The 132,593-nt window shown below is 42.9% G+C and overlaps 2 protein-coding genes across 2 annotated transcripts; one reads left to right on the plus strand and one right to left on the minus strand.

The window, feature by feature from the left end:
- The first annotated feature begins 599 nt into the window (after positions 1-599).
- CARS2 (cysteinyl-tRNA synthetase 2, mitochondrial) lies at positions 600-40,558 on the plus strand. The gene is made up of 15 exons (XM_086619944.1): positions 600-817; positions 908-958; positions 5,580-5,697; positions 8,495-8,566; positions 9,131-9,236; positions 9,964-10,047; positions 12,526-12,655; positions 15,449-15,582; positions 19,918-19,985; positions 22,625-22,691; positions 28,308-28,446; positions 31,264-31,387; positions 33,389-33,487; positions 37,137-37,397; positions 40,402-40,558. The coding sequence occupies exons 1-15, from the start codon at positions 600-602 to the stop codon at positions 40,474-40,476; spliced, it is 1,746 nt and encodes a 581-aa protein (XP_086476070.1). The 3' UTR covers positions 40,477-40,558.
- Positions 40,559-43,714: 3,156 nt separating this feature from the next.
- Positions 43,715-97,145, minus strand: NAXD (NAD(P)HX dehydratase). Its single transcript, XM_086610823.1, has 11 exons — positions 96,572-97,145; positions 94,942-95,313; positions 91,390-91,540; positions 90,038-90,083; positions 88,240-88,328; positions 74,279-74,387; positions 56,275-56,325; positions 56,089-56,193; positions 55,597-55,717; positions 46,725-46,845; positions 43,715-44,119 (listed from the first exon to the last, which is right to left on the minus strand). Exons 1-11 carry the CDS (start codon positions 97,128-97,130, stop codon positions 43,969-43,971), a joined length of 1,875 nt encoding a protein of 624 aa, XP_086466949.1. The 5' UTR covers positions 97,131-97,145; the 3' UTR covers positions 43,715-43,968.
- Positions 97,146-132,593: the final 35,448 nt, after the last annotated feature.

Here is a 132,593-nt window from a genome sequence, read left to right on the forward strand (position 1 = left end):
CCTGCCTGCCCTCCCCTGACCTCAAGGCACTGTAAAACAGAGTCAGTCCCGTCTGACCAAAACGACGTGAACACAGCGGAGACCGTTTATTCCGTATTTCCTACAAATTATCACATATTTCCTACAAATTATCACATATTTCCTACAAACGCTCCCACTGAAAACCTCGGCGAGAAGAAACCGCGCGCTGATGCAGCCGACCCGCAGCACGAGGCGGGGTACCCCCGCCCGCACCCCCGGGCTCCCCCGCCGCGCCCCAGCCCGCCGGACTCACCGCGGGGCCGCGCCGAGGAGCGCCCTCCGCCCGCACCGGGCCGGGCCGGGCCTCCGCGGGCGCCGGCGGCCGCAGGGCTGACCCAGCGGCCCGGCAGGAGGCGGAGGCAGCGGCGGGCGGGCCGCGCCCCCTTCCCGCAGGCCCCTCCTCTTCCTGCCGCTCCGGCTGTAGCTACCCCGCTCGGCTGCTGTTTCCCGGCACAGGCGGCGCGGGTGTCGCGGCGACAGGCGCGGCGCGTTGTCCCCGCTCCCTTCGCCCCCTCCCCGCGGGGAGGCGGAGCCGCCGGTTCCCCGCCCGCCCGTGGCTGGGGTGGGGGGCTGCGGCCATGCTGCGCGGAGCGGCCGCGGCGGCGGCCCGGCGGTGCGGCCCCGGCCCCGGCCCCGACCCCGGCGGGAGGAAGGCGGCGGTGCGGTGGTGTTGCAGCGCGGCGCGGCGGCGGGAGTGGGTGCCGCCGGCGGGGTGGGACAGCGGGATCGTGGCTTACAACAGCCGGAGCCGGAGCAAGGAGCCGCTCGTCCTGGCGGCGGAAGGGCTGGCGACCTGGTAGCGCCTTGCGGGGCGGCGGGCGGCTGCGGGGCTGCCGGGGGGGCCGGGCTGGGGGTGACGGGTGCGGTTTGCTTCCCTTCTCCGCAGGTACAGCTGCGGGCCGACGGTGTACGACCGGGCGCACCTCGGGCACGCCTGGTGAGTCGCGGCTGTCCCTGATCGCGGGGCGGGGGGGGATGTCCTGTCCTGTCCTGAGCGGGAGCGGCGGAGCGGGCAGCGCGCGTGCGGGTGACAGACCCCGCGTCTGGTGACAGACCCGCCAGCAGCCGCTGCGGGGGCACTGGCTCTTCCCCTCCTATTCCATGCAAAGGGCAAAATCCTTTTTGAGTGGTTGGGTTTTTTTCCCCTCTTGGCCTCAGGAAGCAGGGAAGGGACTGTTGGTGCAGCTCCTCCAGAAAGAGACGAAAGAGTGGGGTGGAAAGTAGGAAGAAAGTGCGCTTTTTTGCTGGGCAGGGTGAGTGGTTTCAGGTCATACCGGCGTAACGTGACCTCATGTGCAGAGGAGTTGGGATCCTGGAGCAGAGCCTCTTCTGTGAAACGATGGTTCTGCCTCCAGTTGAGTTTGGACGCTGTGGCAGCACCAAGGAAGAGCCGTTCAGGGTCGGCTGTTAAAAAGATGCTTTTAAGGTTAATAGGTTAATAGGTAAACGTATCTGTTCTTACGCTGGAAATATAAAATTATTTATTTTGGGTATATATATGGTAGCATGGTTGGAAAGTACAGGTAGCTTAAAGGTATTTTTGCATAGTAACAGTTCAACGGCTTAATGTGTTTAAAAAAACCCAACCAAAGCAGCACAGCATTTTCTCCATAGGTCGTTTGAGTAATTACAATAATAAACCAGCTTCGTTGTAAGTAATCTTGAAAAAAAATAAATAAACCAGAAGAAGGTTGCTGCCAGTTGTTTTAAAATGCACCTGATAAGAAGACACGCAGGGTGCCTGTGAAGCTGGCGGGAGTTGCAGCAGCTCAGATGCGTCAGAACAACTGTCTCTGAATTCTTAAAAAAACAAGAGACATTGGACTCCTTGGAAGAGCAGGGGTTTCTCAGATAATTGCCATCCGTATGAAGATCAGATGACTTGTATTTGAGTAATTCCCTTTTAATGTAGGGCATTTCACAGCTTCTGGTCCCTTCTCAACTTCTTTCAGAAACTTGCGTTGGATTTTGCTCAATGTTGAGCCATTGTAGTACTGCATCACATCTCCTTTCTGTAAAAGGGAAGGTTTAAAATACCAATAATGTGAAAATACTGTTGGCTACCTCTTCTTAAACGCTGCTGTACTGTTGTGTGTATGTGGTGGTGTCTTTTTCCTCCTTGCTTTTGTCTGGTCTTAGCAGAAAGCCAACCAAGCTTTTTACTGGTGATTTAAAAAAAAGAAACGATGTCTTGAATTATTTTTTCTGTACATAGTACCTTCAGGGGAACTTTGCTATGATTTTTTAAAAAAATATAAATTTGTGTATTTAAATCTAAAGTTATTGTAATACAAGCTATGTTACAGTTTACCTTGAAATAATTACAGATTAAAATCATCACTTGATAGCAACTGTATAAAAAGATGCTAATACATTTCTTTTCTTCATCACTCAGTCAAGGTTCTGTAGTATGGTAGGGCCTGTCTTCCCAGGTGTGCTGTAATGGGAGGGAATTGCAGAAGTGCTCCTGTCCCTAGGGCACAATTGATTGATGCTGTAAAACATTTTTTTTTTTAATTTAATGATTTTGTGTTTTAGGGTTTTAAATGCTTCCTGAGATTGCTGAGCAAAAGGCAATCTTTAATACCATGAGGAGCAAAATGGAAGCAGGGAACAGCGTCTGCAGAGCATTTCCAGCTCTTTTGCTCTCTTTCCTCTCTGGATGTGTGCATGGTGCTCTTTTAACATAATGTCTCACTAATGAGACGTTATAATGAGGAAGGAGAGGTAGGAGCATCTCCTTGCAGCACCCGGGGCTGTGGAATAGAGTGTCTTGTACCACCTTGGCATGCTCTGCCCGGGTCTCTCTTTGCTAGAACAGATACTAAGGGGTATAGTGGATCCAGAGCACAATGTTTGTAAATGTGAATGTCTCCGAAAGGAGAATTTCACCTTTTGGTCTTCCATCTCTCTGTGGCGTTTAAATGTCTGTTTTTGTCAGTGGTTCTCCTTGTTGTCTTGCCTTCAGGCTCTCTTGATTAAAGGAGGGAGTAGGAAGGTCTTGCTCTCTCTGCCTGTTCTTTTACCCGTCTCTTTTTATCCCAAATGTCTAAACTAACGATTTCAAGCTTTCCTGATACAGAGGTTTGCTGTACGTCTGTGCCACCTGGGTTTGACCTTTTCACTTGCTGAGTTAAGAAGGAATAGTTAGGGCTGAATATCACCTTCGGAGCGATGTATCATACAGATAAGTAGCTGTGTTACACTCTTTCTACTGCTTCTTTAGTGCCTTCACGTGTTGTTTCCTGTACCGCTGTGGTGCGGCAAGATGCCTGCGCCGAACACCTTCCTCTCTCGTTTCTGATGAGTTAAACCCTCCAGCGTGTGAGGAGTTGGCTGTTCCTTCCCAGCGTCTGTGGTCTTGCACATATCAGTGTTGACGTCCTGTTGCTCAGCTGATTTGTTCAGGATGGTGGAGCACTCTTGATTTTCTTTTTTTTTTAATTTGTTTATTTTTTTTTTTCCTGGTAGCTAGATCCAACTGTAGAGCTTCTGTAGGCACAACTGGAATGCTCGCTGCCCATGGGGGTCTACAGGCCAGGAAACACAGAGGGAAAGAGCACGAAGTCAAGTGGAGTGATGGCTGTTGCTACAGTGCCACTCATGTAAAATACCATTGTTTTGTCACACTCTTGCAGCGTGTTATCTTAGAATTCCTTTTTTCCCCTTCTTTTTACATTTGACTGGTGGCAGGCTCAACAAACGCAGCAGGTAATAATGCAGGAACAAATAATGGAAATGAGCTTGAGATCCTTGAGAAGAATTTGAAAATAAATAGCATCATTAGCTTTCACCCTTCCTCTTTCCCCTCCATCAGGGTTTCTTATTTCTCTAATTAATCCAACTTTCGCTAGTGTGTTGTGCTTCCAGACTTGAAAACAGGTGCTCTGTATGCCTTGATACAGTATCCAAAACTTAATTCTGTATAAAGGAAAAAATGACACCAGCAGATAACATCACCTTTTCCCTCCGTTCTGAGGCTGCCCTTGATTGTGCTGGTATGAGCTGCAGCCTGGTTGGCATCCAGGTTCCTGACTGAATGCTCAGAAATAAGAGTAAACCCAAGCACGAGAGATTTCATTCAGTCCCTTGTGCCTGCTCTGCCGCTCCCCTGATTTCAACTGTTTGATATGCTTTTCAGTCCTGAAGTGGTAAGGACTCTGCTTTCTGAGGTGCCAGGAGATCTGCTCTGGCTCTTGCAATGTTTCTTCCAATCAAATCAGTTGGAAGATCAGAGGAGAGGGAACAGTGCAAAATTTGTGTCGGCTGTGGGAACTAGGACTGCAGAGCTGTTAAATCTAATATCAAGCTTTTGATGCTGGCACTGTTCCTCTGAACAGGTTCCAAAGACCAATTTAATATTCTTACGGAATCGTGTCACCACATTAGATGAACGTTACTCCTAGTGAACTGGTATTCGTTAAAAACTGTCTCTCTGGCAGCATGTGCCACCTTTCAGAAAGCATCTTTCATAAACATAGGCGTAGTACAGACAGCTACAACAAAAAGTATTTTTCTTTGTCAAGATATTACACATCCGTAAATCTGAACCTTAATGCCACCTGGTCCCTGCTGCTACGGGGAAGGATGCGAATCCGTTTCCAGTATTTACTTGGACTTCTTTGCTCTGACAGCCGCAGGAGTCACGGTTCCTGAGGTGCTGTGGGTGAAATGGGAACCTGTAGGTCTGGGAGTATCCTTTTGGGCTCCGTTTTCTCCAAAGCCAGCGCAGGCTGCGGATTCTCATCGCCTTGCCGGGCGGACTCAGAGCCTCTGGTCACCTTCTAATATCTCACCTAACAATTGGGTTTTACTCAGTCAAAGCGTATTTTGAGAATTAGGAGTAGAGGGCCTGTGATGGGCAGAAGGGGCTGCCACAGCCCTATACGGCTTGTAGGTACATCAATCTATCAGTGTTAAATACTCTGTTTTGTGGTGAAGAGCCTGAACAATTTTGAAAATTTATTACCGAGTGTAAATAAAACAAAATAACCTCCAGAACAGCTCTTCTTTGCTATCAGAAAAGATCTGTGGTGGTGTGTGGATGAAATAGCTTATTAGTGGCTGGTAGTTGTGGTTGTTACTCAACCCTGAGCAAACTTCATGTGAAGGCTGTTTTATTTCTCCCTGTTCTTCTGCCCTGTGGCTTTTGAAAACCTGTTAGAATATACAAAGCCCGAGGGATGTGTTTCAAGAATGTCCGATCTGTGTGTCTGTTCATACTGTTCACTTCGAGAGAGTCTCCTGGCTCACGCGTAGCTTCTGATATGTGCTTTGGTGCTCAAATAAAGAGATGCAACAAAAGAAAACACTCAGAAAATTTGATGTAATGTGTCGCTAATGCCAGAAGAGGGTAGGCCAGTTCAAGGGAAATTTGCTTGACTTTTGTGCAGGTGGCACTTTGTTTTGGAAAAGCACTTTATGCACTGAAGACCTTCTCGTTGCAAGTCTTAGGTTATTTAGATTGTCCCTGTGGCTCTTAGTGCCGTTGGTTATTTCTGTATCAGTTTATTCTTACTCCTGCATGTTTAAAAGCTCATGTTTTTTTTCTCTTCCAGCTCCTATGTTAGGTTTGATATAATTCGAAGGATAATGACTAGGTTTTTTGGAATTGAAGTTATCATGGTGATGGGGATCACAGACATAGATGACAAGATAATAAAAAGAGCCAACGAGGTAGGTGTTTGCTGCAGTCTTTGACCCAAACTTTTGGTATTTTCTACAGCTACTTACATAGGAAAACTAACCTGAGTAGTTTTTTTTTTTCCTTGAGTTTTGTTTGTTTTAATTAGTAAATAATAAATGTTGAGATTTCTGGTCCCCTAGCATGGCAGTACTGGGGCTGGGAGTCAGGAGGGCTGGGTGTTGAGAGCTGGGTGGAGGTAAATGAGTGCAGAGTGGTGTGAGAAGGAGAGGTGTGGGGGGGCTGCATTACAGCACCCGCAGTCAGCATCCTCCTGCCCTCGCTCCCTGCCTGGGAGGCCAGCAGGGAACAAAATGCCAGGGCGAACCCTCTGCACAGCTGGAGAGTATCTTATCCCCAGAACTTAGCAGCCAGTTGGCTTCTGGCTGTGTTCTGGAGAAGCGTTGCGTTCCGTCGATGGTAAAAGGCAGAACATAACGGTGTTACTGCACGTGAGGCTGAGGGTGTTTCCTCAAAGGTGCTGAGCAGCATCTAGCTGCAACGTCAGCGCCTTGGAAAGCTTTATCAGTCTTGCCGAGTTCATCACCTACGTGAAAGCTGACATGGAGCGTATGGGTAAGTCTTGATAAGACTGAGGCGTGGTGGATGGATTAATACAAAAATGGCAGAATAAAAGAAACGAACACAACCAAACCTTTCACTGAATTCTCAAGGTTGTTGGTGTGATGAAAGGTTTTATGGCTATAAGCTGTTCTCAGTTGGATTTTAATCAGTCTTTTTTTACCAGCTGAGCTTGGTGTATGAGTGAATGATTATTCCAATTATTTACTTTTTTTTTTGGAAATGTGTTTTGGACTCTGAAACACTAAGAATGTATTCTATGTTTTATTGTGCGATTTGGATTTTTTTATTTGTTTTGATTTTGGAATCTGTAAGTCGTCTTCTGGATGATAAATGAATGTGTTACATCACATTGCAGTTGCAAGCTTTAAGCTTGTTTCTTGGGGCTAGAGAATTGACAGTTGTCACTTTTATTTAATCTTTAAGTAAACAGTTACTATTGCGGTTAAATATAGGGCACTGCATTCAAACGGATACTAGCATGCCGCTCCTGTAGAAATAGACGTGTATTCCCTTAGTCCATTTACTTGCAGTTTTCCAAGGCAGTAGACCGTCTTAAAACAAACAAAAAAATAACATACTAACAACAAAAAAACCCTACAACCCCCCCAGGCATTTTAAATCTATATGTGTGCTTTTTTTTTCCTTATTGGTAGAACATTATGGATATTTTATGTTTGAGGAGGGGGAAATGACATGATGTTTTAAAAGAATTTGTGTTCATTTACTGCATTATTTGGTTTTATGAAGTAATCTTGTTGTGGCCTTGTTTGTGACTTTTTGAAATACCTGCTCTGCTTCACACATTTTGTTTGGATGGCCAAGGGCTCTAGCTCAGTAGCCTGATTTTGTTGTTGGGACCTCTGTAGCTGAAGCATTACAGCGGTAGGATCGATGTACTTAAGCTTGTTCTCCATCCTCTGGTCAGATTCATCAAGAGGAAACCTGAAAGTTGGGCATCTAGTCTATGATGAGCATGCTGCACGTCCTCAGTGGTCCTCTCAGAGAGAGATGAGTCTCTTTGTGTTTTGAACATCCGTTTGAACAGGAGGAGTTTCCCCATCCCTTTGTCTCTCTGCTGATCGAAGAAGCAGCTGAGCTGTCTAGGGAGATGAGTCCCATTGCTGGGATCTGGAAGAGGACTCTCTCTGGTCTGTAGGCAGAAGCATGCCTTTGTTTCTCAGTGCTGAGCATCTTCCTCACTTCATTGCCAGATGAGCATCTGATCTGTCTTCAGCAGAACTCCTTCCTTGTCCAGGAGTGTGTCCAAATAGTGGTACCCACCTGCACTCTGAAAATCAGACCCCTTAAAGATGCTCTAGTATTTAATTGGAAGCGATGAAACTGGATTTATTTTGTTACTGATTCAGTTTTCTGCAAGCTGAATCAGAATCTTGCCTCTTCCCCAGTAGGTTCCCCTCAGAGAAGATGTAAGAGCTGCCATTTGAAACACTTTGATATCATGGTTTTGCTTGCTAGGGCAGGTTTTGCCGTCATGCATCTTTCAAGCCCTGGCCTCTTCTGAATATTTGAGAACAAGTATCTTGACACGTGCAAGTTGTCTCTCTCCTTTCGGGTTGTGCTTTCTCATTACTTCTGTGAAGATCCCTGTTCCTGGCCGTCATCCCGGGACTGAGGAATGCAGGGAAGGTGCTTGAGAAGTACCGCGCTTGGCAAAGCGTGGGACTGGTTTTCAGTTCGTTTCTCCTGATTGTGCTGAGATCTATGAGTAACAGTGATCAGCTAAAACGGCTTATTTTTCTTAATCACTGAAAGTTAATATCCTGTCTCATCCTGCGAGTCTCTGATCTGTCTTTCTGACATGTAGGTGGTATCGGTGTCCCCTGCCAATAAGCTGAATGAATTTCACATCCCATGAATTGTGTTATATCTTGTCACTGGAAAGACCTCCTCAAGAGGATAATAACAGGGGAGGACAGGAGTTTGTTATTTTAATCTTTGGTTGCTTTCTCTTACAAGATAGGTATTAATATTTTGGCAATTTGGAAGAGTAAATGAAATACTACTTTTAAGTTATTTATAACTTAAATCTCCTCCTCATGAATGTTGGATTAATAAGGCTTTCTGACTCTTTACCTTGGGGGCTCTGTAAGTCTTCCAATTAGCTATTAACTATCTGATAAAAGATTGCAATATTTTATATTGCTACTTTGATTTATGATTTACTAATCCGCTTCTCTTTTTCAGATGAATCTATCACCAGTAGCTCTTGCTCGTATTTATGAAGAAGACTTCAAACAAGATATGGCTGCCTTAAAGGTACAGATACTGAAGCTTCTAAATTTAAGAGTATTTTAAAGCAATTATTTTGATAAGGAATGTGATTTTAACAGTTTGATCTGAAAAAATAAATTGATTGCTCACGTGATGAAGTGTTGCTTGGAAACTGATTTACTTTTTCATTCTTCTGGAAAGACGTTGCACACCTTTTGAGTAAGGAAACGAGGGGAGAAGCAAACCCAAGCTTTGGAATGAACAAGTTAAATTTCTTTAGGAACATGATTTTTTTGCCCCATGCAATAGAGTGTTGGTTCACAGATAGTACATCAAAGATTCTTTCTTTGACTTCAGGTGACTTTGCTTCTTGTCTGTTGTTAAGGAGGGAGGAAGCCGCTGGGAAAAATTAGTGGATTTTTTTTTGCCACTTCTCAAAGAGTTTTTTTGTGTATTATCTGAAATGCTGCTTATGACCTGTTTATGATACTTTTTATGATACATAAAATTGAGGAGAATGTTCTTTAAAGTTTATTTCTTAGATGGAATAGGCTTGTCAGCAGTATGTTTCGTACAGGCTGATGAGATGCTACTCTTTCTTCATTTAAGGTCCTTCCGCCTACAACATACATGAGAGTGACTGACAACATTCCTCAGATAATTTCCTTTATAAAAACAATAATTGCTAGTGGACAAGCTTACGCAACCTCACAAGGTGAGACTTACAGCAAGGCAACTCCTTGTTCGGCACACGCACAGGAAATGAACACTCTTAATAATCCTGTTTCGGGATCAGATGAGATAGCCTGTGCCAGGCTTTCCGTCTGTTGATTAACAGACAGGGTGTGAGCAACTCGTTTGTGATGACAGGAGCGGGCAGAACAGCTCTTACTTGATTTCTAAGTTAAGTGTAGCTCATTACTTAATATAATTGTTCATTGTAATGAACTGCTATCTAAGCTCCTCTGGGGAGTCCTGGCCTGGCTTCTGTAAGAGAGCTGGGGGAACCTTTTAGCTCTGAACAGGAGATGGGTATCTCCTATGTGCTGTAAAAGATGTGCCTGCAAAGCACAATGTGTGGATTTTTTTTTTTTTTTTTAGCAGAGCTGGTGGTTGTAGAAGGATTTGAGTGTGTTATAGCTGGCGTAGTAGTAAGCTATGTTTCAGTCAGACTGCGGATTGTGCGTGGACAGGGGAGAATCTGGGGAGATTTCCAGAGTACAAAGTTATCCTATGTGCAGAATGAGCACATGCAGTGAGGTTACTGAAAAGCTGTTAACATGGAAAGATATGCTACTACTTTTGCAGTATTCTTGAATTTCTAAATCAGAATTTCAGATGAGAGTTGAAGGACGTTTTGTTTTGGTTTCAGGGAAATGTCGTCTCCTTATCAAAAACATACCCCATCTTTGCTATAAAACTAAATGTTTCTTTTCTATTAGGCAATGTTTATTTTGACGTTAAGTCTTGGGGAAAAAGATATGGAGTACTAACTACTATTTATCCTGATACCCAAGATGAAGCAGGTAAGTTCGTGGCACCAGCTTGTTTGTATTAACGTGTTGTTTGAGCTCATGATGTATCTGTGTGTAAACTTTCATTCAACAGCCTGAACCAGTTTTCTAACCTGTTGTCTATAGCCAGCTTTTTGGTTAATTAAGACTAGATTGCTTTTGTCATTATTTATTGAGGCACTTGCTGTTGCCGGTGCAAGAGGAAACTCGGTGGTTTCTTTTCATACTTGGTTTCACCTATACCTTTGTTCTGGTACCTTACAACAATTAGGGTTCTTAATCAATTTTATTTAAATACTTGGGAGTGGTGGTCTCAGCTGTTGCACTGCCCAGCCGTGAGACAGTTAAGGGTTAATGCAGGGAAACTTCACCTATGGTGTTATTTTTTGGGCAGTTGCACCCTCTGATGCATGCTAACCAGATGAATTTACTTCTTTCATTACTTACCACCTGACTACTGCTAAACAGCCTATTTGTGTGGGGTTGAGCAGTCTCTTGATGGGCTGTGCTAGAGAATGCCTATACCCTTGGCTGCCTGTTTTTTGCTGCAGTTGTCTGGCTGCCGAGCAGAATTGCTGAGCCTTTTTGTAGCTTCTGTAAGTTGAGTACGATCAGGTCTCTGCATTGGAGAATTTGATGCAGGTCTCCTGCATCCTTTCGTATGCTGAAATTCAATATTTCTTCATTGAAAAAAAAAAAAAATCTTTTTGCAATTACTGAAAATGCCAAGCAGGCTGATGCTCAGGAGAATCGCAGCCAGAAACTTCTCACAGCTCCGCTCTGGAGTTGTATCAGCATTACAACCCGCAGAGGGAATGCGTTTTGTCGACAGTTATTTAGAGGCAGTTACTGGCTGCAAAGGCGTTGCCAGTGGGTCAAGGGAGGTGATTCTTCCTCCCTGCTCAGCACTGCTGAGACGTGCCTGGAACGCTGGGTCCAGAGCGGGGCTCCCCAGTACGAGAGACGTGGGCATACCGGAGAAGTGGCCCCAGCAAAGGGCCGCAGATATTATGGAGGTACTGGAGTATGTTTCCTATGGGGAAAGGCTGAGAGAGCTGAGGCTGCTCATCCTGGAGAAGAGAAGGCTCAAGACTGATGCTGTGTTTTACCCTGTTTCCCCTCAGGTCACTTACAACTAAATTTACTGTTATTTCTAATGATTTTGACTGTTGTTTTGTTTATAACCGAGAAAGTGAAGAGTGCTTTTTTGTAGCAATGTACTCAAAAAAAGGAAAGAGGGATGGAGTCAACAGATACTGGTCAGCCAGAGCTTGGCAAACTAGTGAAAAAAGCCAAGGTGAAGATTTGTCATCTTCATATATTTCTGTCCCTTTATTTCTTATAAATTTTGAATGATGAAGCAGGTGTAATGGATTTTTGTAATGTGCCTTCCTTAATATTGCATGACGTTCCGAGTAAAAACTGACTCCGTATAATATCAATAAAGTAGAAGCAGAATGGCTCAAGAAAAATGACCATCTAATAGATCTCCAAAAATAGCTGTGAATCGTCATTAAAATGTGTTGGTATTGGAATGCTCCAGGGATTGATTCAAACCCAGTGATGCACTGTGGTTTTGTTAGCAATCTGAAATAAGTAGAGGAAAGAAGTAAATCTAGCATCAACTGCTGATAAAACAGATGAGCCACTGGTGTTAAATAAGGGAACATAAAACAGTGCGAGTTGCTTGCCAAGCTGGATCCCTTCAGGCCAAATAGCTCTATCGTTCCACATCAGTCAAATGCAAGGTCATGTATTTGTCAGCAAAAAAAATACAGGATCCAGAACCCTGTTCTGTAGCTCCTGCTGGGGAGCGGTGTGTGTCCGATCGGAGGTTAGGAGCCAGCAGAGGCGAACTGTCCCCGCTGCCGTACTGTGGCAAAGAGGGCTGCAGCCTTGGCTGTGTAGCAAAGAGGACAACAAATATAGCTGGGGACGAGACGTTTGTAGAGAGGCCGTTGGTGAAAATGATACTGGAAGGGTCCTATGGTCCATGAATAGTTTTGATTCTCATCTGCATGCTCTTCCTGGTTTTGTAGAATCTGACCTAGAAACTATTTGTGTCCCAGAGAAAAAAAACGTGGGATTTTTTTTTGGTTTGTGGGTTTTGGTTTGGGTTGGTTTTGTTACCTTCTGTGCTGCAGTGCAGTTTGTTTGTCCTGAGAAACTGGCTGATAAGTAACTAAACAAATGATGTAAAACCAGAGAAGGCCAAAAGAACTAAAAGGATAGGATATATTAAAGAATCTTGAATACATCTTTTTAGAAATTTAATTTGGAGTACTCTTTTTTTTTTTTTTTTTTTTTCCCAAATGCTTAACTGAGAAACTGGAGGCCCTGTGTGTAAGGGGAAGGGAGGAAGGCTGCAGGAAAAGAAGCTGAGCAAAAAATACCTGAGTAGTTCTCTAACCACATATTTCCACCTGCTTTCATTTGCTCATCTTCTTAGTTAGAGATGTATCCCATTAACAAATCGCTTATTCTTGGCAGTTGATACTGATAAACGGCATGGTAAAGATTTTGCCCTGTGGAAGGCTGCCAAACCTCAAGAGCTATCTTGGACTTCTCCCTGGGGAAAGGGAAGACCTGGATGGCACATTGAATGCTCCACTATATCAAGGTTAGATTCTTGGATTTTAAATCTAGTACTGGTTTTTGTTTTCAGTCACAGTACAATGGTAGCAGCAGTATTGGAAGTGTTTTTTTCCTGATCAGTAGAAAGCACCAGTTTTAATGTGAGCGTTTTGCGCAATTTGAGATGTCACATGGGGCCCAGACAAACTCTGCTCCACCTTAATGGCGTAGCTGTCTTGCTATGTTTTGGCACCTTCCCTTGAGACAGACGTGGGTATTCGAAATATGCCTTGCAGGATCGCACAGTTGATTAGCAAGTCTTTTAACTTGAGCCGAGTAACCAAAGTTGCAGCGAAAGTTACGGTACCTCTTTAATTGGCCTCCCTTCCATTTCTTGCAGTCTCCATCGGACCTAGTCCAGCATGTAGTGCTGTGTCAGGAGGACAGGGTATAGGATTCCATCCTGACTCCAGCGAGCATATGAGATCTTGCTGGCCTTATCTTAACAGCGGTGGTGGATATGCATGCTAATCATCTAAGTGTGATTCAGCTCTCTTTAAAAGTCAAGCCACAGTATTAAACACTCTGATTTCTCTGTGGCAGCATATTCTGTGGGCAAATGCAAATTGTGTATAGTAGCATTTTGCTTGTAATTGGTTTGAATTAATTTGCTTTTAATTTGGAGTTTTATTTTCTCCACAGGAGAGTAATATTTTGTCCTGGACGGTATTAACTTGACCTATTAATTTTTGCTTTGAAAAAAGAGACTCTGACTCTTCTCTCATGGAAGATTGATAGTGGTACTTAGTTTTGCATTAGTCTCAGATATTTTTTTGGAAGCTGATAACAAATTATTTAGATCTAGCCCTGTTTAACTTGAGAGTTTTCAACCTAAGCTGAAAGTGGATGGAACAGGTGCTTTAGGTTTCTCTTTCATATGCTTTGCTGGTGCACCTAGGATTGTTAGCCATTACTACCTGATTGTGAAAGGTGTTTATAAAGGTAATTTTCTGTCTGTAAAAAGTTTCAGCACCATGAAACAGTTCTTAAAGCAACAGAAGTGCACAAAAACATGCTGTATTTGAAGTGCAGCCTGTGACAGAAGTGCATGCTAGGTAAGAAATGCCAGCCCATTACAAAATGGCTTATCTGCTAATGTGGTGCTCTTTATAGTCTGCATTTCCTTCTGGAAAAACTTACTTTACTGCAGCTGGATGAGGCTCCTGCCATGTAAATAAGAATTGACCCATGCAGAGCATAAGTGTAGTAATCTTGGACTGTGAAAAGTAGAGAGCTTATTTTGGTAAGTTCCCTAAAATGTTTGGCCATCCCAGTCAGCTGTCAAAGGCCCATTTTAAGCAATGCCTACTTACCTGTCTGTTTTGCCAAAGATCTCGAACCACTTTAAGTAAGCTAGGTGAGCTAATTTGGAAAAGTCTTTGAAGCGTGCCTGGGGAAGGGGAATGAGAAAGGCACTGGTCTCTAACGCAGCCCTGGAGGAGGGAACCACCTGCTGTGATTTTTAGGTCTGATCTTCTCTCTGGAGTTTCCCTGGCGGCGAGATGGGCTGCTCCTCCTGCCCGTCAGTGTTTTGCAGATCTGTCTCTCTCATGTCCCCAGCTTTTGATGGTTTTGTTGGAAGAAACAGCAAGTGGGCAGTGCTTCTCTGTAGATGGCACAAGGGGAGGCATGAGCTGGGGCAGCTCCTGGGAAGATTCGTGCTTAAGCTGGCTTTGGAGTGGGCAGGAGGAAGCAGAGGGGCACGAGCGTGGGAAATAGCAACAGCCAGTTTTATTTCCCTCCTCTCTTCTCCTCGTTTTCTTTTCTTCCTGGGCCCCAACTGCTTCTACAGAGCCATCGTGAGCCAGGGTGTTAACAGAGTGTTTTGCCCCAAAAAAGGGACCAAAGTGTTAATGTGTAGCCAGCTACCAGGAGCCGCGTGTTGAGGTGACGTTTGGGAAGACTGCGTGTCTGTGTGTACACACACGTGCATGCATGTGTGGGGCTTGCCTTTTACTTTCTACTCGGGTAGACCTTGCATCTTCCCCAGCTTGAGTGCCCCTGCTTTCCAGGCAGTTAGCATTGATTTACCTCCCTGTGAGTAGGTAAGTGTTGTCTGTGTTTAACAGATGGGCAACATGAAATTATTAACTTGCCCAGCGTGACCTAGCAGAGACTTGCTGGAGCCGTGGACAGAGCGTAGCAGCCTTGACTCCTATCGCAATCTGTCCTATTGCCACATGAATACCTTACTTCCAGCACCAGTATTTGCAGAGAGGCCTGTGCCATGTAAGCCCATGAGTGACCTGCACTGGTGCAGCAGTGCCGTTGGGATGAGAGGAACGGGCTTCGGATATCAGAGGCACTGACACGCTCTTTGGACATCATAACAATATAGGACTAAGTGTTTTCTATGACGACTGCATACGGTATTGCCTGAATTCTTACGGAAAAGGTACAAGATAAAGAATAGCAATACCAAATTTACAGAAATTTTCTTCACTTTGAAGTTGTTAGACAGCTGCCTTGATCTGCAAACCTGATACTGAAACTGTAACAGAACAAGGCAAGGAGATGTCCTGCTTGCCATTCTTTAATCTCGGTTAGAAAAATAATTGCTCCTACCAAGGAGAATTAATTGCAGGCAGATAAGGGTCCTGTCCATACAAGTTCTGCTGCAGTTTCGGTATCCAAGATCTGTGTGAAGTCTTGTTTTAAAACTGCAGTCATTAAATTGTACACTTAAATTTTTGTTGTTTCATCTTGTTCTTTTCTGTATTTCTTTTTACAAAAAGCTTTTGTAGTGTTCTACTTACCGATCAGGAAAATATTGTTACAGTGCAGTGTTTGGAAAGCAGCTGGACATCCATACTGGTGGAATAGATCTTGCATTTCCTCATCATGAAAATGAAATCGCACAGTGCGAGGTGTATCATCAGTGTGACCAATGGGGGAATTACTTTTTGCATTCTGGTAAGTGAAATATTAATCACCTGAAAGGCCCGTACAAATGTAATGGTTTTGGGTTTTAGGTTTGGTGTTTGTATGGTATGAAAACAGATGCTCTACTACATTGACCAGGTCCCTGTCCTCACTAAATGAAGAAACATAAATGAGTGAATCTTGAAACTGTAGAATGAATGCCTTTATTTACAAAGCAGTTTCAGTGAAATACTCTTGAATTTCATCTGGGGAAATGTCCAAATAGTAACGGTATATGTATTGCCCATGTACAGTGTTTACTTCTAATTAAAAATGTGGAAAGAAGAGTTTCCTATAGAATCTCATTCCCTTTCATCTGAGTTTCGTCAAAATTTGTGGGTACTCTTGGTGATAGATTTTCTTCTTTAATTGTATTTTGGCTGTAACAGTCCTGCAGGATTTATAAAACAGAGGGTGAAAATAGTTGATATTTTCCATATGTGTTTATGGAATCCTCCTAAACCCAGAAGTTCCTGCTGTCTTAGAACCAGAACTCACAGTATTTGAAGGCAGAGAGTGGAGGTAGCCGGTGGGCAGGTAGCTGGTTGTAACTGTTTTAAAGCACTGAGAGTAGAATAAACTAGTCTTGTTCTCCAATGTCTTTCAGCATCAATTGCTTGTGGGCTTAAAAATAAATTTTCAGTAGCATGTGGAATGAAGTATCCTGTGTTTGTAAATATGGTGAAAGAATTTTAATCATGATAAGAAAAGACATCTGTGCTGCTAGAAAATAAGAATGGAGAGAATGTTAAGATACAGGAACAGATGAACCGACAAAGCTCACAAAGTTGTGATCTTGCAGAGAAATGTCTGAGCTGGGATGTTTTGTATAGTTTGAAATGTGAGGGAAGCCTTGCAGGCAGATGCTCTGCCACAGCAACTGATCACTGGATGTTCCAGGTGTGCAATTCACGTACCTGTAACTATTCAAATTCTCCTGGAAAGCTTTTTTTTATTCACCAGTAACATTACGCCTGGCGATGGGTGTGAGAAACAAGATTCTTGCTGAAGACTGTAAGCCAGATGCTTTGGTCTACTCTGGTCAGGCATGGCCAGTGAGGTTGCTGGTGGGTAGAGACAAGGAGGTCTGTGACATGTATGGGCTACATAAAGACCAAGTCATTCACCCCTAGGCTCTGTAGAAAAGTGGAGACATTGAGTCTCGTTGCTATGGTCCCTTAACTCTCTCTAGCGCTCAGACCATCTTCAGTGTATCTCTGTTTTCCTACAGAGTGTGAGCAACTTGGTATTGATGTACCCTGTAGGTGTCACAGACCTTGTCACATCCCCCAGCAGTGACCTTGCCAGCTATGCCTGACTGAACTGTACCAAAGTGTCTTTTGCCTGTTTGATCTTTGGTATGCAATACTGCCTGGCATTATGTAGAACTGCTCCTTGCTGCCTTTGCACGATAGCGCTTCAGTGAAGTTTGTGCTGTACAGTGCTTCGAACTACGTCATTGTCAGATGGTACTAGCGCTGTTCCCATTGATGGAAATCTTGAAACTTGTTCTTCCTGTCATAGTCATGGTGGTCCTGGATGATCTCTGAAGAATTGAAGTCAATAGAAAGATTCAAATCTGCAGTCTCTTTCTTGCTGAACAGTACCTTGTGCAAGACGTCTCGGTGACCTCTTTGAAGCCCCTTCCCTGAGTAAGGGATGCAGTTAAGCCTGTGCTATGCTCTGGGAATTGCTTGGGCTTTCTTTTTTATAAACATTTGTACTGTACGGGATGAATATTGATTTCTAGTTTCAGTTCCCTCTCATAAATCAATAGCAATTGTCCAGAGACTGGTGCTCCCTCCAGGGTGTGCTTTGCACTTGGAGTGATGGGGAATTCTCGGCGCTTCCACTGAGATGCACTGGTTACTGCCAGATAGAACCTTCTGTCGAAAACTTTGCGAGCTTGGAATTGAAACTATAGGGGAAATATTCTTTGAAACTAACTAAATAAAAAGGAGTAAATTTTCTTAAAACAGAAGAATAAAAATAATAATAAACCCCACCTTAATTCTAAGGACAATTTGTACACTGAGGTTCTCTAAGAGTTGACAGATTACATTCATTGAGTCAAAAAATTTTGCTGGAGAACGATGGTGTGAATTATTTAGGGCAAATGAGTCAGCTTCAGAAACAAATTATTCTGGTAACAGACTTCGGAATTTTAACAGGCTCAGAAGTGGAGGAGCAATCCCCATTAGAGGAAGAAAATCCCTGCACCAGGGATAAATCTTCTTATAAGGACTTTATTTTTAGACTACTTGTACTCTGGGAAGAGCGCCAAGCCAAAGTTATGAAAATCCTTGAATTTTGTGATTCTTTAATGAAATCCTTCTAAGTGCTGAAACTCTTGAAGAGGAGTATTATTTAAAATTCAGATGTTACCTGTACCTTATTAGGAAAACATAAACTGTTTTAAACTTGGCTGCCTAAAGTTAAGTCAGTCAATATTTAGGCACCTTTGCAAAAGAAAAAAAATAGTAATCGTACCCAGGCTCTTCACCTTGTCCCAGGAGAAGTTTGTCTGTGGGTTTTACTTGAATCACAAGAGCTGCAGGTGTCCAGTGCCTCTGACAGCCTGAATGTTCTTATTGAGGGCCCTGAGTTTAACCAGGCAGCGGTCAATATGACCTCACCTGCTCGCAGGCAGGACAAAAACAATGAAAATGAGACTTTGGGTGGATCATAGATTTCTGCAGTAGCTGGTTCTGGACCTGTAGATCTCTGGATTCTTTCCTACCCTTGATAGAGTGTGTTGTGCAAACTTAAATTTCCATGTGGTCAGAGTAGCATGGGAGGTAGCCTTCTCATGGAGAATCCCCACTGCTTTCAGTCATTGTCAGAACTAGCTAAGACGTGAAACCAGCTGCTTTTTATGCCCCTTTACCAGACCTGAGCGTGTTGCTTTTGTATCCAGATGAGCATAACGGGGATTTTGTCTGCTTGTGCAAGAGAGGGGGTTCCAGGCAAGGCTGCAAAAGCAGCGCTGTGCAGAGAGTAGCACAAAATTCAAAATTGGTCTGCTGAGCAAGAAATGCCACCTCTGCCACCTCCTGTAAAAGCAGAAGCATAATTGTGTGTTGTCCTCGCAGAGCACTCTGAGGCATTGGTAATGCTGGCGCTGCTAAATCTGAAGGAAAGCAGAGCACTGATGCGATATTAGAGAGTAAGAAAAGTTCATGCTTAAAAATCTGCCTCCAAGTATGACTAAGTGCTGGCTTCCGCAGATCACGAAGTGCCTGAAAATTGCTTGTTGGTTGTGGATGCTCGGTAACTTACAGCATTGCTCCTTTATTAGGAGAAGCCAATTAAGGCTTTTAACAACCTTCTGAAGTGATGCTGAGTAGTGGTTTCCTGGCTATGTGTTTGGCATCTCTCTGGCACTGTGAATAATTGATGTTTTCCATCAGCAGTGGTGCTGTGGCTCGCGCAGATGAGGCCCAGGAGTGTACGGCCTGAAGTTGCCAATCTCCTGTCGTGCTTCGACAGAGCTTTCAGTCCTGAAGCCGAGCTCTACGTACTCTCCTAAATACAATGGAGATGGTTACTGCCTTTTTCCTGTACCACAGCCCTGCAAACTGACGGTCCATGTGGCTATTAAAACTAGCAGTGCTCAGAGATTGCATTTTAAAATAAGATAATTCAAATTAGGCATCATAGCTACATCCCTTACTCCCCCTTCTTTTTCTCCGTCTCCCAAAGTCTGGAGAAACAGGGAATATGCAAAAAAAAAAATCTTTTTACAGGTAGGGTGTTTTGAACCAGTACAATAAACTTTTGGAATAAAAAAAAAGTGTAACAGCCACCAGCAAGTAATAAGTACAGAGAATTGTTTGCCTTTGAAGAATTTTGTAATGTGAGATCACTAGAAGATCTTAAAGGTCTTAAAATATTTTTGGAAAGTCAGGAGTAACTGGTAAAGTACTTTTCTGTGAAGATTAAAAAGTATTTGCTTGCTTGTTTTTATCAGTTTATTATCAATTCTGAGCAGGGAGACTTTTTGTTTTTCTTTTCCTTAATGTCTCTGCTCATGATGGTGGTGATTTATTGTTGATGTTTGGTTTGTTTTGTTTTTTAAAAAAATAAATTTATTTACTATGTTTTAAAATTCAGCCAGCCAAAGTTGAGGAAGGAGAGCTTTGCAGGACTGTAGGCAAAGCTACTGAAAAATATGTTGTATGTTACATTGAAATGGTTGTCGCATATCAATCACAGCATATGCTGCCTCTAGTGTTTCCAGTGTCTCAGTGCAGTCTTTCTCATTTACTCCTCATTCAGAAACATGCTTGTTTATCCTGATTAATTAATTTTTTGTTGTTGTTCTAGGGCATTTGCATGTGAAAGGAAGTCAAGAAAAAATGTCCAAGTCATTAAAAAACTATGTAACAATTAAGGTAATCTATTTCTGTGAATTGAAGCAATGTATGTTTGTAATATGTAAATGTTAATCACAGCCATCTTTTGTGCAAACGCTGGAGCACGTGCTTCTGCTGCAGTGAAAGACTTGAAATTGAGTGTTTCTCTCGTGCTGGTGTACCTGTTAGTGCGAATCTGGATGTAGGAAACCCACTTGGACTCAGGATTTGCTTATAACGTGGATCTTACTAGAGCTGAGAGCGTTTGTAGGAGCAGCGTTTGTGCCCAGCACCAGACTTCAGCATTACAGGTTTATAGTAGGAACTCGACAATCTCAAAGGTCTTTTCCAACCTAAACGATTCTGTTCTGTAGTGATGAGTTCTCTCTTGTCTGTCTGCTCTTCAAAGTGCATCTGCTTTTGGGACTTGGAAAAGAGTGGGTGTTTTTGCTTGTTCTGCTTTAGGTGGAATGGGACATAGCGTCAGCGTTTTGGCAGGAAGCTGTTAGGTGTCCTGCAACCGCACTATGCCAGTGGTCTCTGGCATTCTCCTTTATTTTTATATGGTCACCTTGCTGATGCACACAGAGCTTTGTCTTTTGGTGCCCACAAGCTATATGAATGTGTCCTGTTCCAGTTTGGAACTGTGTCCCAAAGTTTTTGGTGTAGCCCAGAGCAGTATTTCTCTGCCGGACGTGTGCAATACAGCTATGCTTGGTGATAGGGTGGCTCCCGTGATGGCTGACAGCTATTGCTAGAAGTGGGTAATTTCCTTCCTTTAGACAAAGCTTGAGAGGCTGTTTTGGCGCATATGTTCCCCTTTGCCCTCTCAGAAGACTTAATTAAAATCCCTTTAAAAAGGAGTTCAGTATGAGCTGCTTTATTCTTAATTCTCCTGATGTTGTCTGGATACAGTTAAGCCCTATCTCCCCCAGCAAAATGACCTGTCGCTCACAATTTTCACAGAAATTTCCCGAGTCTCAGAGAACACTGGACAGGGTGGAGAGATGACCACAAATGCAATGTGTGCAGTTAAAAATAACATACAGAAATGTTCCCCTCCACGTCTGTGGTGGGACTCCTTTGTCTTGCAAAACAAGAACTTCAGGCTCATCTTTCTTCACTCTCTTCTGCTTTTAATTTCTGCCATTACATGTGGCTAACAAATATTAATCCTTCCCTGGAAGCTATTTTCAGTCCAGTGAAACTGAAAAAAAACCCAAAAAACTGCTTGCTGTACAGCCTACTGTGGTCTTGAAAGTTAAGCCCTACATGGAAGTTTTTATGCCTGCTCTGAAAGAGGGGAGGCCTGTCTGGGACACCCTTCTCTGATTTGTTGTTTGTTTGGTTTTTTTTCCCCTTTGAAATAGCTATTAATTCTGGCTCCAAAATCAAGCACTCTGCAATAACGCATGGCTGAGCACCCTGCTTTGAAAGAGCAGTGATACTTTCCCTGTGCTACATTTTGAAAGAAATGCAGAATTGTTTTTTCCAGTTCGGATGATCCTTTCCCAAATTTGAATTTATTTCTGTGCTTTAATCATGTTGTCATACCTCTATGTATTACTGTAAAGCTTCTAGGTGCATTGGGTATGCTCAGTTATGTAGAGTTTATTTAAGAAAAACAAAACAAAACAAAGCCACCTACCAAAACAAACAGTATCACTGTCTATTTCTTGATTTAGCTTGCCCTGACTGCCTCAGATATGCGCATAGCTGGTGCTTTGCTACCTTCAGCGTTCAGGCTGTTTTAGTCTGGTAGCAGAAGCTGAATTTTGAAATATGCATCTTTAAGCAAATGACACTTTCCATATTTTCTCACCTGTATTGACTTCTCCTTATGATTTTCTATTTCAGTGGCACTTTGGTGTGGTACAAACTTACCATCACCGATTTGCAAATTAAAAAAAAAAAAAGCAGGAATGCAATATTCATAGTCAGTTTGCCACAGTGTCCAGCTTTGCTGAGAGCAGAGTTGGAAGTGACTGAATGTTTCATCAGTGTACCTTCCAAGCATTTAAATAATTCTTTATATTATTAGTATAAACTAATTACACTAGTAGTAATACTAATAATTTACTATTTACTATAGTAAATTATTTGTAAAGCTAGAAAAATATTAGGGTGAAATTAATGAGGTTTCACAATTAACACAGCTAAATTCTACCAATATTAAAAAGTTATTTTTGTTCACTCCCTGTTTTCCTTCATACTCTAGTCCTGCAGAAAAAGTACACTTACTTTCTTTTTCAAGAAATCTTTCTTTTTTCATAAAGTTTGCAAAGCTCAGGAGCTGTCCTTTCCTGCAAGATTGTATCTCAGTCTTAGTCTGGTGATTTCAGTTTGTTTTTTTGCAAAAGTCTTTATACAGTCTATGTTTGATCATAATTACAAAGTACTTTTCACTGTCTTATATTTAGCATTGTGTGTATATTTAGGTCTTGTGTATATATATATACATGCCCATCTCATCATCTATGGAATTAGATTTTATTTAGTTTATACTTTAAACCAGTATTATAGTTTAAAGCTTTATGCCTATCTTAAACTACAAAGATTGGTTTATTTGTGATGTTAGTTTGCCTGGAATACGCTGTGAAACTAGTGTAAGGAGATGGATGAACTGAAGAAATTGTTTGATGTAATGCTAAAGCTGTCTTTTTGTGGGCGGAGTTTAGGATTTCCTGAAGAAATTTTCGTCGGATCAATTCAGGATGTTTTGTTTGCGCAGCAGATACAGCTCAGGTAAGGAAAAAACCCCAAACCCTTATTTGTTGAGATACACATGGCTTTCCATGCACGCTTCCCAAGCTGGGGACACAGTGGTGTGGTGGTGGAGCGGGCTCTCCTTGCGGCACCTTGCAGTTTCCGTCCCGTAGGTGGGAAGGTTGACCGTGCTCTGCAGGGCTGCTCTTTGGCTCTCATTTGGAAAAGCATCTTTACCGAGGACAGTACTTAACCATTCGTCGAAATACCTTCCTGAGCTGCAGTTAATTGTGACTTGCGATTAATTGCACTTGCAATTAATGAATTACGTCCATCTCTCATTTGCATCTTTTGCAGTCACTTGTGTTTCAGTCACCATTGGCTGTTTTTGCAGACGTGTCTAGGTAGATCTTTGCCTTATATTCCCGTAGGGTATGACAAGGGCTTGGTAATAACCTTCTGTCTCCCTGCTGTTTTATCGTTTTTGTCCCATGGAGTTACTGAGTGTTCAAGCAGTTCTGCAGCGCAGCGCGGCTCACTTACACTAGTGCATGATAACCCAGTGATCGTCTTAGCCTGGCCAACACTGCTGGTGGGGAGAGGTGTGGAAGGTTTTGTCAGGTTCCCTGTCTACACTGTGGTGTTTCCAGCAGGCAAATGCTGCTTTGAACTGGAAGAGGTTTTCATGTGGATGGTGTTTTTACCAGTTTCTTGGGGCCTGCCGAAGACAGATGGTAGTTCCGTAACCACTGCCGTTGGCCATCCTTGGCATGGTAGGGGAATGGTAGAGCACAGGGGAACACCTGCTGTGTTATTTCAGCAGGTGAAAATACATTGTGCACACAGAAATGGCTCCCTGGCTGCAGCTGGGGGCACCCGGGAGTCTTGAACAAATGTGTATTTAAAACAAAGGAAGAAGAAAAAAAGGCTGACATCTACAACACTGTCACATATATGTTTGTCCTATAAACTAAAGCTGAATGACTGGCGATTTGTAAGCTTGCCTCGAGGCAAGGAATGGCACTGGAGCCCTGCAGCGGAGGGCTACCTGCATGCCTTCTCCATGCAGCTGGCTGCATTTGAACCTCTGCGAGAAGGACGTGACCCTTTTTCTGCCTTACCGCTAGGTCGAATACCTTCCTGTGATAAAAACAGGGTTAGCTGTGCTGATGTGGGTGACTTTGATGAAAGGATATGGTGGTGTTATGTCAGAGTGTGGTGCCAGCAAGCCACTTGGCACATAAGGATTGCTCGAAGGTCTGCTGTGTTTGCCACCTCTGCCCTATGAGGTAGGGTGCAGTTATTCTCTGTCAGATAAAGAGCCAGAGTCAGTCTCTGCTGAGCCAGATATTTACTGTACAGCCTGTCAGTTTGTGTCCCTGCTGTCAGCTCACTTTTGTCTAAAGCTCCAAGGGCTGGAGCACCTCTGCTATGAAGACAGGCTGAGAAAGTTGGGGCTGTTCAGCCTGGAGGAGAGAAGGCTCAGGGGTGATCTTATTGCAGCCTTCCAGTACTTAAAGGGGGCCTGCAGGAAAGCTGGAGAGGGACTTTTTCCAAGGGCATGTAGTGATAGGACAAGGGGCAATGGCTTTAAACTGAAAGAGGGTAGATTTAGATTAGATCTAAGGAAGAAATTCTTCCCTCTGAAGATGGTGAGGCAGTGGAACAGGTTGCCCAGAGAAGTTGTGGCTGCCCCATCCCTGGAAGTCTTCAAGGCCAGGTTGGATGAGGCTTTGGGCAACCTGGTGTAGTGGAGGGTTTCCCTGCCCATGGCAGGATCTAGTTGGAACTAGATGATCTTTGAGGTCCCTTTCAACCCTAACCATTCTATGATTTTATGAAATATTAGTTTACTGCGCTCCTCATCTTGTTGTCTGCTTCCTAAGTATTTTTATTAGAAGTGAGATCCCAAGCACCTTCTCTTTGTTCTTAAAAAGATTTCCCTAGTCTAAACCTGTTGGCGATGATTCCTGCCATCCCTGCTTGTGAAGGAGAGCCTTTCCTACTTGTTAAAACCCAGTTTTGGGGATTGAGTGATGTTACTGTGCTTCTTGGATCAAGCCTATAAAAGATCTTTGTAGGCCTGCGGATGAGGGCAACACCTGACAGCTAGGAATGGCTTGTGCTTGGTGCTGTGGTTTAGGCTGATCTGGAGCTTGGGATGGGCCTTTTTTGTGGTCTGGGCTACCCCCTGCCTGCCTGTGTGCTGACAGGCACCTGGGGACAAACATGACTCCAAACTGCCCCAACCATGGAGGGGCAAGAGCTGGAGGGGCACGTGCAGGGTGGTGCCTGTGTTTCGTGGGAGTGGAGGCCTCCTCCCATGATGGTTGTCGTTGCAGGGATGATAAAGCCTGGATGCCTTGCCCGTAGGGAAGAGGAGAAAAGTCAGAGGGAAAAGGCTTTGACGCAGGACATCACCCTTCCACGGCATGTCTCTGCTGGGGTCCCTCTGCTCCGTCACCCTCTCTGCCTACTCAGGCTGGTGGAGCAGAACTTGGGGTTAAGCTGAGTTCTGTGGGCAGCAGTGCTGATCCAGATCTTCTGCTTTGGCTGATGCCTCTGTCCTCTTCTTGGTTTGAATCACCACCCTTTGGCCCACCTGGGACTGTTGGGCAAAAGGTCTTTCCTTGGTGCCACAAGCAGTGCCTGTCAGGCTGCTTCTGGGTGCACCTTAAAAGGAGAGGTGCTGTTTCCAAAGCCCTGTGGGACTCCATTGTGAGGCAGTGCTTTTCCTCTTTCATCTTACCAGCAGTGGCTTTGCTTTTGCAGTTAGGTGGAGGGGCTGCGAGCCTGCTGCAGGCAGGGGGGGTTCTGTCCCCCAGATGCTCTCCTGGTCACCAGAACTGCTCCAGTGGTTTTGTGAACCTGAGTGAACTGTAACATTTTGGACCCTCTGGTCTTTAATCACTTGTTGGCGCTAATAAACATATGTTTTTGTAATTTGATGATGTACTGGTGATGCCCTCGGTGGCAAAGGAGGGAAGATGTAGGGAGTATGGTGAAGATTTGTAGAGCTGGGCTTGCCTGTGCCGCGCTGTGGGTTCGCAGTGCCTGCAGGCACTGGTTTAGGAGAGTGCATGAATCGGGGAAGAGGAATGGCTTTAATCAAAGCAGGCTTCGTTGGGATAAACTCTCATCAAGTATTCCTCACAGAGTTCCTGTAACCAGGGTAATCAGTTGAGTAACCTTAGTGGATATAAATGATCTCTTTCAATATCTCACTGTTTTCCAAAAGTCTGTACGTCGGTCTTTTTAAAAGCTGAGTAAAGCTTAATTTTAAAACCAGTGTTAATGAGGCTGTAATGCAGATTTTTATTTACACACAAGTGAAAAATCTGACAAATGCGGTCCAGACTTACACCTTAGTTATACTGGGGTAAATCCTACAGAAAGTCTGTTTAAACAGTTAGGCTTCTTTGGGGTTTAAGCTACTGGCACCGAGATCAGGTCTCACATCTGGCTGCTTCTGTCCTCTTAGATCTATCCCCTTGCTCAGTCTGTCTGCTCTAAAGAGTTTGTGTCTATGCAGCACTGGGCAATTGCACAAAGCAGTCAGCTGTAACGTGTGCAGGACCAGAGGTGAGATTCCTGTGGAAACTACAGGTGATGGTCAGTGTTGATGAGATTAGGAATGCTCTGCAAGCTGTAGTTTGGGTGTACCTTAGTGCAGAGGTCAGGCATGAAATGGTGAAGCAATATCGCACTGGCTATTTGTGGTTCTTTGATACAAGTAATCGACTCTGGTGTGATATTGTGGGAAGGAATGCATTTAAACTTAGGCCTGTCCTTGGTGGACACAACTTCCACTAAAGTCATAGAATCATAGAATGGGTTGGGTTGGAAAGGACTTTAAAGATCATCTAGTTCCAACCCCCTGCCACGGGCAGGTACACCTTCCCCTGGACCAGGTTGCTCAAAGCCTCATCCAACCTGGCCTTGAACACTTCCAGGGATGGGGCATCCACAGCTTCTCTGGGCAATCTGTTCCAGTGCCTCACCACCCTCAGGATACAGTTGGCTTTCTGGGCTGCCAGTGCACATTGCCGGCTCATGTTGAGCTTCTCATCCACCAGCACTCCCAAGTCCTTTTCCTCAGTGCTGTTCTCAATCCATTCTCCGCCCAGCCTGTACTTGTGCTTGGGATTGCCCCGACCCATGTGCAGGGCCTTGCACTTGGCCGTCTTGAACTTCATGAGGTTCTCACAGGCCCGCTTCTCCAGCCTGTCAAGATCCTTCTGGATGGCATCCCTTCCCTTCAGCGTGCCCACAACACCACACAGCTTGGTGTCGTCAGCAAACTTGCTGAGGGTGCACTCGATCCCACTGTCCAGGTCACCAGCAAAGTAGTTAAATAGCACCGACTCCAGTACTGACCCCTGAGGAACACCACTGGTCACTGGCCTCCATTTGGACATTGAGCCACTGGCCACAACTCTTTAAGTGTGACCTTCCAGCCAATTCCTTACCCACCTTATCACCTAAAGTCAGGTGAGCTGTCTTGTGTGGGGTCCAAGTGCTCTTCTACAGAAAATTGCATGTTACTGTACAAATAAAAGAATTGCCTCTTGCTGATGGCAGCTTGCAGTACAAGTGCCAGGGGACCAGTCCTGCGCTTCTGAAGGTATAGGCAAGGTGAGAGGATCCTCCTTGACCCTAAGCCAGCACAGACGAGCGCTGGTAGTTGCCGAAGCGCAATTGCCTGCCGAAGCTGGAGTCCCACTGGATGCAGTGCGGGTGTCCGTGTGCACGGATGCTGTGTTAGTGTGGGGGGCTAATGTTGTCTTTAGCCTGAGAAGAGAAGCACTGTAGAGTTAGGATAAAACAGTTCTCATCATAAAGCAGAGCTCTGCTTAGATGTGATGAATCATTTACCTTAAAGTTTTGTTTTTCTTTCTAGTGACTACAGAGAGGCTTAGATGTAAGTGTGTAAGCTGAGTGTGATGAATCCCATCCCAGACATGCCCTTACAAGTTTAAAAAATTTGTGTTTTCTCTAATGGTTGCCTTCAAAAATTGATGTGGCCAGTTTAGATTTGATGTTGTGAGGGAATTGTATATCTAGAGCAGAATTTAGACTGCAAAATTTTGGATCCGTCTGGATTTTAGATGCTGGTGAAACAGCCCTTTAAGTGCCTGTATTCCCCAGAGTCAGTGGTGAAGATTAGGCATCTTTGGAAGTCTCCAAAGACAGCTTGTGTCTACCTAAATTAGAATAGGAACAAAATTAGGGGCAAGTTCCAAGGTATGTCTTGCCAACTTAAATCTGGGTAGGACACTTATAAATATATCCAGTCCAAATGCTTTGGAGTAATAACTTCACAGAGAGATTCAGTAATGAAAAAAAAAAAAAAGTCAAATAGCTATTGCTTCAGTCAGCTTCCAGACGCTGTTTGAATCGGCCTGATACCTTTCCAGTAGGTTATACTTTGTCATATGTAATGATTGTCTTTTGTATTGATTTAATTCACCTAGTGCACGTGAAGAACAGAGTTTTTAATTAAATATGCAATTAATTGTAAGAAAAGTTTGCTGTTACAAATAATAACAGACTTTTCCTGGAATGACTTCATCTCAGATATTGTTCCTATGTATGACAGACAACATCCTTTCTATCGTAACGCCCAAATAATTTTTTCTTTTTTTTTTTTCTTAGCTGTAGAATTTAGTGACGAGAGCATGGATGATGCGAAGCACCTTCTTCAGGCAGTCTCCTCATTTATTGGAGATGCAAGTGCTTATATAAAAGGACAGCTGGTATGCGACCCTGTTAGAGAAGACATACTGTGGGAAAGGTAAGTGCATCTCCTGCATCTGAAAGATTGTGATTATGTGAGCAATAATTTGCTGACAGGCTTAGAGGACAGACCACTGTAGTATATGCTGAGTTCTGTTTAAGAAGCAGGACAAAAAGACTGAGAAGCGGTCTTTCCTGCCAGCCCTCACCAAGGGCAGGTGTGGGTTTTTTTTCTTGTTTAGCCAGCTGCTTTTCCTCATAGTTTGCTACACTTTGTTCACTGTATTTTTAAAATCTTTGTTACTTATTTAGTGTTCCTCTCCCAATGCTTGCATCTTCGCCACTCTTGAGTGATGAAGGCAAGCTACGACTAAAGTTGTGAGGCTATTTGGTTCATGAGTAGAACTGTGTAATAGTGACTGAGAAGAAAGGGAACGACTGGAAAGTAACATGCCTTGGGCATGTGAGCTTGTAATTAAGCTGGCTGGTGCTGTGGCATGCAGCAGAGGAGAGAAGGGCTTACTAAGAAACTGGCCAGGACAGAGATATCACAGGGAAAGAAGAAAGAAAGAAGTTCAACAAGGCCAAGTGCAAGGTCCTGCATGTGGGTCAGGCAATCCCAAGCACAAGTACAGGCTGGGTGGAGAATGGATTGAGAGCAGCCCTGAGGAAAAGGACTTGGGAGTGCTGGTGGATGAGAAGCTCAACATGAGCTGGCAATGTGCGCTGGCAGCCCAGAAAGTCAACCGTATCCTGGGCCACATCCAAAGCAGCGTGGCCAGCAGGTCGAGGGAGGTGATTCTGCCCCTCTACTCTGCTCTTATGCGACTCCATCTCCAGTAGTGCGCTCAGCTCTGAGGTTCCCAACATAAGAAAGACATGGAGCTGTTGGAGTGGGTCCAGAGGAGGGCCATGAAGATGTTCTGAAGGCTGGAGCACCTCTCCTGTGAAGACAGGCTGAGAGCGTTGGAGTTGTTCAGACTGGAGGAGAGAAGGATCTGGGGAGACCTTCTAGCAGCCTTCCAGTACCTAAAGGGGCCTACAGGAAAGCTGGAGAGGGACTTTTGACAAGGGTGTATAGTGATAGGACAAGGGGCAATGGATTTAAACTGAAAGAGGAGAGATTTAGATTAGGTATAAGGAAGAAATTCTTCCCTCTGCGGGAGGTGAGGTACTGAAACAGGTTGCCCAGAGAAGTTGTCGATGCCTCATCTCTGGAAGTGTACAAGGCCAGGTTGGATGAGGCTTTGAACAACCTGGTGTAGTGGAGGGTTTCCCTGCCCATGGCAGGGGGTTTGGAACTAGATGATCTCTGAGGTCCCTTTCAATCTAAACCATTCCATGATACTATGATTTTATGAAACTATTGTTGCTGTGACCCTGACAATGAGGAGGAGAATCTTCTTTGGAGTCCCTTAGGAAAACCAGATCATCTTCCAGGAGAGAGAGATGGTGTGTTTGGGTGCAAAGCTGCCAAGACGAGCGCAGTGCTCTGGAGTTGGGGCAGGAGGGGTGTTGATTGCCCTGAAATGATGTATGTGTGGGCAGCTCTGGGATGTAGGGTTGGAGGGGAAAGAAACGTCCTTTGCTGTAGCAGGGAGAGGCAGCTTCCTTGTGGTGCAGGCACCTCGCTGTCAGAGAGCTTAAGGCTGCACCAGCTAAGGCTTGCAAGGGGCACTGGAACATGTTACGGGGAAGGGGGAGTTGAATTAACTAGTTGTGGTATTTGGCAAAAGGGAGTCCTTCAGCAGGAGACTGCCAGAGACCTGTTGGTGAGAGAGAAGGCTGGGAGATGTGAGGCAGGCAGGGAAGTTGAAACGGATTGTCAGCGGAGAAAGTGTGGGAGAGCAAAACTTGTGTATCACTCAGTGTAAGAACAACTGTGTGAAACAGAGCTCTTAATTAGGAAAGTGGTAGATCTTCAACAAAGAAGGGGAGACCTGCAGGGAAGAGTGTTGAAAGGAATGGGTTAGGGCAGCAGTAGTCTGACATCTGAGGGAGGCAGGCAAAACCACTTGGACACATGCACAGCAGGGTTAAGGAAAGCCCCAGAGGCGCTAGGATAGCTTGAGGTTCCCCAGGTAACGCTGCTCCCTGAGCTTTGTCGTGAAATGGCATCCTTGGGTCAGCACTGTCGAGGTCCAGTTCGCCTGGCTATGTACAAAATCGCGCTGCCAGCAGCTGTTTGCAGCTGGCCATTTATTCCCGTTGCTGAACTCATCCTCCCGCTCACAGTGGCTGCGGCGGGTGGCACTGGTCCTGCGGCGGTGAGTGCCGCTTGACTGCTGGCTTTGGTGCCGTTACACAAACGGTCCCGCCAGACCTTTCCATCCGGGCCAAGCTGAGTGGAGTCCCAGGGCTGGGATTGAGTTTGCCTGGGAATTGAGAAAGCAGTGCCTGCGTCCCAGCCAGATCCTGCCAACAGGACTCCTGGCCGGCCCCAAGGCAGCTCTCTTGACAGGCACTGGAGCAACACACGTGATGTGGCTTTGGAAGAGAAATATGCCATTAGCATAAAAAACGGGCTGCAGGGAAAAAAAAAAAAAAATTGTTAATGTGCTTAATATCAACCTCATTTTCAGTATGTTCTTAAATGAGTAAGGCAAACCTTCCTTTGCTGTTGTTGGTTCCTTTGATTAACCATCTATTTATTGAATGGATGTAGCGCTTTGGATTTTGAGATGCATCAAGTTTTTCCCTTTGCAACTGAAAGATGTGTTCTCCCTGATCAGTGTGGCACTGCCCATCAGAGGACAGATAGGAAGGAAATGACATTGTCCTTTGGATGACTCCCTCTGGCTGAATAGCTGATGAATTCAGCGTACTGCTGGCATCTTGTTTGTCTTATCTTAAAAGTTACCTTTTCTTCTTGAAGGCTAGCCAACACAAAAGTAACCGTGAAGGCTGCGTTTGCAGATGACTTTGACACCTCCAGGGCTGTTGCAGCAATTATGGACCTCATTCACCATGGCAACAGACAGCTTAAGGCTGTTACTAAGGTAACCCGTTAGGATACAGAGATCAGAAAATGACAGCTGTCCACTGTCCTACTGCTTAATGCAGACAGATTAGTTTATTGTTCACATAAGAACCCAGCAGAAACAAAGCTTCACAAATTGTTGACCTTAACGGTGCCCATTTGTCCTGACCGTATCGCAGGAATCGCGTGCAGCTATTGTTCTGTGCTTTGTTGTGTCCCAAGGATGTTTCTTTCCCGCTGCCCCATATTATTTATACCTGAGGATTTTGAAAGGCCTGGAGCCATTGTGGCATGCTGCTGATTTTAGTGCTGCTTTTATGTCCTTACCCTGCTTCTTTGCTTAATACCCATGCACAGAAATCCACCTCAGTTGGGAAGTGGGGGGTGGTGGCTGCTGCAGGGGTTTGGCAGGCAGTCCCAGGTGCACAGGGTCGTGGTGGTGAGTTCAGCTTTGGGGACCAAGTGGCTTCTGCTGTTGGCAAGCTATAGCTGTGGCCTCAGCATGCCTGAACAAGCCTGTCTTCAGATGGCTTTTGGCAAATTGAGACCCTGCTAAGATCTCCCGATGCTAACACAAAGGAGGCGTCTGGTAAGGACAAGACCTGAGCAGTAGACACAGGCTGAAGGACTTCTGGGTCTCCTTTTACCAACAGCTCCCTTTCACGCTCAAGGCGAGCAGCTCAGCCTTGTTGCTGTGCTCCTTCATTGCCAGTGTCCTCACGTCCACCATGTTTGTGCTGTAAAAGAAATGCTGAGTGTATAGTAATAACTGATTTTAGGAGAGAATTAGCCCGTTGGTTTAGAAATCCTGCTGCCTCCTGGTCCTGTTCTGATGCTGGCTTTAAATTCTGCCCTTAGCCTTATCTTTACACATGATTCTCTGAGTGAATCCTTGACCCAAACTAGTTTGCAGCAGGGATCTCCAACAGCATTACTGCTCTTCAGTACAAGTGGCCTCGTTTTCCCAGTTGTTGCTTGTTTCCCCTGAATTCCTTCTGTCAACTGTTTTGTTGAGAATTGGGTGGGGTATTTGTGCGGCAGCTGACTTCAGATTTCTGGTTGCGGTGGTGGAGGTGGCTTTTCTGGGTGCAGTCCAGCTCTCTGAGCGTTACCTCTGACTGACTGTGCGTGTAGCTTTTCTCCTTAAGAACTGCGAATTAATTCATGTAAGCATTACTATTCATTCCTGTCTTTAACCTTCTCAACACTCTTGCCTTACTTGGCACGTTCCTGTTTCTTTCCCTCAGCGGTCCGCTTCAGCTCCTTCCAGTTCTGATCTTTTGCAAATTTTAGGTTATGGCTTATCTCAGGCCCTAATGGAGATGTCAGATAAAATCCAGTATCAGCTGCTAATTTGGTTGTGTATGTCATCACTTTTTTAAATTTTTTTAGGCAAGGGTTAGTACCTTAAATTGCTTCTCAGTCCATCATTTAATCTTGATTTTAATTTAGTTTGTTTTGTGAAATAAACATAGAGAAAAGAAAGAAATACATGTGTACTTAAAAATGCTATTCTATCACTGCCACTGGTGGCTGTTGGTGCTACTGGGGCATGACAAAACACCATGAGCTATCTCAAAGCAGTCTTCATGTTGTTTAAATCAATAAGACACTCAAAAAAAGGGTTTGGGTTTTTTTAATCATTTATTTTATAGGTGCCCATGAAGCTGGGATTTTGTTCTTTTGTTTTCATAAACACAGCCCTTCCATGCCCAGAAATGCTATTTTTGGGTTTAATTTACTGCGCACATGTAACGAATGGCAGCTTCACATGTCTCTTCTCCTCGCTGCGCATCCTGGTAATAAGCTCTTCCCCTCCCCCGTTTACGTAAATCTTTTCCCTTTGTGTTGTGAAGTGCTTTTATATCTCTGTAAAAGTTCCTGTCTGGGCAGGTGTTACTGGTGGAGGCAGATCTATATAATTAGTAATAGTTTTCCCTTGTGGACTAGGCTGCAGAGAGATGCTGAGTTCTGTAATATGTATTGACTGGACAATCTCTTTTGAGTGTTTTTTAAACAGGATGCTGGATCTCCTAGAAGCTCTGTTGTGTATGGAAGCATTATCTCCTATATAGAAGGCTTTTTTAATGCCCTTGGGATGTCCTTTGGAGAAAGACAGGTACGAAACATCTCTTCTATGTGTACTAGTATATGGTAACAGTGCCAGTGTTATGTTTTATAGAATGCTTTCCAGAAGTGTCAGATGTAACACAGTTATTTATGGTTTTAGTAAACCTTTCTGCACTGCTTGCAGTTTCTGCCGTGGTGTCTTAGGAGAGCGTGTGAGCAGGTAGAACAGGAGAAAGCAAAGTGTGGGCTTTTTTTCTTCTCAGAGATATTCCCGGGTGACTTCTGCAGCAATTGTGCTGTGGAAATGAAAGTTTGAGGAATGAAATGAGAAAAAGTTAGCACTGGAGGCCTTTTGATTTGGTCCTGTTATGTGTCTGGCTTTTCCCTGGCTCTTCCTCTTCTTTCTGGCGGTTGCACCCAGGCTGACGTGGATAGCTGTATGAGTATTTGTGGTTGTGATCTCTCTGTGCAGCGGGAGCTGGGGTCCCTCTGCAGAAAGCTGGGGTGCGGGGAAAGGGGCTGCTCTGCCTTGAGACTCGGTAGGGTGCAGGGAGGGGAGGGCAACGGGGGGGGGTTCCATCATTGGAAATACCTCACATACCCTCTATCCTTGGAAAGATAGGAATGGGGCGGGGAGGGGAGGGGAAAAAAAGGAGAGAAAAGCTCAAAGCAAAGTACTGCACAGGAAGGAGAATTATAAATATGGAGGTGATATCCTAATGTATGGAAAGGGAGTGTTTAAAATGACACAAGGCGTTGGAGACTAGTGGGCTGTTCTGTGCCCTTCTCCTGCTCAAATCTAGAGCTGAATACCAAGAAGTTGAAAACTTTCTTTAGAGAAACTGTTCTGCAAAAATTTCCTCTGGGAAGGAGGAGAAGAGGATAATAAAACGTAAATAACCTTATTCATCCTTTGCAAGTCAGGCAGTATAGCAATAAATGCATTTATTTACTTTGCCTCTGGATTTTTCCACAAAATTTCTTTAAAAACAGCAGTTGGATGTGATTTGTCTGCGTGTTACTCCTCATAACCCATGGTTTGTCACGTTAATTTTTAGTGGCGTACTAAGCACTTCTATTTGTCTGTAAGTCGGATGGCAAAGTCATTCCTCCAGATTCTGGGCTGTCCGTATGCAAGCGTCTGCTGCATCTTTATTTTTGCTGAAACAAGTGTCTGAATGCTCTTCTTTTTTGCATGCTGTGCTAGTTTCTCTGGGGCAGCGGGGTCAGCAGAAGATGTTGGTGCAAGGTAGGCAGGAAGGAAGGAGCAATGCCTCAGACTCTTCTCTATCCCTCTGTTCTTTTGTTTTCTTCGTCCAGTAAACGAATCAATCAAAATCTTCATCAGAAAGGTCTGTGGGCTGCCACAAGCTAGTAAATAAAGTAGTGCAGGGGTTGTTCTCTGACCTTGAGACCAGCCACAAAAGCTCAGCCTTCCACCTTTCTTGCCCCTTAGCCAGGTGGCTCTGGGCATGCAGTTTACCTGGAGCAGTCCCTGACCACTACTGCTCTCGACACGTGGGCTAGCTGGCCTGGCTGCGGCTGGGCTGATGGTTCAGCGTAGAGCCTACGGGGAGTGGCGTTTGGGCCCTCTTCGTTGGGATGTTTGCGTGTAGTCTGTGGGTCTGTCTTGCTCTTAGGGTGGGATTCATCTCTGCTAATTAGCCTTACAGCCTAACGTAGCTGCCTGTGCCTCTGCAGTAGTTGGTGGAGAGTGCGGCACCGCTAAGGGACAGTTCATCTTAGTCTGGCGATGGTATAAAATAAGAGTGCCTGTCTCTCTCTGCATCGGCAAGAGAAGGAGCCCGGACAGCCACAGGCAGGTAGTACGAATCCATCTGAAACTTCTAGAAGACTTTGCTGACCAGACAGAAGTCTAGGGAAGTGTTTCTCTCCTAGGCAGCCTTACCGCTTACTGCTGAGGAGTCTGGCTGGTGGGTGGAAACCATTGTGCCCATTTAGAGCTGAGGAGCAAAGGTGAGGGCTTTCACTCTGCTGATAAGTGCTGTATCGTGGGTACAGCTGGGGCAAACGGCTGATTGATCATCTGAGGGGTAGCCAAGGGCCAAACTTCCATCTAAAACTTCTCACAAGCCCTTTGGATTGGTTGGTTCTGCAGGAGAAGAGATTGTGAGATCAGCCCTGGGAGGCTATGCAGTGTTTTATGTGGAAATCGGATTGGATAATGTCCTAAAGCTGCCCCTCCTTGTAGAGGATCTTGCCTTTGTGTCATGAGTACATGCCTGGCTTGAACTTTGGCAGTGGTGTCTGTAGACATTTCTTGCTCCTCTTGCTAGCCTCTCCTTTCCCTTCTGTACTTAAGCATTTATCCTGCTCTTTTCCATACCCCAGGTTACAATGGAGCATTTCTAACACTTGCATTTATTACCTTCTTCAGTCTTATAAACTTCTGTAGTATGTTTACATGTCTTGAATTTGCTGCCTTTTATGATTGTGGAGAGCACTGAGCATCTCACGCTTCAGCCCTCCAACAGCTTCTCCCTCCCTCACCTCCTTCTCCTCCTCTTTGTTTGTTTGCTTCAGTCGGTGACCTCCGCAAGTGCTCCCTTTCATGTCCATCCTGCTGTTTGGTGACTAAATACGGTCCCCTCTGGCTTTCATTACGCAGCTGCTGTTCTGCTCCCAGTCAAGCGTTGCTGCCGGTGGCTTTGCCCCCCGGCCTTGGTGTGCTTTGCATCTCACTGCTCCGCTGTCCACTCCCCCTCTTGTGTCTCGGCAATAACATACCGCCATGGCAGCTTCTTGTTTCTTGGAGGTCTGTCCTCTTCCTCCCCCTTAGGAGTCAGCCCCTAATGAGAAACAGGGATGGTTTCTCTGCCAGCGCCGAGGAGTGGCCTTCCTCTTCTGCTAGCACCTGAGCTGCTGTCCCTGGCAGCTGTTGGAGCGGGAAGGAGCAGGGCCTTTCCCATGGTGTTGGCAGTGAGAATTCTGCCAAGCCAGAGGCTGAGGAAGCTTGGAGCTGGATGAAGGAAGGAGGGGGCCTGGCAGCAGCCAGAAAACACCCGCTGTGTGCAACGGCTGCTGCTCGGTCAGGTCTCTTTGGGTGGCCAAAACTTTGGATAAGGTGGCTCAGATGAAAGTTCTGTGGATTTGGGGAGGTTTTCTGTAGATGCAAGTAGAAAGGGCAGTCTAGAAACTTAAAGCCAAAATACTTCTCCTGGTTTGCGTTTCCTTTTCCTGGTTTGCGTTCCCTGAAGAGGGTCTGGAGCTCCAAGGCAGAGTAAGGGGCTGATGTGTCTTCTAGCTCTGCAGATGTTTACAGCCTAGGGACTGCCTGAGCTGGTGGCTTCCCTTGCTGTGTGGGATGGCTGTTGCCAGGCCTTTCTTTCATTAATTTGTCTAATCTCTCTTTTAATTTATACACTTTTCTGGCATCTTGGAGGTTTCCTGTGGCATTGAGTTCCACAGCTGGGTTATGCAGCATGTTATGCTCACGTGAGAACCCTCCACTCCAAGACAGACACTTTCCTGTATAGGAATATGCTGAACTACTTCCCTGTTACAACTCCACTGTAACTTTATGTCCAGAACTGGTGAGGTTGTGACGTTTCAGTCATACCTGCACATGGAAGATGCACAACCAAGAGAGATGACGAGGCCTCAGTGTATGCTACTGAGTTGGAGTTGATTGTTGAATTGTTCTCAGATGTTTGTAAAGCAACCTGTTTGATTTTTAGGTGGGTCTGGGAGGAGACAACTCTGCTGTGCTCTCTAACGTCATTGAAGAGCTTGTAAGGTTCCGCGCGAAGGTCCGTCATTACGCGCTGGCTCTGCCGGAAGCAGCAGACACTGTGCCAATGGAGGGTGCCACGGGAGCCAACGGACCGAAACAAGAACAGAAGGAAAAGAGGCAGCAGTTAATGCGGGAGAGAAAACCCCTCCTGGAGGCTTGTGACAGTCTGCGTGCAGACCTTGCTGCCTTTGGAATTCACATAAAGGTAGAAGACAGTGACTGTCTTTGAGACTGTTACTCATTTTTTAAGATTGTTTATTTTTGCCTTTCGTGCCCCTTCGGCAGCTTTCGGTGCTGTGCCCTGCTCCCTGTATGACTGCAGTAACACGAGATAGAAGTTAAGCCCTTGCCTGGTTGTACTGCTAGTCTTCTCTTCTGCTCCCCTTCAACCTCGTGTTTCCATGCAAGCTGTACCTACTTCTGCAGCTACTATGGGTGTGTTATTTAGCCACTGAAAATCCCATAATATACAGAAATCCCTAAGTTGCCCAAGTTCAATACAGAAGAACAGGTGTGAGTAACGTGCAATGTTTAAAATGATTGCAGAGGAACTGGAAAGTAAACTGAGATGACATAAAAATAATGCCTTTCCTCTACCCTCCCCACATTCCCCCACGAAAAATGGTTAAGTCCTCACGAGAAAGCCTCTTCCGTCTTCAGCAGCTCCGTTCCCAACTGTTCCTGAACCATAAGTAGTTTGTCTGATTCCTGTACCACTCCTCTCTCCATCCTGCTTTCTACTTTTAGCCTGTACCTAATGCCACTATTCTTTCTTTTTTCACTACCCCCATGGTGTCTGCTGCTCAAGAGAAATCCCTTCACTGGCTCACTCTCTCCTCCTGGTTTCAAGGTGCTATGCTACTGCTTTAACAGGTGCTGCTGCTTCCAGTTCCTCTTGCTCCACTGCCCTTCTCACCTCTGCTCCAGGCCTTGGTGTTGGGTCAGTGTTGCTCTTTACATGCAGAATAATCCTCCACTTTCTCTCCAGCGTCTTTCTCCCTCCCTCCAGTTCACACTACTCATTTTTTCCCCTCGCTTGGGAATTGAGCCTTGTACAGTCTCCTTGCATCATTTGCCCAATGGGAGGATATAAAGCACAGTGACACTAGGGAGTGACAGCGTACATCCTCTTCAATTGCTGAACATGAGAGCTGTCATTTGCTATCACACCTATTAAACCCAAACACGAAGTGTGGTCAGCTGTCTCGTGATCTCAGCTGAAAGCAAGCGTGCTGATACGAACTGGGGTGAGGGCCAAAGTGCAGTGGTGGTGAGCTACAGCTGTGAAAGCAAAGGAAAACTGTGGGAAGCTGGAACATCTGCTTCCTTAACTTGTTTGTACATAGCTAAATCCTTGCTCTGCTTATCTGTCAAGAAAGTTTGCAAATCCAAACAACTGTACTGAGACAAAGTCTTGGAGAAGACGACTCCCTTTTGATCTATTTGGCAACATAGTCACAGCCCCACTCCCATCCCCATCCTTTTGAAGATTTGTTTTGGCTTGTTTTTAAAGGGATTTATGGATGTTTAATAATGTCCTAGAAATTGGCCTTAGCCAGGATTCAGCCCGTTCCATTAATTTCAATTTTTTTTTTTTTAATTACCTGAAGCTCAGCATAACCTGTCTCCTGCTTGCCCCAGAATAGTTTGCTCTTGGAGACGAAGCACGCATGCACCTATGAGTGCACAGAGCACACGTCCAAAGCTGAACTCCTGCTTTTTTTGCTGATCCTGTGGAAGGTGCTGTGAAGGTTGCCCAGATCTTGCCTTTGCAAATCCCAGAAGAGCTCTGCAAACCAAGCGATGCAGCTCTGCTGTTCCTCACACAGGCTCACTGGAGCACCCATGCAACAAGACATGGCTCTGCCCAAAGCAGGGCTCTTGCCACCCTCGTGCTCAGCACAAGTCTCCTTGGCTGGGTTGTTTGGCCACCCTGGGTTGCCTATTGCCAAAAAAGCCATGGTGACACAGCGCGTAGCAGCTGGGTCCTGCTTGCCTAATAAGTGCTTGAGGAAGTAATTTGAATTTCTCTTTCTACCCAGCCCAATTCCCATGAAACATTTTTATGAGCCCCACAATGACACCTGCAGTATTGCATCTGTTAACATGCTCTCCCTCTGTCACACGTGGCCAAAGTCAGCCAGCAACTTCTCAAGTCCATGTGCAGGAGGAAAAGCAGCAGAACAGATGAAGCAGAGAAGCCTCATCTCCACCCAGGGCACATGAGGAACCCCTGCTTTAGGGCTGGGCAGGGAGGGGTTGGCCGCTCTAGGGTGCGAGTAGCAACTTAAAGAATGCCAGTAACTTAATTCCCTCAAAAATCAGCTTTGTAGGAAGGGTCATTTCTCTTTGAGCTTGTAAGTTTGTGATTGTACACTAGTTTCTGCTCTCATACTGCTCAATGCAGATGACGTTCTGTTTGTCTGAAGTTACAGAACTTGCAAGAAACGGATTGAAATATCCGCCGGTCTTTTCGCGTCACTGTAGTGTGCTTGAAATGCAAGCTGTCTGTGCTGCCAAGTGAAACGTAGTAATTGAGCATTTGCGCATCAAAACTAGTTTTCACTTCCACGCAAAGAAAATCCTACATTCTATTCCAGCCTCTGTCAGGAATCAGAGCTCATGTAACATCGTCATGTTTCAATGTTCAGATGAACTTTTGTTTTATTTTCAACAACTGCAGTCAACAGCTAGATTGTAACAGTCAGAAATGCTCCTTGACTGTAATATTCAATATATGATAGTATTGCATTACAGATACTTACAGCAACAGGCTACTATCCTAAAATTCAGAAGGAGATCGGGTACATTAGGCATAACGTATTAGGTGTATTGGCCATAAGGGCTATTGTCCATGTACACGAGCCATTTAAACATGAAAATGTGATTGCCTGAGTTTAACAGAAGTTACTCACATGAGAGTGACTCTACACACTGCTGCAGCATCCCACACTGAAGAGGTGACATTCCTGTTGTGTTTTTTTTTTCCCCCCTTAACTGGAAGGAATTGTCTGGGTTTGCTTTTCAACTTCTGAGCGTTAGTAACATGGTGTTCCTGTGAGATAGCATCCCCACCTCTTTCACCTGACTTCATTAAGAGCTTTGCCATATGAAGCTTGGTTAAAAACCTGTGCCTCCAAACACCTACACGTGTACTACACCTGTGTGATCCAGACTGCTGGGATTGACCCACTTGCCTTTTCTTACAGGACAGAGCTGCTGTTTCAACCTGGGAAGCTGTGGAAGGAGGGCAAGCAGAGCCGCAGACCGAGAAAAAAAGCTGATCCTTCATCCTTGGACTTGTTTTTATTTCATCTGCTTTGGCAACAGTTGTAAATACTAATACTTCCCAAATAAAATCTTTGGAACAGAATGGCTAAGGAAGATACAAAACAATCTGAGCACAACTGTTGATACTACTACTGGGTAAATAAATACAGGACTCGCAGCAGGTGTGCACATGGCACAGGTGGTGGGAACATCCAAAATACACGGCAGCACAGAAGCAGCCGTGTTGTCTGACGCAGGCCTTGGTATATTCCAATGCAGGAAATGCCCCAGCCCCAGCTGCTGCATCAGCTGCACTCGTGCCGTTCCGCTGAGCTGGCACTGAGAATTAAAGCGTAGTGAAGACTGAGGCCTGTCTCTCAGGGTGAAAACACTTAGTTTTACACCCACTGCTTTGAACAATTCTGGTTTTCCTCAGGCACAGAAGGATGTGATGCTTCTAGCCCTGAAGTATTTCCTTATTAGTGTTGCTGGTTTGGTCTTGAGAAATCTTTAACCGTAATATGACAGTATCCAATTCGTTACCTGTAAGGCCTGGTATCTTTCCAGTTTGCTTTTGCACAGCATACATGGAGGTTTCCCTAGGACTAGGAGTACAGCACGCTCCAGATCTCTCCATCAAAACTGGGAAGATAAAATTAGTTTGTTTAGTTATTACTTTGCAGAGGATCAGTAACTGAACAGGTAAGTAACCTGCATAAATTTCAGGATCTGTATTGTCAGTATTAAAAAAAAAATTTAAAAATAGCTGTTGTATATTGTAGGATAATACCTGCGTAGGCAAGCACACCGTAACACCACAACAGGTCAGATGAGCATACCTTTCTTCTTTTGCCATGTTTGTGTTTAAAAAAAAATAAAAAATATCCCCTGGATGGCGTGGCTGTAGGTAGATGGAGCAAGGCTCGCCTTAAACATGATATGACCTGTGCTCTAGAGGCCAAGTTTACATGGGGCTTGTACTTACCTACTGGCATACTTTCTGTATATCAGTTTATCAAAAGATAAGAAATAAGATCATGGGTTCAATATACGAGGAATTTAATTTGAAAATACAGTTTATGCAAGTAATCTGTTCAAAAGGATAAAGGCATATTTTTATATTGTTAAATACAGAATAAAACGTGCAGCCGTATTTCTGGTCCCTTTTCTGGTTATGGGTACTTCTAGAGAACATGGGCAGGGTCTTCATTAGCATTTGGGCAGATGCTTATTTGTTGGTATTTTAAATTTGCTAGTGGCTGTATGGCTCTAGTGAACAGTCAGCTCAGCTTTGGAACACACCAAACAATGTACACACAATTAATTTGCTATTATCTTTATTTCCTACCAAAAGAAACTGCTACATTTCCAGAATGTTTAAAAATTGTAACAATTTGTATACATTAGTGAATAACAGAGTTACAACGTCTGTGTAGATTTAAAACCAACACGGCAGGTTGAAATCTGTACTGAGCTCTGTTAATTGATTGACTTCGCCTACAAATGCCATTTAGATTATAATACCACTGATGTTCTAAATAATAATTAAAAAAAAAAAAGCTCATTTTAAAGGAAAACCAGTAGCTGTTTTAAAATCAGTTTTAACTTTCTGATTTTGTTTCAAAGGAGTCAGGCATCTCCAATAGTTTTAGGGGGAAAAACAACAGTAGCTTAGGTTCCCCAAACATGTGGACAGTTTACACAACTGCTTAAATTGAACACCAAAACCCATCTGTTACGAGTAGATGTTGCTCTAATCTAAAAAGTCTATGAACCCTCATAGATCAAAATGAGCAAACATTTAAAAACCTATTTTAAAAATAGGTAACTGGCTTAAAAAGAAAAAACAAAAATGCATCGGGGTGAGGTAGTAGTCACAGTGCATCCAGAAATATTGACTATTATAAGGGCAGAAAGGAACAACTCTGAGCAGCCTTTCTGATTCCAGCTGTTTTTTGTGGGCAGCTATTGCAACGTACAAGAATGCAATCTGACGAGTATGCACAACACCATACTCCAATCTAGAGCTAGATCACTGGAAAAGAGTGGCTGCAATGAATATATAACATCTGTTGCAATAACTAGACACGTTATATGCTTATTCCTGCACTTTAATGAGTATATACACTTGGAGCTAGATTGTAAGTTTAAGGGCAGTACCCACTTCCAGCCTTTATGGGAAGTTTTGTGAATGTACTTTGCATGAACTTGCCCTTCTCTTGATATTGGTTCAATCCCTACAAGCTTCGACTAAATTTTTTGACTGAATTTCAAAAATTTAGGAAGTGATACTGTGCAAAATCACACACAACTTCCCCTTGATATCCAACACTCGTCTGCTCTGCCAACAACCCAGATAGATAGGTATGGCCCTAACAGTACAAGTCCTGTCTGTCTGGATAAGGACAGAACAAAAAGCCCCTAAACCCCGGTGCTGCACTCACAGTGCAAACATCAACCACCATTTTTCTGTTCCTGCCTTTGACTTGCAGCGTACGGCTGCCTGCACAGCACAAAGAGCCTACAGATAGGTGCTGCTGTCTGCTTTTTGTTCCTTTGATTCATGTTCCTGCTGGTTACTAAACAGCCACCTCTATATCTGTACACTGATCTTAGAGCTCTGACTTTGAGCAATGTGAGTTTTAAAAGCACCTCACTCTTCCAGTATCAGAGAGTTTGACCAGTTCAGTTCGGTAGCACTAAGTTCCTTACCCTGCCTAGTATCTCTGCAAATGATAATTTCGCTAAGTTCATCAGAGCAAGTTCTAGATGAGTCGAGACCAGCGAAAGGAATAGAAATTTTTTTTTTCCAGGTAAGCTTAATTACTGTTCAATGTTAAGATACCTACTGTATATCCTTACTCTGTGATGGGGGAAATCTCTTCTAAAAAACCCAAGATGTTGCAGGAAGGGGTGTATTGTTGTAGTAAACGCTGCCTCTGGGACCGGGAATGGGAAAAGGCAACTAATTACATTCAAAATCTACAGCAACTCTCATGCATTCCCTTTCCAAAGAGGCTTACTTTTTGCTTCTTATTATACTAGCATGGCAAAAAACGAAGTGCAATAGCTAATTCTAGACAGAGAGTCTAAGAAAGAAAACATGACAACCTTGGTGCAATCCAAGAAATTCTGTTGAGCTGGTGGAAGAATTTTATCTAAGTATCAAGTGCATTTTATTTTTTTTTTTTGCTGTTCACACTTTAGTTATTGCTCAATAACTATCAAAAAGAACAGAGGAATACTTTCAGTTTAGTTTTATTATATTATAACAGATCTGCAACTACAGCTTATTTCAGCCAAAACATTTTCGTATTCCAAACTCTTAAAAAATATCTACAGTAATCATATTTTTCTATTCTTAAAAATAAAAAAAAAAAATCTACCTAGCATACCAATGCTGCTACAGCACTTGAAAGGGTGCATTACTTATGTAAATTCTACAGTAAATGTAATTATTCTTGCAGTCATTGTTCTTCATTTTCTTCTTCTCTGCTGCTTTGGCTTCAGGTTTCAAAAAGTTTGTTAAAAGCTGTTCCAACTTCTGAAACCATGTCAGAGGCAGTCATTGAACGTCCGAATTTTTGAAAGGCTTGGTGGTTACACTGCCTCGTAAGAGAGCAAGCTCCAAATGCAGCCACTAGAAAGGGATTTTGACTAAAAGGAGAAAGAAAAAAAGAAACAACATTATAAACAAAATCTGAACACTCCTGTGTAATTCATAAGGTGGTACCCACAGATGTTTGTCAGCATTGTTGGGAAGGCCTCTTACAGAAACATCTGTGTTCCTCAGAGTTTTGCATTGCAGAGCACCTTTAGCTGAATTTTTTTTAACAAATACTTCCCTTCCCATGGCACAGCGTGTGACTTGGTGAGAAACACCACCAGGGCTGAGGGATTCAAAAGGATACTTGCTTAAAAAATGGGTAAGAAGGTGTTCTGTGCCTAGTTTTACTGATGTGAAACTTCATCCTTTCCTTCAGAGGAAGACTACAGTTTCACCTGGCAGCCTTTTTACTCCCTTTCCTCCCCACTCAGTGGGTAACTCAGTTTAGTTTTGTATCATGGGGGGGGAAGGAAGGACATGGGGATGCAGACAAGAGATGATTTTTAGCAGAGCCGCAGTAACTACTCTGGGGCCTTCATTGTATCAGCTTAAGAGCAGCACAGTGACAGCTATAGACCACAACAGAAATTAAGACACTCTCCTAATGCCTCCTACATGCTTATGAACAGCCTAGGAGAGTGTATCCAGCCCCTGAACCTCCCCTGGAGAAGGCAGCACAGCCCTGTCACCTCCAGAGCAGCTTCTCGCAAGCTGGGCCCCAGGAGCCACATCTGCTGCCTTACAGCACCAGAGCAGAGGGAAACACCTGCAGAATAACTCAGCAGCCAGCCCTGGCCTCCAGTTGCTGGCTGGTTAAAAACCTCACAATGCTCAGCCACGGCTGGGACAGAGCTGCCTGTAAGTCACTAAGGACCTACTGTCTCCTGTACCAAATAACAGTTTTGTGAAGATCTCGATAGGATCACCACAGGAACACAGGCAAAGCAGAACTTGAGTTTACAATTAGGTGTCACCAGGGCAGCTTTGAGTATCTTTTCCTTGAAAACAGCAACTTCATACACTCATCAAGGTGCAGGAGTGAGTATTTAAGCTATCCTGAGAGTCAATCCTAGATGCCCAAATACTGCTTTGAAACAAGAGCTGTGCACAGGCTCCTGGGCTCAAGACAGCTAAAGCACCTATTTCTAAGGTTACTGCATAACCAGTTGGATGCCATACTCCAAAGACATCACCTTAGCATCCTGTCTGCTTAACAGGAGAGTCCTACCTACTGTACCATTAGCACCCCTGAAAGTCAGCACAACCTTAATGTTTCAAAATCCTGCCCTGCACAGACCCGTTCTGAAACAACAGAGCCAGGCACAAGCGTGGAAGGACTGGCTGGACTGCCTGCAGTGCAGTCTACGAGCTGATGCCCGGATTCACTGAACCCAAAAAGCTCCTCCTTTCCTGAAACACACGAGATAAACAGGATTGGTACAGCAGGTATTAGAGAAGGGTCACCTTAACACCAGCACGGGAGACACAATGTATTGCTGATGCCAATTACACTCTCTCCCTTTTGCTTCATCTATAACATAATGGAGTTTCTGAGCGAGCTGTTTGGAAAAGCCACAGGAGCCCAAGTCAGGAGAGCCTCGAGAACATGTGCTGCTTTTGCTAATCTCTCCAACAATTTAATACTCATCTGTTCTACATCATGCAAAAATGAAGCCACCGCTGATCTGTTCTACATCACGCAAAAATGAAGTCACCTTTTTAATGAAGTAAACCAAAATTCCTCCTTTAGTGGCAGCTGCAACTTCAGATACACAAACAATCTTGGTTTCATTTTTCATTCTGGGTATGTTAGATTTCAGAATTCTAGTTCAACTGGCCCCTCAGTCCTTCTGGAGGACCTAGTGCAGTGCTCTCACACTAACAGAAGCACAGACGAGTTAAATCCCATGGACGTCTAACTGTGTGCATCATAGAGTACCTGAAAGACTACTGAAGATCTCCACTCCTCAAGCTTCAATAGCTCATTACTTATTGGGAAAAGGGACTGTTATTCCCTAGCTGCTTGGGTCAGGGTTCCTTTCGACTTTATTTAAAGCAGCTACTTCCACAGAAATACTACATGGAGCAACTAGTCGGACAAGAATTGACATAATTTAACAAGAGAGCCGAGAGCCAGCTGCGGCTGCGTGGCTGCTTTATGTACAGTCAAACTGGACTTGCCATTTGGCTTTAAAATGGTTACCCTCTTTGAAATTGTATTTTATTTGCAAGCTTCAACTCACCTGCCGCACTGAATTATTTGGGTACAATGCAAGACTATTCACCAAATTACAGAAACAAAGCTAAATGACATGTGACTTCTACTTATTTATTCTTCATACTTTCTGCCTACATTCAATTGTTTTGAAAACACGTATCTCATACATACACGTCCTTGGGAATCAACTCAGGTTCACACTCTTCTTTTGACTCAAACCTGGGAGATGTTAAGATTACTGAAGAGTTTGTCTTATTAAAATTGCAACTATTACATAGGCTGCTGTAGAACATCCTTACATTTTTTTAAAAGTACATAGATACCTTAGTCCCAATGGCTCCAATTTCATTTGGAAATTTCTGTAGCAGGTCTACAACAACAGTCACAGGAGAACATAGATTCACGAGAATTAAGAAGTTATTAATTAATATTCATACCCATTTGTTTTTTCTGCTCCAGCAAGAAATGCCCAGTGTGCTAAGACTCCAAGAGAACCAGAAAGGAGGTCCCCCTGTCCACCACATCTCCGGCTGCTTCCTTCGTGACTGCATACAAGTACTATGAACAGACAAACCAAAAACAAAGTCGTGCATTTTTGCTTCTGTTTTCACTGATATCACTGTAGCTGTGAGGGTTAATCTCTGAGGCACACAATGATTAATGGGTGAGAGATTAATCACAGGCAGCAGCATCTGCTGAAATACACTGTTCTTAAAATTATTGCATTAACATTTAAAAAAATACTTTTCTAATTACTTTTCAGTCCTTTACAAATAACATTGCACAGTGTATACGCTTTCTCCACTTCACTCAGCCTGCACAGAAGATTCAGTCACTAATGAGTTTAGTGATTCAGGTGAACTGATGCTGCCATGACGAGCAATCACCCCAAACTGGACCACGTCTCTCCACAAAGCCACTGCACAAACACAGCTCTCCAGAGTCTCTGACCTTCAGAGTTTTCAAATATAAACCAAGGTGTTTTACAAAGAGCAAATGCAAAATAGAACTAGAATCTCAAATCTTCTGCCATGCCCATCAGAAAGGTACTCTACTGAAAACAGCCTTTTCCTTAGGCTTTGTAAGAACCATATGCAAAGAGAAATCTCTTTTTCTACCAATCAGCAGTGTCCTCAGCATCCATGTATGTTTCTGTCAGCAGCGTCACTGTGGATAGAAATACAACATCTGATATCCTGGCAGAGTCTATTTTAAATATACTAAGGCCCTTGGTCAAACTGATCTCTTTGTGGAGCTTTAACTATGAAGAACATGCAAATGGTTTGAATACATTTAACTTCTTTGTTCTCCACTCTCAACAAGCTGAAACAGAAAGGCTGAAGGATAAGTAAGTCACACAAAAAGAAAAGAGCATCAATTCTGCTACCCTTCTCCAAACTGTCTTGTGGGTATGTACCTGCCCTTAGCCCTTGCTGGGCTCTGAAAAAAACCCCCAGATGATAAATTTATTTTCCTCTCCTAGGAGAATGGAAGAGCTGGCAGAATCATTGGTGGCCAAGTAGCGATCCTTTGCATCTCCAGTCAGCTACTCAGGTTCAGGACTATGCAATCATTTGTGCACTCCTTAGCACACTAATTACACAAGCAAAGCATAAAGCAAGACATTGCTTAGACAACAGCTCTTACCTCAATTTTCTCAAGTCACCTGGGCTGGGTTTCTCCAAGGTGTGTGAACAGAGCAGCCCAGGTGTTTTAGAGGGAGTACTAACCATATTTTTAAAAGGAATTTTTCTCTTCCAAAAGAATGGGAAAAATCTGTGCAAAACTGAAGGACTTACAGGTAAACTGTCTTAATAGCAAGATGTAAAAAATACTTAGCACAAGCAAATCCTTTCCAGTTCATTAGCATAGTTTATTTCTGCTTTTCATTACTCAGAGCAGCAAAGAATTGTACTTCACTTCCATTTCCCACCGACTCTTCCAGCAGTAATTGCTGGGCTCACGAGGCCAGGCAGTGGTGCATTTTTGCTGCCACTGAGAGGGCAAAGATTCATTAGTCACCATGAACACAGCAGACACCGCCGCAGTGTTGCCAGCAGTTAATTTTCCCAATCGCTCTTCTCCCCTCCCCCCTCACCTCAAATTAAGATTCTGGATGTGTTTCTCAGTGAGCAGTAGTTAATGTCGAATTTCACAAGTGTAATTCTCTTCGGAGTTAGCTATTTGAAAAAGGTATGCCCTTCTAGGTAGCGTGGGTTTTTTTGTTGTTGTGTTTTTTTGTTTTTTTTTTTTTAATACGGTGCTTTGGAGAAATTACCTCTAATTCTGCTACTTTGAAGATGGTCTCTCACAGGATTTTCACTTTGAGGGCTTGAACTCCTGGCAGGAGGCAGGATGGAAATCCTCTGTTCAAAAGCTTTGGGGCCTTCTGATTGACAGCTGAGCACAAGCCCTTGCTTATTAGCTGTATGTCACCATCTGCCACTATTCTGTAGCCCCACAACCTTCCAGTCAGTTTTGAGCTGTACAGGAAAGCAAGATCTCCTCAAACTAGGCCAATTATAATACCCCAGTACAAAAAAAAAAAAACCAAACGTGGGCTTTTGTTTGTGTTTTTTTAAAAAGTAAGTCCCAAATATGTGCAGACTACCTCACAGGCAACAACAAAAGCAGACCTTTGTACTCTATACAGAAATGCTGGAAAACAAATCCACGCAATAGATTCAAAGAAGCGGAACTACAGGAAATTCACTTGAATGAAGGGGAAAGGTATAATGCTCAGGCAATTCTTGCACAGAGGCTCAGTTCCTCAAAGAACATCTCAAAATAAAAGGATGACGAACGTTACAACAGGCAATGGGAAAAGGAATGAAAAACTCCTCTGAAGTATAGTCACTGGTAAGAGCTTTTAAAATAAAAGAAGGAATCCCATATTACCATCAAGACAAACTGGCATACTGCCAAACCCACAAAGGACAAAGTCTTCCTGATGCTTTTCCTAGCCTCCTCCAAGAAGAACAAAAATAAAACTGCTGTCTTCCCACTACCTCAATCCAAGATCCTGCACTAAATGTCTGTGAACCACTGGCCAGTTAAAGCAGTTCTTTAAGGACCACGGGGGCTGACGTCCTTCTATGCTGCACTGAGCAGAGACAACCAGTGGCAATGTTACAAGACCTCGATTAGATGGACATGACTGAACAGTCAGCGATGATGCTGAGAAGGTGGGCAGTTCCGTTCCCTGGAGAGATGCAGAACAGCGTATTTACATGAGGATGAAGTATTTTTTGGTTCACTGCTCAGTGAGGCTGTATCATGTTCAACTAGAGATGAACACGTACATCAGAAGGCCTAGAAAACATGGTTCTTGGAATAGCTAAGGAGATCAAAACAACTGGATACCAGACAACAGGGAAACTGTGAAGACTGAAATCACCACAACATGTCAATGTTGAAAGGCAGCAACCAGGACCACTTAAGGCCAATTAGTCTGACACGAGTCCCAGTCGAAAAAATGGAGCGGTTCATCTGTAGTTCAACTGACAGACTTTAAGAGATAGCAACACAGAACCAACGCCGGTCAAATAGGCTGCTGGGGCAGGGTGTCCTGGTTTGGTTTTTAATAGGTTTGGGCTACCAAATCTGATGTCGTTATTTCACAGGGTGATGAATCGAAAAAATAACTCAGTGTAATTAATAGACAGTCTAGCCTTTTAATGAAAACTGATTTATGTCAAGCAGCTTTCTGAAAGAAACCCTACTCCTTAGCACTTACCCATGGAGCATACACAAGAAGAGGCTAAATGAAATAAAAACATTATCACTGAAGAAATCACTGAATGAGGTACAGCAAGGAGATCTGCTAGAGTCAGAACAACCACAGCCCTGTTCAAGAGTTTCAACATAATCTCAGCGATTAAACAGCACATAAACATTGCCAGAGCTGTACGCAGCAAATACAACACGTCCCTCTCATACAGTCACTTGGATTTCTTGCTTACCTAAGTCCATCAAAACAGTCTGTACTGAAATATGAGTGCAACAGAAACAAAACAAAACACACAAAAAAGGCAGCTGTCATACTGACAGAATACTGGAAAGCAGAAATTCAGGAATTTTACATTCCACACAACTCAAAATTCTGCCCCAGACTTCCTGGGTAACTACGGCCAAGTCATTTAGTAGCTCTACGTTTAATATATTTGAGGCCATAAAGTAAGTTACCATCACTCCCTTTTCAGCACACCCCAAAGATCAGATAAACATGAGCATTTGCTGCAGCATTCAGATCACGGTGTCACATTTAACTATACCATTGCCAGCAAGTTTTAAGCTGAAAGAACTCCCAGCCCAAACTATGCTGGCAGATCAAAGCCCAGAAGAATGACCCATTTATGGGTATTGTATGCTTAATTAAAAAAAAAAAAGTCTGTTATGTAACTGAACATGGCTGCCCTCTCTTTGAAGGAAGAGAACAGAATTTAGTAGTTTTGCTGAGATCAAGCACTACAAGTTAACTGGGAAGCATGAATTTTGATACGGCTGTACAAGGCAGCCCCACTTACACCACCAGCTCCTAGACACGTTACAGTTACAAAACCAAAGGCCTACCTAGTACAAAAAGTAATCTATGTCTGTGTGTTCTTGATTCGCAATGTTCATAGTAGTGAAAAAAACCCCACCAAAACAGGGATTCAGTTTTGATGTTTTTGTTTAAAGCACAGAATGTGAAATATGAGATAGCTAAAGGCTAAAGAGCCCATGTGAAACATCACACGTACTGGGGCTGCGGACCAAAAGACAGCCTAGAGATTAAAATTTAATTCTTGAATCTCGGATGTCCTGAACAAGTTCTCCGCACTTGTTTTCCTCTTTCAAAGCAGGAGTATTACACTTATCCTAATGTGCTCATGGATCCGTGCATGAAAGGTACAACTGTTCTGACTTCTGATATGATCCAACTGGGTTACATCAGCTAACATCAGCTACCCCACAGAACTACAAATAACTCTCGTTTAATTAAAAGGCTTAAGATTTTCATTTTCTATGCAAAGTAATGTAGCTATAAAGGACCATTTTCCTCCATCAAATGCAAGATTCAGGTTTAGATCATTATCAGATCTTGAGTAAAATCTTTTATCAATATAAATCTCTGACCTGGCAGATATTCACACTAGTAAGAAATTTATCTTTTTCCTTTTGCAAGTTAGTTCACAAAAAGCACATAGCTGGAGATTGTGGACTCCCACAAACATGTCCAAGAGTGCATATAGACAGGGAAACCAGTATTGATGATTCGGACTGGAGAACTCAACTGTTGTGGAAAATGTAAGTTGGCTTTTATATAAAGGGTGCTTATACTTTTATATTCCCTAGTCACACTTTTAAAACTTAGATAGGTCCTTGAGTGTGAGACATCAGGCAACTTAAGTTAAAAGAAAATAATCCAAATTTTACATTACTTTTCTCGGATAGGTGAAGGAGCCAGGGGATGGATGTGATGACAGATGAGCAGTGCCACGGTGACGGCAGGCTGAGCTGCGTGTGCAATGGAAAGCACAGTGGCCAGGAACCACAACCTCCCCATTTTGCTCACTCTGCAGAAGCAGGAGTGGAGACGAAGGTACTGCCTCTCAGTTAAAATGTTGGCAAAATTTGCTGGGCAGCTGGACACCATAAGAGCTTTTAGCTAAGTGAGCTAGGGACTAAAGACCACTGAACAGCTTCCTTTCTGGCTGGCAGAAGCTAGTACTGCTTGGGGTTTTCTGACAAGAGCTGGCTTTTTACCCTGTATTCAGTACTCAATAATCCCTCTCACATGCTGCTTTGCTTTTCTTGACCACAGCTGCAGCTGGGCTACTGGAGAGAAACTATGTTTGGCTACTGGCTCCAGCTACAAGTAGCAGCAGCTACAGGCAGCAGGGGCTGGTTACTCATGAATTCTGCCTTTTGGAAGGCAGGACAAACACAGGCACTGGCGTAAACACAGAAAAACTCATTATAACATTTAAAAACAAAAATCCAAGTCCTCTACTTCAAGGACCTAACCAAATTTTAAACATGTTAGGAACTAAGACTGGTATAACCACACTTTATTATTGACCAGTTCTCCAAAGAATAATAAAAAGAGAACCTTAGAGAGCTGTGCCATAGTGAATAAAAGCTGACTTACCTTCTACCCACAGGCTGAGTACTCATTCCTACCCTGGTCAGTGATGGCACTGATATCACCTACCAAGAGCATGGTGAAGCTCATCTTTGTAGAGCAGGGAATCAACAACTGTAGACCAAGCTATAATGTGAAATTGCAAAAGGAAAGAGAAAAAGAGTATATAAAACTTAATTTAAAATCTTGGTGATTATGTTTACAGGGCAGTTGGCAGCTCATAACTGAAATGGAGACAAATTTTAGAAAAACCTCCTTTATAGCGTAGAACTGCTGCTGATTTCAGAGAGGCCACGTACATGATTCAGTACTGATTTTTAAGGCCATAAGAAACCACCTGCATCATCTAATCTCATCTGTGAAAACAAACACCAAAGCCATCCAGGTACTTCACACTTTGGGAATCTATCAAAGTTCTAGGTATGTTATTGTCATAGCTAATTTCTTTGTTAATAAAATCTGCCTTACTTTTAATCTGAATTTATTAAGCTTCAGCTTCCAATCAGAATTTATTGTGCCTGCCCGCTTAGATTACAGAGCTATCTGCTGGCAGTAATCCTTCACCAACACCAGTACTTCCAGCTCATTATCAAATCACCTGATAACCTTTTTCATCTTCAACTAACAGAAGTAAATTGGCTACTGAATTTCCTGCAGACTCATGAATAAAAGTATTGTGAAAATAACCACCACAATCACTCTAAGCTATGAAGTGTTCACCAAGCCAGTCTTCCCTGTTGCAAAATTCCGCATCCTCAGAAAGCCTGCCTTCCACAACAGCCAAGCACAGAACACTAAAGCTACATTGTTAAGTTTGCAATTTCTGGTTTTCCTGGAGAGCACTGAGACACGCTTCACCCCCCAAAAGCATGCATGCAATATATTCCCAAAGAAGAAAGTCAGAAGTGATACATGGAAACCACCATATCAGTGTGCTAAGCACATGAGCTCAAGCAGGAAATGCCTCAAAATAGGTACGGGGTAAGCACTACAAACGGATGATGACATGAAAAATAAAAGGCAAGAGGAGTACACAGATCTTTTCATAATATTTGATTGTGCTCAGAGGATATTGGCCTGAACCAATGATCTGGATTTCCCTCACACTGGAATCATCACGTATGCTGTCTAAGCTGAAAAAAAATGACATCAGATCAAAAGAACAAACAGATGAAAAAAAAAAAGCAGAAGTTAAGAGTGAAAAACCTGGGAGAGAATTCAAGGTCAGTGACATGACAACATGTTCTGTGTTGTGGCACAGAGCAGACAGTACAATCTCCTTTCTCAAGGTAATTTTGCGTTTGAAGAGCTTTTAAAACAGTAACTCCTAGATCCAAAGAACAGCCTTGTTAAAAGAAAGCTGAAGTATATAGTTTCTGCAAAATTCTCAGGAACTTTATTGTAGGCAGCACAAACCCTAAAACCAGTGTTTTTAACAGACATCATAGCCTGTACTAAACCTGACAACTGCCTTCTTACAGCTCAGCAAGGCTGCCTATAACGTCTGTAAACCAAGAGAGAGAAAGCAGCAGTGACAGAACCAAGGTAAGAACAAGAAAGTAGCCTATAGCTGGACATCAAACAACTGCTATAAAGGCATACAACTGTTTATTTCAAATCAAAAAGTCACTTAACTAAGAGGAAAAAAATACCGAAATACAACAGAGATAAAGAGCACGGTGTGCGGGGGAAATTAAAACAATAAAAAGCCCCAAAAGCACTCAAGACATACACCAAACTTGTGCCACACTTGAACATTCAGAGTTGAAATTGGAAGGAGTTACAGTTGTTTCCTGGTTTTTTGAATCCTGCATGACAAGAGACAATGGAGACTGAGTGTCTGTTCTGTCCAGCAGTGGTGGGAGTACACACTCATCTCAAGAACAACAGCTCAAAAGGAGAATAGAGATATATACTAGGTAATGTGCTCATTCTAAAGTGCTCACCCAAAAAGCAATAACCCTGCATAAAAAGAACATGGTTGACATAAAAACAGAGGAAGAAGATACGCTACAGTGCTCTAAAGCTCTCTAGTTGGCATGAACTGGAGCCAGGATATTTTATCTCCTGGCTGAGTTCCTTCTCCCTCGAGCCTGGCCTGACCGTCCAAGGTTACGAATCAAGCCTGCTATGGGTGCACATCCGACAGCAAACTTCATGCAGGGCAACTTGGGTACTATGTGACCGACCAAAGTCCTTCACCACAGAGCTGTAACTATATTGCTTCCAGATCCCAGCTTGCTTCACACCCTGCTACAGCTATCTGTACTAACAGGGGTATATGTCTCTGCACAAAACACTTGTCATATTACATCCGTTTTTCTGTTGTAAGAGACTCCCGTAGCTCTCAATAAGGAAAAATTGACTGTATATACAAAATGGTTCCGAAGCGGCATAAACATTTATCAGAGATTAGCATTTCAAGTAATTAGAGGCAGAGCTGCTGCTTGTTATGTATGTGAAATAAGACCATGTAGTCAAAATGTGATGAAGGCATTCATGAATTAATTTTATACTGATCACAGTAAATGATCAGTATATAAAGCACCAGACAGGCAGCTAATTTTATTAAGTACACTTGAACCATGTTAGTAAGTGACTGTTTTAAAAAGCTGTAATGGCAATCTAGAGTTAATTTGGGGTTTGGGGGTTTTTTTTTTGGGGGGGGGGGGCGGGGGGTTTAGGTTGTCAGGACTAATATACAAGTCATATATGTACACACTAATCTACAACCCCATGGTGGACAGTATCAAGGCACCGCGCAGCTCATGAACCCCAAGATGTCTTCATTTTTCACACACACCAATATATAGTGAAATAACAATAATATTCCGCATTAATTTAGCAATGACATCTGCACTTACACAGACCACCTCAGCGAAGGATTTTAAAACAGTTCACAAATACAAACAAAATAATTTAATACCTGTGTAACGTAAACAATAAGTTATAGCCATTTAAACAAGAAATAACACCAGCAACTTTTTTCAGCAAATAGATTAAGCTGCACTCTTTTAAAATATTAATTTACACAAATCATCTACAGGTGAACTGCAGACAGTCATCCCTCCCCTTCCATCTTCAGGGGAATACAGTCAACCAATTACTATACTGGACTACAGTTGAAAGCAAACAAAACAAAATGAAAGAGCACATTGCTAAATGCAAAAGGCTTCACTTACCTTTCTCTCCATCTGAAATAAGATCTCTTTCTCCCTTTTGAACAATTGTCAAATTCCCCATGGCTTGGCTGAGTCTTAATACACATCCATGATGATCACTACTGTCTACGGGGTCTCTAAGCTACAACACAAGAATTCCATACACAGTACATATTTTACTACTAGAACAACATACTCTAACACATGCTACTTCAGCATATATATCAGGGAGGGGAAAAAAAAAAAGGCATCATCATCAGTCTTTCCAGATATTTTTTCCTCCACTGCAGTGCCAAAAAATGCACAGGAAAGGGTCTTTTTTTAAAAAGAGCTCTGTCTAAGAACATGCATTGTTGTGGCAATTATCCCATGGAATAAAAACCCAAAGAATGCTTCTCTCACATGTAAGAAACAGTACACAATGTTTAAGCTGGTAATAAGTTGGGTTTTTTTAATAAAGACTAAAAGACTAAACTTGCACGTACTTAAACATTAAAAAGGAAAACAGCTCACCATGGCTTCATACAGTCTACTAAACTCCATGTAGTTTGGAGTAAGAATAGCTCGCTGGTAGCCTTGAATAAGAGAAGGCTGCTGGGAAATGAGCCACAGTCCATCCTGCAAAAACCAGTAAGAAGATCATTTACTGGGACAGATCCTTAAATGTCAAACCACTGGCTGAATCAAGAAAATACTTACGGCATCAATAATGATAGGAATTCCTTTCACTTTCGATTTTTCTATAATACCCTGCAAAAAATGCAGATAACTTTAAGATGCTTGCTCATTTAAATCTCGTAAGATCCCCAACAAATTCATACAATAAATCTGATCATGTAAGTTGTTTTTACAAAGTAAGATCGGAAAAAAATCTGTTATACTCTGCAAACTTATGTAAGATGTTTTCATATCAACCATTAATTTTACAGTTACATTGTTCTCTCCATGGTTCAAGTACAAGCAGTGTCAACAGGGTTTCCGTAGCTGACGCCCTGGTGTAGATACGCAAACAAGCAGGCCATCTCACTCACTCTCCCTGCTCTAGAAGGCATGCTATGCCAACACAAGTCACACGTAGTAAACATACATCTTGAATTAAAAAATAATAAAAAATCAAAATGAGTATAGCCATGACAGAATTCTGCCAATAACTATAATACTAGTTTTAGCAGCTTTTCTGATGATAGCCCTTTGCAGTATTTGAGTTTATGCACAAACACGCACCCTGAGACAAGCGGTACATAAGACACATCTTTTCACTCACTATCTCAAGGTTTTATATTTTCAAAGCAAAAGCTATGCAGCCCAGAAAACAGACTATTTGCAAACACGTTTTTCAGCAAGCAGTATCTACTGTCAGACTGTCTGCCCCTGTTCTCTCTCGTAACCGAGCAGTGGCAACGACTGATACTCAAGCTTTGTTAATGAGCAGCGGCTGACAGTCAAGTTTTTTGAATGTTGGCCATTACCAACTTGTCTTTGAAGCTGCAGAGTTTATCTTTTGCCTGTATAAGATAACAGAGGATGGTATCCATCCAAAAGTCTAATTATTTTTCAATGTTATTAAACTTTTCAGATTAGCTATCATGTGGCACAGAGCTCCACACGTTAGCAAGACATTACGCAAGGAATAAGGAAGCAGTTTTTAATTAATGTTCAGGGTATTGAATGTCTCTCTTCTTGTAACGTGGTCAAAATAAACACTGCTCATCTTGCTTCCTCTAAATCATTAATTATGGAATGTATATATCCTCACAAACTCATCCCTTTCCGATTCTGATTTCTCCTATAGCAGTAGAAATCTCTCTCTTCTATTTTTAAATGGACGACCAGAATTTAGCAGCATGCTTCAAGCCATCACTACTTTTGTTTGCTTGGGCACTGTTTGCATGTTGGAAGCATGAGACTGAAACTCTACCCACTGCTCCAAGCCTGACAACTTGTCTCAACACAGCTGCAGCTATGTTAGAAGCTACTAAAAACCAAAAACCTTTCCATGACATACACATGCCTGCACAGGTCTCGGCTTGGGCTGTGTCTCACACTCTGCCAGGTGCCCACCCTGCTTGGGATCCCAAGGGAACACACAAGTCTTCTCTTAATTTCAGCTACTTAAGTAATTTTGAACCAATTGCAAGTTTTACAGAAGTCATACCATTCAGCTACTACTAAATTAGTCAAATTTCTGAATAAATATATATTAACAGCTGTGCAAGGATGGAACTTTAAAACAAAACTAGAATTAGTTGTGGTATACTGAAAACCAGACAGCCTTTCTTTCAAAGCTTTTAAGAAATTTATGAGACACAGCTATGTCTTTATTCATTAACATTAATTTGCACAGATGTGCACAGCTCAGTTTTCCTTTACAGAATCTGTACTGCTTTGCCTCTGCTGTGTTAAGTTCATTAACAATGATGTTTAATTTGACTCACTTGGTTATAATAAAATAAGGCTGTGGATCTAACAACCAGGTTTATGGGTGTGGGTTTTTTTGTATAAATGAATGTTATACGTTCAACAGTCTAATTATTTTTGAACCATACTAAGCTCTTCTGATTAAATATCATACAGCACTAAGCCCCAGAGGTTAGCAAGATATTATGTAAGAAAGCATTCATATCATCCTCTCCCAATTTTTGAAGATACAAATACCATTTACTGCAATCTCATTTTCCAACTGGTTTTAATTAGAATATTTTTGTACATTAGCAGCTTCACCAAATTCCTTCCGTACACTTAAAATCATTACTGCTCCACTTCCCACTAATATGAATCACCAGTGTATTCTAGTACGTATATTTTAGTAAGCCAGTCTTTCATGACACTTCATTTTTTAAAACCAAAAAAGATTTCCCCAACAGACTGCATAAGGAAGTCTGAAGGAAGACACCAGATCTCAGAAGTCCTTATCCTTCCAAACTATCTTAAATGCATCATGAGCAGTCCAAGGACCTGATTTTGCTGAAGTTCTGTTCCAAAAACAGCTAAGGTTTGGCTGTTGCTGTTATTGTTTGGCCCCTTGTCATGTTTCCTCATAATAGTCATCTACTGGTTAGAAATTCTCTTTTTGTCTCTCTATGTATCTAACAACAGGCTAAATAAATAATCCTTAAGATTCATTGTCCACCAAAAGAATGTAAGAAAAAAGCCCAAAAGGTGGAGAGCATGAAAATATATGTACAGGTAAATAGCTTCTGGAAGGCTGGGTCACTGGTACACTCCAGAGAAATAAGGCATTTCTTCCTAATAATGTTTTGAGTTCCTCCCTCTCCAGCACGTCCTCCACAATCCTGAGACATTTGGCCTCTGCTCTGAAGAGAAATTTCATCTTGCTAAGTAAAACATACTGGCCAAGCAACTTTTACTGTGTACCAAGTCTCTGAGGTATCAGTTTCTAATCTAACATACTGAGTGAGCCTTGCTTTTTCTTTCTCTCCTTATAAAACAAATAATCAGGGGATACAAAGTCCTTGGTCTTATTTAGAAAGCTGATTTTTTATTAAAAAAAAAACCAACAACAACCTACCCTAATTATTTTCCCTTCCTCTTCCTTCCTTCAACCCAGACAGAAACTGCTTGGAGACAAGGAACCTCAGAAAGGAAGTTCTGGGGAGGGAGGGGGTAATCTGGCAACCGTAACAGAGCAGTTACAGAGATAAGAGAACCCCCGTAAGACAACCACCCATTTGAAGGACACACCATTCATTGCAGAACCTCTGCTTCCTATTGATTGTGGACTGGACCCATCTCACCTGCTGCCATTTAAAGGTCAAATGGCTCACCACTGGAGAGCAATTCATCCCACGCAGCTTAGACACTGCATTTAGGGTGGGATGAATTACCAACAGACATACTTGTCCCTCCTCAGCTATTGCAGAGTGAGCAAAGACACTTTAGTGCTTTATTTTTAGACACCAAGAATTAGGTGAGATGAAGCCCGCTTTTAAACACTCTGTTACTGCAGATACTGTATAAAAAAAACAACAAACCAACTTTTGTAAGAGAGGTTTAGAGCAATAATGGCAACATCCTCTATAAAGAATATTTTGCTCCTGGAAGCAAAAAATCAATATTCAGCTGAATCTGTAGCTTGATATTTGGCATGGACTTTCCTGGTTAATACTTGTAGCATACAGAAGAACCTTCGCTGTTAATTGCCCAATTAATACAGCTCAGACTAACTCTACTTTCACACCAAAACCTATTTAACTGTTTCTGATAGGACTCTGTGTATGAACAAGAACCATCTGTTCAGTGATATCCCATATAACCATTATTTATATGGGAAAGGATTTGGAAAAGAACATTGCCGATTAAAACCACTGAGAAATGTTACTAAAGACAAGACCTGAAATCCAAATACCAATCACATGAATGAATAGGAACACGTATCGGTATCAATGATAAACCCAAGACATCACCTCTTCCCTTCAAAGGGCATTTTGAATGTTTAGATTTCAAAGATTCTAGCTCCAAGATATCCCAGTGGACTATCTTTCTGTGCACAGAATATAGTATACTACAACAGCAATGCTTCAGCTTGATTCAGACCAAGGCAGGAGCACTTCCTCCACTTGATTCCTAAGCACTTGAGGACATCCAGAAATGAAAGACTGGACTCACAGGGCAACCTTGGCCTAGTCACAAAGCAGACAGAACAACGAAGAGGGGAGAGTGACACATTGCTGTCATCCAATCTCATGACCTACAGCCACACTGGTTAGCTAAGATATCAAAGACTGAAATTTGGATCCTTTCTCTGCAACATTCACAACCAGACCCAAATTTCAGACTCCTAACTTTCATGTAGAGAGTCCTAATAATGGGGGTTTGGGCACCCTCTTGCTAGAGATATTCTGCTTTGTATCAGCTGACTAAATACTTGGAGGTTCTCTGAAACAGTGATTCTACACCCCACAACATTTGGATGAGAAAAGGGCAACAGGTTCCAGCCCACTGTGACTAAAATCAGTGACGATGAACTATATTACAAGACTTCAGGACTCAAGCTAGAACAAATCTGTAACAACAGTTTCCTTTCCTAGTAACTGAAGATCAAAGTTTAAGTTTCTATCCTAAATAAGCCAAAGAGGAAATAACCTGGGATTCACACATCCCATGAAGGTGCTGTATGGGACAACGTCCCACATAGTTATCATTTGTTAGCAGCACCAAATACTTGACATTTAGGAATGCTCAAAATAATATTGCAGTAATTGCAATTTTTGTTGGAGGTGGTTAAGGGGAGAAGAGCCAGAGGGGGTAAAATTAACCTGAATCTATTCCCACTCTACTCTTGAAATATACAATTTCCTGAAAAATCTTTGTTCTGACTGGGTATCTAGAACTTGTATACAAGCAATCTCCTAGCTTATATCTACTCCATAAGAACTGAAAAAGAAGTTGTGTTACAGGAGAAACCAGTGGTCTATCTGTTTAAAGGTTACCCTTTACTGTAATAAGCAAAATCTACAAAGTAAAAGCAATGAATGTATGTGTTTTAATTCTTTTATTATCACAGAAGCTATTCCTTGAAACACAACGCATTCATTTCAGTAGAAATCCATGTTCTAAGCCCCAACTTTCAAAGAGGAATTTTAAAATAGATTCCCCAAAACAAATTCCAACCTTTTTTTTTCCCCCAAAAAAACCCAGCAAACAAAACAAACCCAAAACAAAACAGAAAACCTGCAACACACTGAAACCAGAACACCACACACACAAAATCAGAATCATTCAGGCTGGAAAGTACTGCAGGAGGAAGAAGCTTGAAGGAATGAATGGACAGCCTACTGCTGAAAGAGAGCACAGTAAAGCACAAAACCATGATACAGTTTATAGCCTGTGGCTATGCTATGAAACACAAGATTCACCTGCACTGCGCTAACACGGACATCCAGGACTCTTGCACACTTCCACAATTATTACGGAAAAAAGGGAACGGGCCTAGACGAGCCAGCATGAGACATCGCCTGCAAAAAAACAGCGAGGAGGGGAACAGGGGAACATGTGAGGGAGGAATACATTGCTATGGAGCTCTTAAGTACCATCAAAGGGTATCTAATCAGCCATGGAAGTCTCCACAGAGCAGCCACCCTGAGGCACCCAGAGCAGAGAGCAGGTGGTGCACCCACAACAAGCACCCACAGCCTCTTGCAAAACTCTGCCTCAGCCTGCACTTGCTCCATGAGCCAGCAATAACACACGTAATCCTATTTACTCTGCCTGCATACAACAGAATACAAGCTGGTTCTCCATGGCTCCTTGGAAAAGACAATTAAGTGCAGTTTTGCCCACATCTGACTTAGATATACTTTTCAGCTTTTTTAATTAGATGTGGATTGGAAACAGAGCGCCTGCAATGACTTTTAATATATTATTAGTTGTATCACTACTCGTGTTTTCCCTGATGAACTGGTTTAGCTACACAATAACTTTGGCATGCGGTGTTTGTAGAGGGAAGAATCAGGAAATTAGAACCAGTGGTTTTAATAAAAGATTGAATTTTAATGAAATAAACAGAGAACCACAATAGCAACATTTACCCTACAACAGTAATTAATTTTCACTAAGGATGCATCACATTGTCATCTTCCTACTTTGCAAAGGAAAGATACTGGAGGCAAAGTTTGCTTTACTGACACCAGCAACGAACACTGCATTTCCTAGGGCCCTTCAAGAGTCATGTCTTGGCCTAGTCTTCACAAAATTCCTTACCCATGTGCTCAAAAAGTTGTTCAAGCTTCAGCATGCCATAATGATGGACAGCATTGACCATGATAACATCTAAACTTTTTAGGAAGCAGTATAACCTTGCCTTCAAGCCCACCTTCAAGTGCACTCTACTGCAACGTGCAAATGCCAAGCATGTAATTAAATCTTCTGCTAGACATTCCAAAGTAAAGTTAAAATATCTTAGGAGAGCTGCTAAGCAGGTGAGGTCCTTTAAACAAGAGTTTGCACCCGTACGAGTTGTCAATAACTGGATTCCTAAAAGAGGGTAACATCCTCACTTGTCCAACCAGACAACTGCCAGACCTCCTTGGCACCTGGGCACTGTGTGCCTTGCCAGGGAAACATCGTGCCTGTGTTTGTTCACACATCTGGAACTCCAGTCAGCTGAGGCCTGCAGAGCAAGTCAATGCCATCCCATGCTGGGATGCTCTGGCAAGGTACTCAAAGGCATAGCCCATAGTCCAGGAGACGTTGAAAGGACCATTCTCCAAAAGCTCAAACTCTACTTTCTAGAATGCTGGTTACATTAAGGTGACTGAGAGTGAGGTTTAGCTCCACTGCTCCAGTCCATGCTACTGATTTGACAGCACTGGACTGACTGGGGCTCCTGGCTGACTAAGCTGGAGTCGCCAGACTCCAGGCAGCCAGAGAGACTTGCTCCTGCTTTGGCAGAGATATGCAAATGTGCATAACCTGGCACTGGTTACGCTTCATACAATCTTAAATAATCAAATGGAGTGGCACCCCCTTTTACAAAGAATCCTCTACTGAAAGCTAGGATCAGAAACTGCTGTTGAAATGCTACCTATAATCGCTTGTATTTTCCGCATGGATGCTACTCTCATCCAACAATCCTGAATCGATGGTTTTGTCTGGAATAGACAGATAAAAGGGAAGAAATAGACAAAATTTCCCCATAAATGCTGCAACTAGAAGCACTTCTGCACGCTCTCCTCCCCAAGGTGCCCAGGAGGAAAAAATAAGTTCCACCCCAACACACGGCAAATCAATTCCCACAAATAGGCATGGAAAGCCCTAGGAAGCATTTCTGCATTCCTTGCTTCAAGTCTGGATAAATGCAGAGTTAGCAGGGACTCAGAAGCAATAGAGGTCAGGATGCAGCTCTGTGACGGAGATGCCTGGAAAATGGGCTTGGCAAGCAGAAGTTTGTAATCTTGCACAGCTAGAGGCAGGCAAATATCCCAAGCCCAGGCTGTGCTAAAGGCTACAGTCAGGGTTGGCAGGGAGAGAAGCTCCCCTAAATAGAATATATTTGATAGAGGAAGTTTTAAAAAAAGCTAAAAATGGAGTTCCACTGATTGAGATTCTTCACATTAGAGCCATATTTTCAGTAACTGATTTTGAAGGGTTTTTTTGTGTGGTTTTTTTTGTTTGTTTGTTTTGGCTTTGTTTTTTAATTTACCTACTGATGGAAGCATGCAGTTAACTCTGAAATATGCTTTCTTTAGTTCCCACAAACTGATCCAAGAACTCATCCTCCTTTCAAAATTCAGCAACGTCAACCAAAATCTCACTTTTTGAACAAAATATTAATCACTTTTAACTAGCCTAATTCTTGCCCCCTCCTCCACTCTTGTGAGACCCCACCTGGAGTACTGCATTCAGTTCTGGGGCCCCAACAAAAGAAGGTCATGGAGCTACTGGAGCAGGTCCAGAGGAGGGCCACGAAGATGATTCGAGGGCTGGAGCACCTCTGCTATGAAGATGGGGTTGTTCAGCCCGGAGAAGAGAAGGCTCCAGGGTGATCTTATTGCAGCCTTCCAGCACCTAAAGGGGCCTACAAGAAAGCTGGAGAGGGACTTTTTGCAAGGGCGTGTAGTGACAGGACAACGGGAAATGGCTTTAAACTGAAAGAGGGCAGATTTAGATTAAACGTAAGGAGGAAATTCTTCACTCTGAGGGTGGTGAGGTGCTGGAACAGGTTGCCCAGAGAAGCCGCGGATGCTCCATCCCTGGAGATGTTCAAGGCCAGGTGGGATGAGGCTTTGACAACCTGGTCTAGTGGAATGCATCCCTGCCCATAGTGGGGGTTGGAACTAGATGATCTTTGAGGTCCCTTCCAACACAAACTGTTCTATGATTTTATGATTTAAATTGCCTCAGTTTTACTTTATATATTCCTGTATGCGTAACTATCACTAACTCACTAATCACTCTGCTAAGCTCTCAAACCTCACGTAAGAAATGATTAACTACTGACCACCACTCGTACTACTTGAATGAAGAGTCACATAACAGAGACAAATATCATTCCTTTGAAAGAAATAGCTTGTGTATCTCATGGTTTATGCTTCATTCAATTTAACTGCATCTTTTGTCTTTTAACTGTAGTACCACATGCTAGGCCCTGTTTTCCAAAACAGATTTTCAGGTGCACAGGAAAATTCTTCATTTAAGCCAGGCAGAGGGTGATAAGGACCCTAAAGAGTACCCTGCTACATCATTAAGCTCATTAAGTGCTTTGGGAAATGTTAAAAGCTGTTGTTGCAACTGACAAAGCTGAAGATGCTGTAGATGGCAGCTAATAAAAACTGATCTCTTCGACATTAAGAAAAATAATATTAGAATGATCTACTTGTAGATTCCCTCTTTGAATTCAAAGGTGATCACTTGCTGCCAAACTTAGAGGAAAACTGCAGCTAACAATTTCTTAATATCTACCTCAACCATATGCTAAATTCTTAAAAGAAATGACATAATAAAAAGTAATGCCTGAACATAAGTAACACACGGAAACAAAGCAAAGCCTCAGAAATACTGTCCTAGTTATGCAAAAAACCAGAGTACTCATTTTTAGCTGTTCCCTCTCATTTCATGATCAACCAGGCACCACTTGATAAGCTATATTTATACACTTCCATCTCTAAACACATCCAAATCCAGTTTAAGCAACAATCCTGTTTACTCCAATCCAAAGTAAAAAAATCTAAATCAGAATAAATAAAAGCACTAAGTTTTCTCATGGTGTCTCATCCACTGAACGTTTGCACTCACAAAGCAAACTCTACAAGGTTCCAGTTTATGTTGATTATGTTAACGTTAGATGTGGCTTAAGATATTCACGGTCAGCTGCTGGCATTTTGTCTTAAAATAAAATAAATAAACATAAACTTAAAATGAGTTCTGGAATTTATCACTGCCAATTTCTTTTTAGGGTTTCTAGCTGAATGATGCTCAGAAAGAGTTGAAAAGGTATCCAATTCCAGCGTTTTGCTTACAAATGCATTTAAGTATCAAAATCAAGTTAAGCAACAATATAAGCCTACACACCGAAAGCAAATAAACATCCCACTTCACTGTGAATGACTTTCATCCAGATCCATTACATGTATTAGAAAATAAATTCTGCTTGCAAGCTGCATAAACCTGCATTTAAGGTCCTGTTAGCATATTTTCAAACACTGCTTTTCTAATCAAGACATTTGCGAGGAAGCCACAGAATACTAATAATTCTAAGCACAAGCAGCAACACTTCTCTGCGCAGCCAAGAGGATCTCTCTGCCTCAAGCAGGCATTCCCAAGTTTTATTCACACCAGTACCAGCACCACACAGAAAGAACTGCATCCTATCCCAGCAACTGCCTCATCTTAGCTGAAAGACATCCACAAATTCTGACTCTCATTGGGCTGTTTGAAAGCAATGAGGCTTGGCTAGTGAGAGAGTAGTTTTCCACTGGATACTGCTTGTGGTATATGCATCAATCTTGGACGTTAGGTGAGGGCTGAGAGAATACAGTTCACACTCACATTCTCACATCCGGTGCACATGCGTGCCCTCTGTTTTTTGCTGTGACCCAAGATCCCATCCATCTCACCTCCTCCTAACTGAAGAATGAGAACAGAAGGCAGCATGTCCTCGTTGCTGCTACTTCATTTCCCTATGAACTGCCGAATCCCCACAGCAGAAATCTCCAGAGGACATAAACCGGGCAGGAAGTAAAAGCGCACATGACACATAGTGAATAATTAAGTTTCTGGTAAATAATTTTTCTGCCAACTTGAGTCGACAAGAGCAGTGATTCCAAAGAGTTGACACATCCTGTTGTTCACGTTCATACATGGTGGTAGGTACCACAGACAGTACTACCAACCTATTCACTGCAGCGTTAGCCTGGAATGCTTCTCAGATGTCTTATTCTTGGCACAAACAGAACCCAGGGGGCTGCTCAGTAGCAGAAGGAAAATGCCTCTGAAAGCCTATAGCAGTGGATTTACCTTTAACAGACTGCTCTGACAACAAAAGGCAGCTCTGTACTCCGTAGTCCTTTCGAGCCTGCAAAAACTAGTGCAGATAGTGTACTTAAGCAGCTAGTCTCTTCTTCACAACTTATTAAGGCTGGGAAGTGTTGCCCAGTTCCTGAAGGTATGAGGCTTGAAAGCAAGAAAGTAATTCAACTAACCAAAAACAAACACAGAAAGGCTGACACCTCAGTCAAAGTGGAACTGAGAATCCATTTGAAACAAAATTTCAAATGGGCTCTCTCTGGGTACACTCAATGGAGGTGATCCATGACAACAGCCCAAACTTCTCCCACCCTTTGCTAGACGTTCACTACAGCCAAGACATTTCCACATAACCTTAAGATGATGTCGCTAGGGGTGAAAAATAAAATTTCTGAAATTTATATCCCAACAGATAGCAGAGATCTTTAAGGACAAATGACTGGCTGATGGTAGCGTTGCAAGGGGAGGGGGCTGGTGGAAGAGAATCTGCAACAGCCACGGGCAGAAACAGCAGCTAGGCAGGGGCCCAGCCAAAAGAAGAACGCAGGCTGGTATTCAGGATGTTTTCTTGGAGCTAAAACAAAGACTGAGAATTGAGCAAAAGGAACAAGTGTGTGGTTTGAGAACCCACTCGCTTCTACCATGTAATCTGAGTCACACAGAGCCATTCTTGCTATTAATTATTACCTCTCTTACAGGAGGGAAGCAAGCATGCTCTGCTGAAAACATCAATCTAACTTTGCTGCTGCAAATCAAAACAAAGCAAGACTGTAGTGGTGGAATTCAGGATTCGGTGCTACCACTCCAGCCAAAAAGGCAAGGAACCCAGTGATGATTCCAATGTCAAAGTCTTACTTCAGTTAAGGGGCAGGGCTCTTCATAAAGATGAATGCTTTTCTCTACCTGACCTCAGTAGTAACTACTATTCCACCAACAATTCTGTATCAGTTCATTTAATCACAACGACAGTAACATACCCAATAGAAAAATCACCAAACTCAGAAGCAGAAAATTTGACAGGAATATTACACTCATGTCAGACAGAGTAGGAGGAGATGACAAGAGGCTGGAAACTGACACAGGACACAGCTAAGTGTGTAATTTCCTACCTGCTGGGGAGCAGCAGAATGCAGAAGACCCTGAAGCATTAGGCAGCATCGTCTCCTCTCCCAAAGGGCTATGTAAGGAATATAGTATTATTCCCAAAGTCCTCTTGCAAGCTGCACTCACCACCCTGCAGGAGAGGAACGTGGTTCCCTCACAAACCTGAGGAACAGCTCTTGATGGCAGAGGTGGGAATTTCCCTACTTCCAAGCCTCAGGCTACAAGAAAAATCAGATCAGAGTAAGTCCAGAAGTGCAAACGTCCCTGGAACAGCTCAGTGAAGAACGCTGTGGTGGGTAGGTACGACAGGGACATAATATTGCGGCTGAGTGAAAAAAAGAACATCCAATAGCTTTGGAAACATGCTGCTTCTAAGCACTGACAGAGGACAGTCGTAGGGACTTTGGCCTTGCTTCCACATGGCAGAGAAACTCTTTCTCACAGTCTAAACCACCAGCAGCAGCACACCAACTGATGTGAACTAGGGGAGATAATGGCACTGTTGTCTCTGTCCAGAATCATCACAGACACTGAAAGGGAAAAACAGATGGCTTGATGTTGCCTACAAGGAAGCTGGCTCTAGTGGTCAGGTTCCACACTGGATGTGGTAACAGCATCTCAGAAATTTGAAGCAGAATGGGGAGCAGAGACGCTTCAGCCTGCACACTCCAGAGCTGAGAAGGGGAGCAGAAACAAGCTTTTCATCCTTTTTCTTGAAAACAAATGGCCTGGACTGCTTATTTGCTCCGGAGTTGGAGGGTCTAACCAGGCCAAGACTGGGTTTGCCACATGTGCACAGGATCCACCTGCACAGCTATTAGGACACAACGGATGCTTTCTTTTGGAGATTTTTCTGAAGCCGCAGCTCCTGGTCCTGCAAACTTATGGCTAGAAAGTTCTGACAGAGCATCAGCCCTCACCTAGGCAACTGAGGAACAGCATCTGAAGGTTCTGGCACAGACCCACACAAGTGGCATATAAGAGAGGGATATAACTTGTAGAGTGGGTTCTTATAACAGGACTTGTAAATAGAATTACAGCCCAAACCAGACAATCACAGGAAGCCGCTAAGTATGTATTCAAAGAGTATCACTACACTCTCAAGGGGGAAAAAAAAGCAAAACACCAAAGGAAACTGATCACAAGGTGCTGCTTTTCCATCACACTGTTAAAACGAGCTAAAATGCCACAGTGCACGCACGACAGGCATTACGCATGAGCGAGGCATGTGATATAGTAAAGATGCTGAGGAAGTAAGGCACTGTCTGGTCTGGAAAGAGAAGATGGACCATCTGGTCAACAAGTACTCGGGCTATTCCACAACAAAACACTGCTCATGGGCCGTAGACCAGAAATTGCAGGTTACTGCATTAGTATCGTAATCTCTCAAAGCTCAGAAGAGAGAAGCAGCCCAAACACGTGACTGTTTGGACAAGCACAATCGTTGGCAATGTGTTGGCACAATACTGACAAGAATCGACGTCAGAACAGCTTCAGAGAGGTGACAGACCACTACACCTCAGCACTTTAATGGGGCAGGAGGAGGAAGAGGGGAGACTCTCTCCCATCCTCAATGCCACTCTGATATAAAACCCTGACCAGAAAGAAGACAACTATCTACATCTCAGCCTTGCATTCATATGACAGCATGCTGTGGTTAGCTTAAAGGGAAGACAGAAAATTATATAAAAAGCCAGCCTCCTATAAAAGTTTAAAATAGCAATGTTATCATCACTTGCTTTTTTTCTTGAAGGTGAAGAATGATAGAAAGCTTAAAATTCACTGTTGAAGCAAGAGGGAGACTCAGCTTTTCTTCAACACAGAGAGGCACCAGCCTTCCTCAAGCAGGCAACCAGGGTTCACTCGTCCCCAGTTACATGCACTCATTAAAGCTTTGGCCGACAAAAGAGTTTAGAAGATTATAGCAGTTGGATTAAAAAAAACAACACTGGGTAACTAATGAACACCTAAATAATTGCAGTGAAGACAAATAATTTGAGCTTTAACGTGACTTGAAATTAATGAGGTCGGATCCACAGCTCATATGAACACGGTTTGAGATTTTAGTATGAAGTAACTTCCAAACACCTTGTCTTCATGGGCTGGGTTTGTTTATTTAAGCTAGCTCATGCAAGACAGCCAGGCTGAAGTAAAGCTATGCTTTGTAATTCACTAAGAAAGCAAAATTATTTTCAGCAATGATGAAAAAAAAAAAAAGTACAATCAAGGAATCTTACAGATACTTCTGTAATAAGAATAAGCACATTGACATATTTATAAATCTGATATAACAGAAGCTTATGTTACATATTTTAGATATTCTAAATGAATTCTTATTTTCTTTTGTTTAAAATTGTTTTCACAGAATCATAGTATCATTCAGGTTAGAAAAGCCTTTTAAGACCACCAGGTCGAACCGGTGATCTAGCACTGCCAAGTCCACCACTAAACTATGTCCCTAAGCACCACATACACATGTCTTTTAAGTACCTCCAGGGATGGTGACTTCACCACTTCCCTGGGCAGCCTGTTTCAGTGCTTCCAGTGCTTGACAACCCTTTTGGGGAAGAAATTTTTCCTAACATCCAATCTAAACCTCCCATGGCACAACTTGAGGCCATTTCCTCTTGTCCTATCACTTGTTACTTGGGAGAAGAGACTGACATCCACCTTGCTACAACCTCCTTTCAGGTAGTTGTAGAGAGTGATAAGGTCTCCCCTCAGCCTCCTTTCCTCCAGTCTAAATAACTCCAGTTCCCTCAGCTGCTCCTCCTAAGATCTGTGCTCTAGACCCTTCACCAGCTTCACTGCTCTTCTTCGGACACGCTCCAGCACCTCAGTGTTTCTTATAGTGGGAGGCCAAGAACTGAACACAGTATTCAATGTGCAGCCTCATCAGTGTCAAGTACAAGGGGAGAGTCACTTCCCTAGTCCTGCTGGCCACACTATTTCTGATACGAGCCAGGATGCTACTGTCTGCCTTGGCCACCTGGGCACACTGCTGGCTCATATTCAGCAGCCTGCCGACCAACACGCCCAGGTCCTTTTCCACCAGGCAGCTTTCCAGCCACTCTTCCCCAAGCCCGTAGTGTTGCATGGGGTTGTGGTGACCAAAGTGCAAGACCTGACATTTGGCCTTGTTGAACCTCATACAGTTGGCCTCAGACCATCCATCTAGCCTGTCCAGATCCCTCTGTAGAGTCTTCCTATCCTCAAACAGATCAACACTCCTGCCCAACTTGGTGTCGTCTGCAAACTTACTGAGGATGCACTTGATCCTCTCATTCAGATCATTGATACAGATATTAAACAGAACTGGTCCCAATACTGAGCCCTGGGGAACACCACTCATGACTGTCTGCCAACTCAATTTAACCCCATTCACCACCACTCTTTGGGCCCAGCCATCTAGCCAGTTTTTTACCCAGAGAAGCACATGTCCGTCCAAGCTATGAGCACCTAGTTTCTCCAGGAAAATTTTGAGGGAAACGGTGTCAAAGCCTCTACTAAAGTGTAGGTAGACAACATCCACAGCCTTTCCCTCATCTACTAAGTGGGACATCTTGAGATCAGTTTAGTCAAGCAGGGTCTGCCTTTCATAAATCCCTGCTGGCTGGGCCTGATGATCTGGTTGTCCTGCACATGCTGTGTGATGGCACTCAAGATTATTTGCTCCATAACCTTCTCCATCACCGAGGTCAGACTGTCAAGCCTGTAGTTCCCTGGATCCTCCTTCTGGGCCTTCTTGTAGATGGGTGTCACATTTGCTAACCTCCAGTCAACTGAGACCTCCCCCATTAGCCAGGACTGCTGATAAACAATGGAAAGTGGGTTGGTGAGCACTTCCACCAGCTCCTTAGTACCCTTGGGTGGATCCCATCTGGCACCATAGACTTGTGTGTGTCTAAGTGGTGTAGCAGGTGGCTAATCATTTCCCCTTGGATTATGGGGGCTTCATTCTGCTCCCCATCCCTGTCTTCCAGCTCAGGGGGGTGGGTACCCAGAGAACAACTGGTCTTACTATTAAAGACCAAGGCAAAAAAGGCTTTTTTTCCCCCTCATCCTTTGTTACTATGTTTACTCCGGCATCCAAGAAAGGATGGAGATTCTCCTTAGCCCTCCTTTTGTTGCTAATGTATTTATAGAAACATTTTTTGTTGTCTTTTGTGGCAGTAGCCAGATTAAGTTCTAGTTGGGCTTTGGCCTTTCTAATTTTCTCCCTGCACAACCTCACGGCATCCTTTTAGTCCTCCTGAGTTACCTGCCCCTTCTTCCAAAGGTCATAAACTCTCATTTTTCCCCTCCTCTGAGTTCCAGCCATAGCTCCCTGTTCAGCCTGGCCAGTCTTCTTCCCCATCGGCTTGTCTTTCAGCACATGGGGAGGGCCTTTAAGATTTCCCTCTTGAAGAATGCCCAGCCTTCTTGAACTCCTTTGCCCTTCAGGACTACCTCCCAAGGGACTCTGGCAAGCAGGCTCCTGAACAGGCCAAAGTCTGCCCTCCACAAGTCCAAGGTGGCAGCTCTGCTGACTCACCTCCTTACTTCTCCACAATCGCTGTGCCCAAGATGCCCTCCAACCATCACATCACCCACAAGTCCTTCTCTGTTCACAAACAGCAAGTCCAGCAAGGTGCCTTCCTTAGTTGGCTCACTCGCCAGCTGTGTCAGGAAGTTCTCTTCCACACACTCCAGGAACCTCCTGGACTGTTTCTTCTCTGCTGTACTGTGTTTCCAGCAGACATCTGGTGAAGCTGAAGTCCCCCATGAGAACAAGGGCTAGTGACTGTGAGACTTCTCCCAGCTGCTTATACAGTATTTTGTCTGCCTCTTCATCCTGGCTGGGTGGTCTATAACTGACTCCCACCATCATCTGCCTTGCAGGCCTTCCCCTTGATTCTTACCCGTAAGTACTCAACCCTATAGTCACTATCATTAAGCTCTACACAATCAAAACACTCCCCAACATACAGGGCTACCCCACTCCCACTCCTTCCTTGCCTATTCCTTTGATGGGTTTATAGCCATCCATTGCAGCACTTCCATTGTGCAAGTCATCTCACCATGTTTCTGTGATGGGAACTGTATCTTAGTTTTCCTGCTGCACAATGGCTTCCAACTCCTCCCATTTGTTGCCCATGCTGCATGCATTGATGGAGATACACTTCAGTTGGGCTGTTGATCCCGTCACTTTTTTGGGGGAAGAAGCCCCAACTCCTTTGTGACTCTTCTCAGGTGCTTCCAAGGTTTCTAACACATCAATAATCCTGCGTCTCTGCTGCTGCATGGATCTACATCCCCTGCCTCCACTGAGATGGCAGACCAAAGGACATCACTAGCATATCGTCCCTCAAACATTGGTGTGCTGTCTCAGGCTTATGTCTAGCGAGCCTGGTTTTATCCCGTTCCCCCTTCAAATCTAGTTTAAAGCTCTTTCAATGAGTCCTGCTAACTCTTGTTCAAAGATCCTCTTCCTTTAGAAAAAAAAAAAAATAAAAAAAATCATTGCCCAAATATTTTTTTCTGTGAAAGCAATTTTGAAAAAATGTTTTAAAAACCAAATAAAATATCTACTGGATTTTTTTTATTCAGAATAGAATTTAATTTCTTGATCAGCTGTAATAAATTTCTTTTTTCTTTCTTTGTGAATCCATGCTCTTTATTAGCCTTGCACCTCTATATCATAATCCAAACATTTTTCAGAAGCAGGAGAGTTAAAGTGAAGAGCTTCAATAGCAACTTTCTCTAACAAAAGCCTAGCAAAACCACCCTCCATAGCTCTCAAGGTATTCCAAACGACTTGGATAGTGTGGTCTCCAGTGTCTTGTCTCCTCTGTTATGCAATTTCACTGTGTAACCATCAACATTTCTGTAAACTATATTAATTCCATTTGTTAGTACTACCGATTATTTCAGCAATACTTATCATGAAAAAAATTCAATTGTACTAAATTAGATTGACATTAGACTGAAATATATATTTTGAATGTACAAAGACGTGTTGACAGTAATACAAGACACAATCTGGAAGACTGCTTTATATTATTGTATATTATTTGGACTACAGAACTCTCTAAGCTCCCGTTTTCAGATCTCCACTAAGGCTTCACAGAAATAAGGTTACCTCTTTATCCAGAGTAGAAATCTAAAACATTTCACAATTAAGAGTATTATTTCTCACTGAAGAAGGACACAGTCCCTCTTCTTTAGTATCTCTCCTGACATAATTCCTAATTTCCTGAATTAGGAATTCAAATGCATATTTATGTTCTTACAGTTCAGGTGCATATGAAATATGAATTTGAGTTCTCATTTTTTTTGCACCTAACAAAACACACAGCCCTTTATCTAGAGATGCCAACATCTATTTCTTAATTAGCAATTTTCACAATCAAAACAAAAATCAAATCAAAACAACCATATAGGTGCCTGAAGTTCAGAGGGATGCTTACAGTTTATCAATTAAGACCATGACTAACAGCTGTGATTTTCAGACAACAATAGTTTACTAAATTTGTTATTTAGTAACTCTAATCAAAAAGAATTGTGTAACCATGCAAAAGATCAGAAATAAAATCCAACATAAAGACACGGAATAAAATATCAGTATATATATTACCTTAGCGTTCTCAAGTAGAACTTCATCTCTACCTAAGCCAGGTCCTATGACAACCGAGTGCAGTCGTGGTAACCACTTTTCCACCTCATGGAGAGCATTGGGACTATCACTAAATGGAATAAGAAAAAAAGAGACAAGTTTTAAAAGACTTCTTTTTAGTATTCTCAGAATCTGAGTTCCAGATGCAAGATAGAAAGAGATAATTCTTATCTTGAGTGTCAGGCAATTTTATCCTCCAAACTGCCAAAAATTTGTGACCCAGGAAATATGGAATGGTTGTCTGAATAGCTAAAATGAAACATTTATGTCACTTCATTCCTTAGGGGATATCACATCAAAACAAGGAGGTAATTGCAAGTATCCACTGTGCTTGTTACAAAACAAAAAAATAAAAGCCAAGCAGGAAACCAACAATTCTTACAGTCTGTCACAATTCCCTATTTAATGCTTCTTTGCAGAGATTACACCTTGGAGAGAGATCCACCATCTCGCAGGTATATACTGCGGCTTGCTGGAAATGATGCAATTATTTATTACCCTGCATGGCAAAATGATAAATACACTCATATACTTTCTTGTCAGTTGCTTCATAAGCATTTGTTCCAACTGAATTACGGCCAAACTGTCCCCTTTCCCCAACAGGCAACAGGAGAATCAAGCTATTCAGTAAGGGTATTATCTGCTTGTAATGCTTACGGTTTCTGTAGCATTCAGGTTTTGTCTACATTGGAAAAACGAGGAGAAAACCCACTGCCAAACATAGCTGCCACAATACAGCATACAGCCACTGACCAGAACTGTTTGTTTTGTTCTAATCAGTTTTGTTGTGTAAATAGGTCAGAATATTTTGAAAGCACTGCCCAACAACTCAGCTAATCCTTACTGACAGTACCCAGGGAAAATTCAGCCTCTCTCCCTCCCTACCTCTGACATAAGTGACGACAATAAATGAACATTTTAACCGAAGCATGGGGGGACAAAAGCTCCCTATAGGCTAAGCAAGGAGTTACTGGATGATAGTATTACTCGGAATATTTTGAGCTTGCAATACTTCAACAAAGCTCTATTATTACGGATGAAAGCCCCTGCACGTTTTTCGTAACCAACAGCTGTACCGATGGGACGCACCACTTGGGAACAAGCCTTTAGCTCGCGTCTGGCAGAATCAGCAAATTCCACAACGATTTCCGCAAGTGCCAGGCAGGAGCCCGAAGCTTTCGCAGCTGCACGGAGCGAGGTGGCCCGCTCAAGGCCGCAGGGACGCAGTGCCCCGTGCCCCTCCGCCGACAGCAGCTGTTTCAGAAAGCCCCGGCTCCCGAAGGCGCGCTGTGCTGACACCACCAAACCCTCGCTCTGTCAAAACATGGCTGCTGGGTGGGAGCGATGACCCACTCCAAGGGCAAGGGACACAACGGACCATGGGAGGACATCGGTGTCCCTGAAGCTGTCCCCCGCTTAGCGAGCTGAAGTCGAATTTCCATTTGAGTGACGCAGCTCCCCGTCTTCTCCTCTGACTCACAAGGAAATAGTAGTAGCTTGAGAATTGCCAAACAGCTCACTACTATTTTTTTTTTTTCCTTCCCCTGTAAAACCACTTATCAGTTTATGATGCAGATACAGGCTGGAAATAAAAATGATTCAAGAAATATTTAAAGCACTATTTTAAAAAAGTCAGTTCTTTTATATGTGATAGATTGAGCTGTTTGTGAACCAAATTCTAATAAAACGTCACCATTTCTGAATGCAGGCCACTTTTTATTTACATGCTGAAACTGATTTTATCTGTAGAAGAGCAATATATATATCTCAAATATGGATCTCAAATATATATATATTTCCCAAATAAATATCTCCTATATATCTACATATCATATAGATATAAAAAATATTGCTATATACATAAGGATGTTTGAATGGATTGGATTCAAAATACCTTTGGATAGTACAAACCAAATACATTAAATAAACGTTCCATTAAACACAAGCTAAGAACAGAGCCAAGATAGTACCATAACTGCTCTGCTCTTTTACAAACGTCTCATGCAAATAATCTCAAGGTAGAAAGTTTGCCACTTTATTTATATTCAAGATTGAAATAAGATAATTTTGTCTCAAACCCAATTGATAATGCACACTCTTCAAAACAAAGCCATCTCTTGGGAAATGAACAGTCCAACATTAAGCCACTCCTGCTCACTTTGTCTCTGGTAGTAATAAAAACCTACTGTAGAGCTTTTCTTCAAAGCATTTTACAAACATTACGTTCACATAACTCCTTTGCAACTTCACATCAAGAAGCAACCCAAGGCATATGAAGGGCCAATAGATTTAAAATGGTGATAACGACTCTTACATTGCAAAATCAGCTATAAAAACATGTTGAAAAATAGCTGATGGATTTTGATTCTTCATAAAGAAAGTAGAACAAATACTGCCTCAGAGAAGCATCATGCTAACTTCTCTTTAAGATACTAGATGTTCGCAACAGCTGTGGTTATGCAGCTAAGGACCTTACAAACATCCTATATCTACAGGTTCTCTGAAAGTGGAAGGGCTATCATGTCATCTTATGGTTTATTCTCACACACAGACATCAAAGTAGCAGCGTTTTAAAGCTGATAGGGTACAAATGATCAACGTGTAACTTTCTTCAGGAAAGGGTGTCACCTTGAACAATCCTGACGATGGAACGTAGCACAAAGACAGAAACTATTTTAGCTCTTAATAGCTACAGTCTACACACAACATTTAAAAATGCTCAGAAGAACTCTCTGACTCCGATCCTTCATCAAAAGAGATGCAATCTTCAGGCTTTGACAGAAAGGGATCAAGTAAGCAAGAACCAGTATTGCCTTTAAAGATGCAGAGCTGTATGATACGCGACTTGGCTTTTTTCCAAAACGGGAATCACAAAATCAATACCCCTACTCTAAAGCACAAAGCTAATATTAATACAAAAAGGAGCCAGAAAATCTCTTGGCAATGCCACTTGAATTACCGAAAAGAGGGCAAAAACCTCTGAGAGAGACTTTGATTAACTAAAAGTCAGGGACTTCTCAAAACAAAGCAAGCTTTTTTGGAAGGTGATGGGGCAAGAGACTGAGAAACAGCCTGGCTTTCCCATAATTTGAAAATACAGACTGTGCACCATGGACATACACAACAGGAATAATCAAGGAAGCTGAATCCAAGCCGTAACACCTGTAAACGTGGAGAGTGAACTACAGTACCACTGTGCAGATGTGTGCAATTAAAGATTCCAGTGACAGACCACACCTGTAGATTTGTAAGGAATGAACAGAACTTCAAACAGCTACTTAACTTACAGCTCACCACTATGTGTTATGTGACACATTATCAGATGCCATTCTGATGAAAATATGGATTATGACAGCTCACTGTTTTCAGTCAAGCAACCACCCAATCCCCCTCCAAACCCCAAAAGCTTCCTCAAAGTCTTAGCTTGTCTTCCCAGCTGAAACCAGGACAATGGGATAAACACATAAATAACAGCTGCAAGACAACAGAATTATTAATAAGGAAAAATGAAGGAGTTTCTGTAACTTATCTCATACCTGTGAAGTTTAGTAGGTAAGAGAGTGTAAAGCTGATGTCAACAATCATTCAATCAACTTTCCACATCATCCATTAGTCAAAGCAGATCTAAACAAATAAGCAAGTATATAGAGTGTCTCACAAGGGGGCACGTTATGAAAAAGGACCCCACAGATGTTTACCTGATCAGCGTTCCTTGGCTATTAGTGAGAGGTAGGGGAGAGAGACAAAGCTTTGCTCAGCGGAGGCTGAGAAGATTATGATCTCTTGGGAAGACAGACACAACAGCTTTACCATTTGCATTCCTTGAAGCCCCTGTGTAGAGAAGGCCAAGGTATGGTGCTCAGCATCTTGCATGTTTATCTTTTCACTATTGATAAAAGTACTGTCCATGGCAAAATCTACAAAGATTCTTCAAATTAAACAGCACTGACTCTCTGAAATGGTGAAGATACATTTTCTTTGTGAATTATTGGTAGCTTTAGGTAACTTCTGTCAAATTAAAATCAATACACCCTGGAAAAATTCCTCTTGTCTTGCCATGTCAATTATTTTTGCATACAAAACAGGACTGGTTTGGTTACAGTGCTTATGACAGTAATTACTGGATTCAGTACTGCATAGTCTCACCGTTACTACTTAATGCACAACCTCATAGTTTCCTACAATACCTTTCAGTTTTGAAAAGCTAACATAGAAAAATAAAAACTTTAAGTCAAGCTTCTTGCTCTTCAAGACTCTTCTGTATTTCACTATAACACAATAAAAATTAACGTAAAACACAGTTCTGTAGATCTTCATCTTGGTGAAAGCTTGATGTAATAACCTTTCCAAAAACAATAAAGAGCCTCAAAAAAGATGGTGGCTACTGCCCTAATATCACCCACAGTTTCTAAACATCTTCCAGACAATCAAAAGTCACCACGGCAATAGCTTAAATTTATTACAGAAAGCTCTAAACACAGCAGCTTTCTTCATTCAGAATGAATGACAGTTACTGTCATGGCTTTCTAGAGGAGGGAAAGGAACAACAGTGATAAGGTGCAGCCTTGTCAAATTTTACATAGAAACAAGAAAACATGAAGCAAAGTCAGCATGGGTGTAAACCAGGATACAGAAATAGCAGATAAGCATGAATGACAGCACAGACAGGAGGCAGCAGGACTGCAGCTCTTCACGTGTGTTTTAGGCAGAGCTGGAACCACCTTAGTAATCAGAGCTGTGGTTTGGACATCACAAAACATCCATCATTGGGACCTCCTGCTAGAGAAGGACATGGGACACAAGCAAGACTGCCATCACCTGATCAACTATACGGCTTCTCGCTGGAGAGCACATTTTTCAAATTCTGCTCATTATCGGTGCGCAATTGGTGTGACTGAGGCAACTCCAAATGCATTAAAATGTACTGTTGCAAAGTCTGTTACATAAACTCAGACAAAGCCACTTTTAGTGGGCAGTTTCAAAAGCCAACCTTGAGTCTTATCTTCAAAGATGAGAAAAAGTCTCAGATCTGAGGATGAAAGAGTTTCAGTTTTGTTTGTCCAAGCACTGCAGGTAATTACATTAATGTGAATCAAATGTTAAACCTGCTGACATTTAGATCCTGTCACGTTATACAGTACATCAAAAGAGCGAAAGACAGGACATAATGCGTAGCTCTAGAATTTAAGTGGTTATCTCAGAAAGCTAATTATTAACTATTGTGGTAAACCTTGGGTGAGGTCATTATTGGAAACTGGGCAAATAAGATAGGGAAAGAGATTATTCTGGAAAGGTTAGGTCAAAGGAATTAAAGGCAAAACCAAACAGTGCAAAAAATGTTTGAGCATAAAATTAAACTAATTCTATATTCCAAGAGCAGCTATATTTGTCAATATTTAAATTATCATTCTTGTAAACTAACTCCAAATTTCCAGAAGCCCAAAGGCTTGAGGCAGCTTCTTTCGGCCCCATGAATGGAACTGGAAATAATAACTTATTCTAGAAAAGCTCACCGGTCCCATTATCAACTCGCGGGTCTCTCACCAAGCACCTCAATCAGGTAGAGTGAATCTCAGCGACAATACAGTAGCAGGAAGTTGGCTGGATACAATTAGAGACCCAGAAGAGATATATTTAGTAAATTAAGATTGGTATATTGAAACGCTCCCAAAAGGTTTAGAAGACAAAATTGTCATTTTCATCTCCCAGGCTGTTGAAAGATCTTTCAATAGTGTTTGATCTGCAAATGCTGGGTAGACAATACCTATTTTCCTGCTACAATCTGATTAAATGACAGGAAAGAAAATGAAAGAAAAAGAAAGACCCTGATAAGAGAGGGACTGAATACTATTCAAACCAAGTGTTCCTTTTCAGCCATTGAATAAGCTAATTTCGGCACAAGATGTGAACCTGGTAGGCTTCATCTGAATATTAACAACACAGTAGCAAGAACAGCACCCATCATCCAGGAGAAGCACTGGTATCACAAGTTCATAGCAAGAGACTCCTCTTACTATGCAAATACTACAGTCTTTACTTGCTCCATATTCTACCTTCAAGACAGCAAGAGTGTGAATGACCTATTGAGGTACACATTTTAAAAAAATGCCACATTTATCACATCGTATCTTTTAAATCATAACAATGACGACAAAACCCAAAATGTTTTCCACAGCTGCTGCTTGGACAGCAGACTCTCATTTAGGTGTCAGATCTTCTGTTTCACTAGGAATTCGCTTGTCAACACGCTACAGGCATCAGAGCCAACAACTACCTCTTTAATAATGAACCCAAACACATTATACAAATAGGGTCACCTCTCACATCCTGTGTGAAAGAGCCCCAAAGGAGAAGCAGCTATTGCTTGACTCTGTTTTCTGAGATTTCTCACACAGACATGACAAAAGCCCTCAAGGTCAACCTTATCTAGCCTCATAAAGATACCACAGGTATCAACACAATCATTTTACGACCTGAATTTAGATATATCCCAATATTTAAAGCAGTTGTAGTATGTTTTGATCTCAATGACATTACCAATGTGTATTATGACAACCCTTCCAAAAAGTGTAATGACAACCAAGTATCTTGACCTCTTATTTTCAGAATTCATGGAAGCAGTCTTGACCTCTTCACTCTTCCTGTGAACTGACTCAGTAAGTAAAGTCTGTCAAATATTCTTCCAAATGGACTGCAATCAACCAAAACCTGTGACTTTAAAAGTGACAGAATGTAGATGACAATGTCATTTCCCTCAGAATGAAACAGACTTAAAATGTCCCTAGAAAAACTAACACATTTTTTTTTTCTAATGTTAAAATCAATAAAGTGACAAGCTTTTATTGCATCAGTATCCCTCTCTAGTTTATATTCAACTCTTAAGGCACAGATGATAGTTCAATCAATACCTACAAAGCTAGAGTACTTCAAATGCTAGTTTGAAGCGGTGTTCCTCAGGGGTCAGTACTGGGGCCAATGCTATTTAACATCTTTGTTGGTGACCTGGACAGTGGGATCGAGTGCACCCTCAGCAAGTTTGCAGATGACACCAAGTTGTGTGGTGTTGTGGACACGCTGGAGGGAAGGGATGCCATCCAGAGGGACCTTGACAGGCTGGAGAGGTGGGCCTGTGAGATCCTCATGAACTTCAACAAGGCCAAGTGCAAGGTCCTGCATGTGGGTCGGGGCAATCTCAAGCACAAGTACAGGCTGGGCGGAGAATGGATTGAGAGCAGCCCTGAGGAAAAGGACTTGGGAGTGCTGGTGGATGAGAAGCTCAACAGGAGCCAGCAATGTGCGCTGGCAGCCCAGAAAGCCAACCGTATTCTGGGCTGCATCCAAAGCAGCGTGGCCAACAGGTCGAGAGAGGTGATTCTGTCCCTCTACTCTGCTCTCATGAGACCCCACCTGGAATACTGTGTTCAGCTCTGGAGTCCCCAACACAAGAAGGACATGGAGCTGCTGGAGCGGGTCCAGAGGAGGGTCCTGAAGATGATCAGAGGGCTGGAGCACCTCTCCTATGAAGACAGGCTGAGAGAGTTGGGGCTGTTCAGCCTGGAGAAGAGAAGGCTCCGGGGTGATCTTAGAGCAGCTTTCCAGTACCTAAAGGGGGGCTACAAGAAAGCTGGAGAGGGACTTTTTACAAGGGCGTGTAGTGATAGGACAAGGAGCAATGGATTTAAACTGAAAGAGGAGAGATTTAGATTAGATATAAGGAAGAAATTTTTCACTCAGAGGGTGGTGAGGCAGTGGAACAGGTTTCCCAGAGAAGTTGTAGATGCCCCATCCCTGGAAGTGTTCAAGGCCAGGTTGGATGAGGCTTTGGGCAACCTGGTGTAGTGGAGGGTTTCCCTGCCCATGGCAGAGGGGTTGGAACTAGATGATCTTTGAGGTCCCTTCCAACCCAAACCATTCTATGATCAAATCAGCTGTGGACACATGAGAAGATGTCTCAGCCTAAATATCTTTGCTGATTGTCAGCTGGAAAAAAAAAACTATGAGACCCAAAAACCTCCAAATAATAATAAAAATTTTAAAAAAGCAAAAGCAAATCCCAGGCATGCATGCCTTCACTCAAACTCAAGGCAGATTAAGTACCAAAGAAATCTAATCCTGGCATCAAATCACAGCACTATGGCAATGTTCAGAAGGAAAATGCTCCTACGCATATATACATCTCTTTCTGATGTATCCGAAAGCAGCAAGAACAGCAGCACTCCCCACAATGATGCTAAAAATCTTTGGCTACTTCTCGCATTTGAAGGAGGTGGCAAAACCTCTGTTAGTATCACCTGGAATAAGGACCTCTGCAACAACAGGGAGGAAAGGGACCATACCATAGTGTGAATACATCCCCTGTCTTTTATTCACTCTGCAGCATACAGTAAAGCAGCAGCAGCTTTTTGCCAAGAGAGCTGGATACAGGAAACACGTCTGTAAACAAGTTTTGTCCATGGCCTGGCACGACAGGATTAGAAACAGTTTAAGTATACTTCTCTGAGTCAGCACATAAAAACTGACCTTTATCTCTCCCTAAGCACTTAGGAAAAAAAAAAAGAGAACAAAAAACTTTCTAATCTGATGTCTAGCTAGGCTGCTGTCTAAATGAGGTTTGGGAGAAAGATGACGAAGATTATGCCTGCATCTTCTCTGCAGATATAATAGGGATCCAGCAGCCAAGTCACTTGGGAGGCATCTTTTTGGTAATTGGAATAACCTGTGCTCTCTCCTTGACTTTCCCTGGTGACAAGAATTCTTGCACTTCCTCCAGTAGCTGGTTCAAAAGAAACATTAGTCTCACGTTACACAGAAGTGTTTAATAGCTATCCTTAGCTAACACAACTAAAAGTTATTAACTTCCTCTCACAAAGGACCAAGATTTTCAATCTCCTCCCACATAACGAATTAGAAGGGGCCAAAAATCTTAAGATTGTTCCTGGGCTTTCTTTAAGAGACTTGGCACTGGTCAGAAGTGCTCAAATAATTTAGGAGGAGCTCAGTATCCATGATTCACTTTCATGATTTTTTTCAAATCATCGAAACATAGACAAAATCCAATAAAACTAGGTAAAATATGTTCCAGCAACCTTGATCTAAGCTAAGCTTCTTCATTAATGATAACTGGCCTCAACACACAGGCCAGCCTCATTAGAGTTTTCTCCCCAGTTATTTTTATTTCAAACTGAAAAGAATCATCTTTTTCAAAATCCAAACCAAAACTTGAACTCTGGAACTAACTATAAACTTCCAGTAACTCTGGCAATCTTTCCTAGTCCATACAGACACAACCAACCGGGAGGAAGGTGTTAGTTCTAAATCCATACTTAGTTCAAGGGTGACTTTTTTTGAGATAACAGAAAAATGATGTGACTTCTTCAGGACTACAAGAAATTAATGACCTGACATCTCATTCTGCTTCTCTGATAAACCTCTGCAGATCAAGGAGTATATCGACTATTGACTTTACTAATTGTCTGACAACCAAGTTACAAGTGGGCTACTCAGTAGTATCTCAATCCTTCCCGGTCTACACAGAAAAACTCTCTAAGATTGCAAAAAAAACCTTGCAAGAGGGAAATCTAACACAATAGATTCGCTCTGTCTTCTTTTAAAATATAACCAGCTGGGTTCATACAGCTCATTTAACTCTGCCATCACTTGCCTATCAAGATAAGCTAACCCAACACAGGTATCCAAGAAATCTATTCAACCTGACCTGAGACAGGGAATTAACACGGGGAATATAAAATAGCATCTGAAAATTGTTGTCTAGAAAGTTCCCAACACTAATGCCAGAAAGTATGCAGACACCTACAGCACAAATCCACACAGAAAATGCCTGTAATAAAACTTAACAAAATGTAAAAGGTAGGTTTTATCTTGTCTGTCCTGTAGAGTCTACAGTAGGAGCATGTTATCAGAGAAAATAGAAAAATATATGACAAACCAGGAGTAGCAGTGACAAGAGCAAGGCAGCTGTAACTGAGACTCAGTATACTCCACTATTCAAAAGACCCCAACCTCTGCAATACACACTTCTCACTTCTCCACAGGAAAGTAAAAACATGGGTTAGCTGGTCAGTTTTTAATTAATACTTTCATTAATATCAAGTCATCATGGAGGGGCCATAATGCATTTATCAGAATCCAGAACAAAAAGTAAAAGTTACTCTTGACAATATTGACTATTCATGGCCCCCAGACACCCAGCTCTCATTATCGGCTCAGGTGGTGAGGACACACAGAGCCAGGTGACGAAGCTTTGTCTTTCCAGATCCCAGGCTGCCACATACAGTCCCAGCTCTCTTCCCTTCACTCACAGCAACAGGGAACAGAGGCACGAGACAAAAATCGAAGAGAAAGTTGCATTATGGGTGTCTCTAGCATGGCATGTTACACCAAAAGGAACTCCAGGATGGTCTGCAGCTGGGGCCACATGGAATTGCCCTGGCAATGCTGCAAGACGGATGCCTGTTCTCACAACCCTCCTGCAACCCTAGTCAATCTTTCCAACATAACGCTCTTCGCGTCTTTCTAGTGACAGACGTTTGCCAAGGACCGGAAAGGCAAGAGTGCAACTTCCAGCTCTTGCAGACCTTCGCCAGCCGTGCCAGCAGTGATCCCAATGGCAGCTCCAACAAGCCAGCAGAGCCGTTGCGTTCAGGGGCAGCAGCGAAACAAGAGCACCTTCTTCCCTCGAGGTGATCCCCCGTGAGGTGAAGGCAGTGGAGAAAGGTAGCAGCAGCCAAGTCGCGGAGGAGATGATAAAATGTCAGGCTCCCGGCAGTACAAAATGGCAGCTGAACCCTGGCGAAACGCCAAGCTGCTCACACAGTGAACTGAGGAGTACACGGGGCCATAATTACAATTAGCATAATAAGAGAGTGGTACAACAGCTACCTAGTTACTCTGAAGGGTCACGGAGAAATCATAACAAAGCCAAGTTTTAAGGCAAGACACAAAAGAAAACAATGACGTAGCTGCTCAGTGGGTTTTACCCAGAGGTTCTCCCATGCGTGAAGCGCGGCCCGGGAGAAAGTACAAAGACTGTTTAAGAGATCAGGCTCTGAAACAAGAGCGGCCGACCGTGCCTGCAGAACTCGAACGGCTCCGCGACACATAAAAGATCATATGAAAAGTGTGACACCGAAGACAAAGGACCTCACGAGAAAAATAGGCTGTTTGTGTAAATGTGAATAAAACCTGGGCTCAATAGAGTCAGTCAAGACTTCTTCCTTTCTAACTAGGAAAGACTGTTTTCTCTTTTCCTCAAACGAGGCAGAAAAGAAGACATAAAAATATGAGAAAATTTAACAAACAAAATCTGAGCATCCTGACATTTGCATTTTTTCATTTTGAATGTCATGTAAAGAATATTTACACATCCATTGCTTCATGCAATTAGCCAGCTGTCTGGGTCAAATTAATCAGAGTTGTAATAAAAGTATTAATCATTGAGTTTCAGACTTAAAGCTATATGGATACAAAAATTTCTAGATTCACTGTACTTTGTTCATCTGGAGGAATTTATAGAAAGAGCTGAAGTTTAAAATCAAAAGTTCTCTTTGTGAATAGAAAGATCAGTTTTCATTGAGATCTGAATTCCACAGAAGACACTGAAAATCTGTGTATAAAAAAAAAAATTCCCTTATTTAGTAGGCACAACCTGGTCCTCCATGAACAGAAATTTCACTGTTTACACATTGTCACCTCCCTTTTTTCCTCTATGCTGCTTCTGTTTCTCCTTTTCTGTTACCACAGACATCAAGAACCCTGTGTATACGAAAAATGCTTCTCCAAGGCAAGGTCAACTCCTTCCCATACAAGACAACCATATGCTGTATCCCGAGTGTCATCCATCAAGACAACCTAAGTTACAAGCTAATACTGCCATTAAGATTCTCCATCTCATTTGTTATCATGACACAAGACAGGACATCAACTGAAGACGTGCCTTTTAGATTTTAGAGGCTAATGCAGTTGGACTGGTAAAAACTGTACCCTTGTGTCCTGGTTTCGGCTGGGACAGAGCTAGTGACTACTTCTTGGTGACTGGAACAGTGCTACATTTTCAGATTTAGTGTGAGAACAGTGCTGGTTCTGCATTGATATTTTTAGTAGAGCTAATTTTCTTCTCAGTAGCTGGTATAGTGCCATGGTTTTGGATTTAGTATGAGAACAATACTGATACTACACTGATGTTTTTAGTTGTTGCTAAGCAGTCAAAGGCTTTCAGCCTCCTATGCTCTACCGGGTGCACAATAAGAGGGGCGGGAGCACAGCCAGGACAACTCACCCCAACTGACCAATAGGATATTCCATACCATATAATGTCATGCTCAGTATATAACCTGGGGAGTCCACTGAGGGCAGTGCGACTGCTGCTCAGGAACGGCCTGGACATTGGTCAGTGGGTGGTGAGTGATTGTATTGTGCATCCCTTATTTTGTATGTTCTTTTATTATCATTGTTTATTTTTATTACTTTCTGTCTCTCTCATTAAACTGTCTCTATTTTGACCTATGATGTTTTTTTCATTCTCCTCCTCATTCCATTGCAGAGGGGGGTGGGAGGGGGAGAGAGTGAGCAGCTGCGTCATGATTAGTTTCAACCAGGCTTAAAACACAACACCTTGTATCTTCCCCTTGCTTTCAAACATAATTTTTTCCCTAAAATCCACAAAGTCATGGGTTTCTTCTATCTTTGGGAAAAAAAAAAAAAAAACCACAAACAAACAAAAAAACAAAACAACTCACAACAGAACTTGTTATCTGTTTAACTGACTTATCTCTAAGCACCTCTCTCTACATTGACAGGAATGAAATCCACCATTAGAATGTAATAAACTTATGGCTTCCAACCCCAGGCATCCCAATAAGGGAGATGGCATTATTCTTCTCAGACACTGAAATATTTCAACTGCCATAAATCCTTCCTGACAGCAATATCTGACAAACACAATTTTAAATTATTCTTTTTCTAGCTTAATCACAGCTTTGCTATGTACATCACCAGACTTTGACACGCACTGGTGCAAGCTAAGCTCAGGGACATATAACTAAGGCACACAACTTAATTCTCATTTGCAATGCTCATTGTAGACCATCATAACATCTAATTGAAACAATTTATACTTAAAAGTTCACCAATCGTTAACATATTTCAGAACACAAATTCAAGAAAGCACACGCTGATCTTCCCAATTAGGACAGTCGTTTATTAAACTTTTCATCATCTTGTTAATAAGCCCTGTATTTTAGATCATTTTAGAACGTCCATTTATTCCCAGGAATAAGTGTATCTAATGCAACATACTGCAACTGGTGTAGTGGAGGATTTCTCTGCCCATGGCAGGGAGGTTGGAACTAGATGATCTTTAAGGTCCCTTCCAACCCAAACCATTCTATGATTCTATGATTCATTCTATGAAGAAAAATGAGAACTGCCATCTCTTTTGCCCTGTAATTTCGCGTAAATGACTATACACGCACTAGTGAGAGGAAAAAAGATACACTACTGTTAAATATTGTTAGGGCTGAAGAGGCAAGAGAACATACTTCATTTGTCCTTCAAATACAGATTCTAAAATGCTGACTTGGAGTGATTCTTAGTTCTGGATTTTGCTACTGTTCACAGTTAAATGCATTACAATCACAAAACATATGTCAGCAAATAGTGGAAAGGAAGATCGTTGCTTTTTAAAAATTGTACATTGATAGTATCAAAAGAAAAAATCAAAACTGATAATTCTGTATTAAATATCTGTTTGTAATGAAAGGACAAATCCAGCAGTTTTTGTAATTTCCAGCTCACCCATCCTGTAACTCAGAAAAAGAAGTAACACAAAGCAATTAGCTGTCAGACTGAAATGTTCCAACTAGTAATCCTGACTTGCTCATTTAAACAAAAGATAAGTCACTTACAGAACTGGATGAACAATCAGCTCTGGACTATATGATTTGATTACTGTTGCTGCATCTTTGGTACAAAACACATGGGATAAATCTGCACCCTAGAAGAGAAAATTTGCAAAGAGAGTTATCAAATTTATACTTAATAATAACCTTATCATTCCAAAGTTTACCTCGTGAATAATTCACCTGAATTCTTACTTCTCAGTAGTTAAAGCAAACTTTATTAAATATTTTTTTCTATTTTGGCTTAGACCACCATGCAATGTTTCAGAGAAATTTTTTTTGTATTTAACTTCCTTTTCTGCTTCTCACAAATAGGATGACTGAAAACACAAATCTTGAACCTTTACTCACTCGAGAAATGTTTCTCATTTGCAGATGAGCAACAACTAAAACGTCACATGTACAATAAGAAAGGCAAAAGAACACAGTTAAACAAGTTACATTAGAGAGGAAAAATAATACCGTAATATACTTTCAAAATATAGCTATGACAATCTATGAGTACATTTCCAATCCCACCATTTTTAGTCAATGAGCCAAATCCATACCAGACAAAGGATGGCACAATTTCAACAACACCCCTTAAGTTAAATAAACATTAAAGCTGAGGAGTTCGGCCTCAAGCTTCTGTTATCAACTCAAAAAAAACAGACGTACGCATAAAAATTAGGCAAGCAGTGACCAGAAAGGCTGATCTGGTATCTGTCCTGCACACAGAAATCTCCCTAAGGTTAAGAAAGCATCTCTTCAGCTTTACTACTACACATTTAACATTTCAAGCTACTAAGCAATGCAGAGATTTGATCCTATGACTCTTCATGTGCAGACATAATGATCTGAGACCAAGTGACTTCAGCAGGGGATGTCCTAGCATGCTACTGTATTTACACATAGTGAACAGAAAGTTGAATGGCCTTAATATCTCATGTAAGATCATTAAATAATATCCATTTTACTTTTAAATCCTTGAGGGACTGCATCCTGAGTGGGTGGGTGCAGAAATACTGGATTGGTTACCTACTTGTTGAAACAAATCTTCAACGAGAAAAACATACACAATGTACTGAAAGTACTAATACACTACATATAGAATATTGAAAAGTATATATATGTATTATGTAAGAACTATTTGTTTACATGTGAATCATCACCATTGTATTTACGTAGTCTGCAATAAACATTTTTAGCCAGTTAATATGTCACTAAAATAAGGAAGTTCACACTTCTAGGAAAAGAAAAGCTTAGAAAATACTTCTGCTAAAGATTATAATGTAAACAAACTGTACTATTAAAAGTTACATTAAATTCAACCAACAATCTTTAGACTTGCAGCACAGAAGAATTTTACTAGACTAAAGCTGGAAGTTTTGAATTAAAGGTGCTTCATTCAATGCACTTATTAGGTTCAGAAAAAATGTCTGAAGAATTGACTGCAGCAGTGGGAACATAACTTTAAATATTAATCTAAAGTTATTTTATTGCCCACTTTGGAGAAAATATTTCATCAAGTTTTGAAGTTTCTTATCCAAGTCTCTGATAAACAGTTCTCTCTCTGAAATATTCAATTTTTTGACATATGTCTAACTTTACCTTATACAGAGAAAATACTTACAGAAAACATAGTGAATGACATATTTACAAAGTATTTCTACAAATCCAGGACTAAGGATTTTCTCTGTTAAACAGAAGACCTTTTAGAACTCAAATTTCATGTATAGCACAGAATGATTGCTTTAAAAAAATGGCGCTTAGCCAATATAAATGATGAAAAGTTCATTTTGGATTGGTATAGAAGAACACGTACCACTTTGAGAGCTGTAATTGCAGCAAAATACGGTGCTCCAGTGTATCTAGAATGAAATACAATTTAGGTTAAGAAACACAGGCATGAGATTAGATAATCTGGAAATCAGCCTGCCATAATGAAGTCCCAAATTCAAGAGCAAATTTTAAAGCTCTCTTTTGTTTGCTGTAAGAGACAGATAAAATCTGCTATACTGAAGCCAATCTCAAACCTTTTGATTTCAAAGGTGCAGGATTTCACCTTAGCCACCTAATCCTTTCATAGAAATATGAAATTATGAAGATCATCTGAAGATCATGCCATAAAGCAAATTATTCTCAGACAACCAACTTAAAAGCTTAAGAGACAAACAAAACAAAACTTGAGCACTGTTTGCAAGCCAAACCTGGGATTTGTGACCTGGATCAATCCCATCTGCTTTTAGATGCTTAACTAAAGTGCTCAAACTGTGATTCCAGTTGCCCTGAATTCTCTTTATGAAGACTGAAGAGAGAGATATGGACAGTCACCCTGCAGAGGTGCCTACTTCTGCCGAGAGGCCCATTAGACCAATAGGAACTAACTCACTCCTGGCTAATCAATCCAGCTATAAGACAGCACCTTTTTGCTCTTTATAGAACGTCTATTCATGGCAAATGTCCAACTGCAGATCTCTTTTACAGGAGGAAGGTGCCATCTCTATTTCAAAAGGGGAAAACGAAAAACAGGAAAGTGTGGTGGCTCATACAATGTTATCACGCAGATTACTGAACGTGGCCAAGAAAAGAGTAGAGCCTGTTTTATTTCTAGGTCAATACGGCATTTAACTGATTTATGCTGTACCTCTTTTTCCCCTGAAACACGCTATTTCTATTACTCCAGAACATAAAACAAAGTATTGACAGAATCTAGTAAACGCCACAATTTATCAAAATCAAAAGTGTGCAGTAAGAAAATATTCTATTCCTGATTTAAGAGAGGCAGTTCTCAAGATACCAAAATATATATTAAAAAAAACCACCAACAGACGTGTCACCATCTTACTCTATTCTATCTATTTTATCACTTCATCAAGCAATGGGAACAAGACTAACGCTGAAAGCAGAGTTTGGTGGTCAAAAAAGGCAGAGAACCTAGACACAGACACAAAGAGCGTTCTAAGTTTCAACGACATTCACTACGAAAATTTTGCAACATAACTGCAGGGAAACGTTCTTTCGTTAGCATGCATGGTCATGATGATGGTGTAGAAAAGCTCTTTGGAAAACAGTCATGTTTTAAATGTAAGGTGAGTTTAGTTTGAATGGCTTCTACAGGTACTTATGATATCCTCAAACTCTCAGAAACAAAAATCAAATTTCTGTTTAACTTACTCTTGACATCCTCCAACAATGCCTATACGTCCATCTTGACCTTTATGCCTTTTCCCTGTTAGAGGAGGGATAACATTACGCACCAGTTGAAAAATATTCTCCATATCCTTTAGAGAGTGTGTTCTGTGCAGTGAAAAAGATCTCTCTATAACTGAAAAGAAGAAAATAAGTGTTACTCTAAAGTATGTTCTTTCTTAAACTACCATCAGCATTTCTTTTAAGCACTCAAACGCTAATAAAATCACTCAGATATACAAAGTACCACACTTATAAAAACCAAATACTTTGTCACTTAAAGGTCTTTACAACAGCGAGCAACAAGGGAAGGTGATAATTTTAAAAATGAATTTACAGTCTGATGCAGAGAACATTCCCACTGACTGCTCACAGTCCTAATTTAAGGCTCAGGTACAGAAAAAAACGACAGCCCCAAATAGTTATATGAACATTTCATAACTAGAAATATCTTCTTAGTTCAGCCTGAAATCACTTCCATAATTAAGCTCAACTGAAATAGGTACACTTAGTAAGGACTAAACACATTCCGACACAGAGCAAGCACAGAGCCACTAAAACCACATTTTAAACGTACACCCTACCTTATTTTTCGCTTCCCCTTAAAGACTTCCACCTCTTAGCAGAATCAGGACCTATCTCACTGCTTTTTTATTTTGGCAGGTGGTTACAAAGCATAATGAAAGTCTTTCTGCAAAACTATAATCAAACGCACTAAATGCAAACATTACAAATATCACACAAAGATAGTTTTTAGCTGTAATACGACTACAGATCTCTGATGCAGAGCGACATGTCAGGCTACATATTAAAAGAACCACACACTCAAAGCTACATATTCAAATTACCGTTTCAAAAGACTACAAAAATTTAGGAGAAAAAAGTAATTCAACAATTACAACTAAAGGCAATTGAACCATTTACCTAACATGGGACAAATTTAAAGATCAGTACTTCTGTCAATGTGTTAACTATAAATTGCAGTAAATACACTAAAAGAGTAAGTTCTTATATTTCAACAAAGCTCATCATGAACTCTACAATTCTGTTCAGAAGAGGGGTTTATTTTAATTAATATTAGTCTCCTAGACCATAGCTATGCTTATGTTTTTACGGATCTTCTGAAAAGCTTTCAAGGAACTGCTATATAACACAATTTTGTAAAAAATAACTCTCACAACACTCCTTACTTTCAGCCACATAAACCCTAGTAATCTCACCCCCCAACTCCAAAATCTAGAGGAGGGCAGGGAAGAAGGAAAAAAAAAAAAGATGAAAAATTGTTTCAGAAATTTTGGACATAATAATGGGGAAAAAAATGTAATAAACAGGAAAACCCCGCATCTGTGGGCTATCAGCAGAAAGCATCTTTTTCTCTGTCTCCCACAGAATCGAAACCTAAACCAGATGTGCTAATCTTCAGTAATAAAATGCTTTAGTGTTCCATAATGATAAATACTCCTGGCTGATCTTTTGCTTTTAAATCCTTCTATAATACAGGCATCCCGTTCCTACTGAGATTAAAAAAAAAAAAAAAAAAAAAAAAAGAAAAAAAAATCACTCTCTTTTGGATTATGGCCAAAATAGCATTGCAGTGACCCAGAGGAGAACAAAATGCTCATCTCTGGAAATAGGGCAGATTATTTTTTTTAAATCACAGTTCATACACTCACTGGTTTTTAACCACACAAGAAATACACTCATCATATAGCTTGTAACCCTTAAAGTACAATGTTGTTAAGAAAGTCATCTGTTTCTTTGTTGCTGGTTTTTTATATGGAAATATAAAGTGATTGCATAAGAAATAGGGAGAAAACAGAATTATGCAAAAAGCAATTCTTAAGAGAACACCTATCTACAGAAACACTAAAGCATATTTGGCCATAAACAACTGAAATCTTAATTCCTTAAAAAGATGTGCTGCCTGAAGTGTTATTTTTGCATTTTATTACAAATGCTTTGTTACACCTTCACCAATTAAAATTCAGAATCCTGAGTTGCTCTTGCTACAGTTAAATACATACAAAGCGTTTTTGCACAGTGTAACATACTTGTACACCTATATGACGAAATCCAGCAAGAAAAAACGAACTTTACTTTCAAATCTTTAGAGATAATGAAACTCTTCCAGGAAAAAGCCTTTCCGAAATAATGGTAAGACCTTGTAGGTACCATTACCCCAGTCTAGAACCTCGAATGATTTCCTAAGGGATTTCCTGAAGCACTTCAGGTTTACTTTTAATTTGAAAGTGAAAACAACATTTAAACCACAAAATCCATATGTATGCCTTAATCGTCTGCTGCCATGGATGAACGCTACGCAACAACCAACTATCAAGTCAAGAAGAAACACAACCAAGTCAGCCAGCCTAAACCCTCAACAGGCCTAACCATCCAGTCCTCCATGCATTTTACAGCGAAATGCAGTCTGCAACGTAGAACTGAAAAGGCTCCAAGATCCTCTCAGGAATCAGAGAATGCCCTTTAGGATTTGGCATGCTGGATTATTATTCAATACTGAGGCTAGGTGGTTGGTTTTTTTTTTTCCTTTTCAAACCACACTTCTTTTTTTTCTTCCGAGCAGTGTGAAATTCAGAATTAAAACAGAACGAGACTAGTTTCATTTCCACACAACAGGCTACAACCATCAAGTCCCAAGCTGATTCTGGTTTCAGCTATGACAGGAGTATCCCTGTTTTCCTCCTGCTCATGCAGTCTACCTCCACATACAAAGAGACTACAACAAAGATAAATGACACAGAGTCACAGATCCCGAGAAGTCTGTTAATGACTGCCGATATCTTATTATCAGCTTCTGGCCCACACAAAAGGTACATAAAAGTCTGTGCATAAATACCAATTCTAGAGTTATTGGTTTGCCTTTTTCTTTAAAATAAATTCAGATGCCCAAAGAATTTACAAATGAACTGGTGTAGAAGAAAAGTATGTATCACTATTTTCATCTTCTATTACACTTACTACAATAATATGATGTTTAGTTAAAAGGTTTAGAACTTCCATTTAAAGAAATTTATTTTAAAGAAACTGGATTTTAACATTTGACTTACTTCAGTGTAGGCAAAAGTCCACTCTTTTCCCAACCCTGAAAAAACATATGCACAGCCTTATCTTCACATACTGGGTTAGGCCTGTTAAATTCAACAGCAGCAGAATTTCCGCTATGAGGTACCTAATGTTTCCAGACAGCTTTCAGCAAACACGCTACTTGCCGTGTATATATAAAACTTCTCCTAACTTCACTTTACGAAGACGTGAATACGGAAAGAAGTCCCCAATGTTTATAGGGTTTGAAAGGTGTGATTTCACTCATTGGAATTTCTTACAACTGATGTACCTATATTAAATAATCAGTACAATGGTACGACATTTTAATTTCGTTTTACATCAGACAGACACCTGCACCACAATATTAAATAATTCCAATTAGCTTTTATTTTCAAAAGCTACTTACTAGCACTGCTTTCACACAGAAGTTTAAAAAAACCTAGCTTTTATTTATGCTATAGAAGGAAGTACCTATCGGTGGAGAAAGTGCTGCTGTCATAGCATTATAATTAAAGTTATCCCCATACGAACGATGGTTCGCTCTCTGAGGTGGACTTGCTGGTATAGATTGTGACCTTTGTGATACTGTAGAAGAAATTCCTGCCAACATCTGTCCCAACATCTGTAACATCTGGAGCTCTCGAGCGTGCTCAGCTTCCCGACGCTTGTCCTCAATTTTGAGCCTCTGCTCTTCATATCTGTAAAATTTCTCTTCTGTATCCACGCTCTGCTGCAAGAATTTTTCCATCATTTTATCCAATGTTAAATTCGCATGGCGTTTTTTTGATCTTTTGGGCTGACTGAGAGGTGGGGTAATAGTTGGAGCATTGATTTCTTTAAAGCCTAAAAAAAGAAGGCAGACAATTATTTTTCTGAAGAAAAATAATTTTCTTAGAAGAAAGCAGCAAAAAACCTCCCTACGAGATGTGCACCTAATGCGTCACAAAGTTGTTATACTTTTTCAATGTGAATTGTAATTATTTCAGATATTTTTATTTCAGAGTACCAAAGCAAAACCACAAGCTTCTATAAAGTTACAAAGGTAACATGAAAATCACACAGAGACATCTTTTAATTGTTGTAGTACTAAACTTCAACAATAGGAGTCTTTTTGATCTTCTAAAAAGGTTTAAGTGAAGGCTATTAAATAGTATAGTCTCATTTGTGTATTGCAGGTAATTACATTAATCTAAATTGAGTTTCAGTCTGTTGGCATTCTGGATTTGCATTTCAAAAGAACATTAGTGTAAACAACTCTTTGATGGGGTTTAAGTGTAAAAAGAAGGTTGGTTAAACGTCAACCAATTGGCCGATTCCTCAGTGATGTCAACTTCGGAGGACAGGTTCATGTTTGTGTTAAAACCACGGCATTAATCCAGATCTAAAACAAACAAATAACACTGCCGCCCCCCCCCCCCCCCGCGCCCCGGCACATCCACAACATACATAAATACGGAGCTGAGGGTAAAGAAAGAGGAAGGAAAGGACAGGCTTTATCTAAAGGCTGGTTTTGTCTGCAAGCCCGCTAAAGTCAGAAGCAGCGTTTCTGAAACAACTCAAGCAATTAATTATGTAAAAGCTTTCCCCTAGCTTTCTGGCCCATCTGCAACAATAAGCAGATTTTTCAGGTATTATCGTCATCATCGTTTTAATACCGATTAACAAAACTGCACACAGTCTGCAGGGAACAGGAAAATCCTCCAGCGACAAGAATGCCTATTTTCTTGTACAGCACTACCTGACACTTTGTCTTGATAATCCCCGCGCTAGTTTTCCATCGGTTTCCCATTGATAAACACCGATAAAAAAAACTCACTACGGTCTCCGACCCCTTTAACATTTCCCGCTCCCCTTCCTGGCGGCGGTCGGGGGCGGCGGGGGGGGTGGGAAGCCTTCGGGGACGAGCAAGGTGCAAGGAGGCGGGGAGGGGGGTAGAGGCGGATTTCTCAGCGCAGAGGACGGGGCGGGAGGGAGGAGGGAAAGGCAGAAGCCACTAGAAGCACGCTAGCTGGAGAGAGGCACCGACAGTCGCACCGCCGGAGCCCGGGGAGGGGCGGGATCGCGGACCGCGCTGCCCGCGGGGTGAGGGGAGGACACTCACCGTCGCCCGGCGGCACGGGGATGGCGAACGGGGGGCACTCCACCTTGATGGGGTGGTCGGTGTACGAGGAGCACTCCCCGGAGTCCTCGGCGAAGTTGTCGCGGGGGGACTCCAGCTCGGCGTCCTCGTCCAGCTCGGCGTCCGCCTCGCGGCTGTTGTGCGGCGTGCCCGGCGTGGGCGGCCCGGCCAGCGGCCCCGCCGGCTGGGCGCCGTCGGGCGGCGGGGCCAGCGGCTCGGGGGCGCCGTCGGGCCCCCCCCGGCAGCTGAGGATCCGGTCCATCTCGTCGTAGTACTTGCATATCTTGCGGGCGTGCCCGTTCTTCTTCAGCCCGTCCCGGGCCTGGTAGTACTGGCGCTTGAGGCCCTTGATGCGGATGCGGCACTGCTCGGGGGTGCGCTCGAAGCCCAGCTCGGCCAGGCGGCAGGCCACGTCCCGGTACACATGGCTGTTCCGAAAGTTGCCGTCCAGCGCCGACTGCACGTCCGCCTCGCCCCAGATCTCCAGCAGCGCCCGCGTCTCCAGGTCCGACCACAGGAAGCCCCGCGTGTTCGTGATCATCCTTGGCCGGCCGGGGTCACTGCAATGGCCGCGCACCGCGGAGAGGGAGGGAGGGAGGGAGGGAGAGAGAGAGCAAGGGAGGGAGGGACGGAGGGGGGCGGAGGAGGGCGGCGGGGAGGAGGAAGGGGGGTTTAATGCCCGCACTCGGCTCTCCCAGGGGGCGCCTACGCCAGCCCCGGCCGCGGCAGCCGCGATGCGGTGGGAAGCGGCGAGCAGCCGGGCCCCGGGCCCCGCATCCCAGCCCGGGCCACCGCTCGCAGCCCGCCCGCACGCACACACACACACAAAACTTTCCAGGCGCCGCTTTGCGCTGCGGGCACCTGCAAAAAGGGAGGGGACGGTAAAAAAAAAAACAAAAAACAAAAAAACACACAAAAAAAACCCCAACAAACACCACCACTTTCCCACCCGGGCTCGTCCCTCTCCGAAAACAATGACGATAAATAAAAAATAAACAACCAGGCTCCCGGCGCGGAGCCGTGGCCCTCTCTCTCCCCCAGGGAAAGACGCGCCGCCACCCCGCTCAGGCAGTCATCCGTGCGCGGCCGCGGCAGCCGCTCCCCAGCCCCGGGCTCCTCCGGGAGCGGCAGGACGACGGCGCTGGCTGGACTTGGAGGCCCTGCTCATCACAGTGCGCCTGCCTGCCTCCCTGCTTCCCCCCTCCCTTCCTCCCTCCCTCCCCGCCGCAGTGGAGCGCGATCCCTGCGCACACACACGCGCACACACTCACACGGCGCTGCAGCCCGGCGCACGGTGCCCGACAGCCCGCGGCTCCGCTCGGCGCCCTACCTCACCCCAGCGCACCGCCGTGCCGTGCCGCGCCGCGCCAGCATGGGCAGCATTGCTGCCCCCTCCCCAGGGCCGCCGCGTCGCTCAGCCCCGGGGCGGGCAGCCCGGCTCCCGCCCGCACGCACCAGCGCACACACGCACACGAGCGGTGCCTGCGGCGCGGGGGAGCCCGGGCGCAGGCGGCTCGGCTCGCCCCTGCAGGCCGCCACAAAAGCCCAAGCTACGGCGGGCAGAGACGGCGCCTCCCGGAGGCCCCCGCTGGATCAGGCAGCCCCTGCCCTCGGCGGATCCCTGCGAAAAGTGCTGGTGGTCGGGTTTGTGTGCGCACAGCCCGGCGGGGCAGCCCGGCCCAGGCCCCCACCTGGCGGCCTTTCCTTCCGCGGGGAACACCCACCCACGCACCCGGCCGCCTATGTGCTTCCGTGGCCCCCTCGGAGCGCAGCACGGGGCAAGCCTGCCGCCGCTCGGCGCGCAGCCGGCACCAGCGGCCGCCGGCGCCCACCCGCCCGGCCCGCCCCCGCCTCCCTTCGGGGGCAGGCCCCACCCCCTCCCGGCCAGAGCCCCGGTGCAGAGATGTCGATACCTTCATCGCACCGCAGCCAGAGGGCCGCAGCCCAGGCCAGCGCAGCCAGGGCGCCGGCGGTGAGAGCGCCCCGTCCCCACATCCTCCCGGGGGAGAAGACAGGGGCTGCGGCTGGGCTGGGCTCCGCGCTCGCCTCTTACCTAGCCGCAGCGCAGGGCTCCCGATACCCCCCGCCAGGCGCGCAGGCAAGCGGCGCACACAACTCATCGGCGCCGCTTCCGGCTCCGCGCCGGGCCGGGCAGGGCAGAGCCGGGCAGGGCAGGGCCGGGCAGGCCTACGCGAGCGCGCCCTCCCGGCACCGCTCCGCGCCTCCCCGCGGCGCGCTGCGGCCTCCCCCTCACCCCCCGGCGGCAGCCAATGGCGGCGCGGGGCCCGCGCGGGCGGGCCGCGCTGAGGGCACGGTCGCGGCTCCCGGCCGGGGCTGCCGGCCGGCTGCGGAGCCGGGGCGGGCAGCCGCGGCCTTCTCCCGCGGCCTCGGGCCGGGCGACCTCGGGCCTGCCTCCTGCCGCCCTCGGCTCTCGGCGAGGAGCGGGCGCGCAAGGTGCGGCAGTGCGGGCCGGGCGGTTGTGTGGCAGGGCCCGGCCCGGGAGGGGAGAGGAGAGGCAGAGCCGGGAGCGGTCGGCACCGCGCTCCGGGGCTGCTTTCCCAGCCCTTTTAATTGGCAGCAATTAAAAACTCCTAGGAATTACCATTTATTGCTCTCAGCATTTAAAAGCTCTTCACGTCGCTCACCTCGCCAGGCGTTTCTGAGCAAACCCCTGATTTACAGATGTGATTCGTTTCTAAGCTGCTATTTCTATCTCGGATAACATCATTTTCGAGCAGTATTCTTGTAATATTTTCTTTTACTCTAAAACACACCGGTGCCGGTGGGAATACCAGCCAATGTTCACCTCTGGTCCTGTGGCACCTACTTAATCTAGACAATAAATCAAAATACAGCGTCACCCAGGAAAAACTAATGTGATTATATGCGTGAGAAATCTGAAACATTAAAGCTCGGAACAGCTGTAATTTCTGCTCTAGGCTCCAGGGTATTTCAAGCAAGAGTGTCATTCTTAACTCATAAAAGCTTCTAGCCTAAGTACAGCAGTAAAATGTCAATGTTTCAATCAATATTTTGAAGGGGTGAAGACAGACAGCATTTTCCTTTACTGTTTTGTGTTATATATAAGCTGTGGTCAAACAGACCTGCTGGTTTTACCTGGACCAAACCCAAGCAGGAGAGATTCACGCCCTTCAGCTTCGGAAGCGTCGCTTAAACTGGCCGTGCTGTCTGCTAACTGCAAGACAGGCAACCTGAGCTTTTAATAACCTGGGTTGAACAGTAACCCAGGTACCGGAGTGGGAACTTGGATGCCTGACAAGTTCACTGTCAGGTATTAACTTATTTATCAAAAAGTTACTCTTCTATAGGTCCTGGCATCTGGTACGATTTTAAAGGCAATACCAGGTCAGTAAAATTTGCCCTGTGTTCAGTCAGCACAAGTAATGCTTTTTACCCTTTGATTATCCGACTCTGTGGCAACTTAAAATAGAGATTCAACGGCCAATCATGTTTAGTTTTTACATGAGTTTTAACCCAGAAAAAAAGTTCCCAGGTTTTTGAACACCACATTTCTTACACTCGTGTTTTGATTCCAACTGGAAGGATAAAGAATGTGTAGATATCCTGTAACTCCAGCACTGATTTAATGCCTGGGAGAGAGAGGGGAAAGAACCATGTAGATGTTTTTTTCACCCCATCGAGTATCTCTGGCTCCATTGAAAATGTCTTGTGCCCAACAAAAGAGAGAGAGGAAGAAAGATCTAATTGTAATGTTTTTGACTTGGTTCTCTGGTTTCCTTTGTAGCAAAGGTGGAAGCAAGTTCTGATGGTGCAGAACCCTCAGAAGTTGTTTGTATAATCAGTGACATTTCCAGGACTCAATTCTCAATTCATGTGTAGAAGAAAACCTCAAGGTACCTATGGGCTTCCTCTATGACAAAGTTGTTCAGGGTGTTATGCGCAACCTTGACATCAATTGAAACGGTCTTGCTGCTACTATTAGCCAACACGAGTGTAAAAACTTTGAGCAAAACACATTGCCACTCCTCAAACGTTCTGCTGCTCTGTATCTAACTCAAGTCACCTTCTTTTGATATAGTACTGGCTGCCATCTCCATACCATGTACAGTATAAATCCACAACTACTAGTGCCATCTGTGAGTCCAGCATCAGTGACGTTACTTAACGGAGGCAGGGATGAGGCAGGGAAAAAGAGCTACAGAAGGTAAAAGGTGCACGAGGCAAAAGTTCGCATGCCCATCATAGAGTTAGACAAAAAGCAACTGCAAGAGGTACTTATTTCTTTATATACTGTGCTGTGCATTTTGTATTGAGCTTCTTGTTCTGAAAGTCATGTCGCTTTGTCTGCTTGTCTGTCCGCTTATCCCTCTCTTACATGGAGGGAGGAATGACCCTGCGGAGTTCCCTTTCATGCTTTGGGCAAAATCCTTCTGGCTTCATTGCTTGTTGCTCCATTTCTGGCCTCTACCTCTTTCTCAGAGTCTTTCCTCTCCTTCCCTAGCTCTTGATCTCAGCCTTCAGTTCCAGCGTTTTAACCCTTTTCTAGCTGCACTGTCACCACAACCTGTCCTCCTCATTAGTGAAATAATTACTGCAACCTCTTCCTCCACTGCTACACAAAGAAAGGCTAGACATCAATGGCCAACCTGAAAATGTCCTACTACTGTCAAGGTAGGCAAGAGCTGGGAGGTTTGACTTAGTAGTAGATGGCAGCAGTCACTGACAGCTGATGCCTGCTGGGAACAGAATGCATATACATAGATAGGGTGAGGTGTGGGCTGTGAGCTAGATGTTCCTGGGTAAAGACCCTGAAATACTGACCATTCTGGACCATTTTGTGGTTTCTTCTGCAGGTTCCTGCTGAATCTTTGTTCACAGTATTTTTGCTTTTTGCCTCTGATCTCTTGGTACCCACTCAGCACTTAAGTCTCAGTCTTTACCATCCATTTGGTAACTGTTGTGCAACCCTGCCTACTCAAGCCATTCCAAGGTAAACGTGGACAGCAGGTGGCAATAGCAGTGCTTGCAACATTCTTTGATTGCGTTCTCTCCAGTCAAATAATTGTCAGCCTGTGCTGGAATCACCATTTAATGTCATAAATGATACAAACATATCCCTGTTAACGTAACCATGTTAATAACTGCCATAGGAGGTTTAAGCATTTGTGTGGAGTGAAGGAAAGGAAGAGCTCAGAAAGAATAAGTAGCTTCAATTGAAACTGCCCATAAAATATGACCAAAGATTTTTTGTCATTGATGAAATGGGAATGTGGAAGCAATTTTCATCGTGGAAAAGATGAAAAAGTGGGAAGTCATAATTTCATTTGAATATTTACCTAGCTAAATTGTAGGAGTTAGAACTGGTAGTGATAATAGAGAAGGCAGTACTAATGGTATACGTGTTAAGATAAAAAGGGGGCAAATCCTGCAGGCGTTATTTTAGTAGTACTATTTGCTGCCATTAAAATGAGTGGAGTGAGCATTTTTTACACTAAATATTATGTTTCTCTTAGTACAGGACAAAATGTGGATTTAAATGGTGTAAATTCTAGTTTGTTAGTTTTGATGTCTCTCTAGGCTGCAGAGAAACTACTAACAGAGTAAGACAACCTGAAGCTATAATAATTATTCCTGTCACTACACTTCTGTGCATTTTTATATTCAAGAGAAAGGGTAGCAGCAAGCAATTGACAACAAACCATTACAAAAACACATCAACATGCTTTGGTTTACCTATAATGTTTACTAAACAGGAACGTCACATGGGCTGAGAAAGTGAAAGGAAACTGTAAATGGGAAGAAATATACCCTCACCTGATTAAATACTGTGTAATAAGTTAGTCCCTACAGCTTCTCTAATTCTTCGTATTTTTGGCAGGGCAGTACAGATATTATCACTTTTAGACATCTTCAGGATAATATTTGTCGAGCCCTGTGCTTCACTAGATAATCTTTGTTTTATCCAAAGTAAAGAGTAAGATTTTTTTCTTTTTGCTGAGTGTTAAAGTTGAAAAAACAGATAGCAAGGAAACGATAAAGAGAAGGTTTCTGTTTTGTCCTCTTCTTAGAGCAGGTGATAAGAACTATCTGTGTACTGCAGTAAAACTGAAGAGGGATTTTTTGGGCTCACCCAACTTCTTCTAACAAGTTCCTGATATCTAATGCAAACAAACATACACAAACTTGTACACCACTTAAGCAACATCCAAACAATTAAAACAAATGGTCTCTTTTTCAACAGGGAATGTTGAGGCTCTAAGAAAGTAAATACTGTGCAGTTATGCAGTTTGCTGTAAAACCACTTTTGCTCTGTCCTTTGGTGGCAGAAGGTAACATTTGCCAAATCCATTAACTTATACAATCTAGAACACTGCCATTATTAGGAAATATGCTACTCATTTATATCACTTTTTTACTGTTCAATAGCTACGTGATTTTTTATTTCAGTTGTGTCATAGCTGAGCCTGGAGGCTTTGCTTGCGTATTGTCTTATATGTTGTACATATAAGAAACTCAGCCCCTTGCTCAAAACTCAGCCTTATGTTCATTTAAGAGAGACACATACTCAGAATGATGGACAGGTTTGTAAAGGATAAATTGGTTTTACTGTAAGTGACACAGTTCGGTTCAGTTCTGGAAAGACATAGTATATATTGAACATGACTACTAGAGGAAGGCTACATGCTATATCCACAAAGGGATTTGAATGCTGAAAGGTTCCTATTTCTGGTACCTTGCTTCCCCTTTTTTTTTTTTCTGTAATACGTTGCTAGTCGTCTCACAGATCCAGCATATCAACTTTAGTAGTTGTGTCCCCAGGTGTTTCTGGAGACTTTGTAGTTGCTTTCCCCCCAGCCCCCTAAGCCTTGCATTTGTAGTCTGTATCAGATTTCTCTAATGCCAGAGGTGATGTCTTTGCTTCCAGTTGCTTCTGGAGTTGTGCATAATCTTGTTGCCCAAAGGAGAAAGCTGTAGTTCTCTTTCCTTTCAGTGAAAGCTGTTCATGTTACATATTCCTGAGATCTCGTGTATGGAAAATATACTCGAGTCCTTAACATGCCTGCTCTTCAATATACAGGTGTTACAATTTAACATGCCTACCTGAGTTTGATTACAGCATCCTCTACTTGAAAGTCAGCATATATGCATGTGTATTATTTCTTCCTGTTGTTGCCACAGCTGTATAAGTGTATGGGCAGCAACAACTCATTTTCATGCCAAGGCCAGCTCTGCAAGTTTTACTGGTGTAATTAATCCCATTGGGGAGGAGAAGGTCATTTAAAAATAAAAGCCAAAACAGGGTAAGAGGGTGGATATAACTATGTCATTAAAAAAATGACACATTGGAATGGTGATTTTCCTTGCTGTATAGGAACAGCTATCCCAGTATAAAGCACTTTTATACAAGTATAACTATAGACATGTTAAGAAGTTGAGATAGCAGGGAAATTGTATTGCTTTAGTTCTAACATGATAATTAAAATGGTACCTATTTTTGACAGACAAGCCCCGAATAACCTATGGCGATGTTAAATTACTTCATTTGGCCAATGGTTTTCCGCAAAGAAGCTTGTCCTTTCATGTGAAGTAAAATAAACTTTTCAAAACCACGTTTCCATTTGCTATCCTTCATTATTGTTAACACCTTTCCAGAAAGGCATGCCACATCAATGTATCTGGTTCTCCTGATAGCACATTTTCAGGAAGAGTAGTTAATGAAGGAGTGGCAAAGATCAGGAGGGGTGAGAATTTTGTGTGGGGGTGTGGGAAGGAGAGCACTGACAGGTGGTTCCCCAGAACTAGGGCTGCCAAATGTCATGTGTCAAGAAAGAGGATGTGTGGCCAGGGAGAAGGGAGGCAGGTAGACGTCCTGCACCTGAGCTCCTGTTGTCACCTCTAGGTTCGCATTAAAAGAGTGCAGACAGCCCATGCCAGAGTCACTGCTCCGCACCACCCCTCCTGTGCTTTGCTCTTCCACTGTCTTCCAGTGTCTTCCACCAAAACTGGGTCTCATTCGCAGATAAAAAGAAGGTTAAACTCTCTGTGAGTGAACAGGAGAGGTCTCTGTGTGCCCACACAGTTAAGGCAAAGTCTTGCTGCCCTGAGGCCATCCCGCTGGTGCTCCCCAGCTCCAGAGCCTTTCCTCCCCCTCCGCACCTGCTCACTCTCAGCCCTTTCCCTTGCTGGCCAGGCTGTGGCTCAGCACCCAGTGCCATCTGGCTCCAGCCTCCCCCTACCGTGCACTGACGCTGTCCATAATGGCTGCCTTCTCCTACTCTCCCTGAGCAAGAAGTGTCTCCTGCTGCTGGTAGTAAGGCAGACACAGCCTGGACTTCACCAAAATCCACCCAGGCAGGATGCTGATGGAGGAGAAAGAGGAGCTGTGCGTGGCAAAACCCAGATGCCTTAGCAAGGACTAGCCACACCAACCCTTGGTACTGTGGTGGAGGGAATGTGCGGCAGAGTCATAATGAGCTGAAGTGTCTTGGGATGCTGAGGCCAAACCTCATCTAGGGATGCAGAGCTCAAGTGAGTGGGCAATACTATCATGTGTCATCTACAGCCTGCAGTGTTGGCTGATGTCCTATCATAGAATCCTAGAATCCTGGAATGGTTTGGGTTGGAAGGGACCTTAAAGATCATCTAGTTCCAACGCCCCTGTCACAGGCAGGGACATCTTCCATGAAACCAGGTTGCTCAAAGCCGTATCCAACCTGGCCTTGAGCACTTCCAGGGATGGGGCATCTACAACTTCTCTGGGAAACCTGTTCCAGTGCCTCACCACCCTCATTGTAAAAAATTTCTTCCTTTTATCTAATGGAAATCTACCCTCTTTCAGTTTAAAGCCATTGCCCCTTGTCCTATCACTACACACCCTTGTAAAAAGCCCCTCTCCAGCTTTCTTGTAGGCCCCCTTTAGGTGCTAGAAGGCTGCTATAATATCTCCCCGGAGCCTTCTCTTCTCCGGGCTGAACAACCTATCATGCTAAACCACCCCTTCAACCCCATGCAGGGAGAGGAAGGCTAAAAGGAATAGTGCTAAAAGTCCTCTTCAGATACTCACATTCTACAAATAAGGACCCCAGGACATTTCTCTCACCTTTCTCATTCTTTAATATATCCACTCCCTCAGGCTAGCACCCCTATCCTTTTGCATCCCCACTCTCCCTTTCTGTTCTCTTGAGTACCTCCCTGCCCCACTGCAGAGCATACTTTGGGCCTGGCCCTGTGTTTTCTTTTGCAAAGAGGGTCCCAGCACTATGCTGAAGGTGAAGGAACACCTTGCAGTGGAGCAGGCACCGCAGCTGGGCGCCAAGCCTCACACGCTTTTACCAGATTGCTGTGCATTTCCATACGATATACTGTGTGCCACAGGTGGGCAGTTTCTGCAGATGACAACAGAGGACCATAAGCCGCCTTCAGACCACTTGTCAGCTGGTGAGTTACCTGCTGTAAAAAAAGTCTTTTAAGGCACTGCCTTCCAAGTGGCTGCGAAGGCTTCCTCCCGTTATACAGAAACCAGATTATCACCGAACTTATTTGATCCACTCCAAGGGAGTAATAAAACACTCACTTTGCTCAGTAAAAACTCCATCTGGTCTCTGACATATATTGGCATGGCAAGCGTCCATCTTCCTTTGCTGTCGCTCGCAGTCCCCATCCAGCCACTTATCTGTTCATCTGTCACAAGAAGCAGAAGAATTTCCCTTGCATAGTCAAAAAGTCACCTCCCTGAGGCCTCCAGTAACTGGTCCTGCTTCTATTCTGACAACCGAAGTGGCACATTTTAAGGTTGTAGCAGCCTAAAAAGGATTTAACAGGCAGTTTCTTCTGCTCAGGCATTCAAAACTCTCTCTACAAATAAACTGTGTAATGGGGAGGGAAAGCATTGGGAAGAAAAAATTAATCAGTCTTGGTGTTTTCCTGGAAGAGCTCTTTTATAGTGCTTCAGAGCAGATAGGAGTGTGCTGGTGAGGAAAATAGGCGAGCTGAATGCCGTTCTTTTGAGATAAAATGTGATGCCTTTCATTTGCAGCTGTGCACACAGAGTCGTAATCCACCCCGTGTTTATCAGGTTCAAAAGCAGTTTCATCAAATACACTGAGAAAAAAAGAAATGCCACAAGTTTGGGCTTAACTGTCCTTCTGATACCCATGGGTCAAGGCTGAGACCCCAGGTCTTTCCTTTCTCAGAGAGGGGACCTACTTCCCTCCCTCTTAGGCTGAGTTTATTAAAGCTGCTGACCTATTGCGATTCATCATGATTACACAAGTGATTCGTTCACCTTTCAAAAGCATCGTATTATTTCAAGACAAAAACATTACTGAGCAATATCATGATGGTAAATCTTTGATGGAAAAATACCGTTTATCAGGTTTAACAGATGCTGGAGGTTATCAGTTCTTCTGTCAAGTGTGTGTTTCTGCATTTGTCTCCCTGACCCTGTTAAGAGGTACCTTGTCTCTGTGCCCTTCTCCCTCCCTGGTTTGCATCCTGTTGAGCCAGAATCCACTAGTATATTAATTTTCTTGGGGGCACAAGGCTTCTCAGACTTGTTTACCAGCCGTAAGATTAATCTTAACTACCTCCAGTGACTCTAGGATCTCAAAGATGCAAAGGACGCCCATCGCTAAACTAACCTGTGAGCATCTTGTGTGTGCAGAGTCTGGAGATACAATCATTTTTGCTTTTTCTGGGCTTCCAAAGTCTCATATCTGTTACAAAAGGGCACTTAGATTATTCAATGTGAGTGAAAAGACTCAGAGTTGGAGGTCAAAGTGACAAAGGACAAAGATGACCTAATTGTGGAGGTGTGTTTCCGAGTAGTGGGAAAGTGGAAATAAAGGAGGTCAAAGAGTTTCAGAAGATGCTTCTGGCTGAGTATTTTTGCCAGGTCATGAGCTGTAACGGGAAATATGGAGTGTAATTCAGCTCCAGATTGTAGATATCTAAATTTAGCTATCAAATGTAGGTAACTGCCTGTGAGCCACATATCTAAACTTCCATTTCAAGCTATGGAGATCAAGTCCTTAGAGTTATTTGGGCCTGGAGAGCTACCGAGCTCATCCTAAATTAGACACCTACCAGGCCAGTCAGTCAAAGACGCACTCCTGCTGCCGCTAAAGTGCTTCTTAAACTTTTGTGAGTCTGTTTGGCACATACCCAGATGCCTGGGGTACCTGAGGATGTGCTGGGTTCCCTGAAGCCAGAGGAACCACACACATCCATCTGGTAACTGTGCTGGCAAGGAGGAGCTATGTACCTGTTTGCCCACACAGAAACATACCAGATGGTTGGGACAGCTGAGTGTAATGCATCCTTCAGTGCAAGCCTCCTTGAATGTCCCAAAAGCTGCTCATATACTTGCTTGTTTCACATGGTAGACACGTGAAGGACGTAAACATGACATCAGCTGCTCCTGGGAAGCCCAAGAGCTTCATTTGTTCAGAGTCTCTCTGCCAGCCTTACTAATGTGGGCATAGTCTTGACTGTGGAGCTACGAGCAGGAGCTGTAGGACTCAGGGCTCTTTGATAAGAGTGGCTAGATATGTCTACAGTACACACTATTAATTGAAAAGATGTGGCATGACAACCCTGGCACTTTATACATATGGAGTATATATGGAACATATAGGGAAAGCTAAAAACAAATTTCATAGCTCCAGCACTAACACCTACAGCTCACTTGTTTACAACAGAAAGGGCACTTTCCTCATGTATTTCTCTTTTATCTTACCTTCTACTCAGCCTAAAATGTAAAAAAAAAAAAGCCCAAACAGACTCACAAAGACATTACCAGAGCTCATTTTTATCTCTTTCTTTGCAGAGTTCACTAATATGGTTACAAATCTTTTTAATATGTTGCACAAGGATTCCAAGAATTTAATTACTAATGGATTTTCACAATAGAACATAATATGAGTACAGAGCATTTCTGGAAGTACTGTATATTCATGCAGTTCAACATAAGATGTGTGAACACACCAATACTTAACAGCAGATATTAAGAACAGATACCATTGGCCCATGTAGAAGGATATATGCATAGATAATTGACTTGCGCTTCATGAGGAGGTTCTTGGTGCCTCGCTGCACATTGCACATTCCCTTCACAAGGTATTCCTGGTACACATCTGCCTTAAAAGCATCAGCTTTGTCTGTGCCACTGTTTCTCCACAGTCGTGTCCTTTCTTGCTGTCGTTAGGCTCCTGTTTGCAACTAAAGGCTGTTACTTCTATCTGCCATGGGCAAAAATCTGCTTCTTGAAAGACTCTCACTGTCCCTTGGCAGTGGGCCACAGGAACGTTTCTCCACAAAACGAGAAGCTGTCGGTGCTGGATTTTAGGGACTGCAGGATCAGTTTCTGTACATAACAGTGCACCTTTAAATTAGTTATTATTAGATCCTTCCAGAAGATGAATTTTCGGGGTTTGGACTTCTGAGCTTCTTGCATTCCCCAGATGGACAAAGTGACTGACGTACAGCCCACTTGTTCATGCAAACACAGGGCAGCCTGGTGAGTTGCAGTGCTATGAATCTTCTTTCTTTTCTCACATTTAAGCAGGAGAGCTTGAAAGAGAAGTGATTCCTCTCTTGTAACCCATACATATCACTGTGCTCTGGTGTCTACCCAACAAAAGATTTCCTCTTTCCTAAGCCCTTTGTAATCATTATCGACAGCACGATTCTTCTAATTGTCAATCAGATTTATAACCTGGGCATCACCTTCAGATTGAAACTTGCCTTCGAGTTCCTTACATCCAAACTTATGCTTAAATCTTGCAGGGGATTTTTGCCTACCGTTGCAAGGAAGTGATCCTTCCTGTCTACTCACACACCAAAAAGCTTGTCAAATACAGGCACTGCAATATCGGAAGAAGAGTGAGAACTGCAACTTTTTGTCAGAATTCTTGTCTGTAATTCCTGTCATGCTTAGAAGTACTACTCACTGATCAAGACTCCATTGCATTAGGAATTATAAAGCTTCTAAAAAGGACAAGGTCACAGAAAACTTTACAATCCAAGTGCATGAGACAACGCTTAGGTGGATACAAACAAGCAGACAGGAAAATGCAGAGAATCAAGACGTCATTATTGGTCACCATGGGAGTAACAGTACTTCCAGCACACCTGCAGCGTAAGAGTTTCAAGATTTTTGCTGGAAAGCTTTGAAAAGCACAATGCATTCACTGCATAAAAGTTTATGGCATTCTTCTCCCATATGTGATGGCTGTATGAAAGGAAGCACTGAAGGGATGCATTGAGAAATGCAACATATGGCCAGTTGGTGTCTGGAATCAGCATCTTATAGAGAATGAGTTATGACAACACAGTGCAAACATGCTAGGAAGGCTCTTAAAAATGAAGACAGGGATATATTTGATGAGAGAGGAGAAAGAGCAGAAAATGAATGTGGAGTTCAAACACAAACTATTGGAGAGGAATAGGAAAACTAATGGAGGGCAGAAGCTGTTATATATGGTGGTAAGGGTGCAACTTTTAGCTCAGTAAGCCCCTAAGCTGCTGACTATGGGAAGAAAGAGAGGAACCTTCTGAATTTCTAGTTTTCTGCCCATGCTCTAAGCATCTCTGGGACTCCACAGGTGATTTCAAGGAGCGCTAGATAATCAAATACAAAGGAGAAGTCTTTGCACTGGCAAATGATTTGAAAACTTTTCACTGAAAAGTAATGGTCTATACATTATTTTCCCTAAATACACCTAATGACCAAAAGTAGGGCATGAGTTCAGATGCCACATTTTTGTTACCAGGACAGATGGAAGAATGAAGGAGATATATAGGATGTGGGACTCAGCACCAGAAACTTGTCTGTATTACAGATATTAATTTCTTAGCTGTATTTAGCTGGCTAGAGAAAAACTATGACATCTGACTAAGATACTGGTATCCAAATAAATCCAATTCATGTACAGTTGACATCAGATTATTTGCAGGATACAAAAGTGTCTCTTAAATTTGTTGAGTTTTCTCTCCAACCACTGGGCATGTTTTGCACTACAACCTGTTATCCCTATAACATCTCTGCCTTCTCAGCCGCTCACCTCATCTCAGCCTCTTTTTCCCTTTAATATAAAATAAAAGATGTTTTGAACCAAACATTACTTACAGTGAAATTCTTTTCACCTAACTCTTGTCATTTAAAAGCTAGCCTATTAATCTAAAAGTCAATCTACTAGTTCAGTTCTGGATGAATAAATTGAGAGAGCGGTTCATTTCATTCCTTAAAAATAAGTATGTACTTACATTTGCAAAGATATTGTAAGTCTTTTAAGGCAGGGCTTCAATTTTTTCTTGACCTTGATATCAAACCTGTGGTTTAGGTGCACTCAAGGGAAAATGCTGTATTAATAGCCACCGATCACTCACATTGAAGGGCTTGTCGGAGTACATCACTGCCCTCTCCTTTCTCACGTATCTAGGTCTTCCTTGGGTGGAAGAGAGCCTCAGGAAAGGAAAAGGAGCACAAACATCTGTCTTTCCCCCTAGTATTCAGTCAGGGTGGAGTCAGAGTGGGTATCTGGACCTCAATGCTCTTTAATATACGACATATTATACCAAATAATCTCTCTTTGTATTTGTTATGTAAGAGCGGTGTGAATTTTTTTGAACTGTCAGACATGGTATACGAATCTGTAACTACTTTACAAAGCACGTCACAAAACCCAGGAAGGGGAAGAGGTTAATAAGGCTGTATTCAAAGGCCTTTGGCAGTCACTTCTATCTCTTTCCTATATTTTTTATACTAATCTCTTAAAATTTTATGATATATTTTCATATATGTTTTCCACATTTATTGCTTGAGATTATTTATATGTTATTATTGAGCTGTTTATGTGTCTGTGGCTGCTTTTCTTGTGATTGTTTTCATTTTTGAAACGTTTATTAATAACTTTGAGAAAAGAAGTGTGTGCAATAATTCATAGACACAGCAAACTTCAGAAAAGCTGCTCAGTTTTCTGAGCTCTCAGTTTTACTTCTATCTGTCTCTTTAATATCAGCTGAACACTTAATACTGATGAGAAGACAGCTGGTTGCTCAGACGTGGATGTACAACATCTGCTGGCTGCTGTATAAGCATGAGACTTGGAACAGCTTCCACTCACTGTGCACCTGACTTTTTTGAAAATGGTCCAGGTTTTGTGTTTGTGAACTGATTTGGTGCCTTTAGTCATCATAGAGCATCTCTCTCTTTCCTTCTTTATCCATCCTTGAATGTGTGCCGCACTATCTGAAAATAAAAGATTGAATTGGAAAGATAGCACGTGGTTTTTAGCTTTTACACAGTGCTTTCAATATTTCCTTTAGTTAAAACAAAAATAAATTATTTTTGGAGTGCCTGCAAGTCTGTGTGACTCTTTATCTCCCTTGCCACAGGTGGCAGAAGTGAGAAAATGAAACACCCACATGCTCACAAGCTTGGAGTTATGGACAAGAGACTGCTAGAAAATCTGCGTAGGGTTGAAGAGTCTCTGGTCCTGCAGCAGCTGAACTATGAGGTCTCATTTCTTTGAAGAGGGAACAGGTAAAGCTTGTGACTAGTGAGTGTGCCTGAGAGATGAATTAAAACAACAGCGTTAGAATCCACTCACAATAAAGAAATTTAAAGAGCTTCTGGGTCCCCGATTGTAGCTGGGTGAGCATCCAGTGAGGAGAAACCTTTCCAGGTCTGTGACTTGCACTCAGAATGCTTACTGTGCTGCTGGGACCTTTCAGCAAGATACCACAAGATCATTTGCAAGCACTGAATATGTACATGTACAGATGGTGCCTTTCTACTCCTGTAAAATGATTTCTTTCCAACACACAACACAGGCATGCTATTCCGTGCTGGTGTGAATGGGCTCATACAGTTTGCTAAAAACATCCTTTACATTAAAGGGACAAATGGGAGGATGGGAGCTTTATTTACCGTCAACACAAAAGTAAGAGAGGATGCATTTCATTGCCTCTTTTCACTTCACCTTAGGCGCTTTCTCAGGGCAAGACCTGCACAGACATACATACTTGTATAACCTCGAGTGTGCAAACTGATTTCCAGGGTGGGGTGGGAAGGTGTTGATGTGCTCAAAGTTAAACACAAGGCTAAGAACTTGCAGATCCAAAGTTGAGAATGTAAGTTTACCAGGGACAGGAGCATGCCTTCGTGGATAGCTGGATATATATGTCATCAATAGCATGCCCTGATCCAAAATTCCTGAAACCATGTTTGCTGGCACATCACTTGAATCTCATGCTTATTAGCTACAGATGGTGCTTCATGAATGTATCCACACATGTTCTGGATTGAAGTTAGCTCCCTGGAGTGAGGGTGAGGGCCACTTACTCGAATAGGTACTAGGTCCTATCCAATGTCCAGCTTTTGGGTCTTGCCCAGAACCTGTAGGTACTGTTGCTACAGAAATAATACCTTTTGCCTACTTTGTCAAGTTATGAGAGGATTTGCTGCTTTTTAAGAAAAAAAGAGAAATTATTATTTAGGATTTTAAAGATTTCTACAAGGTATATTTTTGTTCTTTTTTGTTGGGATTCTGCATTTTTACCCCTTGCTGAACTATGTTCACTGGATCACTTCTTACTCTCTTTCCAAGCAGAATTGTGAACTGTGCCAAGAAGTGTTGGTCTTTTTAGGTCTCTGACTCACCTGCACTGGACCAAATAGCTGTGGTGATTTAGGCTATAAGTATCTCAACAGCTGCCTGCTCCTTTCCTTTGCCATCAAGAACAGAATTTCTTCTTTTGGCTGGGCTATGGTAGTCCATAGGTCAGAGTAGAAAACCCACTTCCTCCACTTTTTAGCTACAATAAGCTCTGAACTGAAACACTTGAAGTATGTGCTTGATTACACTGGTACTCTTCTGAGTGTGTGTGGCTGGACTAGAATCTTTTTTTTGGTGACTGTAGTGCATTTTTCAGGTCCCTGCTACAGAAATGCCTTGTGAGGAAATATGGACACACTGATCTCCATTTTGGATTGTAGACAGAATCAAATTTTAGCTTACGCCACAGATTGCAACACAGCTAGTGTGCATTTGTTTGTGTACATGTCCAAAACCTCTTGGCAGTTGCATTCCCTACGAAGGTTGAAAGGTAAGGGTAGAAGTCATTTGCTTTACTTTAGGTGTCTGAAGGTAAAGTATTTAGCCTCAGATTGTCATCGTAGACTCCTTTTATAACCAAAGGAAATGTGAGCATCAAAGATGATATATGTCATCCTAAAATGAATGCCTGTGAAAAGTTAGACAACTAAGAGAGACAATTCCTCTATTTCCTTCCATTACACTTGAAGAGAACATAAGGTGGTAGCTCTGACTGCTGTGGATGACTTTCAGGCTCCCACAGATTGGCAGCAATAATTCAATGTTTACTGAACTTGGACATCCCTCTTCACAGGTAACAAAAGCAGAACAAAACTATGAAGGCATACAAATAAGTGGCAGAAGGACTTGAGATGATAGACGTTTACAGTGGCCATCAGGACTGGATGGCTCTTCTCCAGGCGTGACAAAGAATGGAACAGCTGAATTCTTAATAAATATCTACAAGTGATCATCTCACATTTATTATGCCACACTGAGATGAAACCTTAACCCTGACTCCAATTCTAGCCCTAGGAATACCAGTGAAGTTACAGATATTTTATTTTTGCATTATCCTGAAGAACAGAAATATTGCAGAAACACTGGACTCATGCTAAATAAATTCCAAAGAAATACCAACCAGTGATCTTAGTCTCATTAATAAAATTCTAATTAGCAAACACACTGAGAATGACAAAATACTGAGATGCTTACAATTTAAGAGCAAATTATCGGCTTTCACGAGGATAAATTCTGACTGATTTTGTGTCTTTTTTGTAGCAAACTAAAAAAGGAAGGCAGAAAGTCAACCAGGCGAATAATTTACTGGCTGAACTTTCACACCACAGGCTGTAAAAGAAACTTGAAAATCATAGGGTTATAGGAGCTGTTCTATTGTTAATCAAAACCTGCAAGAGAAAGGAAGCAAAGGATAACAATACCAGTCTGGAATGAGGTTAAATCTGAACTGTTCAAGTGACCAGTACATGGAAAAGTTTCTCGTGTACTATCATCAGCCAGAGTTAAAAAGAGAATTAGCCAATTGTTATAAAATGTGTGTATAATTAATTTGCAAAATGTTACACATCTGAAAAATGATTTCAAGTTGGAGATTAGCACTTTCTTTCCTCAAGCTTCATTTCACCCCGCTATGCTTCAAAACCTTCCTACAGTATTAGTTTCTCCAGGTATCTCATAAAGTGAAGAAGATTTGGTTTCTTCATCCAAATCTCTGGAACACATCCATTTGCTAAGTTTCAGGGTTTGCTTTTTTTTTTTTTTTGGTGTCCATGGAGCAGGATGTGAGTGCAGTTGGTCATAGTTGCTCATCATGCTTTATACCTCTTGACATATAAAAGCCTGGAAAAAAGACGTGAGCGTGCCATCGTGAGTATGTTGGTTTGAAGATTTGGCCAGTGGCATACAAAATAGAAACCCTAATGCCCTACCCCAGCAAGCAAAACATAAACTCATAGTACAGTAATACTGCCACAGAGGGAGAAGAAGACAACCCATGAGATAAGACTGTGAACATGGTAAAAATCTCACTCCAGACTTAAAACTTTCTCTGGACTTTTTCATAGGTTTGCCACTCGGTTATTTTGTCGGGGCTCATGGTAACAAGAGCTCGGAAGAACCGCACAGGCGATCTTATTCACTGAACAGTTGCACTGACCAGGTGGTCCTCTGAGGTTGGCTGGGGACACAGACGCTTCTTTTTACACTTTCTAGGAAGCGTCTGGATGCAATTAAGTGAGCCAGGAAAAAAATCTGTCCTTCATTCCTTGGAAAGCTGAGGTACTACAGAGGAAATGCTTGGGGTTTTCCAGAACATGCTTCTAAAATGGTTTGGCGAGGAAGCATGTCTAGAGAAACACGGACAACACAGTGTCACATTTTTGGAGGGGTGAGGTGAGAGGGAGAACTCCTGCAGTGTGGAAATAACCCAAGGTTGGTTTTTGCTGCCTTCTACGCCTTGTGACATCATGAAGGTTTCACACGACGGGAGCCACAGTGTCTGTCACCAGTAATCTTTCTGCACTCTGTGGAGGCAGTTTCCTTCACCTGCTCTCTGCCTCCAAACTGGCCTCTGGTACTGAGTGGAGCAGATGTCAGAGGCAGCCAGATTGCGGTAGAAATATTTCCTTGCTTACAAGGGTGAGATCAATGGGTCTAACTCAGTTTGACCCTTTCTTAACCTCATTTGAGTCCTGCTAAAGACAAGGTCTTCATCTTACCGGTTCTTTTTGCACAGTCCTGTTTTTCAGCCCTTGGAAATGCAGGGGCTTCCTGGACAAGAATTGCTTCTGCAGCTGTGAGAGAGGTGGCTAATCAAGTAACTGCTTCAGAACCACATTCAGCATCACTAACACATCCATTAAAGCCTGGATGTGAAGTGCATGCAAGTAAAATGTATGGAGTATGATTGTCATTTGCCTTTTTCCAGTGCCTCTTAGTTTGTCAAATCAGTTGTTGAAGATTAGGATTAATCATTATCCTTCATTATCCTCTTTATTGGAGGCATGAACTGAGGTATGGAATAGTGAAGGAATATGAAACATAAAAAAGAAAGTCACTCCTAAGGTTTTGGTCAGGATGGCATATTCCCAATGAGCTAATGAAGACTTTGCAACAACCCTTTTTTTTAATGCCTTCGGCTTAAAATGCCAACCAAATGAATCAAAATTAGGAGTGTTCAGCAGAGCAAGAAAGACTGTAGAGGACTGCTCCCACGAAAATTAATAGAGACGTTCTGGAACCATGGCTCAGATGCATGAATGAGTCCGTAACCTTCACTATCAAAAATTCGTTATATACGTAGCTTTGGGGGATTTAACAAGCCATTTGAAAGATCAAAGACTATAGGAGAAATGAAAAACAAATTAAATATGTTCGTTACAGTATCATAACTTCATTTTGCCTTCAGAAACTGGCACATATGATTTGTCTGAGTAGACACAGAAGAGTTTCTTTTGATCAGTATGAATTACAATGCATTTTTCCCTGCTGCCTCTCTCTGTTACTCCTTCCATGGCTCAGATTGCACAGGGTTTGATTAATGTACGTGCTTTACACGGGGTAATTTTTTCTTTTACAGCCCCACTCATAATTAGATAAAAAGACAATATCTACCCTGGATCAGAACTGCCTTGTTAGAGAAAACACACACACGCTTTTTTTTTCTGAATTTTTGCTCTACAGTTTTAAAGGAAAATAACTTCAAAGCTCATCATTTCTGTTCTTTAATGAACATAGCATTGGTCTAGGAAGAGAGCAAACCTAGAAATAAAGAATCAGCCAGAGTCTTTTACCGACCTGACAGCTACAGCCTTGGCCTGATGGGATGCACCTTAATAGAGTCTTAGCAACTAGTAATTGAAGGCACGAACCATCCCATTGGCCCTACCAAGACCATTTGATTTAGGGATCTAGTTTTAGGTACCCAAGTAAAACCAGTTACTCCTAATGTTCTGTATTTTTGTGATTAGACTGCGTGCATTTAATTGGTAATCAAAATTTAAACCAACAGAGTATTGTTGTGTTAATATATATACCACTGCTAAAAAACTCAGCCTGCCTCCAGGCTGAAAAAGTTCAATTATTCTGTTTCAATATGGATAAAAGTAGATTTATTTATTTTTTTACTTTCCCAAAAGCTCATGCAAAAATTTCGTTTCACCTAGACTTCAGAGTTGTTTTCATTCTCGTGTAGATGTAACTCTACAGGCTTCAAAATGTCCATATAAAAGTTCTTTAATTTTCAGAAGACTCGACTAATAATTTTCATTGGTGTACAAGACTTGTTGTTGCATTGAAACTATTCAGGTTGTATTAACCTTTACAATACTGCAATTCGTGTCAGACACTGGAAGTGCTACTCCTGTGTCCAGGACTGGCAGAAGCTGCTCCACAGAGCCCTGTAGCAGCTATGGAGAGCTTTTTACTCGCCACGAGCAACCACTGAAATACATTTGAGAATCCACATATTATCATTAATCTTAATTAAAAACGGGGGAGAAAACCCCAAACCACCTAAATCTTTCAGCACCGCAGTTTGCATCAAAGGAAATGCTCAGCTTTTTTTTGCCCCCTTGCCCTATTTCTCTTTCTTTACTTTGACCTTTGCTATGCAAGGCATGTACCTAGATTTGGGTTAAGACACTGGGATATTTAAACCACAGCTAACTCAAGAGTTGTTTGTGTACTTTCTTACTGTACAAATGGCTGTATTTTTTTATGCTGCCAGAGTACTTAGTCTGCTCAGAAGATAATTACTGAGGTAGGTGAGGAAACATAACGTGCAGACATTTTGTTCCTATAGATATACTGACATTGTGTTTAAACATAAATCACAGTTTGGGAAGCAGGGGATGTGGAGGTGAAAAGCGCTGTTTGACGGCTGACAGAGTACTTGGAAGCTGACTTGACGACTTTCACTCCCAGCAGCCTAGTCCAGTACACACGCGCACTCCCACCGGCTGCGTACAGTAACGAGGGGTAAATTCCTCTTCCCAAAGCCACAGGAACACCCTCAGGTAGCTCCTCCAACGTGAAGGATACCTGTGATTTCTGCAGCTGAGGCAGTACTCGCCCACAGCTTTGCAGCCCACGGGACACACACTGCTCTGACGGGATTTTGTGTGCTGCTCTGACCGCTTTGCCCAGCTCAGGCACTAGCAGAGGGCTGCAGAATGCCCAGAGATGGCCAGCAGAGAATTTCCCCCGCACAAAGGGGCTTTTCATTGGCGTTAAGCGTGCAGAGCTGTGCTCCACACCAGCCGTGCTGCCCATGAGGGGTTTACGGGTGCCAGGGAAAAAGGGGAGAGTGGACAAGAGGGGCTAACAGAGGTCTGTGTCTGTTTTCCAGGCAGCCCCAGGATGGGGGGCACTGGCAATCTGCACACGGAACCCCTGCACCAACATCATTGCCTGCTGTTGATGAGGAACAGCAGAGTTTTTTGTAATCGATTAAGCACAGAAGGGAAAAATATCCACAGCAGCAGCCCTGGCACAGCCAGGGGGTAACACACAACCTGAAAATTATCCAGCAAGCAACAGTGAGACGCCTGAAATGGGTTTTATTCAAAACAGGCTTCAGCAAAGTACCATACCGAAGTACCGTGCCTGCATAAAAGGGAGCAGAGGGATGAGCTGTGCAGGCACATTTATGGGAGTGGAAGCAAGGAATATAAACTGCACTTTAAAGGAAGGAAGTTGTTTTCCTGTCTTTAAGGGATACTGTCAGTCTCTATGCTCCTCAGAAACAAACAGCAAACAAGTTTTCCAGGAAAGTGAGTGTGATCTTAGCAGTATCTGACAGCACAGGTGAACGTTTTCTGAATACAATGACATTTCTACTGCTTTTTTATTTAAAGTATCTTCGGGAAGAGTACTCCATGACAGAGAATTTACTGTAAAAGCAGAGCAGAAGAAAAAGCGACTGAAGAAGGAAAACCTTCTCATTTCAGTGCCATAAACATGGAGGGAGCTGTTCGGATCCAGCTTGAAACCCAAGAGATCTTGCACTCGGCACTCTTCCCAGGGCATCCATTTCCAGCCAGCATGAAGAGGGGTCTCACGATGGCCAGTGAATCCCCAGGCAGCGGCAGCCTCTGGGCTGTCATGACAACCATGGGGCTATGGCCACGGGCTCTGGACGCTCGCATACGCTGCATGGAGGTTGGGATTGTGACTAATCCTTTACAATCAGCTGACTGTTGCCCCCTGCCAATGCCTCTTCCAGTTCAGAGATCATGGGAAGTCATTTCCACGGGGCTGTTCATTCGTATTGCTGACTTAATGGTACTTTTCTGACTAATGGTATCAGATTATGCTGGGAAATAAGGTATCAAATGACCATTTTATCAATGGTCTAAAAAATAGTATACCCTCTTTTGTCTCTGTCAATTCAGCAGCGGCCCCTAAACCTTTTCTTTCCGAGGTTCACGGTCATTCTTGATTACTGCAGTGGTAGACTGTGACAGGGAACATGGACAGCAATATCCCAAGCGTGTCAGCATCTCAGTGTAGTGTGACTGCAATACAAATGATTTTTGGACTCATGCTGTGACTATTCAGGGGAAGAGACTCTCCATCTCCACCACAATATCTTCACAGCTCTTACTAGCGGAGCTTTGCCAGAGGGTGAACTATCTGGGTAATCTCTGCTGTCTGAATCGTCTTTATCAAGTATTTCTTGCTGTGATAAGCTTTCCATTTAATTTGTGGATAGGATCGTTCATATTCAGAGCAGTGGTAGCAGAGCTGTATCCAAACAGGATAAATGCTGGTCCTTGCTCGCCACGGTATTACTGCAGTTTCGTGATGCTGTTGTTCCCTGAATTAGAGGGAGGGGGATTAAGACTGCTGCAGTCCTCCACTGGCACAGTGGGAATGCGATCAAGGAAAGACATGCAGCCTCTGCTCCCCTGGCCTGCATCTCAGCATCGCCGAGTCCAGCTCTGAACTGCACCGGGGCCACCGCCAGCCAGGGCCACCACTCCCCTGGTGTGAGACCCTCTGAGCAGCTGCAGCGGTGGGAGCACCAAACACAGACTCTTTGGGCAGCTCCAGGTCTCCCTCTCCAGGAGAAAGGCTGTTCAAAAGGCAACTGCTGAACCTGATCGTCAGTTCCTTTGCTTGCCAGCTTCTTCAGAAGGTAAGATTGTTGATCCATCACTGAAGAAACCCTCTCTTATTGCAGCCACATGACTGTTGTGTATTTGGGCTTTCAGGTTAAGCAGTTAGAGAGCAAAGACTACTGAGGAAATACTTAGAGACAGCCAATCTCCTGCGCCCTCTGAGCCAAGGGGCTTCCCCTGACCCTTCAAAGCTAGTTTGTTTACTAGCTGCTGGGGAACAGCACTAACCTTGTGTCAGTATTTACCAGAATTTGTCCCCGACGCCCTTCCCCACGAGATGGGGCTGGCGCCTCTGCAAAGCCACACAGAGGGAGCCTGCTCTGAAGTCTCAGCAGGTCCATGAGGGGCTGTAAGGGTGATCTGCCAAAGGTACTGCTACCTTTAGCATTGCAACGGACTACTTAAATGTAATAAGGTTGCAACTTAAAACAGTAGAAGTAGATTTTCTATTAGTTATGATTTCCATGGCCACATTAATTTCCATGAGAAGTGTATGTTTTGACCCGTGTGTATAGTGATGTCCATCTTTCTTGGAACACGCATTCATCCTAGCTGGATGACTAGCTAGTAGTTATCTGGTTTTCAGAAGATCTGAACTTGGACACCAGCAGCCAGGGTGGTCTGTCTCATTTCTCCTCATGCACCTTTCCCATTAGTCCAACAGTCCCAGCACAAGGACTTGCAGGCACGGTGGGAAGCTCTTTGGCTTTCCAGGGGCTCTTCCAGGGCAGCGAGACAAACGGACTCACGGTGAGGGCCTTCAACAAGATTACAGGTGTAGCCTGCATTGCCCAGAACCTGGTTTATATTTGGTACCTGGGATCGTGCTGAAAAACGACTCTGTGAGGAGGAACATGAGGGAAGCGCAGGTGGCCTGGCCGCCTCCCGTCCTACTGCTGCGAATCGTTGGGATTTAGAAGGCTGGAAAGAGCGGAACCCCAAAATAACTCACGGGCCCCCACAGCTGAGACCCCGACCCCGGCGGAGGCGGGAGCGCTGGGCGCTCGCTAAGGGCTCCCCGGTACGAGACCGGGGCCAGGCGGCGGGGCAGCCGTGCTGCCACCTGCCGGCACCGCTGCCCTGCAAAGCCGCGGAGCGAAACGCCGGTACCCTCCGGATCTTCCTTCTCCCCCCCTCCGCTTTGTGCACTACGCTAATCATCCTGTGTTCTGTTTTGCGAAGTTGCCTGGGACCACACGTATCCCGAACGTCCGTATAACATCCAGCGTGTTTTATCCTACTTCATAGTACGAATATTAATAGCATACACTGCGTGTTTAACAGAGGAGATTTTTTTGAAAATTATGTCTAAGAGAAATGACCATAATTATTTTTTTTTTCCTTTGCAAGAGCTTGTTTCAGAAGTAATTTATCCAATTTTTGGCTGTGCCAATACTATTGGGGAACATATACTGTATATATGTCTTGATTTTCCTACTTGTCCAGATAAAGGCACCTGCCCAAGTTTGCGCCTGGCTGAGACTGCACTTGCTCCCTCCTGCCTGAACATTAAGTTTTCTTTTACATGGCAAAAAAAAGGACAGCAAAAGGACAGGTATGGTGTTTCAGGCATGAAATCGGGACACAAGTTTTTAAGCATCCAGACTTGGCAACAGAGAGATGCCCTCATGCCCCGTGATACAGTTATATCCTGAATGTCCTTTTGTGATCAGAGTGGTTTGTGTTTCGAGACACGACAATACAAATCCACAAAACCCCCACATACTGTAGTATGAGATTGGGCACCAGCTTACAGCACAGATTCTTCTGAGATGTTGTCCAAAAGGATATCTATCTTTCAAAGACTGTCTTCTCAGGATAATCACTACAAGTTCCATAGAACTGCAGAAATGGAATACAGAAATTCTTCTGAACCATTTCGTGGTTGTGAGGATGTAATTTCACATCATCACAGAGAAAGGGAGGGTCACAATCACCGAACTCCCATGATTTTGGACAAAATTCTGGGAATTATAAAGCATCTACGAGGGATGACATGAGCAGAGAGCTCCTGCTTTCATCTTCTGATGAAAGACGTCCTTAGTCAGAGAGAGGAAGTTGATGAAACACATTAAAATCCTCATTTTCTTAACCAAAATAGAAACGCCTCTATGGGTATGCCCACATTGCAGCCAAATTCATGACTACAGCTCCAAGTAGTTCAGACTATCATAATTCACACCCACAGGCTTCTGCTGGTTTAACAATAGCAAGAGGTAAAGATACATTGACTCAGCTCTCCTTTCCCTGATGTAATTTGAGTGAAATGGAAAGAATTTTTTTTTCGTTTTACTTACTGGAAAAGATACCAACGACATGACCTGGAGCATTCAGACATGAAACTATGGTATCACGTGCAAATTTTTAATTAATTACAGAATCACAGAATCACAGAACATTAGGGATTGGAAGGGACCTCAAAGGATCATCTAGTCCAATCCCCCTGCCAGAGCAGGACCACCTAGATCAGATCACACAAGAACGCGTCCAGGCGGGTTTTGAACATCTCCAGAGAAGCAGACTGCACAACCTCTCTGGGCAGCCTGTTCCAGTGTTCTGTTACCCTTACTGGGAAGAAGTTCTTCCTCATGTTTAAGCGGAACCTCCTGTCTTCCAGCTTATATCCATTTCCCCTTGTCCTATCATTGGATGCCACTGAGAAGAGCCTGGCTCCATCCTCACGACAGTCACCCTTTGTATATTTATAAACATTAATGAGGTCCCCCCTCAGTCTCCTCTTCTCCAAGATAAAGAGACCCAGCTCCCTCAGCCTTTCCTCATAAGGGAGATGCTCCACACCCTTAACCATCTTTGTGGCCCTGCACTGGACTCTCTCAAGCAGTTCCTTGTCCTTCTTGAACTGAGGGACCCAGAACTGGACACAATATTCCAGATGCGGCCTCACCAGGGCAGAGTAGAGGGGGAGGAGAACCTCTCTCGACCTACTAACCACACCCCTTCTAATACACCCCAGGATGCCATTGGCCTTCTTGGCCACAAGGGCACATTGCTGGCTCATGGTCATCCTGCTGTCCACCGGGACCCTCAGACATCCCTTTCCCCTGTGCTGTTCCCCAACAGTTCAGTCCCCACCTTGTACTGGTACATAGGCTTGTTCTTACCCAGATGCAAGACTCTACACTTGCCCTTGTTGTATTTCATTAAATTTCTCCCTGCCCAACTCTCCAGCCTGTCCAGGTCTCTCTGAATGGCAGCACAGCCTTCAGGTGTGTCAGACACTCCTCCCAGTTTAGTGTCATCAGCAAACTTGCTGACCATGCACTCTATTCCCTCATCCAAGTCATTGATGAATATGTTGAACAATATTGGTCCCAGTACTGACCCTTGAGGGACTCCACTGGATACAGGCCTCCAACTGGACTCTGTCCCATTGACCACTGCTCTCTGGCTTCTATCCTTCAGCCAGTTCACAATCCACCTCACCACCTGATCATCCAGACCACACTTCCTCAGTTTAGCTGTGAGGATGCTGTGGGAGACTGTGTCAAATGCCTTACTGAAGTCAAGATAGACCACATCTGCTGCTCTACCATCATCCACCCACTGGGTGATGTCCTCATAAAAGGCTATCAGGTTTGTCAAGCACGACTTCCCCTTAGTGAAGCCATGCTGACTGCCCCTAATGACCCTCTTATCCTTGATACGCCTAGAGACAGCACCAAGGATAAGTTGTTCCATTATCTTTCCAGGGATGGAGGTGAGGCTGACCGGTCTATAGTTACCTGGGTCTTCCTTCTTGCCCTTTTCGAAGACCAGAGTGACATTTGCTTTCCTCCAGTCCTCAGGCGCCTCTCCTGTTCCCCACAATTTAGCAAAGATCATGGCGAGTGGCCTGGCAATGACATCCGCCAGCTCCCTCAGCACCCACGGGTGCATCCCATCAGGATCCATGGATTTATGGATGGCCAAGTTGCTTAACTGACCCCTAACCAAGTCCTCATCAACCAGGGTAGACTCCTCCTCTATCCTGACTTCCTCAGGAGCCTCAGGGTTCGGGGGCTCATCAGGATAGCCTCCAGCAGTATAGACTGAGGCAAAGAAGGCATTCAGTAACTCTGCCTTCTTCTTATCCTCTGTCACCAGGGCACCCTCCTCATTCACCAGTGGGCCTACATTGTCTCTAGTGTTAGTTTTATCTGCAATGTATATGAAGAAGCTCTTTCTGTTGTCCTTGACCTTTCTTGCAAGGTTTAATTCCAAGGAGGTCTTAGCTTTCCTAGTTGCCTCCTTACATCCTCTGACAGCAGACCTATATTCCTCCCAAGTGGCCTGCCCCTCCTTCCATCATCTGTATACTAAATTCTGAACTAATATCTTATTGTGCATTTTTAAACAAAAACCTCTGGAAGTACCAAAAGGAAACATGGAATCTCAAAGGAAAAAATGCACAACAGAAATTAAGAAATCTCCTACTGTATTCATTAGACCCAGCCCACAACTATTCAGTGTTTTTGATGACCTCATACAGCCAGTATTGTTAAAGCCTTTTGAAAGTCTGGGTAAACTGTGATAGCTTTTTTTTTCCCTGCTTAGGAACACATTTAAAGAACTGCAATCGGAGAGGGAGATAAGATTTTTCCAAGGTGAGACTGCTTGATTATGCATCAGACTGTGACAGCCAAAGCCTTTTTATGGATCAAAAATATAGCTAATGAGCAGAAAACATGCTAGACAAGAATACTACATTTCTTCATGAAAAAAAGCTAACAGAGAGTTCTCTCAAGTTTCAGTATTAGATATGACATGGTTTGCTATGTAAAATAAAAGAAGAAAGACAAAAGGTCAGTTAAAGAAGAGAATGAATGAGGTAACTCTCACAAATGGTACAACATGTAAGATTCACTTCTCTAACACTGGCCATCTTACCATGCCTTGTCTACGCAGGTTGTTTCACCCCACTCCATTTGCGAGGTGGAGTACGTTGCTGTGATGAGGTTCCCGTTTCTCTCCAGTGACCACAAAGGGAACCCAGACATCCACCCCCTTTACATGCTCACCTTTTCTTTTGGCAAGTTATCCCTCCTGCTTCAAGTTCTTTTGTTTACCCATGTCCAGAAAAGACAGCAGAAATTCAGAGAATCTTAACTGGGTTTAACTGAAGGAGTAACACAATAGTACATTAACCTCATTGTTAATAAAAGAGAAATAATTTACCCTGGGGATGCCTACATGGGCTGACAAGGTCTCTTACAGAAGGCCTTCAAAAACACCTCTCTCTGTTGACTGTACAACCTATGCCCAAACCATTCAGCCCGTGAACTATGAGGAAGAACTGTGGCTCACCAGCTGAAGGAAAGCAATGGGCATCTTTCAGGACCAGGTACACCATGTGTCCACGGCTCAGTTCGCATGCAGTTGTACAGGATGGAGGTGATGAGCTTAGGCAGACTAATTCATGATGCTACTGGCAGGGTACCTACTTTGCCTTTGGTACAGGTGCAAAGGTCCGTTGTGCTGTGGAAAAAACAGTTTCCACTCCCACCAGTTTCATGATGAGTTGCTTCTCACAGAATGCTTCCCGTGGTAGGTTGAGGTCCTAAGAGCCCATCCACAGCTGATAGTTTTGGTTTTGTTAAAAAAGTGGACTGTAAAGAAGGCTAGAATACAATTCTGCTAGTTCAGATAAACCATGTCAAAACTGAAGGCTGGACTGTTAGCCTCTGAGTAAACTCTGGTGAACAGTTACTTTTACTGCTACATTTGTTATCATATTATATTAGCACAATTAATATGCACAAGCAGTAGATGCTAATCTACTCCTCTCTTAGAAAAGGCTAATTTTTTTTGCTGCAATCAGAAACCCAGTTTGTCAAGGTCATGAATCATCTCATTCCTCGGAAATGGCTGATCTCAGAATGTGACCAAACCAGCCTCCATTTATTGGTTAATAATTAACAGTTTGCTTCAAGCGCCTGATAAATTCTGGGTCAGATCTCCTGAAAACATTTGAGGGCTCAGAGTTAATGTTTATTTTAGCAGTTTTATTTCTGTAGCCTCTTGTGATTCAATTTTATTTCCAGCGTAAAACGAATGGGGCACAAGCAGCCACCTGCCTTTCCAGGGAGACCTAATAAAAGAGCTGAACAGAAAAATCTCTCAGAAATAGAAGACCAAATGGGAGGAAGCTACAAAGACCAGAGTAATAAGTTACCACTGCTGTCAGATAGTTTAAGATAGTTTAAGGCCAAACATCTACCCTCATCTAAGTTTTGATCAAGTTATGCAGTTTTTACAAAATCTTTTCAATTCTACAATCTCTAACTACTGTCTCTACATTTCTTTGCATAAATTTGCTTAAAGTAGTATAACATATACTACTTTCTAAAATCCACACTACTTAATTTCTTCTTTCCTTTCAACTAGCTGGATCGTGTCAACGTAAGTTTTATGATCCTTCCAGCTGATAATCGAGAAGATACCACCCACAGCTTGTTATTCAAAATCTTGGAAAATAAAGCTTTGGACAGTCGTTAGCCTTCATGTGAATCTAACTTATACCAAAGGATGAGATAGCCCAGAATCTAGGGGACCTTTGCTGCTCCTTTCTACAGTTACCTCCTACACTGATCATATCTCAAAATCTCCGCATCCCGCAGAAGGGACAAATGAGTTGTCAGTTTCATCTCCTGAAATGCCATTGCTTTTAGATTAATTCTTTAAGACAAGCTGACCCAGATTTTAATTTGTGTTTACATGTATCTGCAGCAGTTCAGAGGCTGCTTCATAAAACCATTCCTTTCACCGATATGAGGAGGATTCAAGTGGGAAATGGAGCAAGCGTACAGGAGCTCTTTTCTGGTAAATGCTGCAAGTGTCTGAGAATTAGCAGCTCTGGGACTTCCTGATTTCCAGTAGTCTAACTTTTATTTCAACTTTTGGCCTGCACAAGGCAAGGAGTTCTGCAATGTAATCATATACTGAGAAAAACTAATTAGTTCCTTTGGTTTGAAACCTTCTACTACAAGACTATAGTGGCTACTCCCACTATTGCTAGCTTTCCACCAGTTTTCATTCTTTGTATTGGCAATTTGAGGACAGAGGCAATGAGGTAAATGCTTTATCTGGAGAACGAACTCCACTTCCATTCCCTGGATCGTCTAAATTCTTCCATTTTAAAAAGGTCATGAGTTCCAAGTTGTTAACGGTTCTTGTGCCTTCATACAAAGGTTTGTTACAAATCTTTTCTCTTCCATGATCACAAGATGTACTTATAATGAACATAAACACATTGGGAACTTGTGTGCCTTATCTGTCAAAACAAAAGCTTTTACTTGAAGCTCACCGAAATGGATGGATCTGTTTCTGCCCGCTCTAAAGAACACAGCTAACAAGCTTTCATTGTGATTTCTTTATTTGTACTCTCTTGGTTTTTATTTCCTTTTGTTACTATCCATTTTCCCTATATCTAGAAGTTAGCTAGTTTATAAACCTAATCAAAAAGTTGTAATAGAATTTAAATTCAAGTCCATCCCTCTTCACTGAAGAATTTTAGCATAGGCTTCATTTAGGTATGCTTTTAATTGTTAACAATATTCTTAAGAGCTAAGAAAATACCTCAGCACTCAGCTGACCAGCAACAGGCTATGTGCTCAGGTCCCTACTTGCCATTTCACTGAGAATGAAAATCTTTTTCTACTGTCACTGATGTCTTCCAACCAGAGTGGATATTCCTATTTATTTTTCTTTTATCCTCTTCCATTCTCATTCTCTATGTACATTTTCTATAATGAAGCTTTTGCTTTACCCTTCGTATCCTCGCTCTCCTCTTTTGGACAAGTCCCCTTTTGTTTCACCTTTTAATTTCAATTATTTTTTCCATTCAGTTTCATTTGTCTATAGTAAATTAATTTTCTCCTTTCTCCTTTTTCTGATTCAAGAATAGCAGTCTTGCTACGTTATTTTATAGTAATCTCATCTGAGCTTGAGAGAATTACAAGCTTCTTTATTTGAATTAAATAGAAATAAGTTCCCTCCAATAATAATTTCTTGTGTTAGCATCTCCAATATGTTTTAAAAATGCTCTTTACTCTGTTATTTTTACTCCTTAAACAGACCAGCTTTGACACAAGCAGATGTTTGAAGTCAATTAGACTACATCATATAAAATCTGGAATGAGTTTCACCCAGCACTTCTGTTTAAATTAGTGATTTAGATTAAATATCAACAAGCATTAATAATTTCTGCAACTCCCTCTATCTCACAGAAGATGTTTTCTCAGTGTGTTAAAAGGATATACATAATTCACATTCTACGAAAAAAAAAATCTCGTAACAGAGAGAAACTTTTTCTTTAAGCATTTTCCTTCTTCCATTTTTTATGGTCTTAAGGTTTCTCTCTGATTTAAGAGTTTCTTTCCGCAGCTGTGAAGGAAGGTTGGAATACCTTATACTCAAAGCTGCTGGAACTGATCAGTGATGCATCAGGCCAAATACGGAACTATATTGTTCTCATAAGCAATTTAAGCAATGTTTTGGTGAAGTTGACATAAGCGTAAATCAGCATAGAATGTAGCATTATGTTTCTGCAATGCTCTGAAGATGAAAACGTCATGACAATATTAATTATTACTGCTAACTAAATACCCAAAGAAAGGCAATCTGCAATTATGTTTACCTCCTACTTGGCATTTCAAATGGAAAAAAGCAAGCAAGCAAATTTTCAAATAATATTTTCGGAGTTGAAACCAGACCATGAGGTCTTTTGTAAAGTGAATCACCAGCAACAGGTTTCATTTCTAGGTAACTTCCCAGGCTCCCAAGAATCACAGCAGAATCTATGGTCTGGAAAGATATCAAAATAGTAGCATGCAGCTCATAGCAACTCAGAAACAAAGTGACAAAAAATATACTTCTTCAGCAAACCTAATTTGCATAAAATTTTCCCATAACAGAGCTACATAGAGGATAATTGTAATATAGCAGGAAAAAAAACTTTCCATTTCAGTTGCGAACAGTAGACATTGTTTGTCAGAAGTGATTTTAAAGTATTTTTGCACTTGAATTTAGAGCAGGATTATGCCTATACAATTAGATGGGAGAATTTTTTTTTTTTTGAGGTGGCTGAAAGTCAAATTCCATCATGCTTATTTATACTTTGGCTATGAATAGTTCCACTGATCTCAATAGGACTTCTAGAGGTGTATCCAAGGTGAATAATGATGAAAAACTTAATTATTAAAAAAGAAAGGTCAAAACCAAAACAGAACAGTTTCATAAGATCAATCAACAGCAAATTTCTAAATAGTGAAACTGAAAATGCACTCAAAAGAATGACATAGAAATGAATTCCCAGAAACACTGTGATGTAAAGGAATGCACTGGGGAATGGTGCACAGTATTTTAATGAAAAATATCATAGAATCACATAATCATAGAATGGTTTGGGTTGGAAAGGACCTCAAAGATCATCTAGTTCCAAACCCCTTGCCACGGACAGGGACATCTTCCTCTAGATCAGGTTGCTCAAAGTCTCATCCAACCTTGTCTCGAACACCTCCAGGCATGGGGCATCCACAACTTCTCTGGGAAACCTGTTCCAGTGCCTCACCACCCTTAAAGGGAAGAATTTCTGCCTTATATCTAATCTGAATCTACTCTCTTTCAGTTTAAAGCCATTGCCCCTTGTCCTATCACTACATGCCTTTGTAAAAAGCCCCTCTCCAGCTTTCCTGTAGGCCCCCTTTAAGTACTGGAAGGCTGCAATAAGATCACCCTGGAGCCTTCTCTTCTCCAGGCTGAACAGCCCCGACTTTCTCAGCCTGTCTTCATAGCAGAGGTGCTGCAGTCCTTGGATCATCTTTGTGGCCCTCCTCTGGACTTGCTCCAGCAGCTCCATGTCCTTCCTGTGTTGGGGACTCCAGAGCTGAATGCAGTATTCCAGGTGGGGTCTCACGAGAGCAGAGTAGAGGGGCAGAATCACCTCCCTCGACCTGCTGGCCACACTGCTTTTGATGCTGCCCAGGATACAGTTTTCTTTCTGGGCTGCAAGTGTACATTGCCGGCTCATTTGAGCCTCTCGTCAACCAGCACCCTCAAATCCTTCTCAGGGCTGCTCTCAATCAAACCTCAATATATGGTTAAAGACACAGAAAAATAGGAAATTTTGGATGCAGTACCTTTATGTAAACTCTGTACAGGATATTACAGTATGGCAATGTTTCAAATGTAAGGATGTTGCCCTTATGCTGTGCTTGAAATTATTTTAATAAACCTTAGGGTTGTTTTAGTAGGCTTTAGTGCCTAGATATAATGTCTAATACAATGAAAGTCCAATTAACCAGCTATCACCCCAAATCTGAAATACTCAATGTTTTTTGTCTCTTTATACAAGCTAGAAAGCAGCTAACTCCTTTCTCATAGTCTAGGAGGGAAATATTTTCTGTTACAGAAGTAACTGATACTAACAAAAATAATCACAGCATCCTTTTTTCTATTTCTAAACTGGGACTAGAAGAGGACTTGAAAATTTTATACAGTAAGTTTCTAATTTGAAGACTACAAACGTAAGCAAAAATTTCCAGTATTACTCTCCAAAAACATGCTGGTATCAATTATATTTGCATATTCTAAATTCCACTTTGATCATCCTTTCTTCTCTTAATCTCCAAGTTCCATCTTCACACTTGTAAGTAAATCAGGATTGTCTTTATATTCCTAATTACATTAATATTTTCTTTCTAAATAAGTTCTACTATCCACCAATAGCTAGTGCATCCCTTGCCCAAGGGCCAGACATAGATGGATGAAGCAAGAGCCCATGAAGGGGACTCCATGCTTTTAGGAGAAATCATTGTGATAAACTTCGTTTCACGGTGATCAGTTTACACTTTGAAGGTCACAATGTTATCTTTCTGTAGAGGGATAAAAAGAGGACAGTTGTTCTTTACTGTCAAATTCAATCAAATTCTTTTGACCTTTAACAAGCACCCAGAGGATAAGTCCCACTTCTCTCTGCGTACTGCCAGTATGGACGGGGAGGAGTTCAAAGAAGAAGGAAAAAAGAGGATCACAATGCCTTGTCCAGCCAAGAGGTGAAATAAAAGTGTAGTAACAGAGCTAGAGGCAGGACGAAGTGTAACTCCTGACTGGATGTGATTTTGCCCAGAGGCAAAGCTGTCTGTGACACTCTTCAAGGGCCTTTTCTTCCTGACCAGGAACAATGCTGACAGGCGTGGCACCATGTGAATTTCTTCATATGGAATAGCTATGGCTCACAGCCTAGAGAAATGACTTAAAATTAGGGTATAAAATGAGGAAGATACTTGATATGCATGAATGGCAATAGCGATGAGGTGGGCTCAACTGAAAACACAGGTCTATTCTTCTGTATATGTCATGTTTTTTTAACGATTCATGTGATGAGAGTATTGAGCTTGCAAATGAAAATAAAGTTCTTCCAATTGTCACAAACTAGTGTGAAAAAGAACTTCTCATTGCTTCTGTTTTGGCTGCTGTGTCATTATTAGTCACTAGGATCATGCCATCTGATTCTGCCAAACCCACACTCAGATTCCCATTTGTGGGCTGCTGCAGTCCATAGGACTTCTCATAGATACATGGATCTGTTTATCACGAAGAAGAATCTTGATGAGTTTATAAGAACTAAAGCAAACTCTGTCTTACTACCAGCTAACTTACTCCATTCCTTTCATGATGCCAGAAAAAGTCTAATCTATCTTTTTATAGGCCATAATTCTATAACTTCTTATAGGCATATAGACCTCTGTACACATCCACACACAGTGCCCTGTTTAAACTCCAGGAATATGATAGAATAGTAGGATAGCCTTGGGTTCTTATGTGTTGATGGAGTCTGATTATACCTTAAAATGCTGCTGTTAGAAAATAGAAATCTGTACAAAACTCACATTTTGTGCACTTACCAGAACTTCTTGCATTGTGATCATGTTTAATCACAATTGCTTACTTTCTGATTAAGCCTCTAGTCCTGTATTTCCATGCCTTTTGGTGAGTACATCCACACTAAGTCCCCTGAAAATCAGGAAAAAAGTTTCTTTCTTTCATATAGCATGAAGTCTAGAAAAATTAGAGCACTGATTCCTTCATGTGGTAAAACATATCAATCTGTCTAGATAGGTACAAAATACTGGAGGACTCAGATGATTTTGGTGAATGGGAAGTACAAGTAAGGAGGGAACAGAGGTGGCTGGTGGTGTGGACACATCAGGGCTGCTCCCTCCATGCGGTGCCAGCTGCTGGCTATTCACAAACTCAGATTCCTTGCTGAAGAAAGCTGATTTG

Source organism: Tauraco erythrolophus, chromosome 1 (assembly GCF_009769465.1).
Source record: "Tauraco erythrolophus isolate bTauEry1 chromosome 1, bTauEry1.pri, whole genome shotgun sequence".
NCBI classification, from domain to species: Eukaryota; Metazoa; Chordata; class Aves; order Musophagiformes; family Musophagidae; genus Tauraco; species Tauraco erythrolophus.

Coding starts and splice junctions, on each gene's coding strand:
- NAXD (XM_086610823.1), bottom strand. CDS start 97,130: ATGATCACGAACACGCGGGGCTTCCTGTGGTCGGACCTGGAGACGCGG. Junction 90,084..91,389: donor ATTGTTGGAGGATGTCAAGA/GTAAGTTAAACA, acceptor ATTTCATTCTAG/ATACACTGGAGCACCGTATT. Junction 88,329..90,037: donor CAATTACAGCTCTCAAAGTG/GTACGTGTTCTT, acceptor TTTCTCTTCTAG/GGTGCAGATTTATCCCATGT.
- CARS2 (XM_086619944.1), top strand. CDS start 600: ATGCTGCGCGGAGCGGCCGCGGCGGCGGCCCGGCGGTGCGGCCCCGGC. Junction 8,567..9,130: donor AAGATATGGCTGCCTTAAAG/GTACAGATACTG, acceptor TCTTCATTTAAG/GTCCTTCCGCCTACAACATA. Junction 15,583..19,917: donor GAATTACTTTTTGCATTCTG/GTAAGTGAAATA, acceptor TTGTTGTTCTAG/GGCATTTGCATGTGAAAGGA.